This window comes from Mercenaria mercenaria, chromosome 4, assembly GCF_021730395.1.
Source record: "Mercenaria mercenaria strain notata chromosome 4, MADL_Memer_1, whole genome shotgun sequence".
In the NCBI taxonomy this organism is placed as follows: Eukaryota; Metazoa; Mollusca; class Bivalvia; order Venerida; family Veneridae; genus Mercenaria; species Mercenaria mercenaria.
In genome coordinates, this window is record NC_069364.1 from 53550322 (window position 1) to 53669034 (window position 118713).

At 34.3% G+C, this 118713-nt stretch overlaps 7 protein-coding genes across 18 annotated transcripts; 1 reads left to right on the plus strand and 6 right to left on the minus strand.

The window, feature by feature from the left end:
- The first annotated feature begins 261 nt into the window (after positions 1-261).
- LOC128556637 (uncharacterized) lies at positions 262-10969 on the plus strand. Its single transcript, XM_053542206.1, has 8 exons — positions 262-270; positions 1324-1375; positions 3058-3212; positions 4324-4456; positions 5531-5638; positions 5832-6005; positions 6717-6810; positions 7687-10969. The coding sequence occupies exons 1-8, from the start codon at positions 262-264 to the stop codon at positions 8369-8371; spliced, it is 1410 nt and encodes a 469-aa protein (XP_053398181.1). The 3' UTR covers positions 8372-10969.
- Positions 10970-16232: 5263 nt separating this feature from the next.
- Positions 16233-40835, minus strand: LOC123551730 (protein delta homolog 1-like). 9 transcript variants are annotated; one of them, XR_008370603.1, is made up of 7 exons: positions 40561-40686; positions 30421-30572; positions 29527-29659; positions 28549-28656; positions 27945-28268; positions 21142-22677; positions 20551-20696 (listed from the first exon to the last, which is right to left on the minus strand). XR_008370603.1 is itself a non-coding variant. In XM_053541246.1 (6 exons), the coding sequence occupies exons 1-6, from the start codon at positions 21191-21193 to the stop codon at positions 16885-16887; spliced, it is 639 nt and encodes a 212-aa protein (XP_053397221.1). In that variant the 5' UTR covers positions 21194-21286; the 3' UTR covers positions 16233-16884. The 9 variants fall into 9 exon arrangements, 7 of the variants coding, with proteins under 7 accessions (XP_053397221.1, XP_053397219.1, XP_053397217.1 ...); XR_008370604.1 differs by having other exon boundaries at positions 20551-20723; XM_053541246.1 differs by lacking the exons at positions 27945-28268; positions 28549-28656; positions 29527-29659; positions 30421-30572; positions 40561-40686 and adding exons at positions 16233-16988; positions 17967-18062; positions 18538-18645; positions 18935-19067 and having other exon boundaries at positions 21142-21286.
- Positions 40836-44869: 4034 nt separating this feature from the next.
- On the minus strand, positions 44870-51123 carry LOC123551733 (uncharacterized). The gene is made up of 5 exons (XM_053541247.1): positions 50902-51123; positions 47809-47889; positions 47423-47503; positions 46694-46787; positions 44870-46308 (listed from the first exon to the last, which is right to left on the minus strand). Exons 1-5 carry the CDS (start codon positions 50945-50947, stop codon positions 45522-45524), a joined length of 1089 nt encoding a protein of 362 aa, XP_053397222.1. The 5' UTR covers positions 50948-51123; the 3' UTR covers positions 44870-45521.
- Positions 51124-57380: 6257 nt separating this feature from the next.
- Positions 57381-67489, minus strand: LOC128556364 (uncharacterized). Its single transcript, XM_053541248.1, has 6 exons — positions 67344-67489; positions 66762-66916; positions 63063-63195; positions 61504-61671; positions 60692-60785; positions 57381-59113 (listed from the first exon to the last, which is right to left on the minus strand). The coding sequence occupies exons 1-6, from the start codon at positions 67408-67410 to the stop codon at positions 58429-58431; spliced, it is 1302 nt and encodes a 433-aa protein (XP_053397223.1). The 5' UTR covers positions 67411-67489; the 3' UTR covers positions 57381-58428.
- Positions 67490-73369: 5880 nt separating this feature from the next.
- LOC128545935 (uncharacterized) lies at positions 73370-80002 on the minus strand. Of its 2 annotated transcripts, none has more exons than XM_053541251.1 (6): positions 79808-80002; positions 77588-77736; positions 75995-76127; positions 75583-75690; positions 74979-75084; positions 73370-74505 (listed from the first exon to the last, which is right to left on the minus strand). In XM_053541251.1, exons 1-6 carry the CDS (start codon positions 79869-79871, stop codon positions 73833-73835), a joined length of 1233 nt encoding a protein of 410 aa, XP_053397226.1. In that variant the 5' UTR covers positions 79872-80002; the 3' UTR covers positions 73370-73832. The 2 variants fall into 2 exon arrangements, with proteins under 2 accessions (XP_053397226.1, XP_053397225.1); XM_053541250.1 differs by lacking the exon at positions 79808-80002 and adding an exon at positions 78631-78794.
- A 2255-nt stretch (positions 80003-82257) lies between these two features.
- Positions 82258-87043, minus strand: LOC123551735 (uncharacterized). The gene is made up of 7 exons (XM_053541249.1): positions 86888-87043; positions 86498-86646; positions 86060-86192; positions 85305-85412; positions 84934-85089; positions 84329-84422; positions 82258-83849 (listed from the first exon to the last, which is right to left on the minus strand). Exons 1-7 carry the CDS (start codon positions 86946-86948, stop codon positions 83207-83209), a joined length of 1344 nt encoding a protein of 447 aa, XP_053397224.1. The 5' UTR covers positions 86949-87043; the 3' UTR covers positions 82258-83206.
- A 12142-nt stretch (positions 87044-99185) lies between these two features.
- Positions 99186-108141, minus strand: LOC128556365 (uncharacterized). Of its 3 annotated transcripts, none has more exons than XM_053541253.1 (6): positions 107965-108141; positions 106705-106877; positions 102578-102719; positions 101262-101441; positions 100161-100263; positions 99186-99511 (listed from the first exon to the last, which is right to left on the minus strand). In XM_053541253.1, the coding sequence occupies exons 1-6, from the start codon at positions 108044-108046 to the stop codon at positions 99190-99192; spliced, it is 1002 nt and encodes a 333-aa protein (XP_053397228.1). In that variant the 5' UTR covers positions 108047-108141; the 3' UTR covers positions 99186-99189. The 3 variants fall into 3 exon arrangements, with proteins under 3 accessions (XP_053397228.1, XP_053397227.1, XP_053397229.1); XM_053541252.1 differs by having other exon boundaries at positions 106705-106880; positions 107965-108140; XM_053541254.1 differs by lacking the exon at positions 99186-99511 and adding an exon at positions 99529-99832 and having other exon boundaries at positions 106705-106880.
- Positions 108142-118713: the final 10572 nt, after the last annotated feature.

A 118713-nucleotide genomic window follows, 5' to 3' on the forward strand; every position in this document is an offset into this window, starting at 1 on the left:
CTACGCCTTAGCGGAATTCCGCTATAACAATTTCATTCCAAAGGTTCCACTGTTTTATTTTCATAATCTTATCTCAAACTCGATACACCAAAATATCCGATATGCTTAACGAAATTTCGCTAGCTGACACAAAACTTGTTGACCTGCAAGTTTCGTTTTGTATAATTATGGAATAGGACCAGTCCCCTTTTCATGAACAAACTCGCAATACTTTATTCCAAATGTAACAGACTGGTGAGAAATTGATATATCCCCAGAATGATGTCACAGGTAAAGAAAATACTAATTCAAAATTTCATGACAAAACGTATTTGATTCCCAATTGGGCTAGTTTATGTCACAACTTGACAGTATGGAAACTGTCAACTGCAAATGGTGTTTCACATCTAACATGAACATCACAGAATGCATATAAAATCATAAATGTTTATAGCAGATCAGAGCGATACCGTACTAAAAATAATTCACACTAAAATGGAGTTTTTTCGAAATTGTGTAACTGTCAATCGAATTCTGAAACATATGCAAAAATATCGTTAATCACATGTTTGTAATAATAAGAAATAAAATTTATTGATTAAAAACATTGAACACATGCCATTGGAAATGTTGGTTTATGTGCCCCGGAAATGGGTATTTAAAACATATTAACAACGAGAATAGTAACTAAACCTGTACCGGAATCTTAAAATAGATAGAAAAAGTGGGAACTCCACCGTTCGATCAACGCGACAAAACGAAATGATGTCAGGCTCGTTTAATTGAGCTGTCATGACGGTAGTAAAGGAGCTACTCAAGCTACAGCCTGGGTTGAGCAGAACTCAACATTTACACATGCTACAAGTACAAAAAACAATTTAGAGACATCCACAGATCTGTTCATACGGCGGTGCACATGGAACCTTCAATAACACACTAGCGTGTAATTCCATGAAAAGCAGCGTATGGTCCCCAGTTAAATAATGGGTTTGTCCTAAAAGAGAAAACTAAACAAACTGGAATTTAGAAAGTGATCTTAGGCACCATATTCAAGGGGTGATTGTACAATACCCAAAGCTATGAAAGCGGAAATATTAGAACCACCCAGGCCGAAATGTTCAAGCTGAGAAACTAAATAGTATCAATAACACGACATAAAAATCGTGCTGAACGATAAAGTCAACACCTCTAAATATCGATACATTTAGTGTTAGCAAAAATAATGTATTAAAGTTTGCAGGATGCCTTGTAATATCAATATCAGTCACCAACAGTCCCTCGGGCTTCTACAGACATTAAATTAAATACAAAATAAAAATGTCTGTTATCCCTATATAAATTCAGCATGGCGAATGTCACAAGACCGGATACTACAAACCATCAAATGAACATACGGGTAAGTTTCCAATACAGACGGTGTGTTCACCCAGTTGTAAAGCAGCACATTCCATATAACACAGAGAGTGCCACTCATCGGGAAATATACATGTTGGCACAACATACTTGGAAATGACATGAACTGAAAATCGACGGTTGGTGGTAGAACTGACCTAGCAACGATGGCAAATGATAAATGTGACCGTTGAGGTGTTACATTAGGAATGATTCAGTTGGTAATGACATCATCTTCATACTTTGTTTGTATCACTGTACTTGTCATGAAGACAACGCCCCGAATATGGAAGCAAAATGTTGCGTCATAAAGAATTGATACCCTGCAATGACAAGAATGTTGGCATTTTACACCTCCAGCCCCTCCACCACCGCCCGAACACCCAAACAATTGGCCAATTTTCACTTGCTGTCTTCGTGTAAACCAGGCCTGATTTTAATATTGCCATGGGCATATGTATTTGGCCCGACCAATTTAGTTAATTGCAAAGTCTGTTTTGTAGCCTGTAATCTTCAAGGTCATAACCACAAATTAATTTTATTACAACGAGCTAATTCAATAGTAATAATAGTTAAAACAGATGGAAATATGAAAACACCAAGTACATAATGGTTTATAGACATTTCTCAATTTCTCATCATCATTGCAATATGCATGTGCAACTGGATGGACACTGTAGTATACATTTACATTTACAGAAATTTGAGTACAGATTCAAACGTGATTGTTTGTATTCATAGACTAATCTATAATGAAAACTCTACAATTTGATTTTGTTGACAAACAATAACCGCCAATAAAATAATAAAGTTAAAGTCAAATTTCTTTCATGTTTATATACAATACTTATCAAACTATAAATTAATTATATCATAATGGTGCAACCACAGTTAATGGGATATAATAAAATTACATGTATATACATTTATCAATTGCATACAGCATTAAATATTTCGATCAGACAACTAAATAATATTGTATTGGCCTTACAGATATTATTAACGTCCGTAATGTTGTAGTGTTTTCGTCCGTGTTGAGTTTCATCAATATAAAACACTTGACAGTTTCAACAAATTATTAAAGTTGATTTATTTGTTTATCAATTAATGAAAATGCATATTGGATCAGCTTATCGTGCTCTTATTATTCTTTTTTCACTTAAATTACAAGGTAAAAGCTCTAACATTTTTGATATCAGATTTGTTTATGGTATTCATGCGTGCATAAACCATGCTAGCTAATGCATAAAATTGAATTAAGCTCCGATGTGACTTTATGTTAAATGTGTGCTTTAAAAGCTGTGATTTGCTTTCCGTACCAAATGTTTTGAAATCAGCTTTTTGTCAAATTTTAAATCGAAACCAAGGTCAGGAGATGATATAAGACATTGTACAGAATGTATATATTTTTCAGAAATCCGTTTTTCAGGCTTTCGTTTTACTGCCGTCTGATCATGCATTGTTGCAGCGCTGAAGTACATTTACGAACAAAAATAAAATAATAAAACCAGTCATATTGCCTGAATTGATAGATACTGGTATTACTATGTAACGTAGCTCAACTTTCTCAACAAATATAAAAAAGCGGAAATTTCTTAATGCTACCAACACAATATATAAGATAGTTTTTCCAATTAGTAGTAAAACGTAACGTCTCACCAAGCGCATAAAAATAATGTATTTCAGCTAACACAGCATACGTGCCAGAGGGTTACATCGGGTGCTTTATTGATTACAGATACAGAGTTCTGAACGGAAAGGGAAAACAATTCCACCCAAACAGTGGCAACAGATGTAAAAACTTTTGTAGAGGGTATGGATATAGATATGCTGGAACTGAGGTAACAACACATGATATTTCTTTGTAAACATTTATAATTTTGATATTCTGATTAAGTGAACACACATGTTTGTATCTAATTTCATTTTACCATCTCTAATTAAGAAATGATATATAGTAGAACCATGTTTTAACACACCGAAACATAATGATGAGGTTATACGTTTGCAGAATAATATCACGAGGGCGTTGCCCGAGTGACTTATATACGCGGCGTAAAACCAAGTCGTAGCGTTGGTATATGTTGAAACATGGTTCTGCTAATTATTATTTCGTTCTCCCGTGGATAAACTTACGAGTGCGCAGACGTCAGTTGATTCATTTTTCACGCCTTATAACCTATACAGGGTGCAAATTAAGTGTTACACCACTCCGTTATATCATTTTAATTCTGAAACGTCTTTTATAAAAAAGTAAATCAAATATAGTAGCACTCTTTCTCTGCGCCAGTATTGCGCCAAATGATACGTTAACGTGACGTCAGATGTCTGTGTTTTAACAGAAATGCTCAACAAGACTAGAAGGATCTCACATGCCTGCCTGTGTAAGGATTTTTCCCTACCCGAAGGACTTTGTGGAATGAAAAACCCAGCGTTGTCTTACACAATTAAACATGCTAGATCATTTTTCTTGCCTATCTCGTTCAAAATATATCGTGGTGGCAAAAATATGTTGCTAGTTCCTGACATTACTTTTATAGACTCTATAGTTTTCACTCAATTTTATTAACGTTTTGGCCTTAAGGCCTTTATTAAAATGACAAATCCCGAGAAATTCTCTATATCATGGCGTCTCACAATACAACAACGATTTAAATACAAATCCGAAACTGACGTAACGTTGATAAACGTCATTGTCAAGTCCCGCTAAAAATCGAAACACATTTATGATTCATAGGGAATGTCTATAGATCTAGTTATTCTGGTTACCAACTGTATTATTTTTATAGTTTATGACGTCATAATATTGTCAGTACTACTTGATGTCACCTATGTGAACGCTATTTTAGACAAGGTTTCAATGTCCATCTCTGGCGCGTGCTCGGAAAAAATGTATACTTTCCCCACTAGGTAGGCAAGAATAAATATAGAAATACTCTTTCTAAATTTCAGAGCGGAGAAGAATGTTTTTGTGGAAATAAGATTAGGATTAAGAGGCCAGCTAATAACTGTGATTACGAATGTGAAGGTAACCCCTCGGAATTTTGTGGTGGTGCCTGGCGGATTTCTATATATGACATTTGGTGTAGGTATATTACAATGAGCGTTGTAGTCTTCATATATGTAACAGCGAGAAAACATTTAAGAATGGTATTTTATAGAATTGATATATATCTTAACCAATAATCGCTTTTACTAACCAGCGGTGAATTCTTACAGTTTTACTGTATTTACAAAGCAAACAATGAAAACATATATAAAACTCACAGATGGGTGTGACTACTATCGTTTACAGAGATTGAAATACATGTAAACTGTACACATGACGGACTGAAGAAACAAAAAACGATAACAGATTTTTTATCTACTTTAAGAATCGATGCTGATTGTTGTCATAATATTTCTAAGACGTCTACCTTTCCACTATTTAGTTTGTACTTTAGAGGTGTACATCGAAACATTTCATAGATAAGGTCAGTCAGACAGTAAAGACCATTTCGGCAATATACACATTATGATTTTAATAAATCATAAGATATCCTTATTGTTGCAGTAAATATTTCTGTAGTATATGTTAGATACATTATGAAATACTAAATCTAACTATCCAGGTTAATGCATGCAATGGATTTGGTAAGACCATGACAAGAAGAATATAATTTTCTTTTACTTCTAAAGAATGTAAGACCATTTAAACGTACTGAAAGGCAAAATAAATTTCAATAAATGTACTAGATTGTTGCGAGTTAACTCTATTGAATTTATCTATTGTGAGACTTTATGTAGGCTTATGTTTGGAGAAATTTCGAATAATAGAAAGAAGAATCCTCCATCCTGCTTTACATCTTATATCAAAGTTTACCTGTTCGGTGAAACGGTGAAGAAAAGCATGGTATACGTTTGAACACCTAGCTCTGAAGGCTGTCTGTGTTAATAATAATAACACTTGTATATTTTCCGTGCGGAATTATTCCACAATGTATTCATGATTGTTATTCATAAATATAGTTTTCTATGACAATCCTACCGATTTTCATTGATGTCGTCTGCTTTTTTGTTTTCTCAGCAAATAGCCGTTTAGAAATCTATGGAATTGGTCAGAGTACCTAGATTTTTAAAAGGATTAGCGTCAGTAATTATACATGATTTTTATCAACAGATTGTGTCACCAATCCATGTCTAAACGGCGCCACATGCACAGACATTGATGCAAACAATTACAGTTGTACCTGCACTGACGAATGGACAGGAATAGATTGCAAATACAGTAATATCGGCATTTAATCTCATTTATTCATGGATACGTTATTTCATTTTTCATACAGAAAAGGTTATACTCTAGTAATATTTTGATATGATAGGCAATAATAAGTGAACATCTGGAATTACACTACGTATATTCTCCCTAAAACATTATTCGTTTTCTGAGACAGAAAAACATTGTGTAATTCCTTTTCCAGAGAAAGCACAAACAACAGTTCAATCAACGTCAACAACAACAGAAACAACAACAAAAACAACAACTAGTACTGCTGTTATTACGAAAACCAGTAGCCCCTCCGCAAAGTCGACTGAGCGTACAAGCAGAGAATCAAGGGCAAATGTGACAGATATTCCATACATAAAACCCACAGGTAGTAATACGGTATCTTTCAGTGTTACGATCTTGTTGTTTTGCACTTTGATTTTGATTTAAAACACTGAATTTGTCAATGAGTTTTTCAAGAAAATCATAGTTTTAGTGGCATGTCCCCACATAAAACAAAATATGTTTTATGACAGTTATTGCATTTTTAATGTATATATTTTCATGATCTTATCAAATGATATATCTATGGTCGTATTATTAGTTTTGAGATACAAAAGTCACAAATGAATGTTTATACTAGTAACCGCTTCTATGGAATATTATGAGTAAAAGTGTGTTTACACAACTTGTTTTTGTCCCTTTAGTAATTATTGATACACATAGTTCATTTGTCAACTGCATCAGTACTCAGATAGGCGTTCGTTCTTCAATGTCAATATATGACATGCAGGTAGAGTCATTTTGTTTGTATTTACCATTCTGCATACATTTATATTAATACATAGGTGATTTACAGCAAGATATATCACATTTAGTTCTACTCATCCCTTGTTCTAAAGCGAATGACGTTTATGTGGTAGATGTTTAAAAGTCATTTAGAACATGGTACGTTCAAGGCATTTACAAACCACTCTGAAATATTTATTGCACTCGCCCAAACACATATGGAAGTTGAGACTATTGCCTTGCTTACATAAATCATTATCTTGCGTACGTTTTCTCCGAAACAAATAATAAATTTGTTATTTTTTTGCAGATGATCACAATAATTCAATGATTGCTATGTATGTTTTACTGCCTCTGGGTGTAATTGTAATAATGATTACAATGGCTTTCGTCTTGAAACGAAGGTAAATATTCACTTACGTCGACTGAAGTGTTCAGCGTTATGTCATTATTATTTTAAGGTCTAACCTATTGCAGATTAGTATTTTCGATGTTAATGATAGGTTTTAATCCGAGTATTAAAAGTCATAATGTGCCAGTACCGGCATGCTATGTCACCTTGGCAAAGACCCCCCCCCCCCCCCCCCCCCCCCCCCCCCCCCACACACACACACACCACACACATTCTCTACCGTAAATATGATATGTACAAGGGATTGACCCGATAATGATCGAAATAAAATTATTGAAGGCTTTATTACTACCGTCCATTAACAGGCTCAATCAAACCGAGCCTGCAACATTTTCGTTTTTGCCGTGTTGAGCGACCTGTGAAGTTTCCACTTTTCTCTATTTCAATATATTTTGACTTTAACACACATCATTTTATTCTGTGGTAGGATTGTAAGTATCTTAATTTTTATACTTTGTGTGATATACTGCGTATATATTGTCCAAATGTTGGCAATTTCTTAAAAACTTTTACTTAGGAGTTTCGGTATCACGACAAAATCCTTTATAAATCTGATTGAACCATTTACTTTAATTCCAGAAATAACCAATACGAAGTTAACATGATGTAAATAAAGTGTGCAATTCCCCGGAATTTTAAATTTTAAAGAAATAATAAACTTTGTATATTGTGTCCTACAATACGTTTTTTCCATCTCACCTGCATTTTTATAGATCATGTTCTCGTTTTATTTTAGTGATAACCAGCTAGTGAATATATGTCGCTTTCATTATTCGAAATCAAATACTACTTTCTCATTGCAGTAAATGCATATTTTTTCTTTATTCAATGCTTTAAGTATTGCCGTCACGTGTATTGCTCATTGCAGGCGCCAACGCAAGAAAGAAACCGTTTCGGAAATAATCAGTCACGGACCTGGTTCGACGCCAAACATATATGCAAATGTTATAAATGCTCCACAACGTAACCAGTTTGAACAAGAGGATCTATCTCATAATCCATCTGGAGAAGAATCTGCACGTTTGGGAAAGGAACGTGGTGTTATCGATAAAGGCAGAAGAGGAATAGTAGAACAAGAAATGGAGGAGTATAATACTTTAACTTTACCATCTAACAATAGGACTGTACTTGATAATTCCTATGATCATGTAGTCAAGCCAGCTAGTTATGTTGACAAATCATACTCTAAATTGTCTGCCGTTCAGTTAAATAGGAAACATATGTCTGTGGATAACACATACTCACATGTTGAAAACGCTTCAGGACAAGACCATGTCAGTGGCATTACAGAGAAAGATGATAACACATACAACACACTGGAGTTAAGGGCCAATCGAAAAGCAGAAGGAACTGGTGGCAGAAATGAAGACTTTTCTTTTTATGACCATACCAATACACTGCAGACAGACGAAAGAGTAGAAGATTATTATTCGCATATGCACACCACTATAGCACATTCAAATGATAACGGTAAAAAGAGAAATATTGGAGTTGAAAACATATATTACAATGAAGATAAATACGCTACTGTTGAAAAGGTATCGAAGAATTAGCAAATACTTAAAGCTGTAATTCAGTATTTTACTGTTCATTTTTAAAAACATTGCTTTGAGCAAATGCATGTGATTGACAGTTACAACTTCACCAAACTTGAGACAAGAAGGAAACAACAACTTCTATAGATGTTATGACAATTATGACAAAATCTGCAAAACATTTTTATTTCAAATGAAACATATTTATGCTTGTTATTGAAATATGTAAAATAATTAATTATTTATTATAGTAAGTGTCTTTAATGTCAAAGCAATACACGTATATCCAGGCTAAAAGCTATCCAAGAAAGAATACCATGAATAAAACTACTCGTCCTCACTGCCCAAAGCAAGAATGTTTAAGCATTGCCAAGAGAATGACTTCAACTGATAAAAATGGCCAAAGGGAGATAACTTTTATTTAGAATGAAATTTTAATTTAAGACAGAATGTCCAAGACTTGATTATTTCGTTATGTACGTTATACTCACTCCTAAAAAATCATCGCAAAATAGTTGCAGAGTTTGTTCCTAGACGATAATTACAATTTCACAATCTTCCTGCCCTTTAAATACTGTAAAAGTGAAGGGTAAGTGAAAACTGGATTAAAAATCATTTATGATGTAAAGTTTGTTTAGTAGTTGTGTTTTCAAACAAAAAATGATAAAACATCATTAAGGAAAAAGAAGAACCATAGGGTGTTATGATCCTAGTACTGAGGCAAACTCTAGTATAGTTAATCATAATTATGTGTACAATCAGACATTTAATTATCAGGAAGTTTTGTGACGTCACATTTTGAAAAATAACTTCCCTTTAGGTAGTAACGACCATTACAGTTGCATTAATGAGTAACTACTGGATAACGCATTTTCTTTCCCAAAAATAAAAATGTAGACACAGATGACTATATGAGAATGTTAAAAGGCATATGACAGCTTTAATATGAATTTGTCAAAGAATATATCAAAAAATAAATTGTGTAATCTGATTTTTTATCATAAAATATTGTCAGTAATATTAGATTTTAAATTCCAAAATGTCCTGTATTAATAAATATTCAAAATGTTATTCTAACAGGCGAAATATCTGTACGATATTCCAATTTAAAAAAATGACGAAGACCAAAGATTCAGTTTATTTAAAAATAGATACATTAGCCCGCTGGTGGCAAGTGAGTCTGCCTTTGCAACCAGTGCATGCTGAACATGGTCTGCACTGTTTGCTATTCATTCAGTAGATTTTCATTGAACACCCCTTCGCATAATACTAGTATATGGTACTGCAAAAATTGAATGACGGACCAGTTTAGGAAGTCAGCAGGGTAAAGGTTAATATAAATGCTTTCTATACAAACTGATTTAGTGCAAAATGCGTTGTCTGGTGAGTTGTTGATCACACAAACGCATGCTTAGCATTATACTGTGTGGATTTATATTGTACCAGGTGGACATATTGCGCACAACTGCAATTTCATTGTCTTCTTACATTGATTCTTATGTATACATTTTCTCATGTTTACATTAAACTCATTTATACTTAGAATTTATTGTCAATAAATAGACTGGGCAAACGGTGTATGTGTGCTTAATTTGTTGCTTGGTAAACTAAAAATTATGAACCTCCAGCAGTTTTTTTGTCAAAATGCTGTTATGTATATGCCATTCCCCCTTTCGGCTGTACTTATGGATGATTTATTGAGAAATAAAGTAAATAAGTTCTTTATATTCTATGGTGTTCCAGTTGTTTTACCACAATACTGATAAGCAAGGTGTAACATTTTTTAAAGTCTGGATTGTTCTTTGTTTTTCCAGAATATTCCTTTTATTCTTAGCGTTACCTGAAAGTTCGGGAACCTTCCATTTAATGTTTAACATATGGTATGGGGGTAAACATAAAGATAGGCAAACACATTAACAACTACGTGTTTAATTGCATCTGTTCAATATCTATTACATACTATCACACGATGTGTACCCCATGACGCCTGTTCCACCCTAATTACGTTCTACCACTCGTTGTTATGTACTATTTCTTTACTTCATGGCGTCTGTGCAACGGTAATTACGTGCTACCGCGTTATTTTTACATCACTGCGTCAGTTTAACACTCTTTACGTTCTATCGCTCAGGTTTACCTCATGCTGTCTGTCCAACATTATATAGGTACTAACATTTGATGTTACGTATTACAGTATGGGCAATAAAATCTGTAAAAAGATCCTTTTGAAGCAACAAAGAATAATAATAGCAGACTTTGTTTGATTAAGTCTGTTCTTGAGAGGTAATGAAGTTGCATGTGGAAATAAGTAGAGCATCCTGCCAGTTTTTAAAAGCGGTACCGAGAGCGTCACAGTACATTTAGACCAGTTGAAAAAAGTACACAAAAATAAAATCTTTATATACAGACAGAATTTAAAATGACGTCCGCTGAGTTGCTAGCTGGTACAAGGGAGGCATGAGCAGTGTTGCATTTTCCATTACTGCTCATGAACAGACTCAATTATACCGAGTCTGCAATTTTCACTGTTTGCCTTTTCTCGGTGCTTCGGAGGGATCTACTTTTCAGATTTTGTTTATTTTTACCTTTGTATCGGTAGAGATTTATCGGACACTTATTGAAGAATTATTGAAGAATTGTTTATGAAATGATTAGCAGCTTAAGGCAACTGGTTTGTAAAGTAAGTTCAACTGTTTGTTTAATGAGAAGATTCAGCTACAGCTCAGCTAAATTCTGGACGTTCTCACGAACAAAATTGTTTATTACATTATTTATTTTGTTTGGTTTAACGTCTCACCGACACAATTTTAGGTCATATGGCGACTTTCCGGCTTTTACATTTATGACATTTTTTTTGTTAAAAATTTCAAAATAATTGCGGTAGCCATCTTGGTCGTCATTCTGGATATATTTGCGTCTCGAACTTAAACATGTGATTTTTAATAATTTGTTTATGTTACAATAGATAGTTGTTAGCCTTTGTCTGATTATTTAAATGATTTGAATATAAATTTATCCCACCCACTTCAAAATATTTATTCACTTATTGTGTTAGGTTTAACGTTGCACCGACACCATTTTAGGTCATATGGCGTCTTTCCAGCTTTGATAGTGGAGGAAGACCCCTGTGTCCTCTGTGCATTATTTCATCACGATCGAGCACCTGGGTAGAACCACCGACCTTCCGTAAGCCAGCTGAATGGCTTTCTCACATGAAGAATTCAACACCCCGAGTGAGGCTCGAACCCATATCGGTGAGGGGCAAGTGCTTTGAAGTCAGCAACTTTCACCACTCGGCCACGTAGGCTACAAGTGTATTACTTTAATAATCTATACAGGGTTACCATTATATTGTACCTGTTGTTTATGTATTATTTAAAAATGTTATGCAAGAGCTATTTTTCCGAAAGCAGTTCAGAAGGATGCACTATTACACTGAATAAGAAAGATATCTAACCCTTAAGAGGCTGTTTTGTTGAACTGTTTGTTACAGTTCATAAAGAATAAAAATTGTAAGAATTGAATCATGTTCATTTATAGAAAAATCCTGTTTTAACACTATTTATACACTCGGGCGGTCATACGTAGTACAAATAATTTCACTCGGGCTGCGCCCTCGTGGAATTATTACGCCCGACGTATAACCACCCATCGTGCATAAATAGTGTTAAAGCACTCCTTTGCTATAAATTATTCCTTAATTAAGTATTTTTAATTTACTCGTCTAGTTGCAGATGTGTAACTCATGCAATATATTTCTCCATTAATCAGATTTGCTAGAGCTATTAGTCATGAACGTAACAAATATATGCCGAAAGAAAACTTTTTCACAGGGCTACCGCTATCAACGGTTGCATACGTATTTTTCTAAAGTTTACTGTCGGAATTCAGATTTAGCTTTAAATTTTTAAAGCAATCTGGAGACACTTCCTAAACAAGGCTTATCTTGGGTGTGCACAATAAACAGTGGTGTTTTTGCCACTGACTGTTCCAAGGCGTTGCCCCACTGTGTTCTGTTATTTTTTCGTTTTGTCTTCGTGCATTTACTTTGTTTGTTGGTGTGTGCTGGTAGTGTGCACATCTGTGTGCTGTGAGTTTGATTAAGGGGAGGCTGCGTTGTTAGAACATGATATTTATCTAAACCTGATTTATTTCAAACGTCGTAATATTCTTGGTCACGGAAACTGTTCGAGTGTTATATGAAGATTATCTAAAGTTGGTAAAAGGGTTAAGACGCAACTATTTTTAGACACATCGCATCTTTGTGTTCAGCCCATTTATAGCTGGACGGTCCGTTTTCTTTTTTTTTTGAATTGTTTAAAAGGACAGGTGGAGGCCTACATGGCCAAACTATCTTATTGCCTGTTGATAATATGATAATCGTTTTCAAAATAAGAGCTTTATATTTTCCAATAAATGAAATCTACCTCCCGCAGTAACTACTTAGATTTCTGTTAAAATAAAGATTCTTCTAATTTTGGATTAATATTTCAGGATATTTAATGAAATATGTATCAAAGTGCAGACTCCGTAAAGCTAGACACCTGTGAAATCAATTCTCATTCTTTGTGTTGTTTGGTGCTCCAGGAAAGAAACTTGTTTGAAAAGAAAGTAATCCTGTAAAACAAAAAATCTTTGTGATAAATATATGGACTAAACTCTTAAAAAGATTTTACACATAGATTTGTATGTACCTCTATATGTTTACTTACATAAGTGCCCCTGAAACGTGTGTGTTTCTAATGTTGAAAGACTCGTAAATTTTTAACGATGTATAATCGTTTAACATTTGTAAAATGTATACGCTCATTTTAAGAAGTTCACTGTTGCTACCATTTAGAATCTACATCCTTCATGTGCTGTACATTTATATCAAATTTGACTTTTTTATTTATCATTATCAACGCATTGGCTTTGTTTGTCGATACACTGTCACTGTTTAGGGTTCAAATGCGAAATAACTGAATCGCAACTTCGTTAGTCTGGGTGGTTAGGTATCAAAGCACCTGGAAGATGAGCCGTGGTAAATCACACGATAGACAACAAAAGGCCAACCTTGTTTGTTTTCATTCTTATGTGTTCAGTAAAATATAATGATAGAAATTATTCAGGCGGTAATTAAATGCACGTTGTACGGAAATTTGACATTATAATTGATGTCATAATGCTCACACACGCGCATGAACCGTTGTTTATCCGCTTGATTTCCTTTTTTGTTTTCTAAATTTGTCTAGTCACGTTCGAGTTGGCTTTATCACTATCATCCAATCATGCTCATTGGTTTAGGTCGATAAGCCTTTTCCTTTTAATCAGTTATATAGTAATTTGGTTAAGAGAAGGATCAGATCGCCGTATCTGGTTATAAGTGTCATATATACAGCGACATATATATGTACTTCCTGACTCGGGGGATCAAATTCACGAATATTATCACTTGTGAAACAAATGGAGAAACTATTTCTGAGTGTTTTTCTTCTTTACACATCCGACGGTATGTTGACTTTTTTTAACAAATATTATAATTATAAATCAATTTTTGATCATAACTGACATTATGAATTGTAACAAAACGAATTTACTTAACTTTTATGAAGCACATGTTTTTTTCATATATCAATAATATGTTTTTCTGTTTCCTGTAAAGGATCATTGCAGAAAGTTATTGAAATAAATCAGTAAATATATAAATTTGTTAGGTATTTTGTTATTTCAGTGTTAAATTCATTTTACAGGTGCGGGATTACTCATAGATAAAACTGAGTAAAACCTTTAAAGATACAATGTACTTAAATTAAAAAGGAAATTTTGTTGTTTTGTTGTTGTTTTGTAGTGGGTTTTTCTTTTCAATATATTTTACGCTTGTAAAAATATATTTTTGAACTTACTTGTTTACTTGCGAATGCATTGCGTCTGGTCTTCACTATTTGAAAGATATTTAAATGGACAAATGTTCTCTGTGTAAGTCGACGTATAACTTCTAACATTCCCCGCAAAATACTGTTAATACGAGAGAATAGTTTCTTAATTCAAATCATAATGAGTAGAGACAAACTGCAAAGTGGTGGCCACTGTCCAAAATTTTTGCAGAGAATTCACAATACCATTAATATGAATAATAGAAACACCAAACTGTTGGTAAATAATAATAAAACACAAAATAAAACTGTCAATATCATTGTTTCTAGGGTACCTTAAGTAAACGGAGTTAATGTGATAGAATTCTAACTCCAACATTGGACAAATATGGTCGAGTCCAGTGGGACTGTTTTAGATTTTGCTCATTTCAGTCAAAATAATCGTGGGGCAGAAGTAAACCTACCTACATTTCTTCACAATATGTAATCTGAAGTGTAAAGACAAAATAGAAAACTTATACAGCATGTAATTCAGTATTTGTAAAGGTGTCTAACTCTGTCCCTTCTGTTTCAGAGATAAATTCACTTTGAACAGCAAGAAAGTGCTTATCAAATGAAAATTTTTCATTTTGTACAACAAATCAATAATATGTTTTTAAAAAAGTAAAAACGTTATTAGGAAAAAAGGAAAATAAGGTAAAACAATCGGTCCCAGTGGGGCTTGAACCTATGTCCCCTGAAAAATTTCAGTCAAAGTAGGTTTATTGTAGGAACTGAATACTCTTCAAAAAGGACCTTAGCATTGAAAAGTAATTACTAACCAAAAATTGAAGACAGAATTAAAGAGTCTTTACTTGTTGACCCGCAGAAATTGTGTAATAAAACTTTTTTGATATATTTAGTCGAGACGTTTACATATCGCTGACCTCTATATTTACGCGCATATTTCAACATTCAAAATGGCGATAACTTCCTTATTTCTAAACGGAACATATTGTGAGCACTCTTTTTAGATAATTTCTAATCTGACGGTGACAGTTTCGATTCAATATTTGATATAAAGTTGTTTTCGAATTGTTTTGGCACGTAGATCAAATCATTAAAAAAGAAATATCGACCGGTTTCACGCATGCATTAACACTAGAAAGGGAAATTTAATCCTTTAAGTATATATAAGCGACTAGTCCGAAAAATTATCGTTTCGGTCTTTTTATCAATGCAAGAGAAAATAAAGTGACATAATATAACAACCAATTGACTGGAGAATTATTTGTGTTTTTGTTTTCAAGTTAATTATGTAGCTCAATAAAGAGCTTGATTGAAAGGTTAAGATAAGTTCGCTGTCACAAAAATGCCCCTATAAACCATAACACAATCATTCAAATTAACCTAAATAGTGAGAGATATTTCTTAATCGTTAGCATATCTCATGGTACGGTTTTGCAGTTGATACAGAAATATGAATAAAATTAACACACACAACAATCTTGATAAACTATAGAATACATCACTTAAGATGCACGTGAGATCCAGTCTTCATTTGTTTGAATGTGTTTCGTTCGAAACCGGTTCTAACATTTCAGTTCCCATTGCACACTATTTTACAATAGCATTAAGATAAATTTTTGTTGTATTTTCTACATTCTGAACGAGTGAACACAGTAACTTATATGTATATGATATGTTGGCTGACTTGTTTCTGAACGCGGTTCTATTTCGTAAATGTGACTGTGGCGTGATAGGTATCACACCTTACATTACCTCTCATGAACCCGGTTTTATTTCGTAAATATGACCAAATATAATAATTATGGCCTGTTTCGTCGGGCCCTTAAGGGTGTTTCTCTTGTTGCTCTGTCTTCTGAAAAGGCATTGAGTACATACGTTTTTGGTTCTTAAGGTTTGCTTTTTATATATTTATACACGAGCATTTTTGTGTTTTACATGCCATGCCTTTTTGTTTCCATTACGTGTGTTAGAGATTCACCTGGAGGGGATTACTTTTATTTACACTGTCCCATGTATTTGGAACATGGTGGGGGTAAGAGTGAGGTTGGGTGCGCACCATAAACCGGTTTAAGCTCCCCAGTGGTGTTTTTGCCACTGACCGTTCCAAGGCGGTGCCCCACTGGGTTCCTTTGTTTGTTCGTTTTGTCCTTGTGTGTTGACTTTGTGTGCGCGCGTGTGTGTATGCTTATTGTTCGTCTTGTCCTTATGTGTTGGCTTTAAGTGTGTGTGTGTGTGTGTTGTTCGTTTTGTCCTGATGTGTAAGCTTTGAATGTGTGTGTGGTGCACGCGTTTGCGTGCTGGGGGGTTCGTTTTGAGGAGGCTGCGCTTTTGGTGCGTGGCACTCCCTGTTTGATATTTTTCTTTGTTTTTGAGGCATGAGGAGTGTTGAACCTTACATTTCCTCTCATGAACCCGGTTTTCTTTCGTAAATGTGACTAAATGTGACTGTGGCGTAAAGAGTGTTGCACCTTACATTACCTCTCTTCAACAGACTTAATCAAAACGAGGCTGCTACTATTTTGCTTTGTTGCATTCTATGCTTCAAAAGGATCTCTTTACAGATTTTATTACACATGATATATGTCCTCTGGATATAGTTATTATTAAACAGGTTGCTGATTTTTAAAGATTATTAGTATATTACTGAAATACACAAGTAAGAAGTACCTACTTCCAAATCATCACAATAACAAGCATTGATACAAACACAACTAAACATCCAACAGGAGCTAGAACATAAGCTGTCATCAAAGACGAACTTTTATCAGTATCTGTAATAGAACAGTGCACAATAAAAAGAACTGTTCTCTTTGATTATGTCAGACTTATAGGTAGTTCTTACATCCAACAGGGACTGGGCTATTTTGATGTTTTCGCCTGTTTTGTCTGGCCCTTAACCTTATCATGCTGGACACGATTGATTTTGCCTTTGCGACCAGTGCAGCTCATGATCAGCCTGCACATTCGTACAGTCTGATCATGACCTACACTGTTCGCCATTCAGTCAGTATATTTTTGGTATGCACCCCTTTTAACAGTTAATGGTACTGTCTAAATTGAAAGATGGACAAGTTCATTATAGAAATTTAGCAGGGTAAGGGTTAAGGGTGTTTCCCTTTGCTCTGATTTCTGCAAAGACGCACGTCAGCGTATTCTGAATTGCGGTTTGGGGAAGCTGCGTCATTGGACCTAGGGTTCACCTGTAGGATATTTATCTTTCTAAACCGCAAAACTGTTCTTAGAAATTTTCAAACCACTGAGGTACATAGAATATAATTCGTTATTTATTCTGTACTAACAGGTTAAGTATAACAGGATCTTTGCACGTGAAAACCATTTGCTTGCTTACTTTATAAATATCCATCAGTGTATTTCATACATGATAGCAAGTGTATTGTAGGTGGTGTTGTAATTAATTATACAAATTTTTATTACTATAATGCTTATATATAATGTAGATAATGGTATTAAGCTTGGCAAACTTTCCTTTAAACACTGGATCTGAAGACATTTCTTTATGTCTACAGAAATAACTTTCTCAGAGAGGTATATTTAAGAAGTCTCTTATTGATTTCTGTAGGAATAGATTTCGTAAAAAATACATATAAAAGAACACTTTAAAAAGAAGATTTTACCGAATCTAAATTCGAATTATAAAGTCCATTGTACATTTTCTGCATTTGTTTTAAACTGAGAGACATTATGTATGCTATTCAGAGCCGTCAAAATTTATAAGCATCAATGAATACCTTCTAGATCATGTTTAGAACTTGTATTGTTTTCTATCTCAACTGTGCTTTTTGCAAAAGTTGTAGTTATTACCACGGATGATTGCGTGGAAATTGCTGAAACAGAAAATAAATTTGCCTATCTGAGACAGGTTTATTTTGGCAAAATAGTAATTATCAAAGAAATTTACAACTCACAAGAACACTTAGTCTCATTAAAATCATACAGCTAAAGAAAGAATAAACAAATTGTCTGGCGAAGAAAATTCGTGTGAAAACGTGTGTTCTCAGTGTTGTTATATTTTCTGGTCCTTCGGGATCATTGATTTCAACTCATTTAGATTTGAAGATTGAATACTGCTTAAGCCGGTGCTAGAGGGCGTGGGCAGTGTTGCATTTTCCATTACTGCTCATGAACAGACTCAATCAAACACAGTCTGCAATTTTCACTGTTTGCCTTGTTCTCGGTGCTTCCGAGGGATCTACTTTTCAGATTTTACACGCTTTACTGCCTTAAATAGATAAAGTTAGATGAATTTTATTTTTAACCTCTGCAAAGAAAAAATAAGAAGAATGTTATCAAATACATTACCTTCGTTACAGTGTATTCCTTCCCAGCCATCTGTACAATTACATTTATAAGCATCTTTGCTAAGATCCTGGCATGTAGCATTGTTTTTACATGGTTTCCTTGCACATTCTGTTGATATGATAATTCAGGTCATTAATATAGATAACAATTCCTATATATCGTAAGATTAAACAGTGCTGAGCGATCGCAAAGCTTTTAAAACTAAACTGTTGTAAAGTAAACGTAAGCAGCAGTTAAGCAATTACCTAACAATGATATTGCGACAGATACAATAGTAATAAATCTGCATCTAAGGCCGCTGGCTCAGTACAATACAATGCAATACTAAACACTGAAACAAAAAAAAAAGTTCTCCATGCATTATAGCTTTGACGCATTAATTTAAATAAGTACCTACGCCATGTGTCATATATTGAAATCCGCATGAGTCCGCCACAATATTCCTTCTCATAGCCAGGACATGTCATATTGCACCCAGAGCTCATTGGATAGTTCTTTAAACGGAAACCACAGTGGCATTCTACTTTATTCTGGAAAATGTACATTGGATATCACAAATAGAAATAAATATATCAGACGGCTCTTTTTAATTATTTTAGCAAATTTTTAACTATTAAATGTTATTAGCCTGATTGTTTTTGTGTTTTACTTGATTCATATTTGATTTAATTTAGTACTTTAATTAGATATTGATATACAGACGATTATGTGTAATGTGTAACATACAGAAAGGATACAGAAAGCCGTGAAATTAATATATGGTTAGTTTGTGTACTTTGAAAGGCATATTACATACTTTTTATTTTACGATAAATTATATATATACGTGTAACTGGGAAGGCAACTTGTCTCCTTGAGAGCTTTATATGAACACCAACGATGCCGTAGGTCAGGAATATGTTACAATATGAAACAACGTACATTGTCGGATGCAGATTTCACTACAAGGAGAGGCGGCTTACGTGAACATGTTTTAAAATACTATTTTATTTCACATGTAGAAATGCTTCATATTCGGTAAATTGTCTGTGTCTCAGATGTCAAATATTAATTGACTGACATTAAATGTGAATGACATTAATATACACTACAACCACCTCATTCAGTGACTAATGCACTTTTGTGTGCTCAAAATTTCATTCTCATTTACCACTTTACTACAAGTAAATCTATGCCTGTATGCAAAAATCACGTTTTAGTGCAAACAATGTTTTAGTTTGCATTTTAACTTCCCTTTTTGAATCTTCTAAATATCTCCTTATAGATTTTATCAACTGTCTGAATAGCGAGTGACGGCTAAATAAAAGTCTTTCCGCTTTTAGACTCAGTGTTGTAATAATTAATTGTTGTTTAAGATTATAGAGTTCATCTAATTTTACCATTATAATTGAGTTCCACTTAAGCAAGTGCTAGGGGTAGTGAGGGGTGTTGCATATTTCATTACCGCTCATGCACAAACTCTGCTATTATTTTGTTTGGTTCCCTTCTAGGCTTCCAAATGCTCTCCTTACATATATTTTAACTATCACAACAGTGGTCTCACGGCGGCTGAAAACGTCTCTCCATACTTAGACTCTGTGTTGTTATACTTTATTGTCCGTTGGTATATTATAGAATCTATTGTATGTTCTTACTATAATTGAATTCTGCTTAAGCCGTTGCTGGGGGCTCGAGGGGTGTTGTACATTACAATACCATTCATGCATAGATTCAGTCAAACCGATTTTGCTAATATTTTGCTTGCTATGCTTCAACAGGATCTTTTCATAGATTTTATTAAACTAGAAAAATACTGCTTTCTGCTTTAAAGATCCAATATGCGCCTCGTTGAAAATCTAAATGTCTGAAATGAAGAAAAGTGATTGATATTTCGTCTTTGTTGATGTGTTTTTATTGTCATCATTCTCCGTCAACAAATGGTTCTTCTTTGCCATTGCATTATGAAAAAAAAAGAACTATAAAAGTCATAATTGAGCTTTGGGAAAATACGGAAAATATATGATCTCGACTTACCTCAGTTCCAGCATATCTGTATTCTCTGGAACTACATCGAATTTTACATTCGTCCCCACTGTTGCTTTCACTGCTCTTTAACTTAATGTCGAGGATTCGTGCAAGCTTGCCCTCATAACAGCCTAAGTATCCCTTCGGCACATACGCTGAAAGTAGCAAACATGGTGACCTTACTTGGTAACATCAATGAAAAAGACGTACATTATAGTATACAGAATTTAGTGTTTTTCTCATTTGAAATATGTATAACAAGACTACGATTTAAACCAAAGTATCATTTGTTTTTGGATAGAAATATTTTGCAGGATTTTATTAGAAAGTTTGTAATGAAAATCAATCAATCTAGAGTTATCAGAGACCAGACGTCGCAAAATACCATCCTAGATGAACCATTAAAGTGTTAACATATTTACAAAACATCGCATATAGTTAACTTTGTGTTGACATTCAGCAGTGTATCATTTATATTATATATATTCCTTTCATATCATGCCCTAAGCACTACAAAAAAGCTTGAAAATATTTTGCAGCAAGTAAATGTATACATAAAATATGATTCTTATAGAATTTACTAAATTAATAACAACTTACCTCCCATTGTATATATTGCCAGACATATCATTAAGAAACACATGTGTCCCATTTTGTAACAATTTAATTAATTGTGCTTATAAATGTATATATCTATAGTTGTATGACGCAGATCATTGGTATATGGAGCGTAAACAGGAAAGATATACATCAAATTCATTAATATTTGTTCTAGAGTGTGTGTAAACAACACGTTCGTATTTTATTTCGTGTGTATAGAAGCAAATTATGGTTAGGTTATCGGGAATACGCCTTTATTACCATTTTTTGCCTGTCTACAAAATTGCAGCCTTTTAGCATTTTGAAGGATTCTCCGGTCAGTAGCCAGAACTATTGTCCAAGGTCCGAAGATATCAGAAATAAATTTCATTTATATTTATTTTACTTAATAGCCCAGAACTATTAAGGAATACTCAATATAAAATTTATTAATCACATATCAAATTATGTAAACTAATTTTGATGGTTAACTGATATCGGACTTGTCCAGTGAATCGATTGCTGAAGGGATACCGGACCTTAAGGGAGATCACAGAGACATATAGTTGTAAGATCACAGAGACATATAGTTAGTTTAAACATATTTTATTGCATAGCAATCTATACATTATGTACATCTCAAATACACTTAACAACGGTATCTGCAAAAGGGTTGGGTAACAAGTTCTCTCAACATTATAACATACTCCCCCCATCCCCCCTCAGAGACATATGAAGTAAAGGTCCATATTGCAGTAAAAACAGCTGGTCTTAAAACAGATCACCAGTTCAGATGGTGATTTAATAAATGAGTGTTAGAATAGACAATAGAACTATTAAAATAACTGCAAGCTAAGTTCGATCAATTTTGTTCATCAGCGGTAATGACTTAAGCAGCTTCCCCAATGCCCCTTACACTAACACCAGCTTAAACTTAACTCTATAATAAGACTACAGGACGTCAGATGACCAAAGATGATAACAACACAGTTTAATGTACAATTAACAGGACATTCTTTTTACTTTGTTTAATCGATCACTGTAACGACACAGATCCAAATAAGACTTAAACAATTTTGTAATCTGTTCTTCTTTTGTTCTGAAATGACATCATATGATTTCATCAGTATCAACTAAAGCACTTGATCAGAACATAATATATTCCCTTATGGATGAGTCAATAGTTTACGGACTTTATATTTGTCTGTTTTTTGTTCTGTTCTATTCTATTCTGTTCTGTTCTATGTATACCCTGCTGTTTTGGATAACCGTGTTTCATCAATATATGTATATTCAGCGTTAGATGTATCCGAGGTCGATTCATAACGAGGTGTAATATATGACACATCTTCCTGGCCTATACCATTATTTATCACGTATAGGTCCGTGTTATGAAAAGTTGTCAACTGTATCCCATTTATGACTTCATTTCCACTGGACATGGCTGTATAATATGGCTGTGAATAGCCTCCCGAATTGTATAAGTCATCATAATGAGTGTACTCGTTCTGAGGGCGATCTCTATCGTGTCTTCGTTTGATACTTCGTTTCCGTCTTCTACAATGGTAGAGGTTAACATTTTGCAATATAACACTTACATTTAATGTTTAAATAAGCTATAAAATAGAGTCGTGTTTGGACGAGACGTCTTGTATATAAAATTATTCGCGTTTCGAAATTACTTTTCTTGGTAGTTTATCCCAGTACTAGTTTGGTCTGAAGTTTATGCTAGTATATTTGGGCGCACTTTGTCACGTGAATTTCCTCCTGCCTTGTCGCTATCTTAGAAAGATATATACGAAAACCACTTATACCATTTTCTTCAGAATATATTTTTCGTTCAGACATTTTCAAGAAAAAGCTTAATAAACGTATGTTTTGCGAAGTGATTCAGACAGCCGCTTTCTTATTCTTCTGTTCATCTTGGTTTAAAACAAAAACTTCAGTTAGATGTTTGGACTTCATTCTTTTCGGTCGGGGCTGATACTATGGTTGCTAAGAAGAACTTGTGAGAGGTTGTGGCAGAGGCATGACAGGTGGAAATGTGTCATCAAGAGATGGCTATGTGAAAGACTCTTTGAAAGATCGTCTTTTTGTCTCTCATAATTAAGACTTTTAAACATTCCAGGCTGAATTTATTGCGTGCATTTTAATTTTCTATATGTTACACTCTTAAAAGGTGCTTGAGACTAATAACTTGAGGTTAAATAAATATGGTAATGTTACACTGGGTTTTATTTACATCGGAATACTGTACCTAGTGTTTTACATGTAACAGAATTATCTATATTGTTTAACTTACAGTTGCTGGTAGCGGAATGCTGCAATGTATGCATTACAAGCAGCTGAATGCTGTGTTATGTGCTCTTCTTACAGTGGTATGCTACGTTAGGTTATTTTCAAGAAGCGGAATGCTGCATTAGGTTATCTGCAAGCCGTGGAAGGCTGCGTTATGTGCTCTTCTTACAATGGAATGCTGCGTTATGTGCTCTTCTTACAGTGGTATGCTGCCTAAGGTTATTTTCAGATGCGGAATGCCGTTTGCAGCGGAATGCCGCGTTAGGTTATGTGCAAGCAGCAGAATGCTGCGTTTTGTGCTTTTCTTGCAGTGGAATACTGCGTTAGGTTATCTTCAGGCAGCGGATTGCTGCGTTATGTGTTCTTCTTGCAGTGGAATGCTGCGTTATGTGCTGTTCTTGCAGTGGAATGCTCCGTTATGTTATCTGCAAGCAGCGGATTACTGCGTTATGTGCTGGTTTTGCAGTGGAATGCTGTGTTTGTTTATCTGCAAGCAGCGTTATGCTGTGTTATGTGTTCTTCTTGCAGTGGAATACTCCGTTAGGCTATTTTCAAGCAGTGGAATGCTGCGTTATGTGTTCTTCTTGAAGTGGAATGCTGCGTTAGGTTGTCTTCAAGCAGTGGAATGTTGCGTTATGTGTTCTTCCTGCAGGAATGCTGCGTTAGGGTATTTTAAGAAGTGGAATGCTGCACTATGTGTTCTTCTTGCAGTGGAATACTGCGTTAGGTTATTTTAAGAAGTGGAATGCTGCACTATGTGTTCTTCTTGCAGTGGAATGCTTTGTTAGGTTATTTTCAAGCAGCGGAATGCTGATTTATGTGCTCCGTTTGGAGTGGAATACTGCGTTAGGTTATTTTCAAGTAGTGGAATGCTGCACTATGTGTTCTTCTTGCATTGGAATGCTGTGTTAGGTTATTTTCAAGCAGCGGAATGCTGCGTTATGTGTTCTTTTTGCAGTGGAATGCTGTGTTATGTTATTTTCAAGCAGCAGAATGCTGCGTTATGTTATTTTCAAGCAGTGGAATGCTGCGGTATGTGTCCTTCTTGCAGTGGAATGCTGCGTTATGTTGTTTTTCAAGCAGTGGAATGCTGCGTTATTTTATTTTCAAGCAGAGGAATGCTGCGTTATATATTCTTCTTGCAGCGGAATGATGCATTAGATTATTTGCAAGCAGTAGAATGCTGCTTTATGTGCTCCTCCTGCGGTGGAATGCTGCGTTAGGTTATCTGCAAGCAGCGGAATGCTGAGTTAGGTGCTCTTCCTGCAGTGGAATTTTAAGAAGTGGTATTCTGATTTTTGTGCTCTTCCTGCAGTGGAATGCTGCGTTATGTTATCTGCAAGCAGCAGAATTCTGTGATATGTTATCTTCAAGCAGTGGAATGCTGCGTTATGTGTTATTAATGCTGCGTTAGGTTATTTGCATGCAGCGGAATGCTGCGTTATATGTTTTCTTGTAATGGAAGGCTGCGTTAGGTTATGTGCAAGCAGTGGAATGCTGCGTTATGTTTTTTGTAAGCAGCGGAATGCTGCGTAATGTTGCTTTATGTGCTCTGCAAGCAGCGGAATGCTACATTAAGTAATCTGCAAGCAGCGAAATGCTGCGTTATGTGCTCTGCAAGCAGCAGAATGCTGCGTTATGTGCTCTGCAAGCAGCGGAATGCTGCATTACGTAATCTGCAAGCAGCGGAATGCTGCGATATGTGCTCTGCAAGCAGCGGAATGCTGTATTAAATAATCTGCAAGCAGCGGAATGCTGCGTTATGTGCTCTGCAAGCAGCGGAATGCTGCATGATGTTTTCTGCAAGCAATGTATTCCTGTTGAAATGGGTTTTAGACGATTGGGCTTTGGTGATCTTATGGTCCTTCATAGAAGTGGGATATTAATGTACAAGGTAACAAGTATCGTTAGTAAGTATTTCTTTGTTTTACATTTCCTGCGTCAATAATTTTGATACAGAAGACTGTTAGCATTTTCTCTCTTTGTTATCTCGATATGCTGCCAATTATATACATTATTCCTACTTTTATTGTTTCTTTTTTGTCTTGTTGAAGGTAACTGAGATTAAAGAATAATTGATTTACTCACAGCTTTAGCGTGAGTAAATAAAATTATTCGCGTTTCGAAATTACTTTTCTTGGTAGTTTATCCCAGTACTAGTTTGGTCTGAAGTTTATGCTAGTATATTTGGGCGCTCTTTGTCACGTGAATTTCGTGAAATATTTCGGCGTATATATGTGTGAACTGATATAATTGTTCTCACCACTCGAGGTTTATGATTGGCAGCAAACAGTCTGTACCCGCCCTCCCTCCCATGATATATGTTGGTGCTTGTATTTTAGTTATAGCTTGCTTCAACGAAACAAACTGGCATGAAAATCGCTTGTCTAGAATATTAGTTTATTTTATTATAAAATAAATGTTGTTTTTGGTTTATGTTTACTATTCTACGCAGGTTATGTCAAGTTTTGAATATATATAATGTGTTTGTTTTTTCTAAGTAAATCACTCCGATTGTTAGTTGTAAAGCTACAATTTTGGTTGTATCTGTTTGGCTCTGGTGATGTCTTTTCTAATAAAATCTTAAACACCAGATAAAATTAAGAGATTTTATTAATTATTCACGCCTGTGTTTTACGCAAACTCGAAACATTTATCTTAACAACATGATTAAATTTACTTTTAGTCTCGTTTCAGTTCAAATTTACCCCTATGCTAGATCGCTTGGAACCATACGAAGAACATTAAATCGATTGTTGAAATATGCATTTACTTCGTGTACAATTGTACACTTATATGCTGCCAATTATATACCTTATTCCTACTTTTATTGTTTCTTTTTTGTCTTGTTGAAGGTAATTGAGATTAGAGAATAATTGATTTACTCACAGCTTTAGCGTGAGTAAGCTAGTTTTATCAATTTATCGTGATTGTAGGTTACTTGTGTTTAACGAGCAATATACATTTACCATTTAAATTTTAATTTGACATTGACATTGAAACAGGATGTGGAATAAATATGGTATGCTTTACCATGCAACAACGTTAATGTGATAATAGGAATGATAGAGAAAATACAGACACGTGTGTTCTTTGTACTTCAAAGCATGAGACGAAGAATTGGAATACCAGTCAAAATCAAAGTCAGGACAATCGGAAAGACGGATGCGGTACTAAATCATTGTTTGTGGTGGAAAGTATAATAATGAAACTAAATTCAAAAGACACTGAGATCGAAAGGATAAGTCAATTTTATGTACATATTTATTGGTGCCAAATAGAAACGGAAAAGCCTTTAACATTTAAAGTACTACCTGTTGATAAAATACGGCGGTTTAAAACTCCGCTGGTTAGCGGTTGTCAGTACCATGTAATGGAAATAATAAGTTATAACATATATGGATAAAAAAAACAGGAATACGCACTTCGGTATAACAAAAGTAGGAATGACAACAGCTATGACAACAATTAGTCCAACTGGCGCCAAAATGTAAACTTTCAGCAGAGTAACACTATCGTCAGCTTCTGTGACTGAAACCCAAAACACAACATTTCACACAAATATGTAACAGTAATCCAAATTCATACCAAATATTGAAATATTAAAATTTCGTTGAGAATAAAGAAAACTGTAACCTTTTTCTTTTATAATTTCTATCTTTTTCAATGGTATTTCAGACGGATTTAGTTTCATATCTTGAAATAAGTCGCTATTAATGTGATTCACTTGAAACTATATGCTTTCATCGTTTCTGTCTGTCAATCCGGTATTTGTACTCATCAAATTTTGTATTAAGTTTTAAAGCTAAAAGAGTCTTAGAAAATAATTGTATGATAGTCTGGTACAAAATGACGGTGTTGTACAAAATGACGGTGTTTTCTGTATTATTTTTCTCGAGAATAGTTCGGAGGCAAATATTTCAGTTTCGTGATCGCTGTATTACCTATTTATAATCATTTACCGCATCTTCCCAGTTCATGTACATTTCATTGTGTAAGATGATATCACTTCTCGCTAGAGGTAAAACGCCAAGAACAGTATACAAGGCATGTAGGCTATTAGTTTTTTTCCTACATGTTTTTAAATTGACGATATCGTATGTCAAATTATCAACGAAATCGTTCTAACATTTTGGATAAGGAACGGCTTGATATATGTATTGTCTGTCATACAGACCTCTGTCATACTGACCTTAGTCATACAGACCTCAGTCATACTGACCTTCATACAGACTTCAGTCATACTGACCTCAGTCATACTGACCTTAGTCATACAGACTTCAGTCATACTGACCTCAGTCATACTGACCTTAGTCATACAGACTTCAGTCATACGGACCTTAGTCATACAGACTTCAGTCATACTGACCTCAGTCATACTGACCTTAGTCATACAGACTTCAGTCATACTGACCTCAGTCATACTGACCTTAGTCATACTTACCTCAGTCATATAGACATCTGTCATACTGGCCTCATTCTATAGACGGAACGATAAAAATATCATTTAAAATTATGAAAGATACCTGTATCAGGTCTAGCGTTTGTAGTTAACTTCGTCATATTGGTACTGACTGAGTATGTATAAGGTAATGCTGAAGATGTTGGAATTGATGTTCTTGAATTGTCTGGTGTTGTGTAGAATACTGAAGAGATTGAAATCTTTTCGTTCGTTTTCCTTACTGTAGTTACTACTGAGGTTGAAGACGCGTTTGATTTTTGAACTTCTGTATAAGGCAATACCGAAGAAGCCTGTGTTGTATAAAACACTGAAGATTTTGAAATCTCTTTATCTGTTTGCCTTATTGAAGTTGCTACTGAGGTTGAAGACGCGGGAGGTTTTTGAACGTCTGTAATAGAAAATGAGGTGTACAAATTATTAGAATGCAGAAGATATATCTTGTTAAGAAGGTGTTTCACATGGATTGGTTTTTGTAGTTATTATATTATATTATCATTGTTGATTTCAAAAGCATGTTGTGTGTGAAATATTGAATAAAATATCTTTTTATATTTACAGTTAAACGGAAAATATAATACTGATTTTTCGAACCTGTCAGGAAATATCAGTTTGCTTAAAGGTAGTATTATGTAAAAAGTGTAAAACTACAATGATGAGGTTATATATACCCTGAGTACAGTTTTCTCCTTGCCATCCATCTATACAGCTACAAGTGTAAGTACGTGAATCAATGTCGTTACAGCTGGCATTATTTTGACACGGCTTTCTAACACACTCTAAAGAAATAATAAACAAAAACCTTCAAAAGTTAATACTAGTACACAGACAATTTGGTAAAAGCGTGAAATAACGAATAAAACTACTTGAAAACTTCTCAAGCACAATCATGTTATCTTGAGCAATACAACAGCACATATGTATTTTATAGAAAAAGAAGACAAGATTCAAATATGTATGCTCTACTAAACGAAACTCTACATCGGTGTGACTACTGTTTCAAGTGAAAGTTCAATATGAACTTAATGTGACATCTAGTATGACAATAAAATAACAAAGATAAAGATACAGTAGGGAAAACCATGCCACAAGAATGGATCCCATTCAAAGTGTATTCCTTAACCTTTAGCCTGCTAAGTTTCTAAAATGGATTTGTCTATCATTAGATTTGGGAAGTATCATTTATTATGTGAAGGGGTGTTCCCTGAACATTTACTGACTGAATAGCGAACAGTGCAGACCATGATCAGCCTGCGCGGATGTGCAAGTTGATCTTGGTCTGCACTGGTCGCAAAGGCAGAATCACTTGCTGCCAGCAGGCCAAAGGTTAATCAGTTAAGTATGGATATTAACATTACAAAAATATACACAAAATATTTAATAGTACAAAATGAAACGTACGGAGAACAAGTAAAAACACACACAAATGAGAACAGCGGGACACCGCATTGGGACGGTCAGTAGGACAACCGTCACAAGGGAACTGAAACAAGCCTAAGGTGCCAGCTTAATCCCACTCTTCACCTCAAGAATGTTAAAAAATTACAGAACAGTGTAAATAAAATTAATTCCTGCCAGGATAAAACGGAGGATCTTATCAATTTAAGAAACTAATCATTATTATCATTAAGTGTTTAATGAGATCGTACGCCATGTGTCGTAGATAGAAATCTGCAAAGGTCCACCGCAATATTCATCAATCCTGCCGGTGCATTCAACAACACACCCAGATGTTTGCTGGTTATTCTTGATCCTTGTACCACAATGACACTGCCGGGCAATCTGTAATGATTTACCAGTTTTGTTAACTATAGAGATATTAAATTCACCAAAGTATGTATTTTTATCTTATGCATTCACATCCCTTTCTTGAATGTTGAGATAACTTTTACTCTAAAATGCTTCCATGTCAGAATGTAATGTTATACCAAAAATACATGGCAAGACATACACGCAAAAAGAAATAATGTTGACATTCACATGTGTCACAATGAACTAAAACCTAGTACTTTTAATGGATGTGTGACTTGCATGAAAATACGTACGTTACATAACAAATATTTCCTTTTGGTTAAGATAATAACTTCTGACATTCATTAGCTGTATTCGTATATCATGTACATGATGTCCTAATGACTTTGTAAACCCTTTAGGTCACATAAATACATGACACAGCCAACGTACGATTTGATTGAAGGAAACGGACTAAAACTTATTTTCCTAGTACGTTATAGCGATTTTGTAAGTTTCTCCGTTCGTAATTGATGACCCCTGCCCTTCGTCTGCAATTTATAGCTCTAATGGCAATTTCAGCTTATATTTGAAATATCTATGATCAACAGAATATGTTAAGATTTCGTGGACGCTTAAGGTAGATGATTTTAGTTTTTTTTTACCATAACTTAAAGTTGTTACTTTAAAGAATGTACATTACATAAGATATTGTAGCAACTGTTTTCTGTCATTCTATTCTTATTCACGTGTTTGCATATATATCACAAAAGTGTTTAAATTAAAATCAAACACTGTCAAAAAATTATTACTTTGGTTCCTGCATATCTGTATCCTTTGGTGCTGCAACGCTGCATACACTCTTCGCCACTGTTCGTATTAGAAGTAGACAATTTAATATCAAGGTTTGGGTTTTGTACTGACGAGTCATCGAAACATCCAAGATATCCAATTGGTGTATACGCTAATAAAAAGGAAAAAATCATGGCAATGTCTTGTTTATGAAGATCAGATTATTACAAAGGAAAGAATTCATGGCAATGTCTTGTTTATGAAGATCAGAATATTACAAAGGAAAGAATTAATGGCAATGTCTTGTTTATGAAGATCAGATCATTATCTTATGCTGTTTATAGTGGTGATACGTCTTATTTGCTATTCAACACAAAACTACGCGGGACTGCTGGAACACCACTGTGTTGAAAGACATGTTGAACTCTTTCAGCAGAAATGAGAAAAATATTATGTTCTGAAGTCTAACTTCAAGCATTTGATCAAACATGATCGAAATATGTTAACACAATCCATAGGCTGACCCTTTAACTTAAGACAAGGTCACTCACGCAAAGCAAACACACTTGGACAAAACGAACGAATGAAAGAAAACAGTGGGGCACCGCTTTAAAACGGTCTGCGGCAAAACCACCACTGGGGAATTTATGATGAACCTAACCTCACTCTTACCCCCTTACCATGTTCTAAGTTCAAAGTCAAGCACTACTAGTATATTTTTATTAGAACAAATCGGACCAGACATTGGAGAATGAAACAAGCCTGTATTTGAACATGGTATTATTTCGATTTAGGAAGAACTTTAATGAACAAGTAGTATATAAAAGTATTTCTTAACATAGTTGTATTTCGGCAACAGTCAAAAAAAGAGGCTCAAAAATGCGAGAACACGTTTGTACATTTCAAAAGGCTGAGGGCAAAACGTCTAAATGACGTCAACGATACAGTTAATTGGAAACATCCTAGTTTATTGTATTTTATGCTATGCTCCGTCGTACGTTAAATGACGTTTCTCTTGTTGTTCCAGCCTCCCGCAAAGTCATTGTATGTGGTAAAGCTGGTCAGGATTTCTTTAATATATATGTTTATATGAGTACTTCTGTGGTTTAGTTTTGGTGTTTTTGTTGACATATCTAAAACAGAGTCAATAAGGGATTTATACATGTAGCTGTTATAATAGCAATACAATGTATTGAAGACATCCGCAAAACGGTGTTGACTTAAATAATTATCACTTTTATAATGAGGCGCCTTTTTTCTGTTGGTTGATGTATTGAGGACTGGAGAGCAGCCACGTTCTACATTAATATTTCCCACTCTCTTAACAGCAGTTTGTTACAGTATCTTAATATTTCTCAACTGAGTATCTAAATTTATAAATTAATTTATTATCAAATAAATGTATTTATGGATACGTTTAACCTTACTTCTTAACCTTATTATGATAACGCGAATAATAGGTCGAACCATTCTGAGGGCGAATCATGTTACAGACAAGTATTAGTAAGCACAATAAAGTCCGATTAGTATTATCATAATTTATGCATAAATCGTCAGCCATCTTGTTGGATTAAAACACAAAGGAAAAAATACATTGATCTTACCAATTAAACGGTAATTCCATACGTAATTTTTATTTGAACTTTGCAAAAAGTACGGATTAATAGTTCGGATACGAATTATTATCTGTTCACACATGGACTTAACTGGTTTTGTGAATATTTGCAATATAAATATGAAATAACTCCGGACACGAGGTGCGTGTGTGTTGGGACTTTGTTAGTAAACAATATTTCGGAAGTTATCAACTTAACAGAGAAGTATGTCGATCCTGGTGTTGGGAACTTCACACATTCGTTGGCTTGAAATATACTTGTCACAAACAAACGGCGCCAATATGTTTAACCTCAACCCAACACCAGAAATCAATTTTTCAAGTATAAGCGGAGGAAAAATTGAAAATAGAGCACACTTAAGACGGTGGGAGACTACTATTTCATCACAGCGTCCCAAGTACTTAATTGTTCAGTTTGGAGGAAACGATTTGGATCGTCCAAACATGTCTGTGGATGCAGCAGAAACATTGTCCCTGCGCCTTGTGAATTTATGTATGCTGTACCAGACTCGTTATGGCATTTCCCAGATTGTGGTTATGCAGTTATTGCCGCGCCATTCTCCTCGCCATGTGACGAAGGAATTGTATATCCACCTAAATCATACAGCAAATAGAGTATTAAAACAGGAACTGAAACAATTGCCAAGTATCCATTATTGGAATGTAAAAGGGGTAAAAGCACCAACTAAGGAACTTTACAGAGATGGTGTCCATTTCAACGATGTTGGTATGAAGAGATACACAAATAATGTTCGCGGGGCAATAATTCAAATGCTCAAAAAATGACAAACATTATTAGTGATTTTAATTAATTTTCGAGAAGCTCTGCATTATTCACAAAGACGTCACATGATCCAGTGTATTTTGATCGGCAAAGTGAACTCTGACAGGTTATCGGTTATCCAATAAGGCTGAAGAAGGATGACGAAACAATCTACATTTCGAGAGAAAAATACAAGAACAGTCGTGTTTAATTGGCAACTGTGTTGCTTATGGGTTAAATTTTTGTAACCATTGTTGTATAATCAATGTTTATTTGTACTTAATCAGGAATACTGCTGTATACAATTTAATTTTGATTGATTTGGTCCCTTATAACAAGTTGGTTCTGTCATTCCAATTTCCATTAAAGCATTTGGAGTTAAAACAAACAATGCCCCTTCTATCGTTTGGGCGGAAATTGAAAAATTATTAATATAAATTTGTTTTTTCTTTAGAATGGGTGAAATATAAATTAATGGTTAATTTTTTTTTTTTTTTTTTTTTTTTTTTTTTAGTGTTCGACTGCTTTAATTAATTCCATTTATAAGTGTTAAGTGGAAGTCCCAAATTAAATTATACATTGTCATAAAATTTCCCAATAAGAGCTTTACATTTCTATTACGTAAATTGTTTGATAGTTTAATTGTAACGTGTAAATACCTTTCTGTTATATTTGAGACCCATTTTCTCACAATTATATGGCTTACACCTTAACTTCAAGGTCTTCAAGCCGGATGAGAAAACCCTTAAATTTAAGGATAAACACTTGTGTGTCAGATATATATTAAAATATACATTATAGGACAGGTACAGGTTTATTGTCGAAATGACGAATTTTAAGATAGTGACACCCAATCGTTTCTGTTTATGCTTCAAATATAGATAGAAACTTTATAGAGAGGTTTGGTGACATAAACCTTAGTTCTAAGGTCTTCTGTGCCTGACGAGTACATCTTTAATCTTAAAGATATGCAAATCTTGGTTAGATTTTATATAATTTTGTATGACAGTAAGCACTGTATTTTCAAATAACCTTAATTTTAAGGTAACTGGCATGCAGAAAAGTAAGAATTAATTATAATGTTTAATTCCTTAATTTTAAGGATAAGAAAAATTGCAGCCATGGGTCGACTGCATTTGTATATATGATAAGGCAGTTTTAAGCCTTAATCAGAGGATTAGTGGCATAAACCTTAGTTTTAAGGTATTTGATGCCGGGTTAGCAGATCCTTAATTTTAAGGATAAACCTTAGTCTCACAAATACATGATTTTATTTCTCATGTGTTGGGAAATTTCATTACCTTAATTTAAGGTAATTGGTATGTGAAATAGGAAGAGTTATTTATAGTTTTAATTCCTTAATTTTAAGGATTAACAAAATTGCGGCCATGGGTCGATTTCATTTGTATTTACAGATAAGGCAGAAGCCTTAATCGGAGGCATGGACCTTAATTTTAAGGTCTTTGATGCCAGAGTAGTAAGTCCTTAAATTTAAGGATAAGCACTAGTCGGACAAATATATGATATGATTTATTATTAAACTTTTCAGGTGTGGGGAAATTATTCAAATGACCTTAATTATTAAGGTATTTGGCATGTAAAAATAGTAAGAATTATCGATCCTTAATTTTAAGGATAAGCTAAGAATTAACAGAGTATACACATGTTAGTAGGTTGTGTGTTTTTACAATGCCATGTTAAACCTTAATTGTAAGGTTGAGAAAGGAATCCGAGTCTGAGATTTTAATGAATTAGCATATGTGTCAAGCAGTTACGCGACTTTAATTTTTCATAGACTACTCTCTTGATAACAACAGAAGAGATTCAGCAAACAATTTTTTAATTTAACCGTATTTTGACTGTAGGAAATGCAAAACATTAGGCTTTACTGTATTAACTTGGATTTATAGTAATCGTAGTAATTTTCAGAAGCTAAGTTGGAGATAAGTTAAATTGCTGATAGAATTAAGGTGGTGGTTGTTCATTCTTTAATTATGGTAGTGAACATTTCAAATAATTTAATCCATATAATGCAGTTTTCTATATTAAAAGTCTGAACTTTATTTTAAAATAACCACAATGGTGGATATAGTTTGATATGTAAATTCACCGAATTTTGTAGACCGTAGCTATGTTTTACATATTTTTAGAAATGATATGTTATAAGTACTACTTCTGTTTTTTTATAGTTATGCAGCTCATCAGAACAAGTGTTGTGATGAACTGTTGTGAACACACTATGTCTGTTTGTACAAATAATTATATTCACAATACATATCAAGTTCCATATCCTTAACTTTAAGAATATCGTTGGTTAAAAAACTGACCCTTGTTTAATCCTGTTTCAGCCGAAATGCCACCTAAACGCAAAAGAAAACCAACACAAAAAGCAGCTGAAAATTTACGAAACAAACAACAGAAGTCTACATCAGAAACCCCTTCCATCCCTAAAGTTTCATCTAATTCGGCACCAACTGCAATTACTTCAGCAGATAGGCAGCAGCTGATAGAAGAACTGGTCCCAAGTGTTACCAAAAGTGTGGTGGAAACTTTGGTCTCTATGAATCTTCTGCCCACAACAAATTCTCCTGTAAATCCATTGGAGCCTTCTACTTCATCAGAGATACCTCCTACTTCCCATGTCATTCCAGTGGAGTCTTCTACTTCATCACAAGAGCCCTCCACTTCAAAAGGTACAACTTCACTACATATTAATATGCATATCGACCACAAAACGAAAGGAAAAATTTGGGCAAATGAGTACGTGGATTTATCCAATTTGTTGCAGTCCAATATGGGACATACTGAGGAGAAAGATGCTTTCAGATTTGTTGAATCTACATCTGGTTTAGTTACTCTCAGGAGAGAAAAAGCCCCAAGACAAATAACAAGTCTTCCACAATGGTTTACTGCTTTTCATACATTTGTAGCGGTATACGCTGAAAAATTTCCAGAAACAACCCCTGCATTGATGCAGTATATGGAAACCATACGAAAACTGGGACAGAGGGCTGGCGATGATGCGGCACTGCAGTACGATAGAACCTTCAGGCGTTTACGACAGGATAATCCGTCATTAGCCTTTGAAAGCCTGCACACAGACACATACACTGATGCATTGGCCATGGGTATAAGCCGCCAGTCAGCTCAGAGAATACGTCTGGGTCATGCCTTTCGTCAGTCAAAATCGCCAAATCCCTGTTACAGCTTTAACAATAATAACGGGAAATGTACCAGGAAACAGTGCCCCTACAAACACGTTTGCCAGCACTGTTCAGGCCCCCACAGCAAAAAGTCCTGTTCAAGAAATCAAGGTCAGCAAAAGGCAAACCCAGTTACCAAACTTGGTGCACAACTCACTGCTGCCAGACGATAACATGGTGTCTGAATTCCATTCCCTTTCCAAAACTAAGTCTATATGCACTCCAATTAAAGTTGAAAAGCTTAAAAAATGGTTAACAGGTTACAATCTGTCGGAAACAGAATTCCTTGTAAATGGTTTCACAAATGGTTTTCATATACCCTTTACTGGAAAACGATTATTTCGGTATTCAAAAAATTTGAAAACAGCTGTGAGTAATCTGGACGTTTTGAAAGAAAAAATAGCTATAGAAATAAAAGAAGGTCGGGTAGCTGGACCCTTTGATTCACCCCCCTTTAATAATTTACAGATCTCTCCATTAGGTTTGGTTCCCAAGAAGGAAGAGGGACAGTTCCGAGTGATTCATCACTTATCCTTTCCTGATACTTTGTCTATCAATGAGGGAATCCCAGACGAATTGTGTTCTGTTTCATACCAAAATATTGATAATGCAGTGAATCTTGTTAAAGTTTGTGGTCGTTCATCTTTCATGATGAAAGTCGATATAAAAAATGCCTACCGTATTGTCCCTATTCATCCAAATGATTTTGAACTTCTTGGATTTGCCATTGAAGATAAATACTACTTTGACAAAACGTTGCCTATGGGGTTGAGTTACTCATGTGCATTATTTGAACGAATAAGCTCAGCAATACAATGGATAGCAGAAGCAAAACTTGGATTACCTCATTGTGCCCATATATTAGATGATTTCTTTTTTGTTGGAAATAATGAACATTTATGCAACACTGGTTTACAAATATTTTTGGATTGGTGTAAATGTGTGGGTATTCCGATTAATCCATCAAAAACTGTTAGACCGTGTACAACTTTGTCATTTGTTGGGATTGAAATTGATTCTGTTAAGATGGAAAAGAGGCTGCCACAAGATAAACTCGTAAAAATTCGTACACTTTTAGGAATGCTTAAACACAAGAAAAAGTAACACTCCAAGAATTACAGTCGGTAATTGGGCTGCTTAATTTTGCTTGTTCAGTAGTTATCCAGGTAGAGCATTTCTGCGCCGCATAATAGATTTGACAGTAGGTCTAAAACAGCCACACCATCACAAAAAATTAACAAAAGAAGCAAGAGCAGATTTTGAGGCTTGGTCATTGTTTATGGACAGTTTCAATGGGAAGTCTTTGTTCCTTTCTGAAAAATGGTTGTCATCTAAATCTTTAGATTTATATACTGACGCTAGCAGCATTGGTTTTGGAGGTTATCTATCAAGACAGTGGTTCTATTCTCGGTGGCCTGAAGACTGGGCTCATTATCATATAACAGTGAAAGAGCTTTTCCCAGTAGTTCTTGCAGTAGAACTGTTCAGTGATGTACTCACAAATAGGTGTATAAATTTCCATACAGATAATGAGGCTGTTGTTAGCATTGTCAATAAACAGTCTTCCAAAGACAGAATCTTGATGACCCTAGTGCGACGTTTGGTAGTACAAACTCTAAAAAACAATATCTTGTTCAAAGCTGTGCACATTCCTGGGTTTAAAAAATTCTCTAGCGGATTCCCTTTCTCGTTTACAGGTGCCAAGTTCCTAAGGGATTTCCATACCCAAATCCTGTGGAGCTACAGATTCCCCGGGAAAAAATTTATCTTTAAGCGAAATCAGTTCTTTCCTGCTGGGCCAGGCTTTGTCAGCATCAAGTCAGCAGACGTATGAACGAGCCTGTAAGACATACAAGGAGTTCTCCGAAATCGAGCTGAAATACCTGCCAGTTTATCCTGCTTCTATTGCAAATTTATTGCTGTTTATCGCGTACTGCTTTAAAAGAGGTCTAGCACCAACGACTGTATCGACTTACATCTCTGCTATTGGCTACTATCATAAATTACACCAGTTACCAGATGCTACTACAAATTTTTTGGTAAAGAAAAGTTTGCAAGGCTATCACAATCACAAGAGACAAGTTGATACACGCTTGCCAATAAAACTACCAATATTAGATCAGTTGTTACATTCCTTGAAATTTACCACCACATCCTATTTCATCCGGTTATTATTGAAAGCAATGTATCTAGTGGCTTTCTATGCTTTTCTGAGAGTTGGCGAAATGACATCTTCAGGCAAACACACTGGACATATTTTAGCCGTCACAGATGTTAAATGGGTTTGGTCAAATTCTAAAGTGCTTGAAGGATTTGAATTAAGTATATCGCAATATAAGCATTCAAAAGGAGCTAGAAAGTCCCTTTTCATCAAAACCACCCAATCAATTTCTTGTCCGGTGTACGCATTAAAGGAGTACATGACCTTAAGGAAAGCAACACAGGGACCTTTATTCGGATTTATGGATGGTTCTCCAATATCTCGAACCTTTTTTGGTCAGCAGCTTGCACTGTCTCTGAATTGGGCAGGTTTAGACTGTACAAGATATAAGGGCCACAGCTTCAGGATTGGGGCCGCTTCCGCTGCAGCTCAAAAAGGGATTCCAGAGGAACACATTAAACAAATGGGACGGTGGACTTCAGATGCCTATAAGAAATACATTAGAATTCCTATGTTAAATGTATGATCAGTGTAGTCACTTGGGTCAAAGACCTCTGACTTATCCAAAGAATTACACCAATTTGTCATGGGGCTAAGGACCTCTGACTAATTGATTCCACTTTTCAGCATTAAAAGTTTAGTCATTGACTTACGACTATTAGATCTCAATTTTCAGTATTAAGAGTTTAGTCATGGGGTTAAGGACTTCTGACTAATAGATCTCAATTTTGCAGTATTACCAGTTTTGTCATGGGGTTAAGGATCTTTGACAAACTGGTAGAATTTACTCACACCAACTTCTAGCTTACGTTTGTGAATAATTTTTAACATGTTGTAAATAATTTTGATATCACATATACTTTGTTTGTGAGTATTACCAATTTTGTCATGGGGTTAAGGACCTCTGACAATCTTCTAGAATGTGCTCGCACCAATCTTAAAAAATGTTGCTTCCGTCTAGTTTTACTGTATGAATAGCTTAGGGTGTTGTAAATATGTTTAATATTACAAGGATCATTTTGGTTACTGTTACCAGTTTTGTCTTGAGGTTAAGGACCTTTGGCAAACTCGTACAGTTTAGTTGCTTACATATAGCTTAACCGGGTGAATAGTTTTAAGATGTAAATAATTTTAGTCTTACAAGGACTTTGTTTTGTTATAATTCAATACATAGACATTGCCGCACTTAGCGGATAGAACAGACGAAAATTTCTAGTCATTTCAAGTTGTAAGCCAAATTATATCCAATATCGTGCCAAAATATAATTTATAGCTTTTGCCATTTATGTGAACATTTTCCCTACATGCTTTACGAAGTTTTGGTTGGGGGGAATTGTGTCCCACAATTTTGTGGCCAGTTGTTAAGGACCCAACCTTTGATATTACAACAGTATGACTAAGACAGTATATAATTTATATACTGTCAATTTTATTTCTTGTTGTATGTTTCAAACAAATTTTGATATTTTGTTATACATTGTTGTATGATATCATGTTTATATGTTCTGTCATTTATTATTAAATGACCTTTTCGATTCACATGGTTTTAGTCTTTTCTCCCTTGTATATCAAACAAAGAAAACTTCGTACATTCAATTTACCTTAAAAGGTAGACATAAAAATTAATTTATTATCAAATAAATGTATTTATGGATACGTTTAACCTTACTTCTTAACCTTATTATGATAACGCGAATAATAGGTCGAACCATTCTGAGGGCGAATCATGTTACAGACAAGTATTAGTAAGCACAATAAAGTCCGATTAGTATTATCATAATTTATGCATAAATCGTCAGCCATCTTGTTGGATTAAAACACAAAGGAAAAAATACATTGCCCGCCCTCCCATCCCTTAAGCTTTTTGAAGACATAATTGTAATTTCCATTTTCTGCAGTAAAGTTATTTTCAAATATACTGCTAGTCATTTAGTATTTAGACTTGTATACAAATAATACCATCTGTGTTCTTAATATCAATTAATTGTGATATTTAGTTATACATTGTTGTATGATATCATGTTTATGTATTCCAGTTGTTAAGGACCCAACCTTTGATATTACAACAGTATGACTAAGACAGTATATAATTTATATACTGTCAATTTTATTTCTTGTTGTATGTTTCAAACAAATTTTGATATTTTGTTATACATTGTTGTATGATATCATGTTTATATGTTCTGTCATTTATTATTAAATGACCTTTTCGATTCACATGGTTTTAGTCTTTTCTCCCTTGTATATCAAACAAAGAAAACTTCGTACATTCAATTTACCTTAAAAGGTAGACATAAAGTATTCTTTTAAGTAGTCTACATACAATATGAAATAAGGTACTCATACAGTAAAAATATTATCATAATTTAATCAATAAAATAATCAAATTGTATTATTAAAAAACAATAGAAATTGTACCGTTTAATCCAGACATCGATATAAAGAAAAGTAAAACTTGTCCATATTCCATCTTAACAAAATTTGATTTTATAAGGTACATTTTAAATGATAAGTTTCGATTTATGCATTAACTAATTGAAACAATGACTCATTTACACCACGTGTCTTCAAACAAGAATAGATATCCGACTATTCAACAATTAGATAGTAGCCTATGATAACGCCTACTCTTAATACTTGTTTGATTATAATTATAATCATTTGATCTTAACATGCCTTATTCATTTTCATCTTAAGTGATGGGAAGTGTTAAGTAGGCAATGTGAAATACAATATCATATACTATGCTTTCAATCTTTAGAATAAATGGACAAATAACAATATCCATTTTAGCATAAAACTACTGATTTTACTTGAGCGCATGGAAATTATATGCTGTCAACACATCTTTTTATATATGCGCGTTTCACGGTGAAACGTAAAGTTACAGTAGCCCTATAGCTAATGATTGAAACGAACTGAAACGAAAATGAACTCTTACTGTTTATTTAATGTAGCTTCAGCTTTTCGTATGTTTCTTGCAGGAGAAGAATTTATATGCATATTCATTCCCTATTACAGAGAATATGCATACACCATCGGGGTGTGTTGGTTCCCTCGCCCTTATTCGCTAGAATACACACCGATCCCACGGGATTTTACATATGTTATAACATGAAAAACATGTGCCATCCCTACACTCAGGTAATGTTTCACCGATGAATAGTTATTATTGGCAGTTGTTTTAATAATGTGAAATAATATTTCCAACGTTGTATCTTACACCTTTATACATATGAACAATGGACAATTTTGGGGCCTCCATCAAGCTGGCTTGCGTAAGGTTGGTGGTTCTACCCAGGCGCCCGCCCGTGACAAAATAATGCGCGGATGGGCACCTTTGGTCCCCCGCCACCATCAAAGCTTGAAAATTGTCATATGACCTATAACTTTGTTGGTGCGACAATAAAACAAAAATATTGCTAATTAAATGATAATCCTAAAGATTTATAGAATCTTCCTGTCGTTACGTTTGTACAAATCAGTCTTAAAGCTTTGATAAAGAAAATGTACTTGATACATATATAAAACAATTTTCAGTAATATCTCAGCCTGTTCATTGTATCCAAAAGGAATTGTCAGTCTCCCTTTAAGAAATTGCAATAGTTTATTTGGAACACAGAAGTATATTATATAAATATCATATGGCAGCGTGCTTGACATTGATATTGTCAACCCGAGGGCAGAATGTCACCCGAGGCGGAAACCGAGTGGTGACATTCTGTTTCGAGGGTTGACAATATCAATGTCAAACACGCTGTCATATGATATTTATTCTATTATACCGAACAAAATTTAGTATATAAAAAAATGTTTAAAAATGTTTTTAATTAATTTGATTTAACAGTTTCATCTTTAGTGCGGTACACAGTGAATAGTGACGTCACTACTATTTGAGTACAAGGGAGACAAACATTTGGTTAAAAAATTGAAGCAGTTAATTGACCTTACATGACATTCAAAATATCAGCGCGGTCACATGACCTGACAGTTACTTTCGCTTGGTCACGTGTCAGAAAAAATGAAAATGTTTTTGATAGTCAAAATATCTCTTTCTCGGGTAATGGGATTTTATCATTGTAGACAAAAGAGAGGTATAATAAAGGTAGTTGTCTTTCAACTGTATCTAACTGTATTTATATTTTGAATATGTTGTGATATACATTGACATTCTATCAACTTATACATCATAGAGTTAAGATTGTCGTCTTACAAGATTTTTGTCGGACGTACTCTGGCAATTGAAAATATTCACTCCAAATGCTTCACCTGTTACAGGTGTATAATTACATGATCAGTGCATTCTTTATATCATCAATTACATGATCAGTACATACGTTATATTACCAATTACATGATGCGTACATTAGTTATATCACCTATTACATGATGCGTGCATACGTTATATTACCAATTACATGATGCGTACATACGTTATATCACCTATTACATGATGCGTACATACGTTATATCACCTATTACATGATGCGTACATACGTTATATCACCAATTACATGATGCGTGCATACATTATATTACCAATTACATGATGCGTATATACGTTATATCACCTATTACATGATGCGTACATACGTTATATCACCAATTACATGATGCGTGCATACGTTATATCACCAATTACATGATGCGTGCATACGTTATATCACCAATTACATGATGCGTATATACGTTATATCACCTATTACATGATGCGTACATACGTTATATCACCAATTACATGATGCGTGCATACGTTATATCACCAATTACATGATGCGTGCATACGTTTTATCGCCTATTACATGATGCGTACATACGTTATATCACCAATTACATGATGCGTGCATACGTTTTATCGCCTATTACATGATGCGTGCATACGTTATATCACCAATTACATGATGCGTGCATACGTTTTATCACCTATTACATGATGCGTACATACGTTATATCACCAATTACATGATGCGTGCATACGTTATATCACCAATTACATGATGCGTGCATACGTTATATCACCAATTACATGATGCGTACATACGTTATATCACCAATTACATGATGCGTACATACGTTATATAACCAATTACATGATGCGTGCATACGTTATATTACCAATTACATGATGCGTACATACGTTATATCACCTATTACATGATCACTACAAACGTTATATCACCAATTACATGATGCATACATACGTTATATCGCCAATTACATGATCAGTGCATTCTTTATATCACCAATGACATGATCAGTGCATATTTTGTATCACCAATAGGCCGAAGATAAAATGTTTCGGCACTGACTATGTGATCATATGCACATGTGATAGTTCAGGAATGACAAAACAGACATTTGTTTCAAACGTCTAAATGATAATTGCTCAGCATAAACACTGATTTCTAGAAGGGTCTTTTGATAATGTTTACTTAAAGATGTTGTAAATCAGGTTACACACTCGCACATAAGTTCATTTTATTCTATCAAAACCACACGTTCGTAATTGTTTGAGCAGTTAAGTTCGCTAACTTTGCAATCCATGCCAGGTATACGGTAAGTTTTTGAAAAAAATATTTAATCAAACGGTGAAAGAAGCGAAATCTTAGCTTATAAATTTAACACTTACTCCATAATTACATATGTGATAAGATCATATTATGTTATACGTACATGCATTTTCTTAGTTTCTTTATAAATTATCATGAACTTAACGAATAATCAACATATGAGCAAAATTATCAAACCGTCTGTAAATATACTATATTACTATATTTTTCGGACAATAGGCCGCTGCATCGTATTGACCGCAGCCGTATATTTTAACTATATCAGAAATAAAATTTATTGTATAGGCCGCTCCGGCATATTGGCTGCAGCCAATACTCCGCAATGCGGCGAACTTGACCATGTCGTATAAAGACTGTTTTCTATAAATAGTCATTGATGTCGGTTGTATTTACTGGTAATTACACTTGTTAATCCGTCGGAAGCAGTGAACTGAAGTCCGAAATGTAAGTTTTCGTGAGCTGTTTTCAAAGGCCCAGTCGGCAAAATTGTCCATTCTGTACATTTTACTTGAATCGATCGGATAAGCAAAATATGACTACAGCAAAGTTGAATTTCAACAGCTTTCAAAATGCAAGTGAAAAATTAAAACTGTCGTATAGACCGCATGAAAGGGCAATTTAGAAAAAATAAAGTCGACGCATAAAGTCACCCCTGAAAATTTCACCTTTCTTAACGAATAGGCCGTGGCCTATTGTCCGGAAAATACGGTATAGGAATCATCGATGAGAAAAATTAAAGACATATCAATCAAAGACAGTCATAAAAATAATAAAATAATCCTTGCGTGTATCAGTGCTATACATTGGGCACGTTAAAGAACCAGGCTGTCTATTCGCAACGAGCTAGGCTAAGTTAGCCGGACAAGCCTGTATCTGATTTCTGATCTCTCTGTCGTGGGGGCTTTGTCTCACTCTGTCCCTCTGGTCAGATCGCTCTGTGTCTGTACTAGTAGAGGATGAATTATTCGCCCTGTATGGCTGCAACTGAACTATGTAAAGCGCTTTTGAACGTGAAATTGAACATGAAAAGGGCGCTATATAAATCTGGTATAATAATAATAATAATTACTACGTACCAATTTAAAAAGAATTTCATCGTGATATACTTCATATGCTTACATTTGTCAGCTTTTGGAAAATTAAAAACAAAACCAAAGTATGTTGGTAAGTACAATACGTCATTTACTTTTAAAGGTAAGACAGTCGGATAGCCGGTAAAGTATGTAAAAATGTACAACATCAGTTTACTGTGTTCGTATTGTTGTAAATAATTATAAGGAATATAAGCAAGTTTTTATATTTGCTAGACGTTACTGCTGACTTAGACAAATTTGATATCTTGAAGTACATATAAAGGCATGACCCTTAACAATATTTGCGAATAAATGTTAGTTTTACATCTGGAAAGTATTGCCTAAATATATGAATGTTGTTAATAATTATGCAATTTACCCTATATGAGATTTCATAGTTAATTAACATGTTATTATTAAAATCATTTTAGCATATAAAATTCTGTTAAAATAAATACAGAACAAGTAAAAAGGATAGATGACTTAACTTCAACAGACTTTTGTCGTGTTGAGCGCGACCTGTGGAGTTTCCACTTCTATATTTTTGTAGTATACACGTAACAATTTATGATAAAATATAGTGAAATTGACAATCTTTTTACTGATGAAATGATATGTTTGAACATTTGTCTTTAATGACAGTTTTGCTTTGTCTCTGTTTCTCTGCTATGGAGTCTTTCTTTTGGTTCTGGGTGATGCCTACACCTATGTTAAATGACGTTTTATGGTCTGTGCATTAGTCTTCCGGTTGTAGGATAAAGTAGTTATGTAAAGTGCCATCATTATTTTCATTGTCCTGATTACCATCACATTCTTTGTCAAACTTCACTGATCCGCTGTTTGGGTTATCAAGCTCATATTGTTGACTTAAAGGTTCTTTTCCATACTGATACGGTTGAACATGAGGGTCTTTCGTTCCACTGACATTTTCATTGTATCTATGTCCCTCGTTTTGTGTAAAGCTTTGTGGTGTTTGCCTAGAATTATTTAGATGAGAGTAATTATCTGTTTCATTCTTGGAGGCGGGTCTCCCAGATACACCATGGTTGTACTGAAGATCAGGTTTATTCTTTTCCTTTTGTTCGTTTTCTATCGATTTTTGTCCGGCACTTGGCGTTCCCATAGTGTGTAACATGTCATAAGAAGCGTCACATTCATCTGAATTGCCCTTCCATTCCTTTGGTTCAGAATCCGTTCCTGTGTGCGCATATGCGTGGTCATTAACGAACTGTTCGCCTCTTTTGGATTCAGTTAAGTGTGAATAGTTTCTGTCAACGGCGTGGGATTCAGCTTGTTTAATATGATCGTAGGAATTGCTGTTCTTTGTCTGGTCTTCCGGGAGAATATCTATATACTGGTACTCATTACCTAAAGCTTCCTTGTTAAGTACACTTTCTGGTGGAATAACGGCATAATCAGAAGTTCTTGTAGGTGATTGCCGGTCTAAAGTTTGTCCTGAGATAGAAGATCCAATATGGGTGTTCCTGTAAACTAGAGTAGATGCAGACCTTTTCCGTTTCTGTCTATAATAAAGGAAGTTTAAATATTTATATACGTAATAATACAAGAAAATCCTTTCATTGTGTTGATCCACATGGGCACATTTAACTAAATTATATTTAGGTGTTTCAAGCTTGGGAAAATCATTTTCGAAAACGTTCCCCACTTTTAGCCCCGTGCAGTTAATTATAACAAAGACTTACCTATAATTTCCTTAACATTTCTTGTTGTAGTCCCTATATATTTCACCATATAAAAACGCTTGAATCAAACAGACTTATGCCATCATTCAACTTATTTGTATGCCGACGTAGAAGTGAAACATTCATTATTTCATTCTTTACTTACTGTACATTATATTAAACATTAAAATACTAAAATCTTATACATAAGCATTCATAGACATACCTCAATAACAATACTGCAATGATTACAACTATCGCTAACACACAGATCACGATTGGAACAGAAATTGATAAAGCTTGTGACGCTTCATTCTCATCTGAAAAAAGAAACAAATTGACGTATTTACTATCGGTATGTAAAGGCTTAAAATATGTGTATTTGTATCATTTCAAATTGCTCCAAGGAGATGCCATATACATACAAGCTAGCTGACATCATGGCAGTTGTATAACATATGACAAATTCTCTCTCCAAATCGTATATTGTATTTGTCTCTTTCTTTCCCCATCATGTTTTGCTGTACATATGTTGCCAGTACAAAATGCTTAACATACATGAAGTATGTATACAGAAGTAGTTTACATGTTTAACTTTTTATGTTTTGTTTCAACACAATATAAACCGACAACAGCAATCACATGAGCAAACATTCAGCACGTTATTTGAATCAAGCATTGGTCATTCATAAAAAGCACAATAACACCAAACTAAACTGAGGAAACTGTCTGATATTTAATGAGCTTAAATGTGCCATAGATTAATAAGTTAACGACGTTTTAGTGATCTCGTACACAAATCAAAAATAGCGAAAGACGTCTAAATTACAGCAATTAAAGAATAATGTTTGCCTTAACTAATTGTTTATATTTTGATTTCAACAAAACGTTCCCCATGTTGCCATGTAAAAGGTTATAGCCTTTTAAAGAATTGACTTTATTGTACGTTACTTGCCCAAAGCTTTCTCAGAGGGTTTTGAAGAAATCTCTGATGATAAAGTTGACGTAATGCTTGAGGATGTTTCTTCTGATTTGTCTGAAATAAAAATAACAAGAGCATAATAGCATCACAGTAAGATTTTAACATAAGGTCTTTAACAGCATTTTTAGTTCCGTAGGTTAGATATCTTATTTATAATTACATTTTTATATGAAAGCAAAAGTATAACCATGTTTATATCTATGCAGTAAAATTTCTGCTGTGAATGTTCTTTAAGAGTCAATTGAAACCAGAAATAAGTACAATAATAAAACAATAACAATAGTATATGAAGTGTTAAATGTACTGCTGACTACTTGAAAAACATAAATATTTTGACTTGTGTAAATTTCAGATTTTACCAGATGCCCGTTTTGTGGGTTTTGGTGTATCTTCTTCAGATTCGTCTTCGTCTTGAGATTTGTCCTTCAAAGCCTCTAGACCTTAAATAAAAACACGAGCTGCAAAATGACTGTGCTGTACTTGTATTTGTTTCATATCTTAATTAAGAGCAATTTACACACTCTATTTTATTTCTATTTATATAGTATGACCTTAAATATTAAACAAAACATATTTTTAAAAAGATATCGGCGTTGATGGGAATTTTATGTATTGAACATGGATTGAACAGTCTCTCGCACAAGAAATGCATTACTTCTTAACAAAAAGACAGCGCTTTACAAAATAATTCGAATATTCCTGTGCATTTATACTGCATTACTGATACTTTTTGGTAGAAATACCAGCAAGAAGATAGTATTTTGTGATTTAAAGTCAGATTTATGACTACTAGTTTGATCAAGCAGTAGTAATCAATCCGCAAGTACATTACAGATTGTATGGAGTTTATAGCCGACCTCACCACCGGATGTTCAATTCCGGATGTTTTCATCTCGCGACTACACAAGCGAGTACCTGCACACTAAACACAAAGAAATTTCATACATGCATTTACGATTCGAAAAACAAATCAGAAGGATAAAAAAAGTCCGCAAAAGAAAGCACTTGCAAATCTGGTAATGAATATGCATGCGTCCAAGATGGCGGCGCCCTACGGGAATTCGGATTCCTTCGATGGTACCCATGTATCCATTACATGCTCAGTCAAGTGTGACATGTTCAACATAAGTGTTTCTTCCCTTGAGAAGGAACAATAACCGTGCATTTACCTATGTACTAAAATGCATATAACTATAGAGCAGACTTCTGTGATTTGGATTCGAAAAATAAGATACGTTTTTGAGTGTAAGAAATACCTTATGTTTAGAAATAAAGTAGGCTCTATCTATTGCATAAAATCAAACGTGTATATGGTTGATCTAGTTTGCGATCACTTGTCTAAAACTGACTACATTTTTTATTATCAGAGAGCTTTGGATAGGATTTTATTATGAAAACTAGGTGAAACGCATTTCCAAAAACATGGAAGTAGATTTCCTCCAGCTTCTTATTTCCTTACAAATATAGAGCCGGTAACGAAACACATTGAACCATAAAAGTTACTGGCGTATGGAAATTGACCAATAGAAATGTGTCTTTCAAAGCAGATATTTCCATCATCCGCCATTAAGAATGAAAACCATAATGGAACAGGTGGCATTCGGTCTCGGTCACAAACATTCCCACGGGCTTCTGCAGACGTTAATACACACAAAACCTACATTACTGTAAGGAGTTATAAAGGTATATGATACTCTCGCAAAGAACTATTTGCCCTTCTTCACAGAAAAGTAATAGCTTGAAATAGAATTTGATGATAGACTGGTTACAAATCCATTTTAAGTCCATGACTAAGCATTGCAGAGTAGGCTCATACTATCTAAAAACCTATCTTATATTCTGTCCTCGTTTCATATCACATGCGCAACAGTGGTATTTTGTTTTCCTGCGTATATGATATTATTTTTTTCATATCTCCCGTTGAGAGATTGATTCTCTTGCATTCATTAAAAGACCGCTTATATATACTTAAAGGATTAAATTTCCCTTTCTAGTGTTAATGCATGCGTGAAACCGGTCGATATTTCTTTTTTAATGATTTGTTCTACGTGCCAAAACAATTCGAAAACAACTTTATATCAAATATTGAATCGAAACTGTCACCATCAGATTAGAAATTATCTAAAATGAGTGCTCACAATATGTTCCGTTTAGAAATAAGGAAGTTATCGCCATTTTGAATGTTGAAATATGCGCGTAAATATAGAGGTCAGCGATATGTAAACGTCTCGACTAAATCTATCAAAAAAGTTTTATTACACAATTTCTGCGGGTCAACAAGTAAAGACTCCTTAATTCTGTCTTCAGTTTTTGGTTAGTAATTACTTTTTAATGTTAATGTCCTGTTTGAAGAGTATTCAGTTCCTACAATATACCGACTGAAATTTTTCAGGGGACATAGGTTCAAGCCCCACTGGGACCGATTGTTTTACCTTATTTTCCTTTTTTCCTAGTAACGTTTTTACTTTTTTAAAGACATATTATTGATTTGTTGTACAAAGTGAAAAATTTTCATTTGATAAGCATTTTCTTGCTGTTCAAAGTGAATTTATCTCTGAAACAGAAGGGACAGAGTTAGACACCTTTACAAATACTGAATTACATGCGGTAAAAGTTTTCTATTTTGTCTTTACACTTCAGATTACATATTGTGAAGAAATGTAGGTAGGTTTACTTCTGTCCCACGATTATTTTGACTGAAATGAGCAAAATTTAAAACAGTCCCACAGGACTCGACCATATTTTTCCAATGTTGGAGTTACAATTCTATCACATTAACTCCGTTTACTTAAGGTACCCTAGAAACATTGATATTGACAGTTTTATTTTGTGTTTTATTATTATTTACCAACAGTTTGGTGTTTCTATTATTCATATTAATGGTATTGTGAATTCTCTGGAAAAAATTTGGACAGTGGCCACCACTTTGCAGTTTGTCTCTACTCATTATGATTTGAATTAAGAAACTATTCTCTCGTATTAACAGTATTTTGCGGGGAATGTTAGAAGTTATACGTCGACTTACACAGAGAACATTTGTCCATTTAAATATCTTTCAAATAGTGAAGACCAGACGCAATACATTCGCAAGTAAACAAGTAAGTTCAAAAATATATTTTTACAAGCGTAAAATATATTGAAAAGAAAAACCCACTACAAAACAACAACAAAATTTCCTTTTTAATTTAAGTATCTTAAAAGGTTTTACTCAATTTTATCCATCTGTAATCCCGCACCTGTAAAATGAATTTAACACTGAAATAACAAAATACCTAAGAAATTTATATATTAACTGATTTATTTCAATAACCTTTACAGGAAGCAGAAATTGATATATGAAAAAACATGTGCATCATAAAAGTTAAGTAAATTCGTTTTGTTACAATTCATAATGTCAGTTATGATCAAAAATTGATTTATAATTAAAATATTTGTTAAAAAAGTCAACATACCGTCGGATGTGTAAAGAAGAAAAACACTCAGAAATAGTTTTTCCATTTGTTTCACAAGTGATAATATTCGTGAATTTGATCCCCCGAGTCAGGAAGTACATATATATGTCGCTGTATATATGACACTTATAACCAGATACGGCGATCTGATTCTTCTCTTAACCAAATTACTATATAACTACTATATAACTGATTAAAAGGAAAAGGCTTATCGACCTAAACATATGAGCATGATTGGATGATAGTGATAAAGCCAACTCGAACGTGACTAGACAAGTTTAGAAAACAAAAAAGGAAATCAAGGGGATAAACAACGGTTCATGCGCGTGTGTGAGCATTATGACATCAATTATAATGTCAGATTTCCGCACAACGTGCATTTAATTACCACCTGAATATTTTCTATCATTATACTTTACTGAACACATAAGAATGAAAACAAACAAGGTTGGCCTTTTGTTGTCTATCGTGTGATTTACCACGGCTCATCTTCCAGGTGCTTTGATACCTAACCACCCAGACTAACGAAGTTGTGATTCAGTTATTTCGCATCTGAACCCTAAACAGTGACAAACAAAGCCAATGCGTTGATAATGATAAATAAAAAAGTCAAATTTGGTATAAATGTACAGCACATGAAGGATGTAGATTCAAAATGGTAACGACAGTGAACTACTTAAAATGAGCGTATACATTTTACAAATTTTAAACGATTATATCGTTTAAAATTTATGAGTCTTTCAACATTAGAAACACACTTTTCAGGGGCACTTATGTAAGTAAACATATAGAGGTACATACAAATCTATTTGTAAAATCTTTTTAAGAGTTTAGTCCATATATTTATCACAAAGATTTTTTGTGTTTAAATTACAGGATTACTTTCTTTTCAAACAAGTTTCTTTCCTGAAGCACCAAACAACACAAAGAATGAGAATTGATTTCCCAGGTGTCTAGCTTTACGGAGTCTGAGCTTTGATACATATTTCATTAAATATCCTGAAATGTTAATCCAAAATTAGAAGAATCTTTATTTTAACAGAAATCTAAGTAGTTACTGCGGGAGGTAGATTTCATTTATTGGAAAATATAAAGCTCTTATTTTGAAAACGATTATCATATTATCAACAGGCAATAAGATAGTTTGGCCATGTAGTCCTCCACCTGTCATTTTAAACAATTCAAAAAAGAAGAAAACGGACCGTCCAACTATAAATGGGCTGAACACAAAGTTGCGGTTTGCCTTAAAATAGTTGGGTCTTAACCTTTTTACCAACGTTTGATAATCTTCATATAACTCGAACAATTTCCATGACCAAGAATATTACGACGTTTGAAATATGCCAGGTTTAGATAAATATCACACAGGGAATGCAATGTTCTAAAAACGCAGCCTCCCCTAAATCAAACTCACAGCACAGAGATGCTCACACTACCAGCACACACACCAACAAACAAAGCAAATACACGGGGCCAAAACGAACAAATAAAGGAACACAGTGGGGCACCGCCTTGGAACGGTCAGTGGCAAAAACACCACTGGTTTATTGTGCGCACCCAAGATTAGCCTTGTTGAGGAAGTGTCTCCAGATTGCTTTGAAAGTTTAAAGCTAAATCTGAATTCCGACAGTAAAATTTAGGAAAATACGTATGCAAACTTTGATAGTGGTAGCCTTGTGAAAAAGTTTTCTTTCGGCATATATTGGTTACGTTCATGACTAATAGCTCTAGCAAATCCGATTAATGGAGAAATATATCGCATGAGTTACACATCTGCAACTAGATGAGTAAAATAAAAAATACTTAATTAATTAAGAAATAATTTATAGCAAAAGAGTGCTTTAACACTGTTTATGCAGATGGGTGGTTTTACGTCAGGCGTAATAATTCCACTAGGGTGCAGCCAGAGTGAAATTATTTGTACAACGTATGACCTCCCGAGTGTATAAATAGTGTTAAAACAAGATTTTGCTATAAATGAACATGATTCAATTCTCACAATTTTTGTCGAGTCCGCTTGCGGAAGCGAGGACAAAGTTGTCCAAATGGCTGTTCGGTGTATGTGCGTGCGTGCCTGCGTGAGTGCGTGCGTGCGTTCGTCCGTGCGTGCGTCCGTCCGGATTTGTTTGTCCGGACCATAACTTTGACATGCATGGAGCAATCTTGTTTACATTTGGCACGAATGTAAACCTCAGTGAGATGGAGTGTCATGCGCAAACCCCAGGTTCCTATCTCAAAGGTGAAGGTCACACTTAGAGGCTAAAGGTCAAATTCAATAATGACTTTGTCCGGAGCATTTCTTCTTCATGCATGGAGGGATTTTGATGTAACTTGGCACAAATGTTCACCATCATAAGACGGAGTGTCCTGCGCAAGAATCAGGTCCCTAGGTCTAACGTCAAGGTCACACTTAGAGGTCAAAGGCTACAATAATGACAACTTTGTCCGGAGTGTAGTACAACATGCATGTTACATCCAATTTTGAGGTGTACTTTGACCTATCCCTACTGGTAAGGATTTTTGTGTGGACTTAGAATTTTGTTTTAATTTGTTGTTACTACAAATAACTTATATTGTAACTTCTTGCATTTTTTTTTTATTTGGCATAAATGTTTGCCTAAATGAGACAGAGTGTCGTGTGCAACTCCCAGTCCTTTTGACAGCTGACGGGCTCGACATGTTGCCCGTGGGCATCTAGTTATTCTTTATGAACTGTAACAAACAGTTCAACAAAACAGCCTCTTAAGGGTTAGATACCTTTCTTATTCAGTGTAATAGTGTATCCTTCTGACCTGCTTTCGGAAAAATAGCTCTTGCATAATATTTTTAAATAATACATAAACAACAGGTACAATATAATGGTAATCCTGTATAGATTATTAAAGTATTAAACTTAGAGCCTACGTGGCCGAGTGGTTAAGGTCGCTGACTTCAAAGCACTTGCCCTTCACCGATATGGGTTCAAGCCTCACTCGGGGTGTTGAATTCTTCATGTGAGGAAGCCATTCAGCTGGCTTACGGAAGGTCGGTGGTTCTACCCAGGTGCTCGATCGTCATTAAATAATGCACAGAGGACACATGGGGTCTTCCTCCACTATCAAAGCTTGAAAGACGCCATATGACCTAAAATGGTGTCGTTGCAACGTTAAACCTTACAAAATAAATGAATTAATATTTTAAAGTGGGTGGGATAAATTTATTTTCAAATCATTTAAATTATCAGTAAACTACATAAGTTCAAACAAAAGCTAATAACTATTTATTGTAACGTAAACAAATTATTAAAAATCACATATTTTAAGTTTGAGAAGCAAATATATTCAGAATGACGACCAAGATTGCTACCGCAATTATTTTGAAATTTTTAACAAAAAGAATGTCATAAATGTAAAAGCCGGAAAGTCGCCATATGACCTACAATTGCGTCAGTGCGACGTTAAACCAAACAAAATAAATAAATAATGTAAATAACAATTTTGTCCATGAAAACGTCCAGAATTTAGCTGTGCTGTAACTTAATATACTCATTAAACAAATACTTGAACTTATTTTGCAAACCAGTTGCCGTAAGCTGCTAATCATTTCATAAACAATTCTTCAATAAGTGTCCTGTAAATCTCTACTGATACAAAGGTAGAAATAAACAAAATCTGAAATGTAGATCCCTCGGAAGCACTGAGAACAAGGCAAACAGTGAAAATTGCAGACTCGGTTAAATTAAGTCTGTTCATGAGCAGTAATGGAAAATGCAACACTGCTCACGCCCCCCCCCCCCCCCCCCACGCCGTAGCACCGGCTAGCGATTCAGCGGACGTCATTTTAAATTCTGTCTATATATAAAGATTTTATTTTTGTGTACTTTTTTCAACAGGTCTAAATGTACTGTGACGCTCTCGGTACTGCTTTTAAAAACTGACAGGATGCTCTACTTATTTCCACATTCAACTTCATTACCTCTCAAGAACAGACTTAATCAAACCAAATCTGCTATTTCTATTTTTTGTTGCTTCAAAAGGGTCTTTTTACAGATTTTATTGCACATAATGTGATACGTAACATCGAATCACGGTTAGTACCTGTATAATGTTGAACAGACGGCATGAGGTAAACATGAGTGATAGAACGTAAAGAGTGTTAAACTGACGCAGTGATGTAAAAATATTGCGATAGTACGTAATTACCGTTGAACATACGCCATGAAGTAAAGATATAGTACATAACATCGAGTGGTAGTACGTAATTAGGGTGGAACAGGCGCCATGGGGTACACCTTGTGTGATAGTATGTAATCGATATTGAACAGACGCAATGGGAGTAAACATCGGGTGGTAGTATATAATACGTTTGAACTAACTACACGTGGTTAACCTTAAGCGCATTATGAGGAAAACATCGAATGTAAGTACATGTACGTAATCATTGTTAAACAGACGGCATGAGGTACACATCGACTAGTAGCATGTAATTCATGTTTAATAGATGACACGGGGGTAAACATACAGATAGGCAAAGGCATTAACAACGACGTTATTTCTGTTTTATTTAATCGGCATCTCACTGATTCAATACATTTTGAAAAATAATGAATTAAATTAATTTAAATCAGTTTAAAAAGCCTTCTGCAGACGGTGAGTGACAACTGCAAAACATGTTAAAGAATGACGCGACAACCCTTTTCATCGCACATCTGCTAGTAAGTCCGAACGATCAACAGGTAAAATCACATTCAAAGAAAGTAGCCATAGATCCATATAACTGTAACTTTATACTATTTTATACTCAATAAAAACAACACATAACAATTCATTTACTCTGGTGTTATTTTGCCCATTTTACAAATGTGGATGTTAGTGATATTGTAGCCATATTATATTGTTTGCGACTTTTCATAAAATTACGAATGACATGAAGTCTCAGATGTGTTAGCAATGTGTTTGAAAATTTGCCGAAATAACGAAGTTGATTACTTTCATCGTGTACATAATTTCTGTTGAACAGATGCTATGAGGTAACACTAACTGCGATGGGTTTGAACATGTACATTTAGTGAAGAGTGCAATTCTCAAATGTGACCGAGATCAAATGACTATATTCATGCTGTGCAATGAACAGACAAGCAAAATATGCTTGTAATCCATCCTTTTTCTTAGACTAATATGAATTAATACGTATATATTCATGATTAAGGTACCTTAAAGAATTTGTACAATTGTACCAATTAGAGTTGTAGGAAGAAGACATTCGTCTATAATTAGTGTACAATCTGTTAGCTACCTAGATCTACAATGACATTTATTTCCGTGTTCCATCCTCCGTCCAGTTACTTTGGACATTGAACTGATTCATTAGACAATGTACAAATATTCTTTTTTTTTTTTTTTTTTTTTTTTTTTTTTTTTGATTTAAAGTCGCACCGACACATGATAGGTCATATTGCGACTTTCCAGCTTTAATGGTGGAGGAAGACCCCAGGTGCCCCTCCGTGCATTATTTCATCACGAGCGGGCACCTGGGTAGAACCACCGACCTTCCGTAAGCCAGCTGGATGGCTTCCTCACATGAAGAATTCAACGCCCCGAGTGAGGCTCGAACCCACATCGATGAGGGTACAGATATTCAGTCTGTTTTCAGTCTGTTTTTGAATTGTCCTGTAAATTTCACAGGATTTTACAAAGAATATATATATTGTAAATTATATTGATAGTAGAGATGCAAGTAAATAGTTTTTTTATACGTGGTACTATATTTAAAGAATTAAGTCGGTCAGATAAATTAACCATGTTTACCGGCTTGAACCATGCTTCAATCATGTACCTTAAGTGCAATAAACTCATATAGCCCGGTCCAGAAGCTTGAATTTTTAGAATGCTCTTGAGTATCTTCTACATAACTGCGAGGCCAATACTGGTCCTTTCTTTCACAAGTATCGGACTAACACACTGGACACATTAAAGAAACAGGATGTCTTTTCGCACAGAGCTATGCTAAAATTGCCAGACATATCTCTGTATCTAAATAATTTCTCCCTCTATATTTTGGGAGTGATGTTTTTTCTCTTGCTCCGTCCCTCTAGACAATTCGTTCTGTGTCTGTACTGGTAGGGGATGAGTTTGGCGCCCTGGGTGGCTGCCAGCTAATGTATAGCGCCTTTCAACGTGGGCGCTATATGTTTATCTGGTACAATATAAATCCACACAGTATAATGATAAGCATGCGTTTGGGTGACGATAACACATTTTGCACTAAAACAGTTTGTGCAGAAAGCGTTTATTTTAACCTTTACCCTGCTAAATTCCTAAAATGGACTGGTCCGTCATTCAGTTTTTGCAGTACCATATATTATACGAAGGGGTGTTCAATGCAAATTTACTGAATGAATAGCAAACAGTGCAGATCATGATCAGCCTGCACGGATGTACAAATACGTTAATCTTTGGTCTTCGACATTTTTATAAATTGGAATATCGTACAGACAAAGATAACATTTTAAATATTTATTCGTACAGTACATTGTGGAATTTAAAATCTAATGTTACTGACAATATTTCATGATAAAAAATCAGATTACACAATTTATGTTTCGGTATATGCGTTGGCAAATTCATATTAAAGTTGATATATTCCTTTTAACGTTCTCATTTAGTCATCCATCCTTTTTATGTTTGGGAAAGAAAATTCGTGATTCAGCGGTTACTCATTAGTGCAACTGTTATGGTTGTTACTGCCTAAAGGGAAGTTATTTTTCAAAATGTGACGACACAAAACTTCCTGATAATTAAATGTCTGACTGTACACATAATTATGATTAACTATACTAGAGTTTACCTCAGTACTAGGATCATAACACCCTATGGTACTTCTTTTTCCTTAATGAAGTTTTGTCATTCTTTGTTTGAAAACACAACTGCTAACCGAATTTTACATCATAAATGATCATTAAACCAATTTTCACTTACCCTTCACTTTTATAGTATTTAAAGGGCAGGAAGAGTGTGAAATTATAATTATCGCCTAGGAACAAACTCTGCTACTATTTTGCAATGATTTATTTGGGAGTGAATATAATGTACATAACGAAATAATCAAGTCTTGGACAGTCTGTTCATTATAAATAATAGTTATATCCCTTTGGCCATTTTTATCATTTTATGTACAGTTGAAGTCATTCTCTTTGCAATGCTTAAAACATTCTTGCTTTGGGCAGTGGGGGACGAGTAGTTTTATTCATGGTATTCTTTCTTGGATAGTTTTGAGGCTGGGCATACGTGTATTGCTTTGTCATTAGTCATTACAGCTACTTACTAATATTAAATCATTAATTATTTTACATATTTCAATAACAGGCATAGATATATTTCATTTGACATAAAAATGTTTTGCAGATTCTGTCATAACTGTTTTAACATCTTTAGAAGTTGTTGTTTCCTTCTTGTCTTAAGTTTGTCACTGTAAATCACATCCATTTGCTTAAAACAATGTTTCCAAAAATGAACAGTAAAATATATGAATTACAGCTTTAAGTATTTGCTAATTCTCCGAAACCTTTTCAACCGTAGCGTATTCATCTTCATTGTAATATATGTTTTCAATTCCAATATTTCTCTTTTTATCGTCATCATTTGGATGTGCTATAGTAGTGTTCATATGCGAATAGCAATCTTCTACTCTTTCGTCTGTCTGCCGTGTATTGGTATGGTCATAAAAAGAACAGTCTTCAATTCTGCCACCAGTTCCTTCTGCTTTTCGATTGGCCCTTAACTCCAGTGTGTTGTATGTGTTATCATCTTTCTCTGCAATGCCACTGACATGGTCTTGTCCTGAAGCGTTTTCAATATGTGAGTATGTGTTATCCACAGACATATGTTCCCTATTTAACTGAACGACAGACAATTTAGAGTACGTTTTGTCAACATAACTAGCTGGCTTGACTACATGATCACAGGAATTATCAAGTACAGTCCTATTGTTTGATGGTAAAGTTAAAGTATTATACTCCTCCATTTCTTGTTCTACAATTCCTCTCCTGTCTTCATCGATAACATCAAGTTCCTTTCCCAAACGTGCTGACTCTTCTCCAGATTGATTATGAGATTGACCCTCTTGTTCAAACTGGTTACGTTGTGGAGCATTTATTACATTTGCATATATGTTTGGCGTCGAACCAGGTCCGTGACAGATTATTTCCGAAACGGTTTCTTTCTTGCGTTGGCGCCTACAATGAGCAATACACGTGACGGCAATAATTAAAGCAGTGAATAAAGAAAAAAATATGCATTTACTGCAATGAGAAAGTAGTATTTGATTTCGAATAGTGAATGCGACACCTTTTCACTAGCTAGTGATCACTAAAATAAAATGAGAACATGATCTATAAAAATGCTGGTGAGACGGAAAAAAACGTATTGTAGGACACAATATATAAAGTTTATTATTTCTTTAAATCTAAAATTCCGGGTAATTGCACGCTTTATTTACAATACGTTAACTTCACATTGGTTATTTCTGGAATTTAAAGTAAATGGTTCAATCAGATTTATAAATGATTTTGTCGTGATGCCGAAACTCCTAAGTAAAGTTTTTAAGAAATTGCCAACATTTGGACAATATATACGCAGCATATCACACAAAGTATAAAAATTAAGATACTTAAAATCCTACCACAGAATAAAATGATAAATGATGTGTGTTCGAAAGTCAAAATATATTAAAGCCTTCAATATTTTTTTTTGATCATTATCGGGTCGATCCCTTGTACATATCATATTTACGGTAGTGTGTGTGTGTGTGTGTGTGTGTGTGTGTGTGTGTATGGGGGGGTGGGGGGGGGGGGGTCTTTGCCAAGGTGACATAACATTATGACTTTTAAGGTATTAGAGCACTAATAGTAATGTTTACAAAATGGCCTTTGCTTGGTATATTCTGAAAGGTAACCATGTTTTGCACTATTTTGCAATTTTTAAACAACTTTCACCGTGCCGTTTTTTATAAATTGTGTATAACTTATGGTATCTCCTCAAGCTCAAGTACAGACAAATTTCAAAGTGATAGCCACTATCCAAAATGTTTGCAGAGAACTCATTTTACCATTAATTTTAATAAAAGAAACACCAAACTATTGGTAAATAATTATAAAACACAAAATAAAAATGTCAATATCATTTTTTCTATGGTGCCTCAAGTAAACGGATTTAATGAGACAGAATTCATACTTCAACATTGAAAAAATAAGGTCGAATGCTGTGTTTCTGTTTTGAATATTGCTTACTCCATTTAAAAATAACCTTAGGACAGATGTAAAACCTACCCAAATTTCTTCCACAATATATAATCTAAGAGTGAAAGCAAAATAGAGAACTTTCACCGCGTGTAACTCGATATTTTTGAAGATGTGTAGCTCTACCCCTTCTGTTTAAGTAGTAAATTCACTTTGAACACCAAGAAATCGCTTATAAGATTCATCTTTTTCCATTTTTGTACAAGAAATCAATAATAAGTCTTGAAAGAAGTAAAAACTTACTAGAAAAAAAAGGAAAATAAGGGGAAAAAAATTTGGTCCCAGTAGGGCTTGAACCTACGTACCCCTAACAATTGTTGTCAAAGTAGGTTTATTGTAGGAATTGAATACTCTTCAAAAAGGAGGTTCGCTATTAGTGATCTAATACCTTAATACTCAGATTATAACCTATCATAAACTGCGAAAATACTTATCTGCAATAGGTCAGACCTTAAAGTAACAACGAAATAAAACTGAATACTTCAGTCGTCGTAAGTGAATACATTTTGTATTTACCTTCGTTTCAAGACGAAAGCAGCTGTAATCATTATTACAATTACACCCAGAGGCAGTAAAACATACATAACAATCATTGAATCACTGTGATCATCTGCAAAAAAATAACAAAATTATTATTTGTTTCGGAGAAAAAGTACATAAGATAATGATGTATGTAAGAAAGGTAATAGTCTCAACTTCCATATGTGTTTGGGCGAGTGCAATAAATATTTCAGAGCGATTTGTACATGCCATGAACGTACCATGCTTTAATTGACTTTTAAATATTTATAACATGAATGTCCCTCGCTTTAGAACAAGGAACGAGTAGAAATAAATGTGATCTTGCTGGAAATCAAATATGCATTAAAGTACATGTATACAGAATGGTAATACAAACAAAATGTCTCTACCTGCATGTCGTATATACTTCATACTAATATTGACATTGAAGAAAGAACGCATATCTGAGTATTGATGAAGTTGACAAATTAACGATATGTATCAATAATTATCAAAGGGATAAAAACAAGTTGTGTATTCCTTATATTTCATAAATCATGGCTGGCTGAAGCGGTTACTAGTATCTGCATTTATTTGTGACTTTTGTTTCTCAAAAATAACAATACGATCATAGATATATCATTTGATAAAAGCATGAAAATATATACATTGAAAATGCGATAACTGTCATTAAACATATTTTGTCTATATTGTTTTATGTGGGGACATGTCACTAAAACTATGATTTTCTTTAACAACTCAAATTTGAATCAAAATCAATGTGCGAAACAACAAGATCGTAAGACTCACAGATAACGTAATACTACCTTCGGGTTTTATATATGGAATATCTGTTACATTTTTCATTGATTCTGTGCTTGTACCCTCAGTCGACTTTCCGGAGGCGGTACTGGTTTTCGTATTAACAGCGGTAATAGTTGTTGTTGTTTGAGTTGTTGTTTCTGTTGTTGTTTGCACTGTTGTTTGTGGTTTATCTGGAAAAGAATGTACACAATGTGTTTCTGTCTCAGAAAACGAGTAATGTTATAGGGGAACATACGTAGTGTAATATATTCCAGAGGGTTCACTATTATTGCATATCATATCAAAATAACCTTTCCTGTATGAAAAATGAAATAACATGTCCATGAATAAATCAGTTAAAAATTCGATATTACCGCCACAATGTATTCCTGTCCATTTTTCAGTGCAGATACAGCTGTAGTGGTCTGCATCATTGTCCTTGCATGTGGCGCCGTTTTGACATGGTTTGGTGGCACAATCTGTTGATGAACATGATATATAATTATTGACATAAACCTGTCTAGGTGCTGCGACCTGTTTTATAGATTTCCAAAAGCTGATTACTGAGGAAACAAAGCAGACGGTATCAATGAAAACCTGTAGGATTGTCACTGATAGCCATATAATTGACATATTGAATAAATTTATTGTGAAATTATTCCGCACGACAGAAAAGTTAAAAGTAACATAAAAAGTGTTAATATCTTTAACAAAGACAGCCTTGAGAGCCAGTTTATCAAATATGTATCATGTCTTTCTTCATCGCCTGACTGAATAGGCAAAATATGACATAAAATATGATCACCTAAAATATAAAGCAACATGAACAGTTTTTCTTTTGACAGTCTTTCCATTATTCGACATTTCTCCATTCATATGCCTACGTGTACATAAAATCTCACAATAGATAAAATCATTGGAAATACAGTAAGCTTGATCTGCTTTTGACAACTAGCGACAATTTAAAAATATTTAAATTTATTTTGCCTTTCAGTATGTTAAAAATCTAGTTTAACCAATTGTCTTACATTCTAAGTAAAAGAAAATTATATTCTCTTTGTTATGGTCTTACCAAAGCCATTGTAAACATTAACCTTGATGGTGAAATTTAATATTTTATAAAGTATCTTAGAGTTACTACAGAAATATTTACCACAGCAGTAAGGACATTATAACTTATTAAAATTATAATATGTGCATTGCCAAAGTCGTCTTTAGTGTCACCTTGTCATAATGAAGTTTTGCGATGAACCACATATTAGCTTAAAGGAAGACGCTTTAGAAATAAAAAGATTTACAAATTCAACAATCAGCATCGATCCTTATATTATATAGATAGTCTGTTTTCGCTTTTTGTTATTTCAGTCCGCAATGCATATAGTTTACATGCATTTAAACGATAGTATCCACATCCATCTTTTGGTTTTTAAATATTTTTTCATTGTTTGCTTTGTAAACACAGTTTTAATTCACCGCTGGTTAGTAAAAGCGATAATTGATCATTCTATAAAATAACACCTTCTTAAGTATTTTCTCCCTGTTAAATATATCAAGGCTACACGGCTCGTTGTAATATACCTACGCCAATTGTCATATATAGAAATCCGCCAATCGCCACCACAGAATTCCGAGGGATTACGTTCACATTTGTAATTACAGTTATGAGCTGGCCTCTTAAACCTAATCCTGTTTCCACAAAAACATTCTTCTCCGCTCTGAAATTTAGAAACTGTATTTCTATACATATTTTGCCTATTTTACCTAGTGGAGGAAGTATACATTTGCCCATGCACGCGCCAGGGACGGACACTAAAATTTATCTAAAATAGCGTTCACATACGTGACATCACATAGTACTTGCACTATTTTCACGTCATAAACTATAAAAACACTGTCGGGAAATATCACAATCTATTTGTCTGAAAGTGATAGGCAAGAAAAATGATCTAATATGTCTGCTTGTGTAAGACAGTTTTTTTCTGACGCTCGGAAAAACTTGGATAAAAAACTCGCTAATGCTCTGTTTTTCAATCCACACTGTCCCTCGAGTAGGGCAGATTCTTAATTACGAGCGTAGGTAGGCATGTAAGAGCCTTAAGATCCACAACAAGATCCTTATATATTATTCTTGTTTCACATTTCCGTTAAAACACAGACATCAGACTATTTTTTCTATAAAAGACGTTTCGAAATGATATAATGGAATGGTGTCACACACTGTATAGGTTATTAAACGAGAAAATGAATCAGTAGACGTCTACTTCCCGTATTTTAACATTGTTACGCGTTGACGTCACGTCGACATACTATATTTCGAGCCATTTATGCATCATGAAATTGTGCTTCCCTATTTCATCTACTAGTTTACGTATAAAAACACATATTAGATTCGAAATAATACTTTGCAGAACCTTGTTTCAAAGTATTTCAGCAATACGACTCGGTTATGCACCGCTTGTATAATTCACTCGGGCCACTCCCACGTGAAATTATTCCGCAAGTGTATAACCCCATCTTACCTACAGGCTTCTTTGTTCCGGTGAGGTCTATAAACATCTTATAGACCACTTAAGAGATCTGTAACAATTTCTAGACCTGTCCTACCTCTACTGTTTGCAGGAAACAGTGGGAATCGAACCCCAGTCGCTCGGATGATAGTCCAATGCTTTAACCACTAAGCCAAATTGTCGACACACTTATGCACTTGTCAGAGATTTAATTTAAAGTTATGCGTAAGCGATCGAAACAATGCGGTAGAATCATGAGAAATCCGTGCCTGTCATGTAAGGTGAACGCAAGACTGACTGTAAATACAGTATCACTTTTTTTAAGTGAGAAATTTCCAACCAGTATCTTGAAATTGTTCTAAACATGACTTTGCTTAATATATAAAGTTTTAACATTAAATTCTAAACAGATCCAGATATCTTTCTGAAAGTTAATACGGGCAAACTCGTCCGTCTAGGAGGAGAATGCTTCATGAAACAGGACATTTTATTTTACGAAGAAAAATAATTGCAAGATATAATTGCAAAAAATACAAAAACACAAATTTCCTCCAGGTTAATCATTAATCTGCTTTCGTAAATTGTGATGATTATCTGTACAATTAACATGGAACATAAATTTAGAAAATAGCGTGTCTGAAATAAGATTGACAGTTTAAACATATTTAAAGGCAGATTTTAGGCAGTGGTTATTGGTGGGAGACTGGTCAAAGTACATCTCTTGTTTCCTGAAAAATGTTCCTATTTTGCTGAATGTCGTTAATTCGTATCAAATTAACAGTTGACATTTTATGCCTTTAAATAGATTATCATAAGATATTTTGCACTGTATAAAGTTTTGTCGACCTTTCATTCGTGAAAACTGTCAGTTTCCTGGATTCTATACTTGTATTTACATCCACAAGTATCTGACAACTTCTTCACGTGAATCAGATGTGGAGGACCAGAACGACTGTAAACTATATAATATCTATTCAAATCGTTGCCCTGTCAATTAAAACAGAGGCCTCGAACTACAAGCCTCTTAATTAGTTGTATTCATTACTTTCATTGTCAAGAAGACTGAAGGTTTTAATATCTTCTCGATGGTGTGCGCGCAATTTTTTAGCACATTTCGTTGTCTGCCTGATCACGGTATATTATGATAGCATTTCTTGTAATAATGTAATGATAAATCTATATCCATATTTTTATACGGCAATGTATATTTAGGTAGCAAATTAAAGAACTAAATAAACTTAAAGTTTCTTATAATAATTATGAAAAATAAGAGCTGTCACTATTGGTAACAAATTCCCCCGAAGTAGGCCCAATAATACCACAGTTGTATGCGCAAAATATTACAAATCATTTTGTGACCTTGGCCCTGCTCTTAGAGGCCTCAGTCATAAACATGACACATCTCGTCAATATGGTTAACATTTGTGTCAAATTATTTTCAAATCCCTTGATAAATGGCAGAGTTATGGACCAGACAAGAAACATCTTTGACTTCTAAGTGTGACCTTGACCTTGGAGCTATAGGTCTGGGTCCGCGCTTGACACCTCATCTCATTAAACGGAACCAATATGCCTTGTAATTTCAAAATCACTTGATAAATGGCAGAGTTATGGACCAGACAAGAAACATCTTTGACTTATAATTGCGACCTTGACCTTGGAGCTAGGGTTCTAGGTCTTGGTCATGACACGTCGTCATAATGTGAGGAACATTTACGCGAAGTAATTTCAAAATCCCTTAATGAACGGAAGAGTTATGAACCGAACACGAAACATACCCTGTTTACCTTTGACTTATAAGTGTGACCTTGACCTTGGGAGATAGAGATCTGGGTTTTGAGCATGACAAATTGTCTTATTATGATAAACATTTATGCCAAGTTGTTTCAAAATTCCTTCATGGATAGCAGAGTTATGGACCGGACACGAAACAGGCCATGTTAACATTTGACCTCTAAGTGTGACCTTGACTTTTGAGCTAGAGGTCTGGGTCTTGCGCATGACAGGTCGTCTCATTATGGTAAACATTTATGCAAATTTATTTCAAAATCCCTTTATGGATGGAAGACTTATAACCCGGACAAAAATTTACCGGACGCACACACGCACGGACGGACAGTGCGATTTTTATATGTCCATCTTAGGGACAAAAAAACTTATAAAATACCATTCGCGTCAAATTATGACTAATTGATTAGACACACATTGGGGATCTCAGAAACTTCCAAATATTACCCAAATGTGCACGGATTTTTCATGCAAAACAAAATGTCATGTCCTATATGCTGACAAATATATTTACAGGTGCGTAGCAATTTGGGCCTTTTGTTATATTAATAGTATCCAATAAATTGTACCACATTGTCTTGTTCTTTCTTCTAACTATTTGTCACGTTACAAACGTTCTTCAAATCCGAAACCAATCTGGACTATGTAAAACAAAGAAGCATGTGGGTAAGTCAGTTTTATCATTCTCGGAATATGTCTGTATAGTGTTTATAGACCTGTGAAGTGATTTGAAAACCTCGCTCGCTACGCTCGCTCGGTTCCCAAATCCCTCACAGGTCTATAAACACAATGCAGACCTATTCCTCGAACAATAACTATTACATATTGTTTCGTTATGTTAAAGCATGGTTCTCCTATGATATCATTTCTTAATTAAAAGATGGTAAAATGAAATAAGAAATATAATTATGTGTGTAAACTTATAATATTATTAACTAGAATATCAAAACTATATACATTTACAAAAAAGTATCGCGCGCTGTTACCTCAGTTCCAGCATATCTATATCCATGCTTTCTACAAAAACTTTTACATCTGTCTCCACTGTTTGGGTAGAAGTCTTTTTTCGCTCCGTTTAGAACTCTGTCATCGGAATCTATAAAGCACCCGATGTAGCCATTTGGCACGCATGCTGTGTTAGCTGAAATACATTATCTTTTATGCGTTTGATGAGACATTACGTTTTACTACTAATTGAAAAACTATCTAATATATTGTGTTAGCAACATTAAATAATTTCCGCTTTTTGATTATTTGTTGAGAAAAGTTGAGGTACGTTATAAAGTAATTCCAATATCTATTAATTCAGGCAATATGACTGGGGCGTCGAGATGTTGACACATTTAATTATTATTCGCACACGTACTTCATCTCCTGACCTTGGTTTTGATTTAGAATTTGACAAAAAGTTAATTAAAAAAATTTTGGTACAGAAAGCAAACCACGCCTTTTAACGGACACATTTAACATAAAGCCACTTCTGAGTTATGTGCGTTAGCCGCAGGGTCTATACACGCATGAACACCATAAAAAACAAAATTTTATATCAAAATTGTTAGAGCTTTTACCTTGTGATTTAAGTGAATAAAGAATAATAAACAGAACACGGTAAGCCGATCCAATATACATTCTCATTAATTAATAACCAAATAAATCACTTTAATAACTTGTTGATATAATCAAGTGTTATATATTGATGAAACTCAACACGGATGAAAACACTACAACATTACGAACGTCAATACTATCTGTAAGGCCAAAAACAATAATGTTTTAGCTGTCTGATCGAAATATTTAATGTTGTACGTATGCATTTGATAAATGTATATAATATTATTGTGTTCAAAACAGATGCAGCAAAATAATTTGATTTTATAACATTATGTTATATTATATTCCAGTAACAGTGGTTGCACTTATATGATAAAATAAATTTACAGTTTTTGATAAGTTTTGTATATAAACATGAAGGACATATCATGTTAACTTCTTTAATCATTTTCATTATTATTATTATACTGGCGGTCATGCTTGTCAACAAAATCAAATTGTAGAGTTTTCACTATTGTTTTAGTTATAGTAAATGTAAATGTAAACTACTGTGTCCATCCAGTTGCACATACATATTGCAATGGTGTTTGATAAATGTGACCAAAAGGTAAACTATTAACCATTTTCTTCTTCTTGTTTTCATATTTCCCTCTGTTCTAACTATTATTATTATTAAATTAGCTCATTGTAATAAAATTAATTTGTGATTATGATGTCATTGCAGGATATCCATGCTTTATATGACGCAACATTTTGCTTCCCTATTCAGGGCGTTGTCTTTATGACAATTTCAGTAATACAAGCAAAGTATAAAGATAAATTGTCATTACCCACTGAATCTTTCCTAATTTAACACATCAACGGTCACATTTATCATTTGCCATAGTTTCTAGGTCAGCTCTACCACCAACAGTCTATTTTAAGTTCATGTCTTTTCCAGTATGTTGTTTCAGCATGTATATTTCCCGATGAGTGGCACTGTCTGTGTTATATGGAATGTGCTGCGTGAGTGAAATCGCCATCTGTATCGGAAACTTACCTGTATGTTCATTTGATGGTTTGTAGTATCCGGTCTTGTGTCATTTGCCATGCTGAATTAATATAGGGATTACAGACACTTTTATTGTGTTTTAACGTCTGCAGAAGCCCGAGGGACTGTTGGTGACCGAGATCGATATCGCACGGTATCCTGAAAACTTTAATATACAAAAAATGTGTAAGGGCACTATTCTTGCTAAAAATATCACAAACAATAAATATATATGTATATTCATAGGAGTTGACTTTATGATTCCGGTACAATTTTTAGTTACTAAAGTACCATTCTGGTTGTTAACATGTTATAAATATGCATTTCCGGGACACATCAACCAACAACACTACCAAAAACTTGTGTTCAATGTTTTTAATATATAACTTTTATTTCTTATTACAAACATGTCATTAACATTTTTATATATCGCTGTAATCTGTTATCAACATTTATGATTTTATATGCATTTTGTGATGTAGCCTGAGCTACCGCATGTGAAACAAGTATGTTTAAGAAGTTCCGTTTTGTTTGACACGCTAAATTGTCTTGGTAACATTATACACAGACTAAAATAAACAAATACCTGATAAGCAGTTTAGATACATAAAAATAACAGCGAAATAATTTGACTTGCGAGTGCTTAAAACACATTATTTTTAAAGAAACGTCAGCAATATGTCCAATCATGTCTTATCACTCTGTACTGACTTTCTGAATATATATTTTAATTTTCGTGTTTCTTAGGACTGTATCTGACTACCGAGACCGAGTTAAATTATAAACACAATTCAATATTTTAAGGACTACCGAAAATATAATACAATTGTTTTAAACAAATATCAAATAACTTTGATGATGCTGTGATAAAATCTAACACAAGTATTCCTTTCCTGTTATGAAAAGCAAAGTTTGCAAAATGTTATAGTTGATATTGATATTTACAGTTTTGCTAAGATATTATCAATGCATCAACAGCGAGTTCAACAGGTTTATCAGAACGGTAAAATTGTATAAACATAGATATCTTCTGCATTTTTAGATTTGTGTGAGGGAAGTAAAAATCCTCGTTTTACGTTTTTGTGAAATGACATTTTGTCTTAGTTGTTAAATAACTTGTTGTCATACGTTAATTTGTCGTTACTTTATGACATAGCTTATAAGAAAGTTTGTTTAAGATTGACAGTATTATTGTAGGTTATCAAATGAGTCTTCTGTCATGTTGCGACTTTTCGTATTATGATTAATAGTAAATATTACCAGCTAAACAAGATTTGTGCACCACTGAAAATTTAAAGCAAATACCTTATGTACATAATGTGCAGGAAACTTTGTTACGTAAGTTTCTTTCAACAACCCTATGCTTAAGGGAATGTGTATTATTTGTCTTGAGGTAGGAACTAATCGAAATGTAAAATAAATGTGAAGGTGCACCATAGATTATAACAGATATGTCAACATGCATTTCTTATGTCTAGCTGGCAAGTTATGATGTTATATAGATGTATACATATCCTATATACAGCTGCCAAAAAGAATAGCTGATGGTTTCATAGCCCAATGTATGCTATTAGTTTCTTGGAAATATGTCGTGACACGTCCGTATTACTTTACACTAATTCCCGCATCCTTGATATACAAGGGCAAAAATGTGACAGGAAAATCCACTTTCCAAGAACGCAGCCTCTCCAGACCGCAACCCTATACCGGTGTATGTTACCATATGGCACACGTGCATAGAAAAGGCAAAACTTGTACAAAAATGTGAACGAAACAAACAAATTAAGGAACATAGAACGCATTGTAACAAAAGAGTAGCGTTTGGCTGAAAGTGGTAATTGTTGCTCCAGTCCTCACTCTTAATTCCTACGATGATCGAAAGTTACTGGACAGTGTAAATAATTGTTATCTCTGCGAGGTGAGCCCCTTACATAGGAAAGGTTAATATAAGATGTTGCATTTAAAACACAAAAATGCTGTATTAAATAGACATAAGAAGCAATCATATATATGCATGTATTCTGTTCCTTTGCAGAAAACAGAACATCAAGAGAACAAAACTAAGAAAACGCCAAATGAGGACAGAAGATAGAAAACAGTCCCGGTTGTCTTTAAACACAACCTATCACGGAGTCTTTAGCCTATTGCGCCAGATAAAATCAAGGAGGAAAGCGTAGCGCCCAGTTATAAAAGGGTTGAATACTAAACATTTGGTGTGTTTAACTTTAAAAACAGTCGGATTATAACACCTTGTAAAAATAAAATCAATCAATTATTATTGCAAGCGTATGTCTGCGTAATTGTATGTCTGGTCCAATTCACAAAAAAATCTAGTAAAGCTGATTTTTTTCATAGAATACAAATATTTAATAGATGAAAAGTTGTTCACGGGCTATAACTGTCATATAAACAGAGAAATTGAGAAGACATCTGCTGTGACATATTTGCTAGTACACGAAGCTATATAACTCAACTAGATTTTGCAATGAAGGGACAATAATTGCAGTTTCTTATTAATAAACAGAACAGTTTGATGAGTCTAATTGGGTTTGCTGAAAATCATCATCTAGGTAGTGCAAGTATAACCAAATATTGTCAATTACCGTTTCAAATATATAGCTGCAGACGGCAGTCAGATTTTTATAAAAGACACTAACTCTTGTCATACTTGTTTGGTATTCAAACAATTTGCAGAGATATTGATATAAATAAATAGAAACACTTACACAAAGTAACAGATCAATGCGACCAACTATTACCAAAATATGGATACGGAAGTACAAAAATACAGATTGCTCTTAGGCAATAAATCTGGTCATATTAATCAGGTTTCCAAAACATTTACAGGGTTTGAGTAAACACAAACACAATATCCAAATATCAGCTGTATGTTACCAGCTTCTTCTAGAGTCGACTGTGGAGGAACGGCCAGACAAACGGACGGACAGACAAAAATAACGGGTTCAAATTGTTTCTATTTTTCTGCTCATTACAACATTTTCACATATTTTCATCGCAATTTCTTTGCTGAAATCATAAGACAGATCTACGCTTTATATTTAGGTAGCATTGTTGCATTACAGAATTTGTCATGGAAACTTATTTGACACACCACCACTACAGTTTGGTGTCTGATTTTTCAGTGTGCCTGTTTAACCGAAATATTATAATTCTTTTATTAAACATGAGTCCCAACTGATTTTTTTTCAGTACCGACACTATTCTTCAAGAAGATGTAAGTTACAGACATTTAAAATGGGTTCTGATGTGTGCATCAGCCATTGAAAATTTGTTAGTGTTATACAGAAAAATATATTTAGTGTGTTCATGCCTTGTGTGCTACACAACGTTTAAATGCAGTACTGTGTTCTTCAATGTGTTTGTTTTGTTCATGTTTTCTATTTGTTTAACTTTGTCTTTGTTGTCATGTGTACATCGTTTACGCATACATACATACGCTTTTGTGGGCTTTTGATGAGGATGCGTTTTGGGAACGCGACATTTACTATCGGGTCACTGTCCTTGTTTAACAATGAGTGTACAGTTATTTTTTCAGTCCAACGCATTTGGCTCTTTTAATATTTCGTATATTTAGTTAGGTTGGCTGGTGTCATGTCAGTGGCATGTATTTCAGTTTCGTTGGGAAAAACATTTGCCTCAATGTTTAGTTCAATGTCACAAAGTGCAGATATATATTCAAAGACAATAACCCGTTTGAAGTTTTAACTTTCTTTACAAATCAAAGAAAGTGCCTTGGACAATATTTTTAATTATTATCTTGAAATACACAGTCTTAACATATTTACAATTTTCAAAATGTCATATTGAGTAAGGATTGCTACTATATCTTGTCTGTACAAAAACTGAAACGCAACATATGCTTCAATATCTTTTGTATTGCTAATCTGAAACTTTGCACTTAGCAAACTTTGTAATCAGTCATTTCTTAATCACTAGCAGATTTAAAATGATTTTTTGTTATCAAAGAGAACTTATAAAGCTTTGTCAAATATCCGCTCATGAAGGCTTGAAAGCATAATGAATTTCATTTACAGAATTTCAGACCTAAGAAGTGAGTTACTCCTGAAAAGAAAGAAAGTCGAAAAATGTTATAATTATTAATCAGGTATTATAAGGTCATATTGACATCCGTATGTAACATGCTGGTGTATCCCAGCAAAGAGAATGGATGATTAACTGTTTTAAACCCAACGTCCAAAATACTCAGGTTAGTAGCGGAAGGGCAGATGCTTTTAAAGCTACTGACGTTAAATGTGGCAATGAAATTACTACCCAGTTGAAAATTTCAACATCTATGGTTATTTCTATGACAAACTAAATAAATATATTATACCTGATTAATAAGATTATTCCATCACAGATTATTTTTGTTGAAAAACGTGAAATCTAGCAGGCAGGATTTCCCGTACATAACAAGAAAGTTCAAACGTATCTCATATAAAAGGGAGATTGTTATTTGAAAATGCTTGTGTAAAATATCCCAATAAAGTGATGAAAAATGTTAAATTTCCCAATAACCTAAATAATTATCGTTTTATTCTAAAAATACGCAAAATTTACAGCTGGCATGTGATTTACGGACTATTTTACAGTCTTAAAAAACGGTTATATATCTTAGCGTGCAAAAAATCATTTTGTAGCCTCAATTTTAGAACAAGAACACTTCTTATAGAAAATGCATTTTAGGGAATAAATATTATTGAACTGAAACTGACCAATTAGAAATTGTGTTTGTCATAAATGCAGATCTTTCCAAATATATGGTTAAGCAATTAAAATACAATTTAAAGGCCATAAGTGAATTAATAGTTAACTAGTTAAATCTAACTTATTGTAAAGGCAGACTGAGGAATGGCTATGCCATCTACGAATCAGACACACATTCAATAGGTGCAGACGTACAGTAGTTTTTCTAGCTGCACTACACTGAATATGTTAAGATTGTTATAACACATTGTCTGTAAGGGGTAACATTATGCAAAACAATAAGACTCAATTTTCAGAAAATTTACTGTAAAACTAAGTAAACATTGACACTACATCTTCAAAGTCATTTAAAGTCTTATGATTTGAAAACAAATGAAAAAAAAATTGTAAAACGCACCTTACCATTAAGAAATAAAACTTCAGTATCATTATCATTAATGACGTCAAAACTGACAAATTAAATTACCACATTTGAATGGAACTTTCCTAAAAATGGTTTGTTCTGTCCTGCGATATAAACATAATATTGATCGGGCTGAAATTTCCCAGTAGCCACAGGCCTAAAATCACTTTTATGAACATAACGTGCGTAAATTCATGTATGCGGTTTATTTAGCTTAGTGACGAAAATATGTTTATTTTAACACAGATAAAAAGTCATTAATCAAACGTAACCATGCTTAAAAAGACACTATACTTAAACAATTACATGCGTGGAATTAGTGTTAACGACTGATGTCTGATTTAATTAAATTACGGCATATTCATTCTCTTTGTCAAGATAATTAGTTTTGCTGTTAAAATTCTTGTATTTAGCTTCCTGTATGTTTGATACAACTGTGTCAACATGTGAATGTTTGCCTACATCTAATTGTTTAATGTGTCCTGATTTTATATCACAACGATCGTATTCATCGTTAGCAGCAATTGTTTTATCCCTGTAGCTAGTGATTTTAATATCTAAATGGTTCGAGTTTTCAAGTTTGTCATACGTTATGTCAACTTCTGCGATGTCAGCTTTAACTTTACCAATATGCGAGTACATACTGAGGGCATCAGTCTTGATTTTATTAATTGTGCTGCCCGACATATTAGAGTAACAATTTTCCATAGTGGAATTTGCTTTAATATCCATATGATCGTATGTAAATTCTCGATGTGTCTCATTGACGTGTTGTAAACTAAGAACATTATAATCAGTGTCCATCACTACATTTTCAGAGTATATTTCATTGTATATTGCAGCTTCTGTATTATTAAGTTCATGTTCTGTGACTTGTGGTAGTGCTTCAAGTACACTTTTAGACGAAATGTTGTTTTCTGTTGATTTGTGGTCTGTCCCTGCTGAGTTTTCATGTAAATGTTGCACAAAATCGGAACCGTGAACGATAACTTCAGTGTCTTCATTTTTATTCCGAGATCTTTAATAGATGTAAACAAAAATTGATTACAAGACATTTTGAAATGCAGAATAGCTTTACATTTCACATTGCACAGTATAACTGTAAATACACTTTGAATTGAACTGTCATAAAATCATATATACAACAAGCCCATGCTCTGACTAATTTAACGCCAGGAAGATCGACTTTCAATTTCAATAAAAACTTCGAAGGAAAAATATTTGCAAAATAATGGAATGGTTATGGTTTTTCCGTTCCGCACGCTGTAAAAGCTATTAAAACAGAAACTATCCGTATAACCTTGTGGAATAAGATCAGGCCTTCCGAGATCGATTACCCTTTAAATAAAACTTGAGTCAAATAGAAAATACGGATGATATTATCACTGATTTATGAACTTTTTGCGAATACACAAAAAGCTGTATGCGATCAACAGTGAACGCTTGAAATATTTCAACTATAAGCCTAATAAAGTGTACGTATATAGTTACCTCCGTTTCAAAAATACAGCAATAACCACAAGTCCAACAACAATGACAAATCCAGGTATCAAAGTGTACACCGCCAATAATGATTTGTTGCTATCATCTAAAAGTTCTGAGAAAGAGAGTATACTAGGAAATTATGTAATCAATGCATCATGTATTTTATCCATAATAACATCAGGAGTCAAAAGAAATAAACCTTATAACCTTTATCATTCAGAAGAAATCTGACATATCTTGTAGACATATAAACACCTATTCTATGGGCAACAGTATTGAATTGAGGTAATGATACATACATAATTTGACAAAGCTATCCATGTATTTACTGTTGTAATATTTACTTTATTATCAAATACGTAGAATACAAAATGAAATTAAAAGAATACTGTCATAGTTCATTTTTCTTGCATGCGCCTATGGATGCTACCTGTATGACAACTGAGTCTTACTGTTCAGGTATCTTAACAGATGGTTGGCTCTTGGACATTACAATTTTCTTTCAGTCAGACTTCGAATTTAGCAGTTGTCCTAGTTTTGCTTTGCTTTCACACAGTTAATTCTATTTAAATATTTCATTTTGATGGCTCAGCAGTAAGTGTTTTATTACCAATTTCACAGTTATTTCCTGTCCATTGGTCAGTGCAATTACAAGTGTAATTGTGTGCAGTGATGTCTGTACATCCGCCACCATGTTTACATGGGTTAGTGGCACATACTGTTATATAGAAAAAAACAAGGTAAAGTCACTTTCACTTGAAAATATCATATTTATCATTTGATCAGTTGTACTACATGACCTGAAATGCAAACTGTTTTAAAGTTTATGAAGAATTTTATATTTTAAGATGAACATCTCATTTGAATCTATGAATTATTACCCATCTTTCAAAATGCAAACATCACACACCTGCTGCTTTCTATCTTTTACTGTTCCCTCATTATGGAATACGGGGCATTGTTAGCATATATTTCCGTCACATGATAATAACAGTAATCTTAAGTAATTGTTATACACATACGCCATGTATCATATATAGAAATATGCCAATATCCTCCACAGTATTCTTCTCTGCTTCCGGGACATCTTATATTGCAATCTTCACTGAGCATTTGTGTCCTGATTTGATTGCCACAATAACATTCTACCATATACTGCAATGTATATCAGGAAACGGACATGTTTCAAAGAACTCTTTGCAGTTTAATTTGTTGGATTTTTAAGTAACGCAAAATAAGTCTAAATAACATGTGACCTGTATTACTGTTATTTTGTTTCTTTCACATTAGTAATATTCTATGTGATGACATACGTTTGCCTGTTTGCAAATTGAGGACATCGAACAAATAATCATACACTTATCGCGGTCATCTTAATATAATAGAAGAGTTGATATCAATTTCCAAGTAGTAAGGGGATGACCATAAGACAGGCAGTGATGACCTGGCAGAAAACAGTTAATATAACGTGTGGCGCTAGTTTCCTAAATATAATCCATAAGTGAATTACCGGGCAAGCCCATGCACCCTGATATTCTTACTGTTATTAAGTCAACCTCATCGTTGCTATTCCAAAAATGAATAAAAGGTAAGGGTAGATATTTCGGAAGCACACAGTACAACAAATACGGCCAGAGCCATGCATCGCAAGAATCCTTACTTCGATTTGCGAAGGCATGTAGAGTGTTACTTAGGGTCGACATACTAGCTGTAACTCAAAGAGGAATACATGTGGTTTCCATCGAGCAGAAAAGCTTGAACAAGTATTTTCGTTTTTTATGTATGACTTACATGCAACTACATTGTGTACATACTGCTGTAATGTAGTAATTCAAAACTTAAATCGAAATATATCAATTCAATCATTCATTACTTATAGTGTTTTAGTACAGTGTTATAAGTGATTGTTTTATAACACACTTTGTGCTAATGAATATTTTAATCAACTATGTGAAAAAATATCGTAATAAGATTAATAATGTGTCATGTGTCATGTGTACTCGGCAAGCCTCGTTACCGTCCAATGCACAGGTGCCCTCGGGACGGATATTTCTATCCGATTCGTAAACATATAATTATTTTTTCTTGCATATCCTATAACATAAGCTTTTTATTTTAACACATTAGTTTTCTTGCATGCCATATACATGTATTACAAATAATAGAATAAATAAAGTAAATAGGAATACTTTCTTTGTATCACTCTTTTTTTTATAGTAGAGTATGTACACAAAGCGCGAGAAATTAACGTCCGTGAGCAGAAGTGACGTCATGACGTTTCAGTGAGGCACAATAACAAAGTTCCACTTTAGTTTTATTGTTTGTAGCGTAACGTTATGTTTCTACTGTAAAAAAACGTATTTTGAATAGAGAAATAGTATATAGGGAACGGAGAAAAACTATCAAGGTACATGATGTTTTCGTATTTTACATAAACAATATATGATCAATGCATGTATCGCTAGGTGTCATTAACAGCACGAGAGTCATCTAGCATAGGGGGCGCCAGATGGGTTTTGCCCTCATGGAATGCCTGTCCGATGTGCAAGAAAAGCTATTCTCAGTAGTAAAGACGGTTGTTCTTTCTATCACATTGAAAAAAATGACTCTCTTACCTCGGTTCCCGCATATCTGTATTTAGCAGACTTGCAAAACGCCTTACATTTATCTCCACTATTTGATGATATAAAAGTTTTCGTCTTTTCTCGCAGGACTCGTTTATGGCTATCTTTATAGCAACCAAGGTAACCGTCTGGAATGTGCGCTTCAAGGTTATAAATGAAAAATGAATTAAACGAACTATAGGAATAATTAAAATAAAGTTAATAATTAGTATACATGTTTATTGAAAATGTGAATGTAGCAACAACAACAACAACAACAATATCTCTTTCTGCAGAGCCTAACTTCAAAGTAATGACAAATATACTCTAACGATATTAAGGAAACTCTTTTCTACATTACTTTATAAACACACAAGTTGCCTACACACTGCAGTCTTGACACACAATGAAGTAGTTTGAGTACCATCCTGTATTTGTAAAGTAGATATAAAGATATGCTTAATATTTCAATCACATAGTAAACATAGTTTCCACTTTTAACACTCATGTTATACAGTGAATTGTAATTGCCGACGGTATATTGTGTAACGTAAATTTCGTTTAATTTTAGTTTAATTACATTTGTGTATACATACACACATATGCATGCATCACATTTATACAAGCATTCAAACAAATACATACAAATGGGCTCAGCCAAAAGTTATGCCCTGCTCAGTAAATTTCGTTCGCGATCAAAAGGCATAGTAGATTGAAAAATGTACCCGTTATTTGTCCAATTTATCTGCAGTCGTACCTGTTATTTTACCTGCGACTATTTATAACATACTTAAGCTATTACGTTTCGCGTATTTCGCATCCGATGTATTTCCGCTATTTTGTTTTTGCACTGTTTTAGAATTTTACCGAAATCATTGCCCAAGAAAACGAATATAACTCCGAAAGGTAGTTAAAATAAATGTGTTTATTTCCCTGCATTGTAAAATAAAATTTTGCAATAAAAACACCGAAAGAATGAAATTTGTTTTTAATATTTTTATAGATGATATCTATCAATCGTCATATCATATTTGCAAAACGTAAATATTACGTACCTTGTACCGACAAATGTAAACAAAATGCTTGTAAATGTAACAGAAACAAAGAAAATAGAGACTTCATTTCAAATTCTCTGTTACTTCTTGTAAAACCAAAGTACTAATTAAATTTATTTCAGATTCAATACACAATGTTTATTTAAGCAGTTAACAGTCAAATCAGAAACAACAATTACAAGTGCTATACAATATTAACGCACGTCAGTCATTTCAGGAAGTAAACATACTGGTATTGTAGAAGTTCACGTTAAGTACAGACAAATTGAAAGATATATATATATATATAGCTGGCTGTTATATTTTGATGAACATCCCTATTTACTATTCAGACAATACTAAGATTACACTTCATTTTGTTTACAGTTTGAAATAATACACGTACATGGTTTAAAGGGGTACTAGTATTACAATATACACGTCTTTATATATTAATAAAAAAACTAACCCGTAAATTGCTCCTTTTACGGCTTGTATTATCTTACTGATGGTGAAATTACAGGCAATATTTATATACGTTTCATTGCTGTTATCGTAATATATGTTCTTTGTCCATGCAGTCAAATATGCGTTTAAAAATTCACCTAGTTAAAGCCAAATTACGCTAATAAAATGTCTTACTTTCGGCATAAATAATACAAATATTGAAATGGTGGTTAAATGCTTTTAATTGTGTCTGTTTGTTTTTTTTGTCTTAAGCAAAAGAGGCGTATTTGTCATAGATTAATTACACTTTTCTGTCTAAATTAAATGCATTTTTACATTTTGGTATATGTATATGTAGAGTTTGAATGAGGTCGTTAAATATAATCAAAATTCAACATCGTAAGACTTACATCCTGTTTCATTTGCAGTCTGCTTATAAGATTAGTCCTTCTCTTTCAAAACAAAATATGTATTGAAAGCGAGCATACGGACTGGTTTGATATATACCCTGCTCTGTTCCGCCTTTCCCTTAATGGTGTTTCCGGCTTTTTCAGTATCAGCGAGATCATATGATTACGGTTTCATGGGATTTTTTTTATGAGGATATTTTGTAATTTACATCGTGTTCCTGTGATAACTATTTCGTGTGTTAGGGATTCACCTGGTTTCACACTGTCTTCTTATACACGAATATGGTGGTGCTGGTGCCAGTTAACTAGTTTAAACTCCCAGTGGTGTTTTTGCCACTTACCGTTACAAGTCGGTACCCTGCTGAGTTCCTTCTTCATGTATGTTCTGTGTCCCTTTGCTATCATTGTATTTGTTTATGTTACTGTGTACATTTGCTCAGTCACTTTTTACATGTATACAGTTTCATGTACTTATGTTTCAATGTAGAGTGCTGTATTGGCCCTGCGAGTATGGCTTCTCCTGTTGGGCTTTTGTCCTTGAAATTTAGAAGACAGAAGTGGTATTCCGCTTTGAATAAACTATGCAGGTTACACAATTGCATACCATGGAAATATTCAGTTTTATGGTCTCCACTAATGTAATCTTTGTAACCAGAAAATAGGTTCTTTTGTAGTCAGGTTTTAATATAGAAGTAATTAAATATGAATTGATATTAAATTTTGTCTGCCAGTGTCAGCCAAATATCGAGTGGAATATTAGAAAGGCGTTCCAAAAACGGGTCAAACTGAACCAAACTAGAAGACACATCTTAATTTACCATGCCTGCTATCATGTAAATAGAAACGGCTATTTCGGTCCGTTTTCATGGGTCGGTACTACAACAGGATCATTGTTAAAGACTGAAGCTTTCGGGTACCAGGGAGAATTTTGTAATTTTGCTTTCTCAGCAATATTTTTTTCTGGCAAACTGGGAACCAGCTAACATATCGCCGTTAGCCCACTCTTTAAAAATGAAGATTGTTAGCTACCGATGGTACGAGTATGCCGCGGTATAAGCACTATCCTTTATGTTTCGACATTGATTACAAAATAGAAAGAGTGGAAAACCACAGGTCTCCCAACACCGAGTCATTGAAACTTATATATCAATCTAAATCAGGAAGATCTTAGGAAGACAATTATCTAAAACGAAATTAAGATTCTTGTCACAAATGGGTATATCTTTCAGTCTCCGTTATGTTGTACAGTAGTATAATAAACGCGTTATTAGCTTTTACTAAAATGCGTACCTTGTATAGTTTAAAGATGTACTTGATGTTGTTCTGATAATGTCAACCGATTATTTCCTGTTATCAATGCTTGCTACTGTTGGTATCGTATATGCCAGTGTTTATACAAATTTTGCCAGATGTAAACAGCGTCTTACATTCTAATCAATAACATCAATAGTAAACAGAGGATTCAACAAGTTTAAAAGAGGGACTTTACTTAAGTAGTTATTATATAGAAAACGACACATGTGATTTCGTCTTTGTAGAGACTAATTTCAAGTCATATACTTACGTGGCATTCAGAATTACATGCGGTTGAATATTTGTTTGTACTTCATAACAGTTTGTTCTTATACGTCGATTCTCAATTACAACACATTTCAATGCGTCATATTTGATTGAAGCAGATCACTTGTTGTTTAAGCTGATGCAAACATACAACCGGTTAAATAAGTATTTGCAGAGTTGTACCTCCGTGTTTTCGTTGGAAGAGCAGGAGTAAATGAAACTATTTAAGAACAAACTTTAGAAGAGTCTGTCAGAAAACTGATGCTTTAGAGTAAATGTGTAGGCTGGTGATATGGGATCTAAAATAGAGAGTAAATCCAATTATACTATGTGCCATGTGCATAATCTATAATTTTATTTTATCCTATACTGAAATTGAGTACTGTAAATCAGAATATCAATAATTATTAAATTTATCCCTTTAATTTTATTAATAGGGATCATAACGTTGCATTATAAGACCATAAACTATACGTTTTTTTATAATATAAACAGATAATAAATCTAAACGAAAAGCACTCAAATGAAAAGACAGGAAAGTGTAATTTGTTGTTTTTAGCATCGTAAAGTATTTATTTGGGGTAATATGATGAAAAAATACTGATTTCACTAAAAACTGATAAGCACACATGTAATAAAATATATTGTATACGTAGTTTTTATGACGTGGTTTTACGATCATGTAAAATCTCCGGCACCGGCACTAGGTTATGAAAGTGGGCCTTCTCAGTTAGTATGTTATACATGCAGGACCAATCAGTTTCTTACAATTTATGACTAATATCCTCAAACATACCATCCCACAAAGAAAGTAAACAATTCAATATCACGCAGGAAGTAGAACGAAGTTTCATCAGTAAGCCTAAAAATATCCATAACACGTACTACTCGTACATTTGCCATCTGTGGTTACCTGCTCTATGTTCTACAACGTAATAAACACGTTTCAGTTGGATTGAACTTGTTTAATAAACTGACTAAATTAACGAAACTTTATTTCAAAATATAATTGCATTTATAAATCCTAATCAGTTATCATGCTCAATGCAATTTATAGATGTTCAAGTACGAATACATCCAATAACAGGAAACCGTGGGGGAAAGGTGTTAAGACAACCAGCAAATGATCTAATGGCAATGTCTGGTTATAGCCACCATTCGGTACAATAGCTGTGCATTCTTTACAGTTAACAAAACATGCAGTTCCTTTTCAATTTGCACAACAGTATACAATTATTTTTGGGTTTAACTTTTTAAGACGAATACACAGTCAAAAAACATTTAGAATGACAGAGAAATATCTTGTTCTATTACACGCAAATTTAAACACCGTCATCAGTAAACGCCAATGAAGTTGTGCGATTATATCGTGTACTATAACACTCACTCGATATCTTTTACAATATATTTCATATTGCACAAGGTACATTTTTGTTTTCTAACACATTTAGAAAGATATGTTATGAAAATTAGAAAATCATCTAATGCTATGTTACCATTTTATGATTCTGCTACCTCCACCCAATTTTTAAAAAAATCTCAAAATACACATACATGTGTTGAATTAAGAAACTCGTTTTAAGGCCGAAACTTCATAACAAAAATCAAATAACTTCCTTTTCCTGTCATATCCCGGTAACAAAGTTGAATTTGGTCACATATTTGACAATATAGCCGCAAAAGTAAATATCTACACCCCTTGTATTCTTTTTCATGGTATTTACACGTTTTATGAAATACACCACTTGTGACTTGTAAAGGTCGTATTTAAATGAAACATATCTGTCCACATTAAGTGTTTATTGAAATTTTAATATTTCATAAACAACATATTTTTCTTAATGTGCAGGAAGATAATTATGAAAGATATAGCCACAGTAGGATTAATTTCAACCATTGAAACTGAAATTGCTGACACAATAATGGAATATGGATATGTTAATGTACAGAATATCCGACCACGCTTTCACTTATATTCTTCAGTATAGGACCGATGGCATTCCGTGATGATATAAAACTTTCTCTTTAATTGATATTAAAACAAAACAAAAAAACAACTGTCAATAAAGTCTGAAAATTAGATCCCGCGGAAGCACCGAGAACAAGGCAAACAGTGAAAATTACAGACTCGGTTTGATTGAGTCTGTTCATAAGCCTCATTTGTCGGAAATTTTGTGAAATTAGCTGATTTTCTCCAACACAAAATAATCATGTCTTATCTCTCCATCGCTTGTTTCTACAAAGGCTAGCTCATGCGTATTTCCAGACAAGTCACTTGAGGAATGCTCTTTGTTTTTCTCTGGCGACTTATAGTTAAGATGTGAATAATCGCCCGCATCGATTTCCGTATTTTGTGCTCTGGCATCTAAATGACTATAGTCGGTATCACAATCTGACTCGTCTTGAAACTTTTTCATTCCATTTGATGTGTTTACTTGTAACCGATTATATGTGTCAATGTCCTCAGTTGTTTCTGTTGGTGAGTTTTCATTGTCTAAATGTGAATATGTAATGTCAGAAATCCAACTAATGTTGTTCTGATTTGCTTTAAGATGCGAATACGTGTTGTCAAAGTATGGCAATGTTTGTATTGTAAGATGACTGTACTTAATTTGTTTATTGTCACATCCGTCAGGTTCTATGTCAACATATCCACTGTTGAAGTAAGTGGACGTGCGCGAGGTCGAACAATATGAATATGGTGTTGATTTTACTTTATAATCGTTGCAAGATGCGTTTCCTACTTCTCTGTGCTTAGGTTGTTTAGTTGTTGTTGCTAACCCACTTGAGACTCCATTTCGAACCTTCTTAGCAGCCCTTCGTCTGTAATAGAATTGCTACATTACCGAAAGCCTTAAACTTAGATGTATCTCTAGACATTATGAAAAATATCCAGTCATCGCATGTCGTTTGCTTTATTATCATATATTTTTGATGTATTTGTGTCACAGTAGTGCTAAGATTCTGTCAAGATATATTTAAAATACTGGTAATTTACAGACAATGATCAAATTAGTGACAGATGTCAGTAGTTATGACATCGCGCAAGTATCAGCATATCAACATGTATGTACCATCTCAACACCCTAGTGACAGAGCCTCCGATATGAATGCTCGATCTACGGCCACGTCATACTATGGTACTAGTAACGCTCTTGCTTGGCGTTCAGAATTAAAAGGAAAACTGACTCCGCTTCTCTCTCTCTCTCTTGTAGAACTTCATTCACCATCAACCTAAAACAAATTAGTATAACGTATAACACATGAATTTTTAAAAAGTAAAATAAATATTTTTCACTTTCCTCTTTATGCAGACTGCTGCCACGGTAATAGCTATCAGGACTACTAAAGCTACTGGGACCAACACATATTCGGCAATGTTTGATTCAGATTTATCTGTAAAAGAAATCGAGGTTAACTGTTGTATTATGGTGCATAAAATTTTATTGACATATGTTAGTAAAAATCCAATAAAAAATATATACAAAAATCCGAAACTACAATTTTCACGAAGAAATGCTGAAGGCAAACACGTTCTGTTAGTTACCGTGGTTACTGACTTAAAAAGCAAAAATTGCAAGGACAAAGATTCTTTTCCACACTCGCCGGTATGAACGAAAAGTCAAATACTCGAGTTATTGTCAAAACAATGCTGAAACGCCATACAATAAAATATAATCACATGGATATTACCGATTTCCGTTACGAATCCACGACCTTAAATTCTTATATGATGGTACTTTTTGGTCTATTTAATCTTTTAACCTGCTTTCTCGATCGTTCTAAGTTTCTCACTCTCAATTAAACATTCTAATTGTTATACTAGATATCTCGTGGTATGAATGGTTTGGTAGTCATGCAAAGTTAACTTGTTGTTTACAATAAGTAAAACACTCAGAATACATACCTGTCGTTTTAATGTTGGGAAAATGTGTTGTTATTTTTATGCTTGTCGATAATGGGCTCTTATCCTCTGTCGATTTTGCGTGTTCATTCGTTGCAGCACTCGTTATATTTATTACAGGAGTGTTTGTAGCCGATGACGACGACGACGATGATGTATCTAATATGCAAGTATAAAATTATACATAAATATCTCACAAAAACTAGCACAAAAATCATTTATTCGTATTTTTTCTGGCATGATAAAACGCAAATAAATATGACCGAGCGTTCTATCATTCATATAATGCAATTTACGAATACAGGTATATAGCTGCTCGTTTAAAGGTATAGAAATATGGTTTGCTTTATACAGTTGCCTAAATAAAAACCTACGTTTGTCACAATGTTTCCCTGTCCATTCTCCAAAGCAGATACAGTTATAGCTGCTGGCATCAATGTCTTCACATGTGGCACCATTCTTACAAGGCGATGTAGCACAATCTATCGATGAACAAATAGGTCACATACGCAATTTATCGGCAAATTCAACACGTTTGTAAATACATGTACACTGCTTGCTTAACGTTATTAAACAACGTTTGCATTGTAATGCCCATATTGTTTGGTCAGTAGTAACCAGAAATTTGAAAAAGACAAGGATAAACATTCAAAAATAATAACAAGAACGTTTACCTTAAACACCAACAAGCATACTCGTGTAAATATTATTTAGTAGAAAAGTTAACTGTACACACACTGATAGTATGTTGATTGGTTGCGAACTATGCTTCAAAAGGTTTATAACAATATCTCCAAACAAATTAAGTTTCGATCACAAAGCTAAGTTCAAGTCAATTATTTCTATTGATTGTGCAATGGTAAGGTTCATTGAAGTCTTCATCATGACTACTAATTTTAAATTCAAAATTATATACACGGGCCAAATTCCCATCTAAATGGGGGCCTTTAAAAATACCAAAAGTGTTATTTTTCCATCATGATAATACCTTGTACGTATAGTGTTATTAAATATCATAAATTGATGCAGTGGTATCTGAGTTGTTAGTTGGATTAGGGATGAATAGAATCGTCTATTTGAGCACACATTGGGTTGTCCATATTAAGAATATCATCTAAAATCTACATACACCATGTGTCGTACACAGAAATTGTCGAACGCCCTCCGCATATTTCTTCGGGATTCCCTGGACATTTGTGATTGCAGACATATAATAGTTCTTGAACAGGTATGGTATGTCCACAGTAACATTCATCTTCATTCTGGAAATATTGCGCAGATTCGATATAAATTTTGATCTAACCATTATTTTTTATTGTTTTTATTTATACATAGATTCATATACTGTATACAAATAGATACACACATTTAAGTAAAGGTGTTGCACATTTCATTCCTTCCTATGAACAGACTCAATCAAACCAAGTCTGCTATTATTCAGCTTGGTTGCATTCTATGCTTCCAAATGATCTTTGTACAGATTTTATTATCTACTAAAATTCCACCAAGCCCTTAAAATAATAAACATCAGAGATTTTATAAGAACAACATAACATAATGCCATTACCTCTGTCCCTGCATATCTAAATCCATTTGACATGCAGTATTGTTTGCACTCATCTCCACTATTAGTTTTGGATTTTTGGTGTTTTCCTTTTAGAATTCTGTTTCTCCTGTCGTCCTTATAACATTTAATAAAACCGTCCGGTCTATAAGCTGTAATATAAACAAATATATAATTTACGTACTTCATAAAATAGTTTTATCTCATCTCGAAGCTTGCATAAATAAAAATATATTTTTAAAAAGAACATTCATATACACACAAAAACAGCGTTTTAGAAGTAGAAGATGGTATAACTTATCACTGTTTATTCCAAATAATCAGTAATTAAAATATGGACAACCGTCATCTTATTTTCTTATTAGTAGATTATCTAATGTAATGTAAACATACCTCTCAAAGGCGTTGAATACGGAGACATCAAAAGAACAACTGTTAACGACATGACATTCATTATTCTACACTTAGTATCTATTGCTTGACTCACTGCATAATTTAGTATGAGGTTATTGAAATTTTGATAAGTAAACAAGCTGAAACTCGGATGTAAGCGGTTATCTTGAAGCACATCGATCTTATCATTAGCAAGGCGGATAGTATACCGACAATCATTGTTTTATTAAAAAAGATGGTTTAAAACAAGGAAATTAATATTCTAACATTATTGCCACCAAGCAATACTTCTCCATACATGTACTGAGTTCTTCTGCATCTGTAATACTAATCTTTTCTTAGCAGCAGTCTTACAAATACCTGTATGATTATTTAATGATTACAAGGATTTACATTTAAGATATCTTATTTAATACATTGAAAGCAACTAATTTGAAAATGAAGTCACACCAACAGGTGGATGTCTGACATGAAAGAAATTCACACCAAAAGCGAGGTTTCGAGCCCAAAGCCGTGAGGGGGCAAGTAATTCGAAATCAGCGACCTTACATGTAGCTTCTTCGGCCGCGGATGTACCTTTGTTGAGAGAGAGGCTGGGAGAAGAGGTAGAGTCCTGGCAAGATGATCACAACTTCTTGCTGATCAACAACCCCGACGACCAGGACACTTTTTATTCCAGACGTTGGCACACCACTTCTACTCCTGATCTTGGTTTCTGCACTGAAGACATCCACAAGAATATTGCAAGAGAAGTAGGACAGCAACTAGGCGGTAGCGATCACCGTCCTGTTTACCTCACCTTGCAATACAGGACCATACAGGAACCAAGCTTACCTCGTTGGAACTACAAAAAGGCTAATTGGAAAAAATACTTACAGAGAGCTTACAGATGAAACCTGCAGACAGATTCGCACTGAAGGCAGGGACATAAACAAAGTCACAAAGGACTTCAATGCAGCCCTACTCCAGGCAGCCAAAAATGTATTCTAGAGGTTCCGGGAGAGATTACAAGCCATATTTGAACAAGGACCTAGAGGGCCTTCAGGAGGAGTTGTCAGAAGCCAGGCGCGAGGCTGAAACACAACCGTCCCAAACCAACAACATAAAACTCCAAAAGGTAAGGGCCAAGTTTCTGAGAGCAAAGCTCCAGGCCAGAAGAGAGAGCTGGAAAGAAATAACTGCCTCACTCAATTTAGAAAGAGACAGTACAAAGGTTTGGAAACTTACACGGCAATTGAATGATGAAGGCGGAAGCAAAAGAGGCACTACGTCTGTAAAAGAAAATGGTTCTCTGCTGACTGGAAAATAGGCTGCAAATAAGTTTGCTGAAAACTACGAAAAAGTAAGCAACATCACAGTCAACAGAAGACGGCAAAGAGAAGTTAGAAGGGAGGAAAGAGAGAGAAGATCCAAAAAGTCCAAGGAAGAAGTGATGTAATCAAGCCTCACACTAAATGAGCTACTTACAGCACTGAAGAAGCTCAAGCAAGGCCAAGAAATCACCAGGACCAGACCTCATCACCAATGAGATGCTGACCCATTGGGAAGTTTTGCTACGAAAACACTTCTAGATGTTTTCAATCTGAGCTGGAAGGAGTGGAAACATCCACAGGTCTGGAGGGAGGCGATCATGGCACCTATCCTAAAACGTAGAAAGGACAAAAAGAAAGTAGCCAGCTATCGCCCTATTAGTCTCACCAGCACAGTGGGGAAGACCATGGAAAGCATCATAAACCAACGCATGAAGTGGTACTTGGAAACTAACAATATCTTGGCCCACCAACAGGCTGGCTTCAGGTCATTCCGGTCAACAGAGGACCAAACAACATACTTTGCACAAGAAATCGAAAATGCCTTTCAGGCAAAAATGTTTACTCTAGTGACATGGGTAGACCTTCAGAGAGCATTTGACAAGGTATAGGTGGATGGTCTTCTTTTAAAACTACAGAGGAATGGTGTTGGAGGCACCATGTACAGATGGATAAAGTCCTATCTCTTCAACCGAAGAGCTAGAGTGAACCTTGATGGAACCTCTAGTCATAAGTTTCTGCAGAGAAATGGAGTTCCCCAAGGAGGAATACTCTCTCCTACTCTCTTTCTTCTCTTCATCATTGATCTGGTGGCTGAACTTCCAAGAGGAGTCAAAGCTGCTCTCTACGCGGATGATTTGGTGCTTTGGTGCTCAGAGGAATATGCAACAATTGCTAACTACAGGATGCAAGAAGCCTCAGACAGGCTTTCAGCCTGGGCAGAAGAATGGTGTGTTCAGGTCAACACTGAGAAATCCTGCACAACCCTGTTTTCACTGTCACCAAAGCAGACAGATGCTGGCTATATTAGGATTTGTGACGTCCCACTTGCAGAAGTGGAGGAGGCAACATAATCTGGGAGTAACGTTCGACAGGCGTCTTACATTGAAGGCACATCTAACCAATGCAGAAAGCAAGGCACGAAAAAAGCTTCCCATTCTACGGAAACTTGCTGGTACAGACTGGGGAGCACACGAAAACATACTCAAGACAGTATACCTTGGGACCATCAGACCCGTCCTAAAGTATGGCTCCTCAGCTTGGATAACAGCGGCCAAGACAAATCAGCAGAGGTTAGACAAAGTGCAAAATCAGGCCCTCAGGATCATCACCGGAGCACTGAAATCAACACCCATTAAGGCCATGGAAGACGCTACCGCCACCCCTCCACTTGCCAAGAGAAGAGAGTCCAAAACTCTAGTACAAACCAGCAAATACCAATACCTGCCAGATCATCCCATGAAAGCCAAATTAGAAGGTGTTACCAAAAATCGTTTAAAAAGAGGCAGCTTTGTACATGAAGCCAAGAAGCTCAACAAAACCTTTGCAGAGCATCTTAGACAACCCACTACTCCCTTCACTGTTCAAGATCTACCAGAGCCATGGAAACATGACCAATCCAACCTGACTATACGTACCAATGTTCCTGGTCTTTCCCCAGGTACTTCAGATGAAATGACCAAGCTATCCTTTACACAGGCCATGATCCAAGACACATATCCATCAGAGACATCGACACATGTGTACACAGACGGCTCAGCCTCAGCTGCAATAAAAGACGGAGGAGCTGGCATCTTCATACTGTATATCTCGGGAAGATCAGAGAGAAACAGTATCCCAACCGGAAGGCACTGTACCAACTACAGAGCAGAGGTTAAGGCCATTAAACAAGCTATTAAACTCATTGAGGAGTCTCCAGAGAGCTGCCCCAACGTGGTTATCTTCACGGATGCTCTGTCAGTACTCCAAGCATCTGAAAATTCCAATCAAACATCCATCTCCAGGGCACTGTTCAGTCTATGCAAAACAAGACTTGTGTCCTTACAATGGATACCTGCACACTGTGGTGTACCTGGAAATGAGAATGCAGACAGATTAGCCAAGCTTGGAGCTACAGATAACCAGCCACAAAATGCCATTACTCACGAGGAAAAGGTGACAATGATTAAAGCACTTACAAATCCAAGGCCAACCAAGGATGACTACCACCTACTAGAAAGATGGGAACAAGTCATCATCTTTAGGCTTCGCACAGGACATAACAGGTTAAATGCCCACATGTGCACAAAGCTTAAATTGTCTCCCTCTCCGATGTGCCCCTGTGGTCTGGAACAGCAAACTGCTGAGCACATTCTGCAGAGATGCCCACGTCTGGGAAACCAAAGAAAAAGTGTGTGGCCAAACAGCACCCCAATGAAAACCAAAGTGCACGGCAAGAATGAGGACCTGAAGAAGACGGCATCCTTCATTGCTGGATCAGGGGTGACAGTGTAGGCGCTGAACGCCAAAAAGAAGAAGAAGAAGAAGAAGAAAGAGAGGCTGTTGATTTCCGTTTTGCATAGAGTGAAAAACATTTTTTTTTAATTTTGGCAATTATTTTACAATCTTATTTCTTTAAAAATGACGGCTCAGTGCATCTCCTGATAAAACAGAAAGATTTGGTATGAGTCTAAACATAACAATAAACCTGAACGAAAGTTAATGGTATGATCTTTAGTGTCATTACAACCCATATCGATTTACATTCAGGTAGTTCTGCACGTTTTGGTTAAAATTTCTACAAGGTAGACTTTGATTTAATCGTGTTTTTTAAACTTCTTAATATACTTAGGGGGCCTCCGTGGCCGAATTAGAGTCGTTGACTTCAAACCATTTGCCCCTCATCGATGTGGGTTCGAAACCTCATTTGGGGCGTAGAATTCTTCACGTGAGGAAGCCATCCAGCTGGCTTACGGAAGGTCGGTGGTTCTACCCAGGTGCCCGCTCGTGATGAAATTGTGCACGGAGGGGCACCTGGGGTCTTCCTCCACCATTAAAGCTGGAAAGTCGCCATATGACCTAAAATTGTGTCGGTGCGACAATAAACCCAACAAAATAAATAAATAATATACTTAGATAAAATATAGAAATTAAAAATAGGGTCGTGTGCTTTGTTACTTCGACACTAAATTGAAATGTGGACCTAACGTAATATCTATTTTGATGACACTTTTGCAAATGCAAATATATTTTACCACAATTTAGGTTTGACTGAAACTTCCCACAATTGTATGTACTCAAGAATGGCTATAATTTAGTGAAAGTATAAGTTTAAGTTTATAGGTCAATGAGCTATTTTTTTTAAGATAGTTCCCCCCTGAAACAGATGTCTAAACGCATGTTCTGCATTAGTACATCATTTGAGAGGCTCTTATTTCGATACTGCATATAAGATTATATAAGAGCAAAAAGGGAGGTAATTAGAATTGATAGATAAATAATACTTTCAACTACATGGTTATGGTAGCCAAGCATAAACATATGCAATATCTGCCTTTAGCGTTATTTCGGAAAGCGTTAGATTTGTTCATATATACCCTTTAACTGAATGTCAGTCTAACGAATCTGTTTCGATATATAGATATATGTGTGTACACTTCTTTGTAAACAAGAATCTCGTAAACATCATATACTAAAATGATAGCTATTTTTGTCGGGATGAATATAAGTTTCTTTATAGAATCAGTGGTGGTAAACTATGGCATGTCAACTGCTACTAAATTATATAATCTATTTTATTATGATTATATTCTGTCATTGTTATTCAATGCCGTGTCATTCATATTCTAAATTTTGCTATTGTTATTGTATATGTCGTTATTTTTTATTGCATGTTCGATATTCCTATTGTAAAAGTCATTATCGTTATTCTACATTTCGTTATTAATATTGCCATTTAAGTCGTGAATGACAATAATGACTTTTACCATAACAATATCCAATATACAATAAGAATTACGACATATACAATAACAAAGGTGAGACTTAGAATATGAATGACACGACATTGAATAACAATATCAAAGATACAATAACAATAACAAAATATAGAATAACAATAATGACTTTTACCATAAGAATATCGAACATACAATAAGAATTACTACATATAACAATAGCAAGTTTTAGGAAAAGAATGACACGACATTGAATAACAATAACAAACATACAATAATAATAACACATTATATAATTTAGCAACGTTTGACAATCCATAGTTCACAATATCTAAATCTTGTATTATGACAAATGAGTAAATTTCTTTCTTGACTATAGATATCATATTGTCTAACGTGCTTAATTGCGATTGCTGATTTAAGTATACTCTGTATTTAACTTATTAAAGCAGCATGCCTCCCGATTTGGCTAAAACATAATCTTTTTGTTCAAATTGAAGTTTGGTCTTATTATGAACTTTAGAATATGAATTTTTGTTTCTAAAATATTTTAAAATTTCCAAATCAAGAAAAATGATGACCGCGTCGGGAATCGAACCCCGGGCCGCCGCGGCAATAAAGACATTTTCCCGTCGTCGTAACCAATAGCGCTGTAGCTGAAGTAGTGAATAATGTGTTCAAAATATAGATATTTATAATCGTGACAGCTTACATGCAGTAAAAGCGTGACAAACGCTTTTCGATTTTCATCGTAAAAAGTAGTAAAAACAGAAAATTTGTTTCCGTAACATAAAGTTTGTCAGTAATTAAGTTTTAAAGATTTCTTAAGAAATATAGCATTTATTTCAAGATATCTAAAAAAAATTGTTTTGTTGTCGAACGATCGTGAGGCATGCTGCTTTAAATGTTTTCAAGACTATATTTTCTAGACACATTGTCGGCTACAATTCTATGGAATTGATATACCTTTTAGTTTGGTGCATATAGAGAGCTGTTCTATAATGAAGTAACACTGTAGATACATTTCCCTCGTTTTCAAATCTTTAAAAAATAGACAATTACATGTTCTTACAAAATAGAATAGATTAAAATATAAGTATATTCAGTTGGTAGAATTCAAATTGCTTTAGATGTATTGAAAAGTTTAATGAAATGATATGACAGGAAGAAATACACTTAATGAATTTACATGTTTTTGTTTAACAATTGAACTTCTATGGATAACATTAGTTTCATTAAGGGTAATATTTTTTTTGGCCAAACATTGTGGGGAGAGCATTGTCAGGCCACTAGAAGACGGTAGCTAGTCTTTAGACTTGGTATTTTTTAACCTCCCCCCCCACTCCCTCACACCTCCCACGAAGGAGTAAGATGGAGTAGCCGCCTCGCAGCACATTGACCGGAAAGCATATATGTTCAAAAATATATGTTTTCCGTGTAGAAATTAAAGATTTGATAGTTTATATGCCTGGAGTTGAGTTGAACGGGTTATAATTTATTAAGATGGTTTTGCAGTTTTGCTTGACTGTATAACTATGAGATGCCATCATTACGTCCTGTCCGACATAATATTTTCCGTATCCGATAGGAGTTCAATAGAGGGTTCTGTATTCCTTAAAATATTGTTTTTCGACAAAAATTCATAGATATGTAATTTATACCAAAACAATAGCTAAACCATCTGTAAAATGTCAAGATATAATTGTTGTTGTGATTACATCTAATTATTGTTTCCTGTTATGAGTATCGTGCTTGCTTACTGTTGTCGTCCTCTATATTGATGTCTACGCATCTTTATCAGATATAAACAACTTGTGATAATACTACACTAATTAAAAATATTTATTTATTTATTTATTTGGATTTTACGGCGCACCAACACAGTATAGGTTATATGGCGCCAAACAGGATTAAAACATGAGGTATGGAATCAAAATTTGCGTACCTGCTGGAATCACAGAGTTACAGCAAAACCAAGTGTTAAGACCCTATTAGTCGCCTCTTACGATCATGCAAGGGTAAGGCAGTGGTTCTAATTCTTTTCATACATAGATCGTCCCAGAACCACATGGGGCAATTAATAATAAAAACTATAAAAAGGTATGTTAGAAGCATAGAGCGCAATTAAGAAAAAAATAAGAGCCTCTGTTTGATTTTGTTCATGAGAGGTAATGTAATGTGCAACTACCCGCAACCCCTTAGTTTAAGCTTAAGCGGGTCTGTTATTATAGTAAAATGAAATGTACTCAGTGATTCAAAATGATCAGAAATATATTAGAACACTGAATCCGAGACCAGGGAGACCTATTACAGCCATCACACAGCACTTAAGGACTGATGTTTTTATATTTAATACAGCATATAAGAAGATCAATTGCAGCATACAACGCAACCAAGCAAAATAATAACAGACACGGTTTGACTGAGTGTGTTCATGAGAGGTAATCAATCTTTAGTATCAGCTTAAGCGGACGTCTATTATAGTAAATATTCTCAGTGATCCTGATTGACCAGGAATATAGCCGCAAAGCTTGACTACACTAAAATGTTTTGACGACATTCTTGGTGTAGTCACCTTATTAAACACTTAAGATTGCTTATTTAAAGTATGAAAGCGACATAACTGTAAAACATTTAGGAAAGATGAGAGATGATTTTAACTTTTAAAAATGTGATTTTAGTAATTTCCCACACCTTGATGGCGATATACCCCATGCCATATATCTTAAGGAACTAATCTTCACAGCTAGTAAAATTTGCCAGAGCCTGTATTCACGCTATGCTGAAGACCTCAATCTTCGTGATATTGCTAGAAATCTTCCTCAGCACGGCTACCGTTGTCATAAACTTCCTAAATTGTCTGTGAAATTTTATCACCGTTATTTGGAATAAATTATTAAATTAAAAGTAATTTTAAGACTCTTTTGGGCAAGATATTTCACAACCTGACTTTATGGGGATGCGATTTACAAACCATTTCCGACCTTTTATATTGCAAGAGGCACATCGCTTGTTTAGTGTTCAATTCTTTTACAGTTGGTCGCTACACTTTTCTCTTTGATTGGCCTATGATGGAAAGGTCATGGTAGTTAGCTTTCAAGCCCACCTCTTAAGACGGTTTAGTTCTGTCGTTGCTTGTGTTTACATTGGTGCTCTGGCTTCTACAAAGTAATAGAGTACATATGTTTACATTGCCATAGGTTTTGATTTATATATCTTCATCTGAACGCATTTCTGTTTTACAATGTCTTTGTTTCTGTGGTTACTGTTACATGTGCTAGTGATTGAACTGAAGGGGGTTGGGGGGTGGGGAGAGGGTGCGGGTAATTGTAATTACACTGTCTTGTTATATAAGAACATGACTGGGCCTTAAGAGAGAGGTTAGGCATCAATAAACTAGTTTAAACTCCCATTGATTGACCCAGTGCAGTACCCTATTATCCTATTATGTTCCTTCTTAGATATGTTTCGTGTTTGTTTGTTTCTTTTTTGTTATCAATGCATTTTCTAGTGTTACTGTTTACATGTACTCAGCCATTGCGTACGTGTATACACTTGATATAATTCCATAAGCTGTACCTTTTCCCTTTGGACATACGGCCATGTTTTTCATTCGTTTCAATCATATGTACCGGAATGTGACACATTCCAGTATCATGTGCTATCTTCTCGCATGTTAATCGGCTTTGAGAGTAAAAAAAGTCTTTCGTGCTTCATTTGCTGCTTTGACGTCTAGACCCGCAACCATCTATAAACTGCAGCTTGTAAAAGTGCACCATTTCTAAATACATTCCGAAGCGTTATAAATATTTCTGCACTCGATATCCCTTTGGAAATATCAGTTTCAATGTAAGCGTGTTGCTCCATGACCATAATCATGACCGTGGTTAACGAATGAATACCACAGGACATCACCCTTATATTGCTAATTGACTACGTCAGTGACATGTGAAGTATGTATACACTCGGACAATCTAATGAGGAAGTAATGAATAAAATCTCACTACTTTATTAATGGCTTATATTATATTGTGAGTCATTTAAAAAAAAACTATACTTAACACTTTGGACAGCTGTTTTATACCGGTCTGCATCTAGCTAGTGTTCGTTCTTTTTATGTTTTGTGCACTTTCGCTCTGTTTTCATAAAAAGAATTGTCTTCAAAATTTTGATGCTATTTCTTCCCTCCCCTCCCTCACCTTTCCCAAGTTCATCAGGGGCATTGCACGAGTCCAGATCAACAACTGTTAGCACTTTATATCACAAATATGTCCCATTTTACCGTAATAGGCGTTTCACTATTTTTGTGTTAATACAAAAACTGGTTTGATCCATGTCATCCATCATATTATACGAGACAAGGTCTCTTACCAATTTACCTTTATATCTTAAAAATTCTTTTACTTACACATTCAGGTTAATGCTTTGGTACTCTATCTTAGTTATTACAAAATAAATTTAATTTAAACTTAAAAAAAATGTTTCTAATATAATAAATCACATCATATACGACAAGGTCTATAACAAATTTAATTTGCACATAAAGTATATCAATAATACTCCCCCTTCTACAACAATTTTCCATTTAAAACATTGATGGGTTGAAATTTTCTCTTCTTAGCACACACATAATAACGGCCTGAATATTTGGTATAAATTCCTTTAAGATAAATAACACTTTGTTGTAATGAAGTTTAATGCAAACATAGTTGGTATTCATAAGTAGTAATTTTATACCTACTTGATAAAAAAATAAGAACATTGATTTCTTATGTCATGTAATAAAACACTTATTGAATGACTCTCAACAGTTAAAACTGTTCGTCCTCGGTCTTTCAGGCTTCGGAAATACGTTTGACTATTGACTGGCAAGCCGTATACTAATAATAAACGATAGTAGTTTTTCAAGTTTTAAATACTTTGATAAGATTAGCACTTACCGTACAATTTAAAACTAATTTCGTCGCAGTTTGCCATCATAAACTTTACACAGGAATAAATATAATTTGAAGGTATCTCAATTATTGATAAACAGTTTGAAACATTTATTTTTACAGCATTTTATCCGTGTTTTTTTAGATAATCTAGACAAAAAGGAAGATTTCACACACATCCCTCAGAAAACCCAGCTGTTTTCACTTTTTACAGAAAAACATTATATCATAGCCACCGACCTTCCGAATTTTTCCGTTGTTTCTCAGTTTCTCCAAATACATTGTAACTAATTGTTTAAATTTACCTCTTACTTTTACAAACAAGTATAATAGCTATCGTGTCTTGGTGTATTGTATCGAATGAACGTCTGAAATTTACAATTTCCTTGTTAAACACTAAACCTCAAGGCGCCAATTATAGACCACTATAAAATCTGAACATAAGTAATTCAGCTATACATAATAATATGCATGTTCTTGTTATTTAGTGAGAACATCAACCCACAATACAAACTTTTAATGAAAGAAATCGCTTCCCTACTTAAATAGTTACGCCCAGGAGGGACAAATGCATATTTCTACTAAAAATCGCAAATGGCGGCTAACAATATATTACACATGGTAGTTATTAGAACATTCAAGTTTCTTATGTTTCATTCGTTTTTCACGCCATGTTTTAAAGTGGAATAGACTATATCCTTAATCAATAAAACAACTTTCTAAGCCGTTATTTTCATTTTTCACATTTATATAATTATGTATTTTGCAAAACTTATAGATTAAGATTTTAATCTAAGTTTATTCGTCTATAAAATTTAATCGAACTTTCCTTTTTAAGTGGTATCGTATATTCTTATAATTGATAAAACTACTGAATAGAATTTTAATACAAGCCGTAATATCAGTAATAACATACTACGTAAATTCAAATATGTATTTTATATGCCGAACGTTCTTTTTAACCTTTGCTTCGATATCGGCAAATTTCGCTACTTTAAGCATCCCCCAACAAATCAGACAGCTCTCTTTCTAGATAAAAATATTTTCTCCTGTAAATTATCATCGGCATTTTACAATAATTGTTTCAGAATCTGTTCAACAAATGAATGTTTTAGTAAGCACCAGTGAAAAGTTAAACTAGTGAACAATGTAATGATATCTTTGAAATAATATATTCTCCGATGGCCCCTATATATTTCATTTTTAATCTCAATTTATCGCTTCTTGCAATCGAACATAGTTTTTAATTAACCTCATATCATACACTTCCTTTTCCCGCTGCTTCCTCAGAGAAAATACAGGATAACCAATCAAAAACTACCACATGTTGCTCTCCTGGCAGAATATGCGATAACAAATCATTAGACAGGGTGCTACTGTAAGTGTATTAATATTAGCGGAGTACAAAATGTATTAATATTCAGATAACTACTTCCAATGACTGTAACAGATGTGTTATGAATTAACATGATCTTACAGAATTCTGTTGAGCGATATGTTCATTTAGCAATTATATATCGAATTATACATGAAGCATTTACGCCGTTATTGTATTGTTTTGATTTATGCTACCCTCGAAAAAATTGTTTTAAAGCCGAAAGCGCTCGGGTTTATAATTAAACTTTTGACACTGTTTGAACATATATTTTCTCATACTCTATAATTCTATCTTAAATATTTACAAGTGAGATATTAAAGCCTATAACATCAACGAAATGCCTTTCAAACACACTGGATCCCGAGAGGATACAAGAACATAAATACAAATAGCTTAAGCTATATTGAATTTTTTTTTAAAAAGCTTGAAATAAGCTTTTAAAATTATGTATCTTTTTTTTAAAGTAATAACTCTCACTGCAAACCTTTGGTCTGATGTTAGTCATATACAGATGGACGTTCAACATTCAGTATTTAGATACTTTCGGACATAAGTTTAGTTTTTTTATAATAAATTTTTCCTAATCGTTAATTGTCCCGTAAGAACAGATTATCACCGTGACATTTCTGGAAGTACTTTTTGTTGTCCTACAACGTTTCCTCATAGAGTTTTTATAAATATATATCCATTTTTAAATATGCATGTACGAATTGCTATCACTTACTCCATTCTCACGTTTGCTTTTCTATGGATTATATGACAAATGTGAGTAGGTTTTGTCATTCAATCGTTTGTCCTGCTCTACAATGTGATCGTAAAATTGTCCAGATTCTGGTTTATTAGGTGTTTTCATACCGAGGACGTTATACTCAGTGTCAGATTCAGCGGCGGAATTTGAAACATTTCGAGGAATATGGTCATACTGCGTCATATCCAACTGCCCTTTTGGAGTTAGATTCTGAGGAGTGTTCTCTGAACTTTGATGTCTTTCTGTATCGTTTTCATATAAATCTTCATTAGGATCAGCTGCTTCATAAACAACTTCAGGCACCAAAATTTGTTTTTTCCTGAAAATCAGAACTGAATATTAGAAATTTACCGTAACCCTTAGCCCGCTAAATTTCTAACATTGGACTGGTCCATCCCTCAATTTGGGCAATAGTATTTATCATTCCTAGGGTTTTTTACTGAAAATTTACTGACTGAATAGCGAACAGCGTAGTCCATGATAGTCTGCACAGGTGTTCAAGCTGATATTGGTCTGCACTGGTCGCAAAGGCTGAATCAACTGCCATCAGCGCGCTAGGGGTTAAAGTAATATTTTGTTACCCTCATTAATCGCAGTAATATTTCAGTGTAACTCCTTCAAAAACTAGAATATTTTCATCCTACAAAATAATAAAAAATATAATAATAATAATGATAAACAAGTCTGGCACTCAGTGCAGTCTGCAAAAGTAAGAAATAACAAAATAATTCAGAACCGGTCCTAAATAAATCTGTTCAAAATTTTGTGCGTCATTATTTACATATATGTATCACAAATGATGCACAGGCTGATTTTATGCCATTTCGAATTAGAACATAGATAAATTAAACACTATGCAACATAAACAAATAGCGAGCCTCTTAGATTTTCATACTTTCTTTAATTTTAATATTCTGAAATAAAATCTAATAATAAGACAGATAGATTATTTTTAACATCTTCTTTACCTGCGTTTCAATACTATGACAGTTATTGCAACTGTAACTCCCAAAGTTATGACACCAACTGGGACGAAAATGTACACCACCGGAAATGACGTTTTTGTATTACCTGTAAAGAAAGATGTTGAAACTGCCTTAATAATATATTCTGCATTAAAGAAATTAATTCCAAAAATGAATGTACAAGGATTGTTCAAATATGAATGCATCTAAGCACATAAAAATATATCCTTGATAGATTTCAATGAAAATTTTATTTGCTCCCCTCGAAGTATTCACCTCCAACAGATATACAAAGTTTCAGTCTTGTAATTCAATTCTTGAAGGCATTTTTATAGTCTTTTCTAGGTATACCATGAAGACACTGGAATATTGCATAACCGAGGTGTTTGCGCTGCACAAATTGTCGACCAGAAAAGGTATTTGGGAACAAAAAGAAGTCACACGGGGCAAGGTCAGGCGAATAAGGAGGGTGAGGGAGCACAATAACCTTTTCCTGCTTCAGAAAGCGGACCATGAGTGTCAAGAAGGTAATGTATGCCATATTCTTCACAACTCAGGGTCCTGCCATTCAGGTTGCTGTACCTAAAGGCAAATCCGTAAATGCGAAGTTTTACAAGACTAAAGTTCTTCGAAAACTGAAGAAATATTTCAAAATTCGAAGACTCGCAAGTGGTTTTGCCAATGTCAGATTGCTACACGACAATGCGTCATCGCAAAAGGCGTCAATGTACAAGACTTTCTGAAGCAGGAAAAGGTTGTTGTGCTCCCTCACCCTCCTTATGCCTTCAATAATTGAATTAGAAGACTGAAACTTTGTATATCTGTTGGAGGTGAATGCTTCGAGGGGACCAAATAAATATTTTATTGAAATCTATCAAGGATACATTTTTATGTGCTTAGATGCATTCATATTTGAACAATCCCCGTACAATCTTTCGTTGTCATTGATCATGAACCGTACAAATGGTATCATTTTATCACAATAATATATATAAGTTGTATATGCTTTAATAACTTTCAATATGAATTAATTAAAAGAAACTATTGTCTAATAACATTAACGGTAACCATATACTGCCTCTAGAATAAGGTAAAACATTTTACCAGATTTCATGTTGTCTGCAGAATGCATAGGTGTAACTGTGCCGGATGTTGATTGAGCAACTGTCGTCGGTGATATAAGCAGATCAGAAATTTCTGTTGTTATATCAAAAGTAGTTGTTTCTGTTATATCAGAAGTAGTTGTTCCGGATGTCGTCAGGATCTGGATAGTTGAGTTATTCTCTAAAATTAAAGATTGTAATCATTTGGAAGACAAAGTCTATATACTGTTGTTAATATTTCAAAAACAAAGGTCACTTGACTGAAACAATTGACAACAAAATAATCATATTAAGCATCTTCCTCTTAAATACACGATCCTACGCTTAGAACAGACTGATTTGGTGGTCTGGCAACAGCAAATGCATTGTGTTCACACTGATTTGGATATATATCTCTACACGAGCATATTTGTGGTTTGCAATGTGTTCCTGTGGTTTCTGTTATTTGTGTGTAAGGGTTTCATTTCGCGAGGAGTAAGTTTAAGTACTCTGTCGTGTAACATAGGAACATGGGCGGAAGTAGAGTGAAGTTATGCACCAAAAAACTAGTTTAAACTTCCTATTGGTGTTTTTGCTACTGACCATTCCAAGGTGGTATTTCTTCTCCATATATGTTTGGGTCTATTAGTTACTTCTGTGTTATAATTAATCCATCCGTTTATGTTAAGTACATTGTGCTCAACCCTCATATAGGTGTGTGTTGAACTTTTGTCCTAATTAATTGCATCGGCCATATCCTAAAGTACCTTAGTATCGTATATGTATATATACCAGTTATAACTTTATTTACAGGACAATAGGATTTCACCTAACTGAAAAAGATGCCAATGAATCATGTACATCAATAATGTGTAGTGGGCTTGGCGGTACTCTGTAATTACTAACATAAGAATTGTTTTACTCTTTTACGACGGCAAAACATAACTGAAACAATTGACAACAACATCTAAGTATTTTAAAATCGTTATTACATACTTATTTTAACTCTCCGTTGAGTTACAATGTCACCTAAAACGACAATTGTTCCATAATATTATTGACGTACGAATTTGATGCGTGACATCATTTCAAGGTGTGCTTATTCATGCTATTGAAAACAGTCGTAATATTTATATAAGATCAGTATGTGTACATAGTATGATATAAAAAAGTGTTGGCTGTGCATCGAGAAATACGCACTCATTCTTTATCTAAACAATATTACGCTCCGAAAGTCGCACAATATTTCCGCTGCAGAACGAACTCTTTCATATATCTCGATACAGAGCTAATAGCCTATAACATTTGAAAGATGTATCAGCGGTCACCTGTAATTACCTTGAGTATCGTATATTGATATACGCCAGTTTCCTCCACAGTTTTCATCTTCTTTTCCAGGACATTTGATGTTACAGTCCGCGTCGGATAGTTTCTCGGGGTCATAATTAAATGTTTTCCCACAAAAACATTCCTCGCCACTCTGTAAGTAAAGAATGTAGGCATATGACTTGATATAACGATATGATATTCTATATGTCAGCATTGTTTTGATTTAAAAGTTAAACCTACCCTGGCATAAATGAAAATATGGATTGATTGTGTTTTTGGTTACCATGGCAACGGGCAAGTAAAGATTTGTATTAAATGGTATTGTCTGATTGTTTTAGCGGAAAATGTTAGTATTCTGTACAAATTTGTCATCATGTTCATGCTTCATTAGTTTTTTTTAGATTCCATTATGAACATGAGTTAATCATACACCCTGTTTCAAAGGAGACATCAATTCAGTATGGGTCCAACTGAAACCCCAAATGGAATAACCACTAATGGAAAATTAAGGTGTTTCAAAACTTATATTAGGTTATCAGATTACAAAGATAATATTCAGAAATAATGATTTCTTGTACAAATATGATTTTATTAGCCAAGTTCAACGAATATTTAACTTGGTAAAAAGAACAATCTTCAAATATAAAGGTATTTCACCTACTTTTATAATAGCTATATTTTATACACTTTTTGGCTGTCTTCTTTGATATTTAAGTCATTGTGTCTCCTCATTGACCTTTAGTTACAAGTCTAAACTAAACAATGCACAAAATCTTTAAATACATATATGCATCAAGTGTGCTTATGCATGTATGTTATATAATGTTTGTGTAAGGCTGATATAACCATATAAAAAAGACCCACACCTCACACCTAAGGAGGACCTTGATCTTTTGACCGAGAGATTCTTGAGAGGAAGTCTTTCAAAGGTTGCTCTAATTTTAGCGTTAGTGGCCACTAATACCGTGTTCAGACTACGTTTTTAATCCTACATTAACTTGGATTTATTTTTCGGCGACGCCGTCTAAATTCGTTTTCGTTACCTATGCCTCGTGACTTCAGTTTGCAATTCAAACTACTTGATAACGCATTATAGATAATTTATCAAAATGGAAGATTTATGCAACACTGCCTGATTGGACGAGAGTGTCAATTTCTTTCACTCTGTTGATTGTGCTACGCTGAGTGAAATGTAGACAAAGCGTTTATCCTAAACGACGCTGTTCACAGTTTTAAAGCTAACTTTGGCTCAGTATATTTAGCAAGAACATTGATATATCTCAAAATGATAAGTAAGTTTAATAAATATGATAAAAACCTTTTCAATACCAACATATATCAAATTAAAGAAAGAGTTGAATACGGTCTGCGTATCACATGAATAAGGGTGTGATAAGAGTCTTTTATGTAGAGAAGTGCTTTTTAAAAGATTTTCCTTGTTACAATTGTCGTCTGTATATGAAAAGGTTTCTTGCTTTTGTGACTTATTCAGGTTGCATATTAAAATGAGTACTTGTTTGCTTTGATATATATTTGTTATAAATTATTAAACTGATTTATTATATATGAATATTTTTCTTTAGTATGGTATGCAAATATTGAACTCAATTGAAATCTGTTTTATTATATATATGCTATATAATGACTGAATCTCGATACACTGAAATGAAGGTACGCTGCATACAGTTTATCTTTGTGATATGACTATGGTCAAACTTTGCTTATGAAACAGAAATATTGAAATAATTACAAATGTATGTTTTGCTTGACCTTCACTCTTTTATAGGTGTGACATCGTTGTCCAAAGATTCATGAATAGCGAATATGCTATTTGTTATAGCGGGATCAGTTGGCCTATTTTAGAAATAAATAAAAATAATAAATAAAAAAATCCCTTGATTTTTTTCTCATGTATTCTAATCAAACTTGATTTGTAGCATCTTTATTAGGCCCGCAGCCAACTTTGTTCAGCTGGGACATTTGACCCCTTTTAGGGGCTGCTAGAGCTAAATTTAGAAATGCCTTTATACAGCGTCTCATGAACAGCTTGGTGGATCTTTGTCATACTTGGTCTGGAACATCATTATAAGGTCCTCTTCCAGATTTATTTATATAGGAACTTATGCCCTATTAGGGACCACTATAGCTAAAAGTGGATATGCCTTTCTTCGCATTAACCACTAAAATGTAATGGATTTTTATCAAACTCGATGTGTAACAATATCGTAAGGTCTCCTGCTATTTTGTTACAAATGGGGATAGGGGCCAATTTAGCTAAAAATATAAACACGTTTAATGACCTCTTCTCATGAACCGCTTCATGAATCTTCATCAAACTACTGCTGTAATTATTCGTCTAAGGATAAACTAAACAAAATTGCAACCCTACGAAACCTTTGCGAAAAATTAAAAGAGAACCATTTAAATTGTTAAAGTGCGGTGTTTAGTTTTGCAATTTGAAAAATGTTAGATGAAAGATGAATGTTAGATGAAAAATTCATAAACTTCTTTCCTTATTACAATTCGCCGACCATCATTTTTAAAGATATTTCTTGTTTAAACTCGTTTGCGTCCACACTATATGTGGTGTAAAACGTGAATTTTGTAAAGGTCAAGTGAGGTGGTTTTAATACTACATTAAAAAGTAATGCTACATTATTTTACAAATGTGAACGCAAATGTAGGTTATAACTGGTTTTACAATCCCAAATCCACAGATCTTACCTTTTGGAGGAAGAATACCATGTGTTTCTCTTTTGTATGAAACAATTGATGCTGTGGCTGGCAAAAGTAATTGGACTGTTGTTGAAACAAAAACATTAAATTGCGATATGGAGTCATACTGACGCTCAAAATGGACAATAGATGGAATAAACAGAAATTCTTAGATGAACACAGAAGTTTAAATATTGATGACCCCTTCTTGTTTCTGTTAGCCTCAATTCTTTGTAACCTTTTTGCTTATTGCAAGATATTTGTTAACTTCCAACATTACATGTATATATTTAAACCACATTTCTTTTCCAAGTGTGGACGCAAACTAGGTTATATTTTGATGGGTTTTGAATGTCAAATACCAATTATAGCCAATTAGTGCCTAATAAAAATAAAACCGTTCTGCTAGTGTGAACACGGTATAATAGGAGCTAAACAGAACCATTGAAATAAAACTAAATGAGAACTATGCATCGATGGTGTCGAGATCCATCATCTATCGTTTAAATGTTTTTTTAGCTCTGGTGGCTCCTTAAAGAGAACAAATGGAATCTTTTGAACAAATATTAGAGGCATGACTATAAGAGACTGCTGCAGACTAAGTTCAAGAAGATCCATTAGAAGTCTTCAAAATAGTTTCTTTGTTCTATTTTAAGCTCTAGCTGCCCTTGTAATAGGCCAAGCGGAACAAAAGATTTGAATAAAACAAGGTCAATACAAGAATGCTGAAGACCCTGTTTGGTACAAATCTAATATCTGGGTCAGGAGATGAAATCGTTTATAAATGATTTTTACTATATTTGGCTCTTGTGACCCCTAAGTTGACCAAGTCAAACAGTTCGGAAAAAAATTGAGAGAGGAGCTTTCAAGGCTGAGAGATACCAAGTTTGGTGAAGATTCGTCGTCTTGTTAAGGAGTAAAAGTCCTTTTAATAGTTTTTTTTTCTGTTTGCAGTTCACTTTGAGAAGCTACAAAAAAGCCACAAAAGAAGCCAAGCTGAATCATTGGAAAAAAAACTGAAAAAGATCAATGAAATTTTGAAATTCAGTCCATTAGTCTCGGAGGAGATGTTTAAACAAAAATATTGACACGACGTTTGAAGCCGGATGATCAATCACCACTAATATCTCAGCCTACATATAGTTCAGGTTAGCTGGAAACGGGCGCTATACTGTAGCATTGCAAACATTGTATTATATGAACATGGACTTTTTTATTTCAGCTTTTAAAACATAAGGGCAATAACTCAGGTAAATCAAACACCGGTAGATACTTTTTGCAGTAGTAAATAATATTTACAGACATACATGTATAAACATGGACTAAATAGAATCATCGTGCTCTGTCCTCAGAAATGGAATTATTTTCTTTTTACCTGACAGTATGAAGATCGATACTCTTTACAATCTATAGATACATACCTCTGTGCCCGCATATCTGTAGCCTAATTTCTTGCATTCTCGTTTGCATCTAGTAGCACAATTCAAATCTGAATCATCCAACTTTTCAGATAAAACTCTGTCTGGAAACAACACCGTCCCTTTGTCATCACTGTAACAGCCTATATAGCCGGCAGGATATTGTTTCCCAACTGCTGCTAAAGAAAAAAACATATATGGAAAAATATTTTACAGCATATACAATCTCGCCAAAATACTGTATTCTAACCTTGCTCTTTCTTTTAGAATACAGTACTGATAAAGAATTGTATACGATATCAGATTTCTGTTTTTCACCGTAACTCATTATTTGATCGGTGAGTGGCTTAACTGTTTTACAAACATTAATAAACTGATGTTCTCTAGTTTTAATAAAGCAGTACTGTTATACCCCAGTCACACATACGGCTCGGATAACTACGTTTTGCTACGGATAGAAACATAGTTATCCGTATCGATCCGTACCTGAGCCGTACCTCAAAGTAATAATCCGTAACAATCCATACCAACTTTTGGCCAAAACGTATTCAATACTTATCCAAAACAAGTTTCTCCAACTTTTGAACATGCACAAAAGCTTGAGTGATCCGCAGCCATTTGAGCGTGACTTCAGTTAACTTGCTTGAAACTTATTCATCCGTAGTTTAACGTACTGAATCTTACCTTGCCGTAGTTTGACATGATGTGAAAGATGATCGTAATGAAAACGCTGGCTACACGTGGCCTATTTATATGAAACTTATACCACAGTCACACATACGGCGCAGATAGCTACGTTTAGCTACGGATAGAAACGTAGTAAGCCGTATCGATTCGTACATGAGCCGTACGGACTGATACGGATTGATACGGGCTACTACTTTAAGGTACGGCTCAGGTACGGATCGATACGGATTATTACGTTTCTATCCGTGGCTAGACGTAGCTATCCGCGCCGTATGTGTGACTGGATAATATACCGATCCTTAGTGCGAACGTATTCATGCAAATTGATCCGTAGCTGAACGTAGATATCCGAGGCTGCCTGTACTTAAGCGTAGTTCAACGTAGTTCACCGCAGACCTGTCCACGCGCTGGGCAAGTTGCCAGGCGCAGTAAAACGTAGTCCAACGTTTAAATTACGAAAATTGTGTTAAAAGCATTGAAAACACATGGATAGAACAAATGTCATTCACTGGAACAAACAATTACCTCTCTATAAGCTATTCGTTTTTTGGCAAAAATATCTCTAGGGATTATTACCTTCCAAACCCTGTACCATTATCCACATAAATAGATGAATAAAAAATGCACACATACTCCACTCTCGTTGTGTAATAACCATTATAAATAGAGGAAAATATCTGTTTAAGCAAACACTCAACTTTATTTAAAAACGGAAATAGGCGGAAATTGGCGGAAGTGTAAATATATTTAAATTGGCTATGTAAACAACTTAATATGTATGGTCACAACAGTATGGGTAAGTTGCGATTTGAATGTATTTGTACAAACTCCTGTTTCGGAAACATTTTAGCCTTGAGCTCCTTGGCTGTATTGTTATTTTTTAATACTGTAAACCTTTTATAAGTAAATTTTAAGCCTCTAAATTCATGAGCACATTTTATTTGATGGCTCAACCGTACAGAGCCAAGGGCAGTATAAAAATGTCAATACAGAAATAACCTGCTGAGTTACTTCTATGGAAGATTATTTATGCAAAAATTCTATTATTGTATTTGATCAAACGCTTTATGATTAATGACAACTATTATTGCATCTGGTAAAGTGCTTTATTGTTGATGACAAACGCATGCTACATGTTGCAATTTAGATCACTTATATATGGATATAAGTAAACCAATTAATGCTTTAAATGCCAAAATCCTTAGTGTCTTATGTATAGCTTCATGATAATTTTTCAAAGTATTTTTTCTAACGCCAAGTGCCAAAAGAGAACTGGTAGTCATTTACTTGATTTGGGCTATTGGAGACTAGTTAAATGTTAGCAAATACGTTCTCTCATTGTTAATCAACTGTTTTTATTACAGTTATTACATGCATACACTGTAATGTCATTAAGTACTTGTGTATTGTCAAGAGAGCAACGATTTCTGTATTGCGCTTTATGCTTATTCATATACGTAATTTCATGTCTTCATATTTTGTTAGCTGGGTCCATTTTCGTTTAAATGAAGCACGATAACTCCAGCTTACTTATTTGAGAATACAGTTAATAGCTGATCCCTTCAAGAAACTCTCGTAGAAAGAGGTAGCCGGGGTTATTAATAAAACCCGCCCAGCCCAAACCACGGAAATACGGAAATCGGACTACGAACTATGCTTTTGCTATATGCTTATACAACTATTCACACAATGTTAACTTTTTTGTTTTTAAAATGAATATTTTAAAGCATGGATTACAAATGTGTGCAATTTAGATGTTAAATTATTATACCCCACACAATGTCCAATGCACTTTTCCCATTAGTTTAACTTGAATAATATATCATAAGCGTTTTTATATCTCGTGCGCAGAATCGTTATTTTCAATTTCTGCGCATGTGATATTATACAATAATTGCCTTTTGGTGAGGTCGATATGAGCCGCGCCATGAGAAAACCAACATCCGCCCAGTCTGGTCAGGATCCATACTGTTTGCTAACGGTTTCTCTAATCGCAATAGGGAGCGGTGGTCTAGTGGATAAGGTGTGGGCCGCTCAATCCAGAGGTCGTGGGTTCGAGCCCCACTGGGGTCACGACCATGACTTCTCATATGACACCAGTACTGGTTTTTCCAGGAAGCGGACTCGAGAGTGGTTACAATAAGCTTGAAGCTTTCATCACAATCGAGCTAAAACAAATTTGTATAAACTAAAAACTAATCGCAATAGACAATGTTGGTTTTCTCATGGCTTGGCTCATATGTGGATTTATCGGCCTGATAAAAGCAATATCAACCTCGAGCGAATTTATCGACTTGATATCGCTTTAACAGGTCGATAAATCCACATATCGACCACACATAAAAACGACAATTGTTTTATTATCAAATCCAGCCTACTCATAAGTATAAACATTAGATACAAATGTCTGCAGCCTTAGGTCATCTTTCGTGGTTAATTGTATACGACGTCGCATTGTTTTAACGTAATAACGTGTGGACGTCACAGCTGGAGGTCAATATGTGTGTTTGGCTCCGCCTTCGAGAAAATACGATTTTTTATCGTTGAACATGTGACTACATCTAGAACAATGGAAAGGACTATAAATATAGATTTAATGATAAAACAATAATTTCATATCACATGCACAACAACGCTATTTTGTTTTTCTGCGCATGTGATATTACATTTTCGTGTCTCCCTATGAGAGATCGATACTTCCGTACTGATTAAAAGACGATGTTTGGATAAAATGGAAACCCAAAAAATAAATTAATCTCCGTAAAACAGAAACGTCACAACTATATATATTTAGGGTTGAGCTAAAATGTGATTTCTCGACGCGATTTGCGTAAGGAGTTTCAATACAATGCAATATCGGGTGAAGATCTTTTTACTATTATTTAAACAAGTTATGAAGGATGCAACTTGTTTCTGGAAAATCCCGCTCATTACACTTTCTTTACCGTAAAGTTGAAAAAAAAATTGTAAGGTTAAAACTTTTCTGAGATGCTTTATGGATTTGGCCACACATGGGCAGTTTAACAAACCAATTATAGCTGAAAAATTACACTCTAATCTTTCGTAAAAAACTGCAAACTATCGTACAATTACTCGGTATATACAAAAGAAGAGCAACAGTTTTATTTGCATAATTACAATAGGTTTGGTTCTACCAATGAAAAACTCACAAAACGTAAGGTCTCAGAATGCGACAGCATTAAAGCTGCTCAATATAGATCCAAGTACAGTTCACTTCAGGTGTGGTCACGTAACCATAGTAAAGTAAGCAGTGTTAGAGTAAATCGTCTGCAGTACATTGTGATATTGATAAATTTACCAAAAAAATCTTAATGAAGAAATTTGTGAGATTTGAAGAAACAACATCCGTTCAAAGTTTTATTTTGCTTTTTCGAGACTTATTTGTAAATTATGATTAGCGGGCTCAAACGATCCTTCAGTTGTTATGTATCAAAAATGCCGAGCACTAGCAAACTGACTGAAAAGGCATTCTGTATACAATAATATATCAAATCAACCTAAATAAATTGCAAAGTTTTGCAAGATATGTCTAACCATTGAAGTTTAATTTTGAAGTATCTAAATTCATAATCTGAAAGTGTAGAGCATTGGTAAATATCCAAACGAACCTTAACAAGTTCAAGTTTACTTGGTCTTTTTTCACGAAACTGTGAATCGTTCTGTATATTGAGTGCAGTTAAATGGTAATTTTGTTCCCATTTAAAAGATTTCTTTTCCGCGTCGAGTTTTGGTTCACCAACTAAATTAAATGTTAAAATACACTCGATGACTGCTTCCTGGAAAGTAACCAGTACTCGCACCGAAAGAAGGGACTGTTGGAGTCACGGTCAAAATCCGCTGACAGGATTCGACCCCGCGACCTCCGGTTTACGAGACATCTGTACAAAAATGAAAAAAGGTAAAATTTGTATCTCGATTCTACTCTATATAGTTTTGAACTAATTTGAATATAACTTAAGTAAGTCAGTTTATTCAGAGATCACTTGCAAACTTAAAAAAAAAAAAAAAAAAAAAAAAAAAAAAAAAAGAAAAAAAAAAAATATATATATATATTAAAACATTATAGGAACCTGCCGAATATGAAATCGATTATGCCACAAACTGCAATGTACCACAATATATTCAATTTGTGACTTTCATCGTACGTCAATTCAGTCGACTAAGTTCAAGAGATACTCAGAATCCTGCGTGAACAAACCTATCTCACTATTTGTTTCTATATATTTGTTTTATGGTCTTTGAGATTTTTTAAAATCTTTTTAATAAAAAGTTTTAAAAAACTGCTCATTCTATTCTCTAAAAATTGTCAGTGATATTAGAAATTATTCGTATTCATTTTTTTTTGACATAAAAATAATTTCCGTAAAGTCTCATTGAACAAAAAAGTATAAAAAATCCTGCCTTTTTACTACCTATTTTTTTAGGCATTTTACCGGACACAAAGAATTATTTAGGCTTTGGGAATGCACAGGTGAAACAAAAACTCTTTGAGGCCCGAGAGGAATTCCTTTCTTCGAAATATAACAACGTTTTGGACAAAACGTGATTATAAGATAGTATATAATGATAACGATACAAAATATCGGGAACTAATTAGAAGGCTCGTCAAAACAACGCTATGTATAACGATTTCCTGTGTACAAGTTTACAAATTATATTAAGACGTTTTTGCAACCAGAAAGAACACGCAGTTTTAACCCATTCATCAAAGAAGTTCCTCGCGGGCATCATAAAGTTCAGTGTTTTTTTTTTTTTACTAAATTCTAAATATGTAAATTGATATCGACACGATATCATTCGTAATTATATTAGCCTTCCGTCCGTAAGTTTCCGGTGGTTTCCGTACAATCAGAATCGGCTATTTCTGTGGTTTTGGCCGGGCCGGGTTTTATTAATAACCACGTTTGAACGCGCTAAATTTAGAACCGGAGATCTATCTTACTTTCATTTTCACATTTTTTTCCTTTACGATTATGACATTTTCTGTAAGTTTTTTTTTTTCACGTTGAAGGTACTCTGTATGTTGTTTGGATAGATTGTAAGCAAGTTAGTGAAGAAACAATTTTTATTTTTAAAACATACTGGCAATTTAAAAGAACTTGTTCGTTGTTGTTCCTTTATAGCAATTGAACAAGCCTGGGGATCAGTCCTTATAATTTTAGGACATGTGGCGCCCCTGGCGTTAAAATTTATCAAAATTTGCCGGTTCCCGGCTTCGTTGAAGTCAAGGAACTTAGTGTATGGTGGATAGTGCATTGTCGCTGTGCCAAGTGTCGAAATTTCTTTTTTTCCTATTTAAAACTGTAATTAATGCAAACACATTATGGAAGAGCTACTTTACAAAATCAAAGTATGGTCATACATGCAAACAGTTGATTTATTCTGTGCATCAGACTAATAGAAATATATGCATGCGAACATTTGATATAGAGCTATGCAGGAAGTATGTTATCAAACACCAGCATATAGTGTTTATATTCATCAAAATTGCGTTACATAACATACATTTGTCTACAATCATAAAGCATTTGACCAAATGCAATTGAATGTTTGTCATGAATCATAAAGCATTTGACAAAATGCAATAATGTTTGTCATCAACAATAAAGCACTTTACCAAATGCAATAATAGTTGTCATTAATCATAAAGCGTTTGATCAAATACAATAATAGAATTTTTGCATAAATAATCTTCCATATACTTCCTCTGTTTACGAAGAAAATTTATTTATGAGAAATATGACAGAACAGACATAGGAACGGGAGCCAGTCTAGAAACATTTATAAAATGAGCCGCGCCATGAGAAAACCAACATAGTGCGTTTGCGACCAGCATGGATCCAGACCAGCTGCGCATCCGCGTAGTCTGGTCAGGATCAATGCTGTTCACTAAAGGTTTCTCTATTTGCAATAGGTTTTGAAAGCGAACAGCATGGATCCTGACCAGACTGCGCGGATGCGCTGGTCGCAAATGCACTGTGTTGGTTTTCTCATGGCGCGGCTCAAATGATCCATTTTTATTCCATGTTTATGTTTAGGGCGGCTTGACACATAAAGTATGTGCTCTTCACCACTGTACCTATGAGTCGTGCAACATCATGTTGTAAAAATGAAATGAATGAACTGGCACGCAGAAAAGTGCCATCCAAATATTCCACATGACAATGCAAACACAACCAGCCGTGTCCAACTGTATAAAAACAGTTTGGTTAATTCCGAATGTTATGTATCAACACATCCTGACATGCACCAATAGTAGCCCGTTGAACTCCCCGGAAACACTACCAGATAAATTCTCTTGCGAAGAATTAAAGAAATTAAACGTATCGATCCGCTTCAGAATGTTGGTTTTCAATTTTTATTCGTCTGTCAGAATTTGTCTGTCAGGTAATTTACTGTATTGCATAGAAGCGTCATAGTACCCAACGGAAGTAAACAACAAATACTCTGTATTCCTGAAAGGTGAAATGCGCTTAAGTTGAAGTTACAGGGTTCCGTTTCGACATTTTGTTTTATAAAAATTGAGCATGTTCCTTACATAATGAGTTATTTCACATTTTTGATATTTCTGTAACCTTCAAGCACGACCATGCATTGACATTTTTCTTTTTGATGAACCGTAATTTCAGATTGTTTTCGTAAATCGTTCTATTCAGTCGGCAAGTATCGACTTGCTAATTACTCGTCTTATTTTCATTTAAAAATGTCTTTCAAATGGTGTATAATTTGTGGAGATCATTTTAACGGTAAAGTCGCTACTTTACTTACGTTAAAGTGACGTCAGAGCGTTAGTATGATGTTGAGTTTTGAAAAAAAGTTTGTTTTAAAGCAGCATGCCTCCAGACTTGGCTAAAAAATAATCTTTCTTTCAAATTGAAGTTTTGGTCATTTTATGAACATTAGAATATGATTTTTTGTTTCTAAAATATTTTAAAAGTTCAAAATTAAGAAAAAAAAAAAGATAACCTAGGCATAGGAAATAGAGATCAATATAATTGCACCTTTACTAATCCTACCAGGTGTTCTGTATTACAAAAGTGGATCTATTGTGACATTTTGATACAAGCAAAACTGTATTATCTGCACTATTATTTACCTACTGGTACTTCGTTTTATTATTGGCTTGTTAAAAGGTAATTTTTTACCATATGTAAGTTGACAGAATCATAGGAACCATGTCTTGAGGGGTAAATCAAACACAAATGAATAAATCCTTAATGATTTTGTTGTGCAAAAAAGTATGATATTGTGTCTTAAACAGTTTTCATTTTCCACTCAATTGTGTAATTGCAAGGGAAGTAAACTAATAGATCTCTACTTATAAGTACTAGCCCAAGGCAAGAGTTGTCATTCTTTGTGGATCACAACTTTAAATTAAAAATTAAAACTTCTGTTATTGATATTAACAAAACTATCATAAACTTCACATTTGTGAAATCATTTTTGGTTATTTCAAGGACTTGGAAATTAATTTCTAGATTTTATTTAATGTAATTCTATCATTGAAAATTTTAGGGCCTATCTCTAGATAACCGCGTGGGGAATCGAACCCCGCACCGCCGCGGCAATAAAGACATTTTCCCGTCGTCGTAACCAATAACTCTATAGATGAAGTAGTGAATAATGACTTCAAAATATAGATATTTATAATCGAAAAACAGCAAATTCTCATGTGTTTCCGTAACATAAAGTTTGTCAGTAAGTAAGTTCTAAAGCCTCCTTAAGAAATATAGCATTTATTTCAAGATATCTAACAAATAAATATTTTTTTTTGTTGTCGAACGATCTGGAGGCATGCAAACGATAGAATTTGACAAAAGTACTAACATGATGATGACAACTTTATTTTCTGTCGATTGAAGGAACAAATTAGAGGGTCATCGAATTCATTTTCGCGTAGTATTACATTACGCTACCCTTATCACAACCATAGCTTAGTTTAGGTGTTTTTCTGATATATCTCCATATCTTCAAATCTTAGTTTTTCACATTCTCATTCATCAGAGCTTCACTACAGACGTGAAACGAACCATGGTATGCTATAAAGAGGTCTTTTTTGTAAAAGGTCTTCATAATAATATTATTGTAAAACTGGCGGTTTCAGTGCAAAATAGTTTCAATGCAGAATGTATAACATACGCTAATACGACAGTTTTGCTTGAAATTCAGATCATGTTGTTCTAAAAATCGCTTTGAACATATTTTCTATATACTATTTTTTTTTCATGTTTTTCGTATTTAAAGTTTAAACGAGTTTTCCGTTGTAATACACTGCTAATATGTATATAGTTCCGCGGCAGTTTTCACACTTGAAACACACACATACACACACAGACACATACACAAAAAAACAAAAACAAAAAAAAAGAACAACAAAAAAAAAAAACAAGCATCATTATTGTAAAATATCATAGAACAATATGATACAACAGATTCAAATATTCAACAGTTTGAGATTTCAGACGTATGATCCTTGACTTAGCCGCCCCCTCCATGGGAGTAAAGGTTGGTTGTATCTTGTTTTTCTTGATATTAAGCCTAACCCTCCCCAAGCACGCACGCACACGCTCGCATGCACGCAAGCACACCCTAAGGTCATACATTTTTTACTATTTCGTTTATGAGGAATATGTCATAATGGAGCCCTATAACTTCAACTCAGTCACATTTCACCTTACAACATATAATATATTATTCTGGCGTCTGCCATTCCTCTTCAGCGAAATATTTGCTTTAAGCAATAAAATGTGACATGTGCTTACTCGAAAAAATCAGCTATAACATACGTGGTATTTAGGACATTTAGCTATGTCGTGCTGGCAAGCGCGTCATAACAAAATTTTGAAAGTTTTATTTTTTACAAAACAAAGAACGCACCAGAACAAAAAATTATCTTTCGAGCTCATTTACGAACTTTATGTTAATGGCGCGCGCACCAGCGCGAAATAAAATGTCGATTTTAAAATCATAAATGTGCTCTCAATAATAAACTACCAATTACTTATTGCAGTTCAATTAATAAGCGGTAGCTCATTTGTTAATGGGTGGACAATTTTAGGTCAATTAATGTAAAACAATCCTGAACATTAAATAAACACAGACACTGAGATCAGTCAGACCAGCTGTAACATGCAACCAGATTGGCACGGTTAATACCATGCGTTAATTTCAAATAAAATATCTAAAACAGACGTTTTCCATTAAACTTGAAAAAACTAACAATTCCACCGGTATCCTTAAGGTACTCCGCCTAGTAAAAAAAAAGGCTGTTCATTATAGTTTTCATTCATATTCACTGCAATAGAATTCCTCTTAATCTAGTGCTAAGGGACGTGAAGGATGTTGCACTTTTCATTACCTTTCATAAATAGACTCAATCAGACCGAGTCTGCTATTATTTTGCTTGAGCAGTTTTATGCTTCAAAATGATCTTCATACATATTTAATCAAAAGGAGAGACATCTTTCAGACGAAGCAAAAATATGCTTGCAAATAGAAACTTTAAAAAAAAACGTTACAAGCATAAAATGCAACCTAACAAGATTATAGCAGATTCTGATTAACGGGGTCTGTTCATGAAATGTTCAGAAATGTGCAACACGGCTATGGCGGTTTGCAATATTGCACCCTTAGGGCTTCTTTGCTCGTTGGCCAAAAGATGATGCACACACCTTCGATAATTTCACGTGTTTGGTCATAATTTCTCGATCACTTCAAGCTGAAATGCCCATTGATGCAGCTATTAGGGAAACTGTATATCTTGCATCTTTCTACTCTAATGGCTGCTAAGGCAGCAATGTTATAAGAGGTTGCTGATATTCCAGGGCGCCCTGAATGTTGGACTCTAGATTCTCCCAAACTGAAGTAGTACCGCATTTTCAATTTTCGGTCAATTACAAAAACAAAATATTACATTCAGTTGTCTCCCAAGATAATAAAGTTATGATTCGACCTAATGTTAATCTTTAACCGTCATAAAGGAACTATTTTTTTGCCTTGATGTCGTGTTTTGGTATTCTTTTTTTTACGAGCAATGAACTTAAACAGTAGAGTTTCTTACGTGACTTCAATGAGCTAAATAATAAAATGCTTGCAAAACTATTTCTATGGGATTTATTATAACGTTACAATGTCCTAACAAGATTATTACAAAACAATGCATATGAAGAATAGAAAGAAACATGTAAGTATGACAGATCCTAAATGTCAAAATTTAACAGGTGGAATATGACTCATTGAGGACCACCCAATGCTTAATAATGCCATTCACGACGTTTGAAAAAAAAGAAGACAAAATACATCCCCGATTTTCACATGTAATTATATTGAGGCACACATTTTGGTAAAATAAGTTTAATACCTACTGAGTACTATAGCTATGCTAAAATATCTAATCCGTGACGTGTCTTTAAATACCCTTACCCACCTTGGATTCAGAATTACCGTTAAAGACACATCGTAAAATAAGTGTATTCTTTTGTATTTCCATGATGGTTTTGTATGATGAAAATGAGAATTCTAACACGACCAGCCAAATAACCTACATACATGTAGAGCAAAATCTATCTCGGGTTATTCTGCAATAAACCTCTCGCGTGTAATGACGTCATCCGATCCAAGTGCATAGCACGGTCGTAAAAAGTAGTTACTATTTTTCTAACACTGTTGATACTAGTATGTCGTGTTAGAATCAAAATAACAAGTTTCCAATTGTGGTTTATTGTAGATTAATACATATGTTACTATATATAGTAACAAAAATGAATGTGTTTTCAGTAGGTTATTGCTTTCACGCACTGATTATCACTTATCGGCCCGGGCCGAAAACTCATAATCATAATCCGCCCGGTGAACACGTGCGCGTGAAACCAGTAGCTACATAAAACGTCATCATGGACGTCATAATGGTCGCACCAATTTCGGCGAAGTTGTGGGTTTCTTCTCAGTGAAAATGTTATGACTGCTTTTCATAAACATAGATCTAGATATCTAGCTATTGTTAATAAAATTGCAGTTCTTTTTTCATGAACTGGCTCAAATTATGTGTTGTTCCACATTTTTAGAAAGGCGAACCATTGATGAGTTTGATAGATACATTACGAATTTAGATCTGGATCTACTTAGCTCCTTACCGACAAGAAATACTGTAGATCTAATTTGTCTAAATGTGCAAGAATAAACACAAATTTTGAGACAAAAGTACTCCAAACTATTTAGCCATTGAAATCTAACGACAGGAATTGTAGTTCTACTTCCCTTGAGTAAGTGCAACAAAACATATGTATTAAAGACATTAATACACGC

Coding starts and splice junctions, on each gene's coding strand:
- LOC123551730 (XM_053541239.1), bottom strand. CDS start 40,642: ATGTACCTTATAAAATCAAATTTTGTTAAGATGGAATATGGACAAGTT. Junction 29,660..30,420: donor ACAGATATGCAGGAACCAAA/GTAATAATTTTT, acceptor AAATCATTACAG/ATTGCCCGGCAGTGTCATTG. Junction 28,657..29,526: donor TTCTATCTACGACACATGGC/GTACGATCTCAT, acceptor TTATTTCTTTAG/AGTGTGTTAGAAAGCCGTGT.
- LOC128545935 (XM_053541250.1), bottom strand. CDS start 78,697: ATGAAGTCTCTATTTTCTTTGTTTCTGTTACATTTACAAGCATTTTGT. Junction 75,085..75,582: donor AGGAAATAACTGTGAAATTG/GTAATAAAACAC, acceptor TCTCTTTCTCAG/AACTTTTAGATGATAGCAAC. Junction 74,506..74,978: donor GCTGTATTTTTGAAACGGAG/GTAACTATATAC, acceptor CATCTATTAAAG/ATCTCGGAATAAAAATGAAG.
- LOC128556365 (XM_053541252.1), bottom strand. CDS start 108,046: ATGGTTATTACACAACGAGAGTGGAGTATGTGTGCATTTTTTATTCAT. Junction 106,881..107,964: donor AATGGTACAGGGTTTGGAAG/GTAATAATCCCT, acceptor TTTTTTCTTTAG/CAGCAGTTGGGAAACAATAT. Junction 101,442..102,577: donor ATCAATATACGATACTCAAG/GTAATTACAGGT, acceptor CTTTAATTTTAG/AGAATAACTCAACTATCCAG.
- LOC128556364 (XM_053541248.1), bottom strand. CDS start 67,410: ATGAGAATGTATATTGGATCGGCTTACCGTGTTCTGTTTATTATTCTT. Junction 63,196..66,761: donor ATAGATATGCTGGAACTGAG/GTAACAGCGCGC, acceptor TCTAAATTTCAG/AGCGGAGAAGAATGTTTTTG. Junction 59,114..60,691: donor GCTTTCGTCTTGAAACGAAG/GTAAATACAAAA, acceptor TGCTCATTGTAG/GCGCCAACGCAAGAAAGAAA.
- LOC123551733 (XM_053541247.1), bottom strand. CDS start 50,947: ATGGAAAAACTATTTCTGAGTGTTTTTCTTCTTTACACATCCGACG. Junction 47,504..47,808: donor ACCCACAAAACGGGCATCTG/GTAAAATCTGAA, acceptor TTTTTATTTCAG/ACAAATCAGAAGAAACATCC. Junction 46,309..46,693: donor ATTGCAGTATTGTTATTGAG/GTATGTCTATGA, acceptor CCTTTATTATAG/ACAGAAACGGAAAAGGTCTG.
- LOC123551735 (XM_053541249.1), bottom strand. CDS start 86,948: ATGAATGTCATGTCGTTAACAGTTGTTCTTTTGATGTCTCCGTATTCA. Junction 85,413..86,059: donor TTCTGTGTACGACACATGGT/GTATGTAGATTT, acceptor GTTCATCGATAG/ATTGTGCTACATCGCCTTGT. Junction 85,090..85,304: donor AGGGAAACATTGTGACAAAC/GTAGGTTTTTAT, acceptor CTTGCATATTAG/ATACATCATCGTCGTCGTCG.
- LOC128556637 (XM_053542206.1), top strand. Junction 1,376..3,057: donor ACCATCAAATGAACATACGG/GTAAGTTTCCAA, acceptor AATGTATTTCAG/CTAACACAGCATACGTGCCA. Junction 6,811..7,686: donor GCTTTCGTCTTGAAACGAAG/GTAAATATTCAC, acceptor TGCTCATTGCAG/GCGCCAACGCAAGAAAGAAA.